Below are 144,179 nucleotides of genomic sequence, written 5' to 3'. Positions count from 1 at the left end.
CTTCAATATGGAGGTGCGCTCCTTTTTGCAATTGTTTCAAAACTTTTGATTCAGTTTCCTATGTGAGAAATGACTAGGAATAATAAATAGCAGAAAACGGTCAAACTACTTACTCTACAAAGAAGTGTATTCATGGCTATACATAAAAGTAGAATAATATAATATGAAAATATCAGTTTGCAACATCAAGCAGCATAACAAGCTGTTTTCAATGTCTAAATATTAATGAAAGTGAATGGGACTGGAAGTCTCAAGCCAAAAAAAATTTCCAATGGTTGCGCCTGTTCGTACATCAAGATGGTTAATAGTCCAAATCTAGATTTCATTCAGGCAAGAGCTATGCAAAAACTCCTCTAGAATGATCTGAGAAACTTCTAAGGTCATACAGGAAATTATTTTAACTAATTTCTTCTAAAAGTGAATCTACAGGCATCTGAATCATAGCGTGTCCTAAGTCCTATATCAACATGACATTTCTACCTTGGCTTTATTTTGGTTAAAAAAATAATAATAACATGGTGTGAGATGTCGTGATGTTGTTCATCTGAGGTTTAATCTTCTGTATTTTAAGACCTGCCAAGGGCCAGTTGTTTTTAGTATATCCTAAAACAGGAAACCATGGAATTCAATATGATGTTCTAACTTTTTCACATGATTTCACATGTTGAAATGATGGATGCTCAACTGTTGCTGTGCATGTCTACCAGCTAGTTCATTTCAAAGACATTGCAGTATTGTAGATAAGTAGGAAATTACCTTGTTTTTGAGAAAATGGAAGTTTCCAGAAAATATGTTCTAGGGCAGTGGTGCTCAACCCTGTTCCTGGAGATCTACCTTCCTACAGAGTTCAGCTCCAACCCTGATCAAACACACATGAACCAATTAATTAGGACCTGAACAGCACTTGATAATTACTGGCAGGTGTGAGTGATATGGGTTGCAACTGAAATCTGCAGGAAGGTAGGGCTGTTTCTCAAAATGCGTTCTACAGGGATCTTGCCTCCTTGTGTTCTCGTGTAACATCATCATCAACTGCCAAAGTTCAGTTCAAAACTCAAGACCACAAGAGCAGAGGACGCATAAAAGTTCCAAGTTGATTTCTTGATATCGAGGATGCATCAATGCGGAAAACTCGCTTGAGAAGTCCCAGAAGTCATTGCAGCATTTTATACGTGTTTAATATTAAAGTTAAGAGATATAACTTATTTATCTCAAGAGTTTCGCTAAATGAGACTGTGAAAGTAAACATTCACAATGAAAATCTTAATAAATGCATAATCACATTATGTATGTTTATTTGCTGAAATCTGTATTAAAATCTCTGTTATTTATATTGTGCAAAGTATATTTGTAAGGTTTTTGTGCATGTTATATATATACATAGATATATTTATATATATTGAAAAAGGGGAAAACAATAAATTGTTGTATGAATGCTTTAATGTTTAAATAATTTTCTGTTAAAAATGCGTGAAGATGCGTTCTCTATTCTCGTGCTCTCCCGAGTTCGTTCTTCTTATTTGACCTGGCAAGACTGGTCTCCACGAGAACACAAGTCCAAGTTCTTTCTCTGCGTTCTTGGAATTGAGAAGCAGCCTAGATCTTCAGGAACAGGGTTGAGCACCCTAATTCTAAGGAGTAACTGACTTCCGGGGCATTACCATTGGAGGAAATAAAAATGTAACTGTCTGGGTTGTGCACTTATAAAATGTATACTTATTTGCAACAGCAAATGTCTAGCAATAATTAGTTTTTTCTATTATTGGTGCCTACACTGAAAAAATGGTTCATTCCGAATTAATGCAAACAATTTATATAAGCTGAATTTAAACAAACAAATTAAGCTGAACATTACTAAATTTAATTTGTTTAAATTCAGCCCATATATGTTGTTTGCAACCACTTACCTTAAACAATTTAGTAAATCCAATCAAAAAAATGTTTTGTAGTATTAACAGTAATATTTTAAGTGAATTTAATGAGGATATTTCATTGCTGTGTTCACCAAGAGTGGATTCATTACAACATGCACGTGCCTTGCTCAGAATAAGGGCATTGGGAAGTTCAGTTCTTATTGGAGTTTGCTAATAGAGTAGGGGAGAGGATGCTTCAGATTATATGGTATTGTAGCGTAACATTCTTTTGCTAACCTTTGAGCCTCAACTTAAGCTGCAAAGTCTGTTTGTAGCACCTGGTTCAGGTGTGTTCAGTTAGAGCTGGAACTAAACAAAGGAGAATGGCCGCTTTGAGCACCATTGAGTAACTTTGACATTAAGGACTGTATAAGAAAGAAAAAAATAAATAAAATTTAATCCATTCATAAAATTCCAGGTGGTGTAAGAATCAAATTTAAATATATTTTACTTTGGTTACAAGTGAATAATTGTCTTAAATATTGCAACAAAATAACATTTTAAAATCTTAGGCTGAGCACACATCACAAGGTAATCAGACTGATTTCTCCGTTCCTGATGTCCTCAGATTTCTCTTTGGTGTGAGGTGTGTTAAGAGTGACTTAATCCTCTCCGAAGAAATCTAATGTGCAAATCTATTTAATATGTTTAATCGGCTTGAAGATTTGTTAGCAACACCATAAAAATGTGTTTGTTTGTTCTGTTATTCGGTCATATTAAAATCGATTTCATTCACTCCATAACATTGAGCTCTAATAAAAACCAAAGACAATCACTTGCTTAGATAACAATGGAATCAGAATGGCTTGCTAAAATATTTCTTATTAAAATAATATATATTCTATTTTATTATAAGTATCCACTATGTTTTCATGAATCAAAAAAATGTCAAAATGTAGGGTTTAATGCAATCTTTATATAATTTTAATTATTTGATTTTGAATTATTGTAAGATCACATAAAATGAAATCATATTAAATTAGAAAGCAAACTGACAGAAGACTAAACACAATCATGGCATGGACATATGTTTGGACAGCATAGATGGAGAAGCAGAGGGGTTGCACAAAAGTAAAATTAAGAAAGCCAGGATAACAGAAAAAGTGAGGCTTGATCTAATTTAATCAGCCCATGCTGACTTCGTTCATTGCACGTTTGCTGATCCAGGATGATATTGTGCTGCTATGTCAAGCCTGGTGTTGATAGCCAGGATAAGTGCCCAATCTTAAACAGATGATGGGATTGATCACAGAATCAGTGATGCATATGGCTACAACCAGATATGAGCCAATCAGGTAATGTGTTGAAAAACACCCTTCCTGGGCACCAATTTGGGATCTCTAGTACTTTCTTTCAGAGACTTAACAGAAACACACAAGAAGGTGAAACATTAACAATTAAATGTGATTATAGTGGACATGTTACAGAGGAAATCATGAAGATTAACTGTAAATCATACAAATTTATTCTTTATTATTTATATTTGATCTGTCTATAGTTTAATTTCTTTAATTTCATTTTTTTTCTTTCTTATTGATTTTATGTAGTGTAGTGTAATAGTTTTTTTTCTAATCACTCATCTGTTTTATCTCTCTGTTACACTAAAATGTGAACTAATAGTAACTTAATTTAGCCTGCTTTCATGCACGGTCAGTGTAGCTTAAAAATCTCAGTTTAATCCTTTATCTTGCTTTTGTGCAATATGCCTCTGCATGCTGATTTGTGGCAAAAGTACATATGTTTATTCGTTTATTCATCAGGCATATTTATTCCCACATCTCAAGAGATTTTGTGAGATTTCTTGTTCACATTTAAGTCTCTGTTTGAACGCCTATAATGATGCTCAGTACAGAAACTTAATAAATAGCCTACTATAAATTAAAAGCATTAAACTTTTATGCTTTGTTTTTTTGTTTTCACAAGCTTTGGCGACGTAACGTAAATTCCACTTTTAAATAATAGGTCACCTGTAGCTTTCATCATGACCCACGGCTGTGTTCAAAATGACATCAATGTTTTCAAAGTGCACTTGAAAGGCAGCACAATTGTAAACATGAAGATCACTAAAACTGAACTGTAAAAATAGTTTGAAAGCAAATTACACCTAAGAGTGATGACTTTAATGCTTAAAAAAAAAAAAAAAAAATCATTCCAAGTTTAACTTTTGGAATTGTCTAAATAATTAGGGCACAGGGGGATAACTGGGAGTAGAACACAGCCAGAAACTATGTTTCTAACTACAGCTCCAGAGCTGTAGTTGCAAGCATACTAGTTTGCGATGCAAACATTCATTGGAACGATAGATTTGGGAAACGCCAAATCAAAAAACTATGCTTGTAACGACGGAACTTGCGACCTTAGTTAGCTAACGATGGTTTTCGGAAATGCACCCCTGAACAGTGCAGTGGCTTACTTTATATCCAAAGAAAAGAACCATATCCAAACATGCCTTTACAAGTTGTAAACAAATCAGTGTTTTTGAAACTAATGAAGAAGGTAGTCAATGACTTATTTAAATTATTTAGCCTGACATGTTTACTGTTGTTGTTTACTCCAAGTTGTTGTTGTTTTACCCAGTCATTTAAAAACAACACATTTTAGAGTGCTAATCACAATAGCGTGAAACCATGATATTTTTATCCAAGGTCCTCATACTGTCAAAATCGTATACCGCCCCATGTCTAGTTTCTGCATGTTGATGCATGACTTTCAATTAGTTGGTGGTTAATTCCGCTGTGGTGACCTCTGAAATAGAGACTAAGTTGGAGGAAAATGAATGTTATTCAAATGTTTTATTTTAGAAATGTATTTTTTACATAGGGCAGTTGTATCACCCCATTTATTATCATGAAGTATTACTTATCAAGGCACAGTGAGTAGCATGATCGCCTTACAGCAAGAAGGTCACTGGTTCGAGCCCCGGCTGGGCCAGTTGGCATTTCTTTTTGGAGTTTGCATGTTCTCCCCGTTTTCACGTGGGTTTCCTCCAGGTGCTCCAGTTTCCCCCACAGTCCAAAAACATGTGGTACAGGTGAATTGGGTAAGTTAAATTGTCCGTAGTGTATGTGTGTAAATGAGTGTGTATGGATGTTTCCCAGTGATGGGTTGCAGCTGGATGGGCATCCGCTGCATAAAACATATGCTGGATAAGTTGGCAATTCATTCCGCCAGATTAATAAAGGGACTAAGCTTAAAAGAAAATGAATGAATGAATGACTTATCAAATGTGAATTGATCTTGCATCTTTAATGTAATTTTGAACAACTTATTAGACCAACTGCATCTTTGACCCATATACAATGAAGTGTTTTGTTTTCTAGTCGGCCTTTGCAAGATGGCGATATCATCAATATTGATGTCACAGTAAGTCCTTTCCTTAAATCGTTAGTCTTTTATATTTGTTGTTAGAACTCAGTAAGGATGTCATTTATGCATATCTTTATCAGCTAAAATAGTCAATATGTATTCTGTAGGTTTATCTGGAAGGTTACCATGGTGACACCTCAGAGACATTTCTGATTGGCTCAGTCAATGACCAGGGCAGGAAGTTAGTGGATGTGGCTCGTCAATGCAGAGATCAAGCCATCGCCGCCTGTGGCCCGGGACGACCTTTGTGCGTCATTGGCAACACCATCAGGTGAGTCTTCATTCCCACACTTTCCATCGCAAGTTTCAATGCCTAACAGCACCTTCAAGTATAGATATCTGTGGGAAACATCTTTTATTCATTGTTCATTTTTCTCCCACTTGTTCGTTTCTTTTTTGTGTTAAAAATAGCACATCTAACCTTTGTTATCCATCTTTTGTGCAAAAGTTTAAAAAAAGACAGCAATCTTGCCTTGTCAGGTTATGAAGCCCTTATTTGATAGTGTAGTGTCTGAAGAAGGACTGCACAGAGTTAATGTATTTCTCAGTGAGCTCCGAGCAAGCAATTACCCAGAGTGCATTGGGGTTTTTCCTGCAATGGGGTGTAAATTACAGGTTAGTTTGTCTTGTTGGATGTGTGTGTGTGTGCATGTGTCCGTGTGTATGTGTGTGTGAGGGGGAGAGAGAGAGAGCGATGTAAATTACAGGCTTGCTCCTGCTGTCTTTGAGAATCGTAGACTCTGCCAGGGTGGATTCAGCTCCCCACAGAGACACGAAAAGATCCGCAGGAGCCTTTTCACAGAGAGAGAGGACACACTCAATCACTCACATACACTACAGAAACATCTTATTGACTTTACGCTTCTAATGCAAAGACGTACATGTGCAAAATATCAATAGTGAAGATGCTGAAATGGGGCTCAGGGTCAAAGTGCTGGGGGAAAAGTGCCAGTTAATGTTTTATTATTGAATTTTATGACAAATGCTAACATGAATGAATGTTTGTACATGTATTTTGAATTTAAAACATTAAATAGAATTGTATGGATATACACTGGCAATATATATTCCTTCTCTGAGGAAGCAATGCTTTTGTTGTTTCTCTCTCTCTCTCTCGCTCTGTTTCTCTCTCTTTGCGTAGGATTCTGAGCTTCTGCAGGGACATACACTGTTATTATATACACACAGAGGGAACAATTACCTCTCCTCAGGAAAAAGCACTTAGACCTCTCTTTCACTCCTTCTCTCCATCTCTCCCTTTTATATATATTTATATATATATATATATATATATATATATATATTTTTTATCACACTGGCACCCTAGCATCCTCTTTTAAACTCCTTCCAAATCTTTATCTATTGCGTTTTTTTAATACTCTTTCTTTCATCTTTTTCTTTTTACCGGTTATACACCACCTTTATACATCCCCCTCCCCAAATATATAAAAAAATTCTGCCTGAATTTGTCTAGCATGTGTTATTCACAGTGAAATAGCTGTTTGAAATTGTGTTTACATGTAAGCAACACTGCTAAATTTGACATCTAAAAAACACTCTAGTAAATCAGATTTGATTTATTTTTATTTATTATTTCTTAGCTTTTGCGCTTAATCATTTCGCAGATGCTTTTATCCGAAAGAGGAAAATAAATATACATTTGTATCATACAGCAACAAAGATTATTTCCCGGTACTGGGTTGCAGCTGGAAGGGCATCCGCTTTGTAAAACATATGCTGGATAAGTTGGTGGTTCATTCCGCTGTGGGGACTCCTGATGAATAAAGGACTAAGCTGAAGGAAAATCAATGAATGAACAAAGATTAACCTGGCTCAATATAAATTTGATTATTTACTTGTTTTTTTTGTTTGTTTGTTTGTTTTTTACTTTCAGTAATATAGCGAACTCGAATGGATTCCGTGTATGTCCGTATTTTATCGGCCATGGGATCGGAGAATATTTCCATGGACATCCAGAGATATGGCATCACGGTAAGAGTTCAAATTAGGTCTCACTTTATTTTAAGGTACAATTACTCACTATTAAAAAACCATTAACTATGACTTTACGATCAATAAATGACTAATTTGCTGCTTCTTAATAGTTAGTAATGTAGTAGCTGGGTTTAGATAAGGATTAGGGATGTAGAATAAAATCAAACCTTAGAAGTACTAATAAGCTGCCAATATTTTAATAATAAGCAGGTTATAATAAGCTATTAGTTAATAGGAATTGGTACTTGTGTTAACTAAAATTATAATATGTAGAATTTATTAGTCATATATTAAGAATTTGTTTCTTGAATAACTTAAAGAGATTGTTTTCTTTTCAGTCTTTATATGTTTATTACTGTGTTTTTTTAGTGGAAGACATGAAAAAAGACTTAAAATGTGTGGAGGTTAAAAGTATGTAATAGTCTTTAAAGACTCAGATCAGCTTTGTGTTAATGCAGGTTTAGATTAATATGAGGGTTAGATTGAATTTGCAGTTTTGGCTGAACTAATTCTTTAATTTACATAGCACTGTAAAATATTATTAATTAGCTTGTGATTTATAGTTTTTTTTATATTTATTTAAGTGTTTGAATCAGATTATTGTCTCTTGCTCTGCACTGACAACTTTTGATGTTGAAAAAGAGATGCAGCTTAACAATGTGACATTTATTGATATTTTTATAGTTTGAAATTGTATATGAAATGTATAAATCCTATACACACACACACACACACACACACGCACACACACACACACACACACACACACAATTTTTGTTTTTGAAATTTAAGACATTTTAAGACTTTTTAAGACCCGACAGAGACCTTGTAATAAACAGAAAACACCCCAATTACCATGAAACTGTTCATTAATTTTTATTATTTTTTTACAGTTTATAAGGTTTTCGATTTTTGAGTTATTAGTTATATTGCACTTTGTTACAACCATTTATATGTAGTTTATTAAAGTGGTGATTTTTTAATGTAATGAATAAGGTGTTTTACCGTTATAATAAATGAAATACTTGCAGTGGTGTAAAGTTCATTCAGTACTGTTCTTGTTTTCTCTTTTACAGCTAATGACAATGACCTACAGATGGAAGAGGGCATGTCCTTCACCATAGGTCTGTGTGAACTCACATTTCACTTAACAGAGTTCACATCAATAGAAGCATAAATCTGCACCATTTTTGGCACATTCACATCACACTTTTTTTCAGAACCTATTCTTATGGAGGGAACGTCAGAATTCAGGATCCTGAGTGACAAGTGGACTGCTGTGTCTGTGGACGACAAAAGGTGTTGTGCTCAATTTCTCCTCCTACACTTTCTCTCACCACCTTTCTAATGAGAGCCCAATGCAGCCGTTTAAATGTAGCCCACATTAATCATCCATTACTTCATGCGAGAACAAGTGGCTAATTCCTATTGAGAATCTTCAAGAACTTTATTTCTATTGGCTGTTGACATTTAACTTGGAAATACTAAGTACTCTCAGAATTTGAAGCACGTATAGAGGCAAGTGCTCAGTGATAAACTTTCCTTTAACTGCATATATTTCACTCGAGAGCACTTCAGTCTTAATTGCAAATGAGCTGATTGCCCTGTTGGCAGGTGAGTGCCGAGTGTTAATACTTGGTCAGTGGTTGATTAAAATTCTGATTATTAGTCTGACTGGGGTGCAGAATATGAAAACGGATACTAAAATAATGTTTCAAAGTGTACTTCATTTGATAGCATGCGTGAACACATTCATGGGGGATTTTATATCTTGGAGGCACGTTTTTGTATTCCTTAATACTAGGGATGCTACAATCGATCGGCTGAAGATCGGTATCAGCCGATGATCACATTTAATGACTCGATCGGTACTGTCCAAGCTGGCTGATCTCATAAACTGATTGCAGCGGTTTATTTATGATTTTACGAGCAGAGGAAGATACACATGTGCTCTCATATATTGTACTGTACATAGGCTACAGCAGCCACAACAGTGAGATGGTTAATGATGTGTGGGGGGCAAGCAATTGATGCGCTCGCGTCACAACAGCTAAAATATATACAGATGTGGTGTGACCTGTTTTTACAGTCTGTTGGCACGACTCGTGTGAGTGATGGTCTCTTTCTTGCAAGTGCAACCATTGTGTTAGAAAATATTTGAATGGTCTTGCATGTATTTAGACCTTTTTACATATTATATAACAGCTAAAAGTTCAGTTTTTTTTACAAGATTGCATGTTCACTAAAAGCCTGCTGGAATTATTAGATAAATAAAACATGAGTAGTCATGAGTAGTTAATAATCAGGGTTTCCAGGGGTCTTAAAAAGTCTTAAGTCTAAAATCTAAAAATCGAGTTTTTAGGCCTTAAAATGTCTTAAATTCGCTGTTTTAGGTCTTAAATATTTTTGCACAGGTCTTATTTTTAATTATTTTATTTTTATTTTGTTGCTTGGTTTTCGTGGTGTTGTAGTTCTTTATTTCACTAGTCCAAATGCAATTTGCGGTATTACAACTACAAATGCCAAATGCAATAGCCAATCAGCTTTCTGTTATTGAACTCTGTGCGCGCGGCGAATGTGATGTAATTGCTGTGTTTGCGGAGGTTCGCTTTGGGTGCGCGCGACATGATTTCGGCTGGCGAACTCGGGTAATTTTTAGAGACTTGGGTGAACAGTTCACGTGGTGCCGCATTTGATTTGAGTTGAATATGAAACACTTTGAAGAGATTTTGTCTGAAACAGGTACGACTGTACAGACATCTTTATGATCCGTCCATGGGTGATCATGGGGAGAACCAGATGATCAATAATTCTTAACTAGAAATCGCAACAGCTGTGGAAAAGGAAATTTTTTGTAAAAGTTTGGAAAAACCTGAGGGATAAGTTTGTTAAAACAAAAAAGAAGCCATGCAAATGTGGAGACCCAGGAGGTTCTAATATTGCAGAATATGTTTTTCCACCATTCATATGTTTTACACTGATGTATTGCAAATTTTAATTTAAAACAATGTACAAGTTACAAACTAAAATTAAGTAACAAATTATGTAGTTGATAGCTGGAAAGGAATATTTGAATCTATCTGTTTACAATATATTGGTGCTCAATTTCTAGGCCTTGTTGGTAATAATGGTCAGGAATGTTAGACCATTATTGCCTTTTTAGCTTATAAGTAGAGGTCAGAAACTAGCCAGACAGTAATGTGTGAATTGTTGAGTAAGCAAAAAAAAAAAAACGTCAGTATTTTTTAGTAAATGTACTTTTTTTTTTGCTTTTATTCTTGCCATAATAAAAAAATAATAATTGTAGAGCAACCCATGTTCTGTTTCCATTAATGTTTAACTTTAATTGGTAGAACTGTTGGAGAGCAAAAGTAAGTGATGCATCAAAGTTTGATTTAAAAATGTTGAATGGTTTTAAAAATCTTTATAATTAATAAAATAAATTATAAAATAATAAAAAACAATTAGTTTAAAAATCTTTAATGATATTGATGATAGGACCTAGTTTCGGAAACCTTCTACTCTGTTTATCTATCTGATTTTACTGTGTGTTTCTTTTGACCACCCCCTGTCATTTAAAAGAATATCTCAATGGCAAAAGCGTCAAGTATAAAAGCCTCGTCCGTTTCGTAAGGTGTGCGATGCGGCACCATGAGAAAGTATAAATCAGCCGTAAGATTTTTGTTTGTTTGTTTTTTCTGCAGTTCAATGATGCATCTAACCTGTCTTCAGTACTGTTCAATTTGAATACATTAATATTACCACTAATTTTGTGATTTTATATTTTCTCTTTATGTGTATGCGTGTTTTTGATATTGTGATAGAGGTCTTAAATTGAATACTTAATGGTCTTAAAAAGGACTTAAAAAGTCTTAAATTTGACATTATGATATCTGCAGAAACCCGCATAATAAAACTTCTTGTAATACACTGTAAAAAATGAGGAGTAGGGTTTACTTTGAAAAAAGTGTAAGAGTCTAAATTATCATATATGACAAAACATGTCTTTTTCAACCAAGAAGGTCCATACTGACTCCAAAGGCAGATACTGATAAGATCAGGGCCTGGTATGTGGACATTGGGGGTTTTACGATGTGGTCACATGTTGATTGGTCAGTTTGAATGTCTCAGTATTTGATATTTTAAATATTTTTATATTTAAATATATTACTATTTTTAGATTTATATTTTATCCAAGATTCCAGTTATCTTTTTAGTTATCCTGAGTAAACTTTACTTCAAAATGTTAAATAAAATATGCTTATGCATTGCAACAGTTTCTTAATTCTTAAAAAACACTGCCAGACATTTTCACTGCACTTTAATTTGAATTAAACTTCTCAATAAACAAATTTAAAAAGCCCTTTAAGAGAGAATGAAGGGGCCATCTATGTTGGCATCTTCCTCTTCTGTAGTACTGCCCAGTACAATGATCTTCACAACAATTGGTAAAGCAGTCTTTAAGCAGGTCCCTCAACATCATGTCAAATACACAAATAAGTGCAAAGTGATTAAAATACTGTACTCTTATTTGCAGTGTTATCTCTTGCTTTATGCTATAATAGACTGTATTGATGTTAAGACCTATACTGTGTTGCATAAAGTGATTAAGGTTTTTAGAAGTTAGCCAAAACATAAATTTTGGGGGAATAAAACACTCACTTGTCTTTAACACTTAAAGAACCTTACATATTCAAAGTAAAAAGTCATTTAGACATTTTAAATGTACCTGATAGTCTTCAATGAGCTCCCGAGATGACTCTCCCAGGTAGGAAAGCAGGCAGCAGATCACAGCATCTCACTTGTCTTCAACTTGCTGATTAAAACAAAAGTAAATTTCTGTGGTCATTAACCAGTAACTGTGTAAATCTCCATCTACATATAACTGCTTATCTAATAAGTCAGGAAGCAGCTGGATATTGGATGTGCAATATATACATTTACCTGCTTGAGTGAATGTAGTCCAGTTTTTGCAGAAAGGTTGGCTACAGGGGCGTTGTGGTTATGCTTCTGTTCCCATTATAGATGAATGAAATAAAATGTAACACATTTACAATTTAGTGGTCAAATCAACACTTTTTTTTTTCCAAACACACACACACATATACATGTTTAATACATTAGTTTATCTATATAAACGTGTTATCCACCTTACGGTGCATGAGCTTGAATGGTGAGAGCAATCTGTTAAACATATTAGAAATGTTAATGTCAGAAAATTGAATGAACATATAGTGATATTGCTGATTTTAAAATTTGATCAGTTAATTTATTTTGGACTCTATTTAACTATCAGCAATAAATGTTTACAAGTATAAAGGCTGCCTCAACATACTCTGTAACATTACTAGAATATATATCACCGTAGTTTAATAAGAAGCATATTCGCATGTGTTAATGTGGATTGATTAATAAATATGTCATGGTTTGGCCTCTCACGTATCAAGTATCTTATCATTCTGGGTTCTCAAATGTGTTCTGAGGCTGTCCAATCTAAGAACACTCGTATTTATAGTGCAGACAGCATGGGAGGGTAACTTTAATGCTCGGTTAATTATCTCCTTATTGCAATTTATTGCTATGCTTTGACACTATTTGTAAAAAATCATCTTTAAATTCACTGTTGATTATACTTCTCCGTAGATTATATTTAAAATGCAACACAATTGTTTTAGACACAGATGTCGTTTGCTAATATGCTTATGCTAATCGGATCTTTAGCAAACATCATGCATTTCTTTAACCACCAAAATTGCAAACAGGAGCTCTATATCTTTCTGCAAATGAAACCAAATTAATCAGTAAACAAATAATGTAACTTGCCTTGTAAATGAGACGTGAGACATGTTGAATTCTTCTTTCATCATTTGCTATAAAGTGGGTCTCAGAATGTACAAGATGCACTGCATTAAATTACATTTTTCCACTTCATGTCTTTAAAATATTTAAATTTATTTTACTCCAGTATTTCCAATGGCGTTTCTGCGCTCGCCTGCTGATCCTGACGGACGGGTGCATGTAAACGGCTTTTCATCTGGGTTTATGTTTCAACAACTAAATAAATGCTGAAGTTTATTTAACTCACTTTAATTAATTACTTTAGCTTTATTTTAATTACATTACAACATCTATGCTCTAAAAGGAACTGTATAAAATATCACATTAACCGTTCACAGAAAGTTTATCGTTATCGGAAGAAACACTAGCTCTGCATACCCCATTCCCGCTTGAAAACAAAAGAAGACAGAGACTTCTTAGTCTATGCTCCAAAATTTTGGAACACATTACCTTTAGAAATTAGAGCTTCATCTACATTGTGTTTTTTTTTTTTTAATCAGTCAAAACCTACCTCTTTTTTGGCCTATAGATATAAAAGCTAAATTTTCTTAGGACCCATTGTCTTTGCAAATTTTTACATTTATTTTTTGTTTTTAATTTTATTGTAGCATATTTTGTCCTGTTTCTCTAATTGCTTATTATTGTTGCCATGTTTGTGAAGCACTTTGGTCAACATTCATGTTGTTTTAAGGCGCTATATAAATAAAGTTGACCTTGACCTTTTACAAACCAACTTCTTACCTTATCTATTTAATATTGGTTGTCAAAACCATTACTGTAGTATTGCTTATCTATTATGCTAGAAACTGTTTATATTGTTACTCCTGTATCTTATTGGAAATATATCCAATCTCTCTAAACCTAAGACACTTCTTTTAATGAAAAGTAATGAAAAAAATCTTGTTTATAGTATTGATTGTTAATTCTGTTATATACTGTCAACATTGTTACTCTTACTTGTTACTGTTGCTCTTGTTACTCTTAAATTCTTACAGAAGTTGACTACAAATTTGACTTTCTAGTGTAAATGCTAAGAATACATGTCACTAATGACATCATGATAACAGGACTATTAAACAACCCAATGTATAATCATTGGCAAATTCTGTCTTCCTTTTGATATTGACATATTTTATGCTATACTAAATTATGCTTGGCATAAGAACATTTTTTATCTAAATATTTTCTCATAGAATGCACAGAAAGAAATCCAATGCTTTAGATCTTATTAGAGAGAGAATATGACATAATTTTCTGTAATCCTCATAGTTGTGGGAGATAATTTCATTAGTTTAAAGGTAAAGTAATATAATTGATGCAACATTTATGGGCACGTACTTTAATAAGTTTTTTTCATTATGTTGAAGAAGGAAAATTAGTCCTTTTATTATTAAAAGAATTGATTACACAGTGATGCTGCATGATGGAAAAAGATATACTGACGAAATTGGACATCAAGAAATCATAGTTTTCATCCTTAAGACACTTTTTGGGAGAGAATATTATATTGTTATGGCTTGTGCTCATTGACATCAAATTTTCAAATAAACAAAAACACTTGAACAAAGCTGAAAAAAGAATGCTTTGGACACCACATGTACCTACAAATGTAGAATCACTCACACTTACACTAGACAGAATCACCCTTGTCCCATCTTTGCACTTTTTCTCTTTAAAAATTAAGGTTAATGAAAACATCTTTACTCATTTGCATGGTGCATCTAAAAACGTATGAAAAATGCTATCCACCTTTGCTAAGCAGTCATGAGCTGTAATCCCTTAAACATAACAGTAATTGGGATGTAACTAGACTGAATAAAAGGAATATGTGGTGTAAAGTATTTTGGATATAGAATGCATCATGATTAGTATTAGTAAAGGATGAATCTGATTTTATTGGCATGTGTCCTGCAGTGTGCTTGTAGCATTCTGAAAAGTTGTTAAGATCTCGCTGTGGAGCAGATGCACAATGGGAAAAAACAACAACATAAAAACATGCACATTGGAGTGCATGAGCATCACAATTTGTCTGCATTTAAAATAGTGTTCAGTGTCAATATTGTAATGCAAAACAAATCACAGACACACCCAGGTATACTTTTGGCATGTATGACAGTTATTTTGATTATAAAGCCTCACTTTGCTCTGGATTTACAGGATGAGAAATATTACAAATGCGTGTTTTATTCATAATTTTTTACAACTTCTGCCTAATTAAGTATATTAGAACTTATCTAGAATATTTAATGATTCAGTTCTTTCCAAACAAAAGTCATTTGCTTTTTACCTGTGAAAGACATACAAAAAAAAAAATAAAAAATCTTTATAATGTTGTTTGTTAAGAACATTAATTATGTTACGGTTGACATATTTACTTTAGTATCTGATTGAAAACATCCTCAGTTTACTTAAATGCTTTCCAAACACAAGTCACTTGCTTTTTTACTTTTAATAAAGAGATTTTTTATTATATTGTTTGTCAAGTCTCAAGTTGATATTGTCCATTATAGCTGTTCTGATACTATATGAATACACAATTATACATAGACTAAATCAAATAAATGAATAAAAGTCATTTATTTGAGTGTAATCAGTAAACTGTGTATATATACACTCAAATAAATAAATTTTGCTGCTTGTTCAAAATACTTATTTAAAAGGACAACACAATTATTGAGTTTTTAAAACAATTATTTAATTATTTTATGTTCAGTCGACTTAAATTAGTAAAAAACGATTAATAGACTTGTTAAATTAATAGATTTGTGTTGGGACAACATGAAGGAATTGTGTAGAACCCAGCATTTTGTACAGTGTATATTTACATCTTTGATCACTGAATGACTGTTTGTTTGTTTGTTTGTTTGTTTGTTTGTTTGTTTGTTTGTTTGTTTGTTTGTTTGTTTGTTTTGCGTGTGCGTGTGTGTGGGTTTTCTTGTTGATCCTCAGGTCGGCACAGTTTGAACACACGGTTGTCATCACTAGTGATGGTGTAGAGATTCTGACTAAGCTACCAGAGGAAGATTGACAAGAATGACGGGACATCTTGTGACGTGTGAGATGGATCTGCAGTTTAGAATTTGCTATTTAAATAAATCTTTCTAAAGTTTTCTCCAATTTTTTATCGTAATTTTTACCTGTCTTAATCAAATATTTTTTGAAACAGCTGCGCGGCTCCACCACTGGGTTTTTACCAGGTTTTTACATCTCGAATTAATGGAGTTCTAATTATTTAATGCGTGTTATTTAACCTAATGAGTTTCTAGATCTCTTTACTGTTACAAACTCTTGCTTTATGATATCATCTCTGACTTAAGGATTGAATGCACAGGGAATGAAATGTCATTATGTCTTATTATTTTGTCGGGGTTTCTCCATACATCATATTACTCCACGGTAATGTAGTTAGCGCTGTATCTCTCGAGAGGTGATTATATTTATGGGCCATGGGTTACAGTATGAGCCATGTGTAGCGTATTAAGAATACCCTATAATCATATCTTGCTACACGACATCATTTGTAAACTGTTTATGCCGTCTGACATTTAACCGAGTTTGAAATTTGTCCTCCTATAACAATAACAGTGTCATATAGTCGATTTAGGGTGTATGTGGTAGTTTAAAATATTTTACAAATATTTTACTTCCACGATAACCACACTTGAATGACTAAATTTATTCTGAGTGAAATGAGCTAGAAAGTGCACTGACGTGCTCGAATAGTCGACTTCCATTCTACATCTGTTTAATAAGACTGTGCCTCTATGATGTGTACAATTAGAGTTAATTACATTGTGACCCTTACTAGTTAATCCGTAGCTTCAGAGGCTGAAGTGCCATCTGGAAACTTTCCTTCTGCTTTTCTAAACCGTCCGCAAGGGTTATATTAAAAAAACGCGCAGTTTCTCTAAAAAAGATACACATGATATATACAATATAACCTATTGTGTCAAAAGAATTGATTTTATTAATATAACAGTGATGTTTTTATTTCAAGACATGGACAAAGAAAAGGGAAACGACTTGATTACACGACAGAATTGAACATGGATTAATAATTACCCATATAAATTAGGCTACATATACCTTAATTTTCAATTACACTTTTCAAAAACCAAACACTGCAGCGACATGGCATATGGGGAAAAAATAGTGAAAGGGAAAATTTGAAAAGCCATTATTGTGAAGATGATGCACAATACCAAGTCGCAATAATATTAATAGTATTATTATTATTATATCTTTATCTGTATATCTGTATGTCTTTAGATGCTTTATAGTTTATGCGATTTTTTTAATCACAATTTCTGACCGCATGGTGCCTGTCTTTCTAAGCTGTGCTCATTGAATCGAATCATAATTGCACCCATTTGGTTTTTGTGCATCCTCGCGCATTTTCCTCTGTCTGTCGCAATTACGAGCAATTTCTGGCGCTGAGGGAATCTTTTCAGTCGGACAAAAGAAAAAAGTAATAGGCGGAGAATCAATTGGCGTTTTTCTTATGTAGATACAGCGTGTAGACAAGTGCTGAATCGTTTGCAGGTGTTGTTTATTCTGTCATGAAGGATGTTCTTGCGATCAATATATAGGCCTTAAGTAAAGTTACATTCGCATTTCGAATACTTTTCGTTTAGTTCTTTTCGTATCAGTTTAATTACACCTTATTTTATCTTTGGTTTTTATTTTCATTTGTGTCTGCACATGGTGACTGAAATGCTGATTCTATAGCTCAAGACCCTGCAGTTCTTTCTTTAGCCTATTTTTAATCTTGTAATACATTAGTCGTCTAAATATATACATAGCTTATATAAATATTTTAATCTCATTAAATCGCAATTAAATACATATATTATAATTATCATATTGAGTACACCCCTCACATATCTCTTATAATAAAAATTATAGTATGGTTTACAATAATATATGTGTATTCGATTAGTCATTACCAAAGCCAAAACTGGAACCAATCTAGTCCAAAAATTTGTAGACTTAAATTAATATGTTGGAGCAAATATTAAATCATAATTTTAGTAAATATAGGAAAAATCAAGGAAATAATAAAGAATAAAAAAATACTTAAAATATTGCAGTTTTTGGTTGCAATATAACTTGTTAAATTTAAACGTATTATTCTTTCTTTTATACCTAAAGATGTTAAGCGACCAAACTGTTATTTTAATGGATATAACGGTTTAATAGACCTGTTTTGTTTACATGCACCAAAATATATTGTCACTTTTCACTGAAAAATCGATAAAAAATATTCATTTTCAAAAGGGGTGTACTCATTTATGCTTCACTGAATACATGTCTATAGAAAAGAGATTAAAGAGATCGACCAAAGTGTTGCAAATCAACTTTGTCTTATAGTGACAACCCACCCACCGCGAAAACTTGCAGCAGCTTTAACAAAACTGATTGATGCACTAGAAACAAAACCGCAAAATGTTTCGTTTTGAGAAATATTACAGGACCCTCTCCTTCATGCAGATGTAGCCTTGAATCCAAACGGAAGCAGTCATTTGAACTCATAGTGGTGTGGTTGCAAATAAGTCCTGGCATTTCAATTACTCCCAGCTGTGAATGTTGACATAAGGAGTTTAAGCAAAACAGTTTAAATGTGCTTATAATCATAGTAGCCTTTGCCGTACCTACATATGCCACCACGGATACCTGCTGCGTACGAGAATGAGATGGTACTCGAAATCAGATTAAAAATAGACGTCTTTTTCAATAAGAATCAAAGGATTCGGGACCTAACCACGAGTCCTTATTTAGAAAAACCGCGGAAGCTCAAATGAACCTCAACAGAAACAAATCATGTAAGATAAACAATTAGTTACAACAGCGCCTGAAAACGTTATTATTTATAAATAACTTCGTGGGTAAACTTCGAGAACACAGATGATAATGTTATGATGTTTGTTCGTGCAAGCTATTTGATCAATTAAGTTCAGTTTCCTTATGACAAAAGGCGACGTGGACAGATTACTGCAGAAAGCTAACCATCGGCAGTCATATTAGTAGAAACTAATGTACACTTGGGCAGGTGGTTGTATGCTTTACTCTTATAGTAATCCGGGTTTCCCACCTATTGCAGTAACTATTTTAGTTCCAGAAATATTGAAGTTGACCATGTAAAGACGTGAGGCAAGCTGAGAACTGTGTGTCCCCGTACAAGAATAACTCAAGGCTGTGCTGGAGTTAGAAGCGAGGGCTTGAGGAGAATGTTTCCAGGGCGGTCTGCTTGAGGCGGTTTTATGTATTTTTTTCTCTGGTTGAGTGGCGTTCATAAAACGTCTGGAAGAGGAACGAGCTGACTCCAGAGAGTCTGGAGTGGGAAGAGCCCTCGCCGCACGCGGAACGCCCTCGCATCTCCTTCTGCGCATGCCAAGACGCGTCCGAATGCCAGGCGTTCCCCCTCATATACCCAGAGGTACAGGATAGTACCTCTTCACCAAGACAATTTACAAAGGGCTGAGCAGAGTTGTCCTATATTGCATAATATATTTTATGCACTGTAGGAATTAAAGGAAGATATTAACAGAGAGAATCTGCAAATGTATTCTACAGAGATTTTATACAGTTTATGCGGGCCGAATAAAAATAATTAATAAATTAGGTCATGTTACTGGGTATCTGTCCAATGTTATCAAAGGCCCCGTCCGCCTTGATAATTTCAAGTGTTTATTAAAAATCGTAGATGTCAGGTTAACACGGTGCTTTATGGGACTTTTATGATCAGATAAAATCTAGACTTTTTACAGCACAAACAGATGGCAATAGAAAATACTTTAAATGACAAGCAAAGAATGAAACTTTAACTGAGTAAAACGCACATTTAATTATTACTGCAGATTGTAAGCATTTTAATAGATTTATCAATAAACCTAATAATTTCTGTACAACACTCAAAAAGGCTACCCGTTTGTAGTTGGAATGTGAAATAATCTGATTACCCCTTTCAACTGGACTAAAACGAAAACAAATAAATAAATAGAAAAATAATTTAATGTGCGTTGCTCGAGCGCATTAGTCGCGCCAAAGAATTCCACGGCAAACATCTTTAGCAAACCCAGCCTGAAAATAGATTTTGAAGTTAATGTTCTCCTAAAATACAAGTCCAGTGACAAAAGGCCTATTATATCCTCCCACAACAGGTGTATTCAGCCATTTTAGTCCTCTGTTAGAATATGGTCCCTGCACTCATTGCAGAGCTGTGATGAGGTTGTATTAGGGTACTGGGTTGTAGATGTGTAACCGCATTCGTAGATGAGTACCAGGAATAGTTTGTTAAGAACGATGGGGCAGTGGTGTTTGGCGGCCCTGTGGGCTGCTCTGAAACTGTGTCCCCGTCGTTCTGTGTCTGGTTCGGTGGGAAATCCCAACCTGCTTGTGGCGGTGGAGAGCTGGAAGGAGAGTCACCGGAAGCAACCTGCTGGTCTGCTGGAATCTCGCCATTTTTCCACAACTTTTTGAATTTTGAGCGTCTGTTCTGGAACCATATCTTCACCTGTGGATGTCCAAAAACGACGCGCAAATGTATATGAAACATGGCATGCAGTTCTAGAAGAACTAACAAATAGCACTGCAGAACTAAAGTCTAAACATGTATTATATTGGCAAAAAGAGCCGCGTTTTACCTGGGTCTGCGTAAGCCCCAAAGACGCCGCCAGTTCTGCGCGCTCTGGAAGCGCGAGGTACTGGGTCTTCTGGAATCTGCGCTGGAGAGCCGCCAGCTGAAAACTGGAGTAGATGGTTCGCGGTTTCCGGACTTTCTTTGGCTTTCCATTCACCATGCGCACCTCCGGTTCACTCTCTTCTTTTTCTATGAAAATGAACCACAAAAGTCATTGTGAACTATAAGAATTCAAACTGACTTATCTTAACATTTGGTAAATCCTCAATATGGGTAAAAGAAAACGAAGTTGGACAACGGCTGAGAGATGTTCTTACCCGGTTCGGTTGGTGTGGGTGAAGAGCTGGCTCCATACGTTCCATAAGCGCCATAGGAGGAAGCATAGCCTAAATCGTACGCTTTGGGGCTGTAATGAACATTACCCACCGTGCCAGGATGATAGGAATAGGATGCCAGTTGTGCGTACGCTGTCCCTGCACAGTGACCTGTCTGTGAACTACTGAAGAAGCTGCTGTCGGTCACAGTTGACACCGGCAGTGTTGGAGAATCCTGGGACTTGTGAACGGTGCTGAAGCTGCTCGAGGTAATATGGTTTGTATGCATATCCGAGCCAAGGCTATCCAGAACAGCAGTCATTTCGCAGGAAGAAGAGGCTACTCAACGTGACCACTTCTAAATTATATTGCTGTACTTCCTAACAGTTAATAGTTGATTAAAAAATCACACAACTTCTAGAGGTAGTTTGTTTTGCCTTAAGTCACATATCCATAGTTGATGGAGGGCTTGAGCTCCGCGGCGGTCTCTGCCTTGGAGATGCTGACGGGCGGGCCATATACTGGGCGTCATGTGGTAAAGCGAACCAATCGGTTCACAGGCAGTGCTAAGAAGTACTGCCAGCTGAAGGAAGACATCTGACAAGTAGAAATAACAAAACATCCTACAGCTCTGGACTTACAGGCCTTTTCTCTATAGAGAGCTGAAAATGTAACTGGTTTGCTAAATTAATTTTAGCAACAGGAAAAAAAAACCTGAAGGCTAAATATTTTATTTTCAAATAGAAGCATGAAAACACAGACCTTTTGCTTTTGTGTCCAAGACAAAAATCTTTTTTTAGGATATTTGTGTTAAGATTTTTTTAATGCAGAAACTGAATTAAATAATCCGAATTTATTTTTGTGTTTATTGGCAACAACCTTTGACCGAGCAGTGGGCATATAAATTATCAAAGGAAGCTTCAAGTCTTGATTAAAGTGATAGGCATCTCTTTGTGAAGCAGAAGCAGCTGGAATGCCATCTATCGTTGAAATGTTGTCAGTGTATTTTACGGAAGCAGTCTGCATTCCACTGACTAATCACAGACGGCGCCAGTCTCCTCACACCCACAGGTGCGCAAAACAGCAATTATTGCCCGGTAAACACCAGGGATAAAGCGCGGAACCAGCCCTATGTGATGCTCTGTCGCGCCAAACGCCTCGTCCATAGACCTACATAGAAAACTACCTCAGTCACGAGAAGTGGCAATTTAAGTATTCTGTCAACTCAACAAAATTTGTGGCCTGCAGCTTTGCAAGCCTTAATCCCCAGCTGTGGTGCGATTTAAAATAGTTTTTTTTTTGCTGTTTTATAGGCTAAATATTAAATAAATGAAACATGTTAAGATTAGAATAGCATATAAAAGTTATTAAACTGATAATGTACAGTGTGTAGGTTATAATACAGAGTTTGTACTTTGTGGGCTAAAATGTCGGCTAAATCCAGTGTATGCATCTAAACAAAATTACAAATATTCAATTAATATTCAAAAGAGTGTTCTGCTGTTTTATATTCTGCTTACTTCAGGTATGCTCAGCCCTTAAAGGATCTCTTGCGCCCTCTTTCGTTCATTGCTGTATATTTTATTGCTATATGCATATAAAACTGTGACGCAGTGGATAGCACGATCGCCTCACAGCAAGAAGGTCGCTGGGTCGAGCCCCGACTGGGTCAGTTGACATTTCTGTATGCAGTTTTCATGTTCTCCCAGTGTTCGCGTGGGTTTCCTCCGGGTGCTCCGGTTTCCCCCACAGTCCAAAGACATACGCTATAGGTGAATTGGGTAAGCTTGAGTGTTTCCCAATGATGGGTTGCAGTTGGTAGGGCACTCACATATGCTGGATAAATTGGCGGTTGATTCCGCTGTGGCGACCCCAGATTAATAAAAAGACTAAGCCGGAAAAAAATGAATAAATGCCTATATAAAACAAAACTACATTTTTTAAACTTTTATTTATTAACTTGAATGAACTACTTCATAAACTTCATTTATTAATGTATTTTAATAGCCCATATTTCGCCACCAAGAAAATATGAGAATCCAAAAGTAATAAGAAAAAAAGTGACTAAGGTTGTAAGTGAATGCAATGACAAACACACCCAGGAAAAAAAAACAAACATCTTTTTTTATTTACGTTCTAATAAATGCACTTTACAATTACTTTTATTTTAGTATTTTACAATATAAATGTAAAATTTTATTTTACAACTTTAGGTGTTGCATCTGCGAACTACATTAGTAAACACAAGATGGCGCTGTTTCTTAAATTTTACTCCTAAAATAAAGGTTCTTGGTGGTGTACTGAAGTACCTTTAATATTCACGGAAGCTTTTTAATGTAGGTTCTTTAGACTGACAAAATGTTCTTCACGCAGGTGGGAGGGATGTTTCTTTTAAGAACACTGAAAAGTCCGTTAGGGAAATAACAATTGTTCTTCCACATTTCATTACATATTAAACGGCTTTATGAAATCACATTATATAAATGCCAATTTGCATAACCTAATAAATCAATTACACGCTGCTTAAATCAAACAACAGAACTGATTTATTGACTATGCAATAATAACTTTTAAAATGATAAAATGCATAACATCTAACAAGAAACCTAATAGAGCGGTAAAAAAACATGCATATCGCATGCATATCAATCAGCAAGTCTAAAATAACATACACTTAAAAAATGAACCTCACTAGAAAATAATTTTACATTGTGTGTAGTTAAATTTGTTTCCATTTTGTAATGGTTTTATTTGTTTATCCCTTTGCTAATTTCGTATCTATTGTTTACTAATCATATGTTAAGGTTTATTGAATTGTGTTTGATGTAGGCTACTTTCCCATAAAATCAGTTCGCGAATAATCATTTATGGCAACACAGAAAAAGCAGAATATTAAATACAATGCCCAACACATCATATATTACAAGAACGTTGCACATCAGCTTTCTACAGATCAAAACGACTCAAGTTGAATTTGGGCTTGTGCATTTTCTTAGTCATCGTCCTGATTCATTTTTCCCCCAAGACTGTTAACTTCCTGTGTGCTTTGTATTTTGTACTGAGAAATGACCAACATCCATTCCTACTTGACAAATTCATTTGCAGTTTCATAATCCTGATTTCCGGTGTTCTGGCCTATAGGATGATCCTGGATATCCTGCGGCAAAAAAAAAAAAATTTACTTTGAAGAAAGCAAGAAGGAAATGTGTGCTGCAGGGTATGTACTACTATGGCATGAAGAAAAAACAAATAGACAAATAAACATGGTCAGCTGCGTTTGCCTCTGTAGGGTAAAGTAAAATCAAATGAGTTTACTGAAAACAAGAGCACATAATTGTTAATGAGTTCTAATATAAAAAAATGTAACCCATTTGAAATAAGTTCAATTTTTTTTTGAGCCAGTTGGCAGATTTTTCTTGTTAAACCTGCGTAATTTGGTTTACAATAATGTCAGTTTGTATCCCAATTTTTTATTTACAATTCGTCAGAAATCACTAAAACAAAAAAATAAATGTACATTTAAAGAGTAAAATGTTGCTAACAGAACTCATTATCTGCTCATTTAAGAACATAACTGGCATATTGTTCATTTTCATATTGTGTTCACATTTTAATTTACTGATATGCTAATCAAACATGCAGATTAAGTGGAGAAATTCTTTATCCGATACATTTAAAGTATGTAATGGAGTATGACAAGGAGGTTTACTTTCACCTGCACTTTTTAATGTTTAGATGAATGAGTTGTTTGAGGAATTAAGTTATTGTAGGACTGGCTGTATGCTTGATGATGCTATAATAAATCATTACATGTACGCTGATGATTTGGTTATGTTGTCCCCAAGTAGTGCAGGTTTTTAGCAGCCGCTTAATATTTGCGTGGATTATGGGCAGAGATATGATGTGCAATATAATTCAAAAAAGAGTGTTTACATGACGTGTAGAAACAAATAACTGAGATATGATTTTTCCAGATTTTCTTTTGTCAGGGCAAGTTTTAAATGTTAGTAAAACTGTTAAATATTTAAGGCATGCCATAACTTAGGATATGAGTGATAACAATAATATGTACAGGGAACAACGAACGTTATATGCTTCAGCAAATATGCTGGTGAGAAATTTTATTTGTGTTCGGTGCAGGTTAAGGTAAACCTCTTTAGATTTACTGCAGTTCTTCATACACAGCTCCTCTGTGGTATAATTAAAAAAAAGAGTCACTAGAAGCTGCAGGTTGCATACAATCATTGTATGTAAAATGTAAAAATATATAGATGGTGCAGTGCAAGTGAATTATTTTGTAAGGTAAGATTTCGATCATTATTTGCTTTGATGAGAAATTTGATCTGTACGTTTATCTGTCAATTGGAAAATTCTCAGAACAGTATTTTAATGTTGTTGATAAATCCTCAGCTTACTGAGATGTGTTATCAGCTACCTTTGATGAAATATTGGCATAACTTATTTATTCATTTGCTTTTGAGCTTAGTGCCTTTATTAATCTGTAGTTGGCACAGTGGAATGAACCACCAACTTATCCAGCATATGTTTTACACAGCGGATGCCCTTCCAGCTGCAACCCATCACAGGGAAACATCCATACACACTTATTCACACACACACACACTATGGCCAATTTAGCTTACCTAATTCACCTATAGCACACGTCTTTGGATTTGTGGGGGAAACCAGAGCACCCGGAGGAAACCCACGCAAACATGGGGAGAACGTGCAAACTCCACACAGAAATGACAACTAACCCAGCCGAGACTCGAACCAGTGACCTTCTTGCTGTAAGACAATTGTGCTACTCACTGTGCCACCATGACATATTGGCATGAATGTCTTTTTTCAATGTATGCTATTTGGTTTGTATTGTTTTGTCCGTCTTTTGTACTATTGGACCTAGTGTCTGGAATAAAGAGTATTATATATTTTAAACTAGAACCTAAAGTTCTTTGACGAACTTTGATGTTGGCTTGAGAAAGCCAACATGACTGAGCTAGGACTGTGAATGACAGCTGGCAGGAAGCACAACGGTTGCTAGGCAGTTGCTAAAATGTTTATGCCATTGCTAGGTGGTTGCTAAGCAGTTGCTAAATGGCAACGCTCATGTACATGTTTGATCACATGTTAACACTTAGTAGGCATTTCTAGCATATGATATTGCACTTAGATAATCATTAATAGCATGTAGCTAATTGTTGTTAGCACTTGGCTTATCATTGTTACCATGCATAGTACAAAGGAAGTCCCATTTGCTAGCATGAGTCAAACTAGCTAATAGCCAGGTCCCTACGATGTTCTGATGTAGAGATTGCTGTTTTTAAATGGCTGCTAGGTTAGCCTGTTTTGTTGCTATGCGGACAATTGACAGCTTAGTGATGATACATCAAAGCTTCTTGACAATATAAGGGATATAAATCAACCCTGAAGTCTCTATGACAGTCAAAAACTGGACGTGGACATTACGTAAAAATGGCTTGGGATATTTTATTGAAAATATAGGGTAATTACCAACCTACTGTACGTCACACATGACATTACACAGGTTCAACCGTGCATACCGGTTGCAAAAAAAGATCAGTTGCAATAGCAAGCATGCTGTGTTGTGTGGTAGGATGCCAAATTCGAAAATCCAAAAATAGAAAACTTAAATTTTACCGTACACCACACTGCTTTTATTGTCAGCCGCAGATGTCTTTGGTTAACAGCCATCAGAGGAGCTGAATGGAGTGAGGACCTAATTAAAAATGCTTGACTCTGCAGTTATCATTTCATATCAGGTAAGTTCACGCTATCCTGAATCATACACATTACTCGTTTTTGATTGCAGCAATGTATGATTTCAGCAAAAAGAGTTAAATATGGTTAATTAAACTGCAGACACTGAATGCTTAGAATTAAATGGAAAAATGTAAGTTCACATACCCTGCCACACAGGTGCAGTTCGCTGTCAGAATGCAGTTGTTTTGCTTGTTGATGATTACTCAGGCCTTGTACCGTTCCGTCTTCTTTCCTTGTCTTTGGCTAGGCAGAACCTTAGTTTTTAGCACTACATAGTTTTGAATCTGGTAATCATGGAACATTATTTCTTGCACATGACCACACAGAACTAATTTGTAGGCATCCAAAGACTTGTAGGTCTTTAACCTCTCTTGCAAAATCACTTGGAGTTTCATTGAGAAAGTTGTATATTTAAGGCTGGATTTCATCTTATCCAATATCCATTGGAAGGGTGCTATCGCAAATGGACCTGTCAGATGAACGCCGCTCACTTTAACGTTAATATTGCAGAATAACTGTGCTTATAACTGAGTGACAAGCTATTATAATATGCTGAAAGTATTATGTAAATAATATATATAATATGTAATCAAAATAACTTATCTCTAATACAACAACAAACTTTGTACTGCATTGGATGTCATTCCCTCACTGTAAATGCTAGCGCTCCCGTTTTTTTCCTGCAACCTCGCTGCATGTGCTTCCTGAATGTTTACGAACCGGTAATTCGTCTATAATGCTTAATAAGTGTGAAAGGGATACATGTAAAATGGGCTTGCCATATTAGTAAAACATGTAGTTTAAGTCAAAATGACTTGTCATATTTTTGAGAAAAAGAATGCTTAAAAATGATTTATTGGAAAACTATAAATGTGATAAATCTGAAAAGTCATAGCAACACAACCTAATTCAGAACACAGCTTTTGGCCAATTTTTTTTTATGCCCGGATTATATTATATTTTATTCAAAAACGATAAGTTTGATTGGCATGAGGAGATATAGCATAAATCTTGTATGCAGAAGGCACATTTTGACAAAATTTGAGCCTTGTAGCATGAACGAGTTATATCCGTTTGTTTTCGAGGACAGAGTAGCATACTTTCTCAAGGCAACATAAATAATTATTCATTACATTTTCTTAGAACATGTCTTAAAATCTTACATTTACCATCATAAAACCTGCACAACCCCTGAAATCACATCATATGATGTTAAATATAGGCTTTCATAAATACAGATAATAAATAAACACAGAGATTACATCAATTGGACATTGTTTTTGCTGAATAAAAACTTTAACACGCACACACTCATTCACTCACTCACTTACCGTCAGCTTATTGCCTTCTTTTATCAGGGGTCACCATAGCAGAATAAACTGCCAATAAATTAATCTCTATTAGGTTCTTGCTAATTGTATTGCTTAAATAACATCTATTAGCAAGAACCTAATAGAGAGGTCATTCCACTAAATAACTAAACACCATACATGCAGTACATAAAATGATTGCTGGCTTAGAGGGAGATTCTGGATTTTGCTAGCAAGGGAGATTGCTTTCTTATAGCTTTGAAGGAAGAAAGAAAGAAATGTGTTGTGCCGCAGGGTTTATAATACAGTGGCATGAAGTAAAAACAAGAAAGCAGACAAATGAACATAATCAGTGTCTGCTTCAGAGGGTAAGATTCCAACATGCCACCCCACCTCCCCATGAATTCTCCTTTTCCATGATGGGACCTGCACACCTGTCAGTTGTGCTTTTGTGAATATCACTACCAGATGAAGTTGACTGATCTGCTCTTCTCATGTTCTCAGTGGAATAGAATTTCAGTGTTCACGAAGTTTCCTCTCTGTCCCCTCTTGATGGATTCCATCAGTGTGCAGAAACGATACGTTTGATGTTGATATAAATCATCATATCAGACCGTTTTTAAGATTAGAGCTGGAAAAAGGGTGGGTTGTTTGGACCATGGTTGTAATACTTTTGCATTTTTATTTTGATACTATTTTTAAATTTACTGTAAATTCCAATTTAGTTTTAGTTACTTTGATAAGTAGTTTTGTTAGTTTTAGTTTAGTTTTCATTTCGTGAACACATTTCTATTTAGTTTTTAAAAAAATATATTTAGTTTCAGTTTTGGTGTGTTTTTCTCATTTAGCAAAGTTAACAGAACACATCCAGAGCAAAGTTTAGAGTGCACATCTAAAATTAACTCTTGCCCAAACCTCTTAGTAATAAAAATGGAATAACCATGCACTAAACCACAAAAAGTTAATGAATAAAAGTTTCTATTTAAAGGGCACCTATTTTTGCAAGATGTGATAAGCCTTTGGTGTCTCCAGAATGTGTCTGTAAAGTTTCAGCTAAAAATACCCATCAGATAATTTAGTAAAGACTCCAGAATCTGCCCATTTTGGTGTCTGAGTACAGAGTAGCTTTGTAGCCTGTGGCTTTAAATGCAAATGAGCATCTGCTCCCCGCCTACTGCTCCCACATGCGTGTCTCCTTCAGTGTTCAGCAACTTTTCAGACCCCTATAGTGACAATTTTTTTTAAAAAGCGACTAGCGACAAATCTAGTGACTTTTTTTGGGTGTTACTGGAGATTTTTATAGACTCTCATGCAGGGGCATAGCAACTAGGGGGGACGGGGGGATACATCCTCCTCACTTTTAGAGACAGACCATTTAGAAACAGGTGAATTATAATTATATGAACGCAAACTTTTGGATCTCATTCAGTTGTTCAACCACTTTTAAAATGTACGCTACGCCCCTGCTCTCATGTGTCCGTACTGTACCATTTCTACTCTTCTCAACGAGCTGCGGGTGGTGCTGTCGGCCCATCCCCCACCTCAGAGCACTTACAGGCAGCCCAGTCCTCGTACAGCAGTCTCTCACACCTGCAGCCTGAGAGCAGATCACGCCTGTGTGTACCGACAGCAAATGATTTAGCACTGAGGTAATTTGAGGTAATTCCCCTATACAGATCTGCTTCTCCTTTGTTGTAAATTTAACTGTTTATTCTTTTCTTGTTTACAATCACAGATTTAAATTTCGAAACTTGTCTAGACTATTACTTATTAAACTTGTCTATTTATTCGAGTTTGTTACGTTACGTTTGTTACTGAGAGATTACTGCAAATTTACTAAACATCTATACTTATATGCTATATTCAAACAGCAATAATTTTACTTAAATTGATACGCATACAGCGACACGCCTCACAGCAAGAAGGTCGCTGGTTAGATCGTCGGCTGGGTCAGTTGGCATTTCTGTGTGGAGTTTGCATGTTCTCCCTGCGTTCGGGTGGGTTTCCTCCAGGTGCTCCGGTTTCCCCCACAAGTCCAAAGACATCCGGTATAGGTGAATTGGGTAAGCTAAAATTGTCCGTAGTGTATGTGTGTGAATGAGAGTGTATGGATGTTTCCCAGAGATGGGTTGCAGCTGGAAGGGCATCCGCTGCTTAAAACATATGCTGGATAAGTTGGCGGTTCTTTCCGCTGTGGCAACCCCAGATTAATAAAAGGACTAAGCCGAAAAGAAAATGAATGAATGAATGATATGCATACACAAAGCATAGTGCAAATATAAATACCCCTTTAATAACCACTGGCTGTTAAACAAACAAACTAGTGACTTTTCGGGCAGAGCTTAGCGCCTTTTCATTGACAATAGTTGGCACCACTGGTCTGCTTCTCATTATGCGTTAAGTCAGATAAACAGCACAGTAATAGAGACAGACTCGGATGAAGCTGAAACACAAGTAAGTTTATTTAATGTATTTGTGGTGGAATTTATTCAAGCCTTTCTGAAATGATGAGTCTCACACAAATGTCGTTTGCAGTACACACACACATACACACACATTAGCGTTTACTAACACTGTGGTGATTGTAGCGGTTAAGAAGTAGATAGTTTTACTGTCTGATTTTACTGTCTTTGTTACAAACATGCTCTGTTTCAAAAACGTTTTAAGCTTATAAAACTTATAAAAATCACATTTGTAACAAACATTTAAATCCCAGTTTATTTGCAAAAAAACTGTTCTGTGGACTTGTGTATACTTGCTATTCTAGAAACATGGCACCTGTCAATCTATTCGGTGGGTGGGGAAAGCCACACTCCTGCGTCACGTTGCGGTGGGCCTCAAAATCACTGGGATTTGGTCCCATTTTAATGTCAGGAAATATATAAAAAAAAAAGACTTGTTGGGTTTATATCACTCCAATTATGACAGTGGACTATATCTACACAGTTCTTTCCAAACAGCGTACAATAGTTGATTTTCATCATAGGTGCTCTTCAAAGATAATTTATGTACATAATTTATGATACACATACATAGTTTATATTTCTTTTGTCAAATGAAGAAAAATTAGAATACATGTTTTATGTTTATATATAAAAATGTTTACTAATGTGCTTGTGTGCTGCATGTGTTTGGCTTTAAAATCGCCATCTACCGTTATTTCTCTAAATGAGTCTAAAACGGTCCTTATTTTCACTAATTTTATTTCAGTTTGTTTTTCAGTAACTGTTGATAGTTTCAGTTAAGTTTTTTATTTTTATTTATGATGATCTTTTTAATGTATTCATGAACATTTTTTTAAATTAATAATAGTTGTAGTCTTAGTTTTCATTCACCAAAATATTTAGCACTATTTGTATCATTTGATTTAGAGCAACCAAACTGTTGTGTTTTGAATTGTCTTTGTTGAGAAAATGCATGCTTTTTAAGAGTGTACACCAACACATTTATGCTGTTGATTTATGAGAACTATATGAAAACTATTAGTGGACATTTGTTTTAAAATTCTGTGTGTACATTTTGTTTTGGGACAGCCTGTACAAACATTTTGGAAAAAGACTGGGAAACTGCCAAAGTTACAATCATACTGTAGGCTGATTGCGTAAAATGTTGAGTGTTTTCGCTGAACTGCCGTCAGCAGCTGAAATGCAGTCTGAAAACAGGAGGACCTGCAGGAGCTTGTGAAAAACAGAGCTGCAGGGCTGGGAGGAATCAAGGGAGGGCGAGGTGAACATGAGGTGGGGCTGGGTGATGCACATAAACACGTGTGATGATTGGGCAAGCTTTTACCATGGCCATAAAACCTTCAAAAACTCAAACTTTCACAAGTTCAGGATTTAGTAGGATTACTGTTATTATTTAGAATTTTAAGACTGGGAAAATTTGACAGGACATTTCAGTGTATGTTAAAGGAAAAAAATCTCTTTAATAAATTTAATCAATCATAGAATACTTATACGCTTCCATAACAAATATTCAGCAGCAAAATAAAATATTGCCAAATAAATTAAAGAATTTCTTTTTCACTTTTCCTAAATAGATTTCTATATTCCTCACCTCTTTAATTGCATTTATTCTGACAAATGTTGTGTTGTATGTCCTTGACTGGTCTGTGATTAAAATTAAAGGGATAGTTTACCTCTTCAGATTTTAAGCTCAAATGGGACTTTTCATTACTTTTTTCACTGACACATTTTTCACTGACACAGAAACATTTCACCCTGGACCACAAATTGAGATGTATACATCACCTAAAAGCTGAATAAACCAGTTTTCATTTATGTATGGTTTGCTTGAATATGAAAATATTTGGCTATTAAGATATATAGAATCTGATGCTTAAAAAAAAAATATATATATATATAAATAAATAAAAAGTAAATACAGAGAAAATGCATTTAAAAAGTGCTAAATTAAGTCAACAGCAATGCACATAGTTTTGATGTATTTACAGTAGGAAATTTACAAAACATCTTATGGAACATGATCTTTACCTAATATTCTAATGATTTTTCACATAAAAGAAAAAAAAAAACATAATTTTTTATAAACTAACACAAAATAGCAGCACATTTGTGAATGCTTATTATGAAGGTCTCCGCAATCTGGAAAGCCTGTTGTAATCTATCGGCTTTTCTGGGGGATGTTTATGAACATTTTTCCTCAAACATTTTTTTTTACACTTGCAGACTCACATACACTTGAAGAGGAATGTTGAAAATGCAAACACGATGTGCAACACAAATTAAAATGGCACATCTTACTAGATAGTTCACACAACTACTCACACTCAAGAGGTTCTAAACTGTTCATGAATTTCTTTCTTGTGTTGAACACAAAACAAGATAATCTAAAATTTGTTGGGAAAAAAAGCAGACATTGACACATGTATAGGAACAAAAAATAAGTCAGTTTTAACACTCTTCAGTAGGCTATATTTTTATTTGTGTTCAACAGAAGAAGTAAACTCAACTGAGGATTAAAGGTGAGTAAATGATGAAATTTTTTATTATCTTTTAAAGTCAAATAGGCAGACAATGCTTTGGAATACCTTATCACAGGTGACAAACAGCTCTGAACATTTTAGATTCAACCCTAATTAGCACACCTGATCAAACTAACTGAGTCTTTGGCTGCATTCCAGTTCATTTTTTTGAGCCCTTCACTTGCTAACTTCCCTCTGTCTCATTGATTCGGTCACTGATTATGTTACTCAAGTGTCCAATAATTAAAAAGGGTCCAATGTCTTAAAGGGTTTGATGGAATGCCTAAACCCTTGAGCAGTGGAAAGACACTGTTGTGACATCACAATCACATTGCATTCTTGAACATATAGGTGCTGGAGCATGATGCAAACTCGTTCCCTTGGTAAAAATGGAGGGCTCATCCGTGTATCCATGTAAGCATCTCTTGTTTCGGGATTCCCCTGATAAGAAGTGCTTATAGTAAAGTTTGTGAGTGCCCTAGTTTTATGGCCTAATACCCTCCGGAGTGACAACTTTGCAGGGATTTGGGCAAAGGGATGAGCTCTTCTGTATAGAAAGCAGTGTGCAACACCAAACAACTGCCATGTGCTAAGGACAATGATGGGTCCGAAGTTTTCATCATTTGTTCCGTTCGAAATCCTTAATTCCGAAGTGGCTTTTGAAGTGGTGATTTTTGAGCATTTCGTTTTGGAAAGCCATTTAAATATGGCAGCCATGATTGTTTTCACTCCAAAGTGCTCTTTGAAGGGCAATATATCCTGTTTGGAAAGCACTGCCTCTTTCCTGCAGAAATCAGCTCCATCCACGATCAAACTCACCTGCTTTTAACCCTTGCAATCCAGAAGATAATCATAAGTTTTTTACAGGTATTTTTGCAGCTGTTAAATATGTCTGAACCCTCTAAATTTGTCTGAAGCAGTATCTGAAGGATTTATCTCCTATTTTGTGTATGCTTTTAGCTTCAAAGTTATAGTGTACACTCCAGATTCAAGCAATTGAATGGACACAAAATCTGATGAGATCAATGTTATCAAAATGGCTGATCAATTTGGAGGATATAAGGTTGTGCGTTTTAAATGCTTATCTTCAAAATTCAAACTGTGTTATTATTTTGGGGCATACTTGATAATCTTAAGCAAAAAAGTTTTTATTGGTTTGTCATACTCAATGCTTGCTAATTTACATAGTTGATAATATTAGCATCAACTCGACTTGTTCAAATTTAACAGGTGCTAGCAAACTGCAGCTATGAATCAGTGGAGATCTTAAGTCAGATGAAGTTGGCTGTTTTTGCTTGGCTACTTTTTAAAGTGTCTTGAAGTGTAGGAAAGGAGAATACATGTATCTGACTGTGAAAAATAGACAGAAAAAGAAAATAGAGGAAAATCTGGGTGTGACTCCTCAGGGTAATAAATATAACACATTTGCACAAAAGCTCTTGCAGATGTTCAATGTACTAATGCCATGTATAACTAGCATACACTCACACAAGAGCAACAATAAACTTTTGTTTGCTCTTATCTTAATTCAACACACCACAAATCTTGACAGCACTTTATTTTGATGGTCCCCTGATGGTTGACTATAAGTAACTTTGCATAAGTATGTGCCAGATTTTCTATTAACCCTTTGCTGTAATACTGTCAATACACTGAACAAACTATTAAAAGGATATTCCATAGATTTACAAAAGATTTTTAAGGTATGTGGTTGCAAACAATTTATTTTGACTGAATTTAAACAAACTATTTAAGTTAAACATTACTAAATTTAATTTGTTTGTTTAAATTCAACACAAATAAATTGTTTGCAACAATTTTGCAGACATATTTTTGGTAACACTTGATTTTGATGGCCCATTCGAGTATTAGTAGACTGTGTCTGCTCAATATCTATGTTACTAAAGAGACATTTAACTGACTATAAGAAACTTTGCAAATACATATTAACTTAAACTAACCCTAACCCCTGCACTGTAACTTAAATTCAACAAACGGACCATCAAATAAAGTGTGCTTCTAGTGAGAGTAAGTTGACATTTAATTGAGTAACTTTTAATAGAAGTGGGCAATAAAAATAGTATTTCCAAAATAACAAATATGCAACTATTTCATTTATTCATTCATTTTCTTTTCGGCTTAGTCCCTTTTTTAATGAACCACCAACTTATCCACAATATCTTTTATGCAGCAGATGCCCTTCTAGTTTTATGGAACAATTTATATACTGTGATTTAAATGTGCCATATAATGCAAATCTCCATATATAGTTGAATAATAAGAGTTTAATACATGGTATTGATAAACTGTGAGACTGTGTGTCTCAAACACCATTGTTTCCTCATTCTCATGTGTTGTGAAATTCTAACATGAGTGTAAAATCCTGGTGAAATACAGGTCAGTCCAATTAAAAAAGTGTGACTTTGAACAGAAGATCATTAATATGCATGCCCTAGCAGCATTTGATTGGCCACAATAGTTCCTAGTGAGGTTATTTTCAATAGATCAATTCATACATCCATATGTTAACTCAGCTTATTGTATTTCCAATGTATGTGGGACTTTTATTTTAAAAATGGGGTAAGCGTAACATTTTATTTGTTTACAGCTCATGACAATGCAAAAATTTAGATAGATGGATTTTAGATTTATTTTGTGCCACCTTCATTATGACTTAAAGAGCACCTTTTTTACCCAGTTTTCAAGATTTAATATAAATATTTTGTGTCTCCAGAATGTGTCTGTAAAGTTTCAGCTCAAAACACCCATCAGATCATTTATCATAGCTTTCAGAATATTGGAATTTTCTGCTTTGAACACAACATAGCTGTTTTTGTGGCCTGTGGTTTTAATGGTAGTTCTCCCTGCCCAATATTCCCACATGCCTCTCAGACTGTGCCTCAATCTCCGCCTCGGCTGCATCAGATAAATAGCACTTTGTTATGCTAACAGAGTTAATTCAAGTCTTCCTTCAATGAGTCACACACAATGTTGTTACAAATTTACACACACACGCACACACACACACACACACACACACAAACACACACACACACACACACACACGCACGCACGCACGCACGCACGCACGCACGCACGCACACACACACACACACACACACACACACACACACACACACACACATTTATTACATTTATACATTGAATTGGGATTGAAGCATCTTCTTTTATAATTGTACTGACATGCGGCTGTGGTGATAAAGACGGTAAAATCAGTGTAATTCATTACAAACATGCACTGTTTTAAAAAGGTTTTAAACTTGTAAAACTCATTCTTGATCACATTTGATGATAATTGATGATCACAGAGAGCTGAACAGATCTTTTATCCCAGTTACTTTGTGCACGTTCTCTCTGGTTGATATGATAATACATGTTACTACTGAGACATGTTAATACGCAGCTGTCAATCAAATCGATGAGCAAATCATGGTGGGCCTCAAAAAAAAAAAAAAAGGGGGGGGGGTAGGGGGATGGGGGTTACATTTTTTTTAAAAACATCGGGAAATTTAAAAAACAAGGCTTATTGTTTTTATATCACCCCAATATCAATATGACAGTGGACACACTATACCGACACACAGTTCTATCCTAACCGCTTTAAAAATATGATTTTCATCATAGGTACCCTTTAAACTTATATGTATTTTCAACACAATCTCACGGCAATTCGTAACTTTTTGATTTAGTGGGTAATTCGTATAAATTCGTATGATCTAATTCGTACACTTTCGTACGATTTGCTCATCCCCCAATGACGGTTGGGTTTAGGGGTGGGGTTAGGTGCCACGCCTCCTTTTTAAAATCGTACAATTTCGAACGACTAAACTAAAATTAGCCACTAAACTGACAAAACGTAAATTACTTACGTTTTCTCGTGAGATCAGGCTGGTATTTTATATAAGTTAACACACAGTGAAACATTTGCTCTAAAAAGGCAAAATATATAGGTTTTTTTTTTAATAAACAGACTAAAATTAAGACCAAAAGTATTGGTCAAAAATAAAACAAAAAAATCACAATATATGAAAACGCAGAACCAATTGAAACTAACAACAGTCACTGAAAAAATAACTGAAATAAAATAACAATTAGCAAAAATCCTTACCCATACCCCATCTCAATAGCAGCATACATGTACACAATAAGTACATTGTACTTAAGTTTTTGCTGTGAGTACCTAGTAGTTAAGATCACTTAATATAAAGTGGGACCAGTAAATCTAATATTCAGTTGCAACATTGATTTAACAGTGCAGAACTTGCTCAACAGAACTTGAACTTCTTTTTTTTAATCATAAATGAAGTTTAAGCAGTTATTGAAATGAAATAAAATCAACATTAAACATTTCTGAATACTCACACTGTTTGATTACCCAGGTAACAAAGAATTCTGGCCCAGATTTGGCATTAAGCTGGCACAACAGGCATTCATTCGGCACTGGCATACAGCATGTGGGCCAAACATGGCCCGGGATTGGCAGAGGTGGCAACGTCTTTAAGGCGGCACACAAGATTTGGGCCAGATATAAAATGTATTTGGCCCAGATGTTAAAAATTGTTATGTGAGCCATTTAAGTTTGGCCTGTCTTGACCCACATTTAAAATACATTAAAATACTTTTTGAGTAAAGAAATAAATTCTACCAATCAGGTCGCTTTAAGAAAAAGCATGCCCATAATGTGAATAAAGCACATGGGTTTATCAATTTCATTGCAATCATGACACACCAACCTATCTGGCCCAGTTCATGCCGATTTATGAGTTATTAACTTGGCTGAGACTTGACCCAGATATAGTCCATGTTTAGCCTTTGTATGGAAGCCAGACTTGGTCTGGTCATGTACCGTAATTCACTGCGGCATGTGGGTCAAGCAAAACCTGATTGTGTGGGCCAGAGCTAGGCCAGAGAAATTTTGCTATGAGGGTAGCCGCATTTATGATTCTGTTAATTTCCTCTTTATTACAGAGAAGCTACTAAGATGCTAAATCAAAGGTCACTTGATTCCACTTGAGTTAATTAGCTGTCCTACACTAGCTACAGTATGTTTCCATTCAAAAATGCGAATGAACTTTAAGCGCAAAACTGGATTATCGCATTAAAGACATGTGAATAAACCAGCGTTTACGTCCAACAAGTCAAAGTGAACAAAATCGTCACTTCCTGATTAACTGGCACCAAATGTCAACAGTAAAAACTAAATTTGCTGCGGTAGGAGAAGCTGCGTCAATCTTTTCTTCATCTAATTAATGACTTGCACCTCAGAAGGCAATCCTGACACACAGTGAACGTGCGGTGGCGTTTAAAGGTGTCAGACGTGGAGCACAGACCCTCTTCATTCTGGAGGTCATTAATAATATAACACTAATACTTAAACAGTAAGGCGTTTTAGAATGACCAAAACAACAGTTCAGATGATTTACAATGTGCTCAGCCTGCTGGTTTGTCCATTCATACACATTTTCATCATCACATGATCTTTTATAACAAAATCACATGACCTTTTTTAATGCGCATACTGAAATTTGTGCGGTAAAAGTGTTTTCATCATAGTTTATGCGCATCTTTTCTCATTGAATGAAAATTTTACCCTACTCAGTTATGCGCATAAGTTTTTGTGCATTTTCAAAATTTATTCGCATCATGTCTTTCCATCAACCGATATTTTATGCGCATAGGCAAAATGCGCATAAAAATAGGTGGATGGAAACATGGCTATTGACTTCAGTGTTTGGTAATAAAACATGCATCCCAACAACAGTAAAGTTTTTTAGGGTAACATTTACATTCATGTCACTACAAGGTAAATGATATACCCTGGTGTCTATTCATGGATGAAAGCTGTTAGTCAAGAAAAATATCATCCTCCTGCAGACTTCACTTTCTTATTTCTGTAGGGAGTAGAAGGAAAGATTAAAAACGACCTTCTCCCTATAAAACCTACTAATTCCTCGATGAAAGGAGGTAAAATGAGTACAGAGGTAACTGCAATAACAAGCGGTAATAAGTGAAATTAAATAAAGAAGAGAGAAGGGCTAGGAACTGAGTTGGTGTGGGGAATTCTGGGGGAAAAACAAAGGGACATGTGGGAAGATAAAAAGCAGCTGTTTTATTAGCATGTGTGTTAACATTTGTTTTTGATTTTTCAGGATTTCTCAATATATCACAAATTCCACATTAGTTTGAGTTATGGAGTAAGATCACAAACAATCTGTATTTTATATTTGGAAAGGGTAAAACATGGAAATTCTTTAATACTACAGTGCACATACTTCCATAACACATGGTCAATTATAAAAAGGGCCAGTCCAAACAGGCCCATGTTTAATCCTTCTTTGAGCTGTGATTGGCTACAGCTATAGCAGAATGTGATTGGTAAAACACTTTCCTCTGCCTAATGGTGTTGATGTGTATGTGCATGTGTGTATTCTGAAATTGTGGGTGTGTCACAGGCTCCATGGAAACAAGGCAATTTGGTTGCAAATAAAATGCAATCGTTTAGCTTCATCCTCGCCAGAGGTCAAACACTCATGTTATGAAGTGTGAATCAATCCATGTATGTCTTAATCGTCCTGTTTATTCTTCCTCGTCTCCTCTTTCTCTCTCTCCATTCCTCTACAACTGTGGTTTATAAACTCTCTGGGTGTGGTTCAGGCATTTGAGCTCAGTCAGTAAAAGTTTGTCAGCGCATCTGTTTAGGATTACAGAGCTTTGGGTGAGATTTCATTTACACTTTCATAATGGAATTTTTTATAAACATTTAAATAGTTAGTTGATATAACATTACCTACCCGCATTTTGTTATTTCAAACCCAAACGACTTCATATAACATTTTTGAGCATAAATAATGCTCCACAAAATTCTTCATACTTTAAAAAAATGCAGTTTAATCTAAGTCCTCTGAAGAGAGTTTTATATGAATATATCTTTGATTCACCTTTCTATACAAATTGATGTATACATGTAAACAGAACACATTAAACAAGCTTTAACATGTTTGATGTGCAATAAGTTTGTTAGGGTAGTTTGTAGGTAGGTTATCGGTATCAACGTCGATCATTGATTTTAACCGCTCTGCATCAGCTGAATATAGTCCAATACTTTATTTGACGTCAGCTGTCACCCAGATGTCCTGAGTAGAAAGTCCTAAGTCAACAGAGGTAAGTAGAAAGTTTCTGACAGGAATGTGCGGTTGAACTGTCTGCTGAGTGGAAATATGAAAGCAGTCCGATGATAACATGTTTGCTTTATATACATGAGTATTAAATATGGTATGCAGCATTTATTCATTCATTTTCTTTTCAGCTTAGTTCCTTTATTCATTAGGGGTCGCCACAGTGGAATAAACCGCCAACTTATCCAGCATATGTTTTATGCAGCGGATGCCCTTCCAGCTGCAATCCAACACTGTGAAACACCCATACACCCTTGTATAGCAACCTTCTTGCTGTGAGGCGATCGTGATGGTAGTTAGCAGTGTTGGAGAAAGTTTCTTTTAAAAGTAATATATTATAGTCTTGTGTCAGTTCTTTAAAAAAAACTAAAATTGAGAAAAGTAATGTTTACTACTTGTTAAAGCATTTCAAAAACAACAACACACATAACACTCATCCAAAATCGCAAGTCAAAATAAAAATAACAATAACAATTATTAAATAAGAAATACATTCAGAAATTAACAAGCAAAGACAGCAGAGAAAAGCACATTTAAAAAGTCCCTGATAGTATAGGTGTTTTAAAAATCAAGCATATATATCTGAATTATTGCCCATCTTTGTTGAAAAACATCTGAGTCATCTGTATGTTCATCACTCATTCTCAGAACTCAAAGATCTAAAACTTTTTCTATGTATACAAAAGGCCTGTTTTTGACAAATAATGTTCACATATTCCTCTAAGGCCCAATCCCAATTCTACCCTTTAGTCCTACTCCTTACCCCTACCCCTCATTTTGCATGTTCACATGAAGGCGTAGGGGTGTCCCAATTCTCTACAGCTTGAAGGCGTAGGGCTAAGGAGAAGGGCTAAATAACCATTGAAACTGAGATTTTCCAGGACCACACTAGAAACCAAGATATACACAAGCTACAACACAACATGGCTGCAGCACAAAATTCTTGGCATTAAGAAGTTTTACAACTTATAAATGAACAAACAATAAAAAAATAGTATTGGGATTGGGCCGGAATCTGTGTTAGTGGGCACTTTTCCTTTGGGCAAGTTAATACATCAACCTTATAGGTATGTCATATCAAGATGGTGATTAGACAGCATGAATATTACACAGATGTGCCTTAGGCTGGGATCATGCAGTTAGCATGCTGACTTCAGGAATGTCCACCAAAGCTGTTTACTATGAATTGAACATTCATTTCATTACCATAACCCTTTAACTGCCCCACCAAGAAAAGAATTTTTGGATTGCATTTATTTTCTCCTAATGTTGCAAAATAACAAACTCGCATTTTATTTCAACACATCCCATAATTTTTAAAATATCAACCTCTACCAAATAGTTGATATGTCGGTTTATGGTAAAAGTACTGGTATGAATACATATTATATGAAAAATCTGAAAATATAAGGTGTGAGACCAATTTATTTTAAAAGTATATTCAAAACAAAACATTTTTGAATACTAAATCATCTTTATTTTTTTGAAGTTTGCCATAAAATATTTCAGATTCTCATTTAACATGTTTTCTTGTTTTCTTTTTTTTCTTTACAACAAAACCAAAGTCAAGTGTAGTAGTGCAACAGGATTATATTTGTTTGATTGTTTTGTAAACCAACAATGCTGTGTAGTGTAAAACATAAAATGTTTAAACCATTTGGTGGAGCAGGCAGTTAAAGGGATAAGCTATCTCCAAAGGCGTTTTAGAGAATCTGGCAGTACATCGAACTGGCCTCACAACCACAGACCACATATAACCACACCAGTCCAGGACCTCCATTTCCAGCATCTTCACCTTCAAGATGGCTGAGATCTGCCACCAGGACAGCTGCTAAATAATCAGTTTGCATAAGCAAATCATTTCTGCACAATCAGTCAGAAACCATTTCAGGAAAGCTCATTTATTGTTCTATTTTTCTTATTAACATACAGTATTTGTATATTTTACACAGTTTAACATATTTTACTGTCAGCACAAAAGAAAACAAAAGATATTTGTCATATAAACTAAAATATGAAGAAATTAAAACCTGGCTTATTAGCGACTGCAAAAGGATTTTTTTTACATCAGGTAATCATTTTAAATCATAAAAGGACAGATTGGACCTTTTTTACTTTATGCTATACCAAGATATGTAGTTGTCTGGAGGATATACATTGTATTGATTGTAATAACCATAATGTGTCTAAAGTGACCTAGCACTAGATAAATATATCAGATTAGAACTCATGATTGGTGGAAACTCATTTTTAAAGGCTTATGTCTGAGGGTGTGCCCACATAGATTAACTGGTAAACAAAAAGTATTGCCTTTCGGTTCAGCTCTTGTGAAAAAAGCCAAAGATACGTTAACTCTTTCGTCTGGGGTAATAACTGTTCTCCAAGCTGGAGATGGCAAGCCACCTTTTTTTCGGTCAAGCTCCCCAGGAGTCCTACAAACCAACAAAGCCTAATAAGACTCCTTTTTCAGCTCGACAGCATCCCTTACATTTGGTGTCAACCATTGGGGTCATGCAATGCCACCACAACAGGCACAACATGCCTTAAAACCACAGCTCCTCAATGCCACGTCAACAATGGAGTCAGAGAACATGGACCACTTAGTTTCAATGTCTACAGCATCCCTTAGGATCTGGTCAAAGTTATTTTAGAGATGAGAGCTGAATTCTTTTGACATGTGGTTCAGCCAGATATTCACACAGGACTATCATCCTGTGTGACTATCACACAGGATATTTTGGGCCTGTCAGGTCTTTCTGACCTCCTCCTCTGCCAGCAAATCTAACTCAGTTGACAGCTCTGCCCCTCTCTTTACCCTCTCAAGTGCCAAAGACATATATTTAGAGATTGGCTAAAACATCTACAATGTTGATCACTGACCTCTGGCCTAGGGTGTCTTGGTGCCATGTGCACTGATGGACATTATTATGCTCGAACATGGTTTTTGTTATGGACAAACTGTGACTAGTACAGAGGTTCCCACTCAGATCAGGGAGGCCGTTCTTCTCAATCCCACCTCTCCAGATATCACAGTCAATAACCAATGTGGGCAATGAAGTGCCCAGGTAGAACAACAGAGTCACCAGTCAGAGCCAGCACTGCTTCCAAGGACTCCAAGAAGGCCAAGTAGTCTTCACTGTTGTTTGACTTGTAAGCACAAACTACAGTGAGGGATTGTTAAAATTCCAATTCCAATTCCATGCGTGTTCAATAAAAAGGTCAGGAGAGGATTTTCTTCAATGTCAAAATATTTGTAATTTATTAAATACAAATGAATAATTCGATAACAGAGCTCTGGGTCACGTTACACCAATGCAATACAAGAATTACATTTAGAAGGTTTGCAACCACTCTGCATATGAGTAACTCCAATATTTATACACAACTTGTAGATTTGGTGAAATTTGTGAAGTCCTCTTGTGCCTAGGCATACTTCCTTTTTCTGCACACTTCTCTGCACAACATTAAAAACATAAGACTTCTCAACTGCAAATATTCTTTGCTCAGCTTCAGCACATCTTTGCTTCAACAGGAAAGCTAAGTGACAAGTTATTTTCAGATATTGAGGTCGCTCTATCTTTTCAGTAAGCTGTATCTACTTCTGCAAAAATGCTTCATTAGTATGCAAGGTATATCACACTCAGAGATGAAGTTTGGATAATATATCACCTAAGCAATACAAGTGTTTAATGAAAAGAAAAAGAGACAAAAGTAATAAAAAATAAATTCCTTTTTCACAACCAGGCCTATCCCCGACTCAAAGGCACAAGGAGGCTACCCTCTTGTTCAACAAGGAAAACTCCAACACATGGAGGCTAAGTTGAGGAACTATAAGCATGCCCACACCGGCCCTTCACCATGGGCCTCTCACCGTGGCCAAATCTGGAGTAGAAGAAAGTCCAGCCCTTCTCAAGAAGTTGAGTTGCAGAGCCCAAACTGTGTGTGAAGGTGAGCCCAACTATCTCTAGTCAGTACCATTCCACCTCCCAGACAAGCTCAGGCTCCTTCCCTCCCAGTGAGTTTTTTTTAAATCAAAATATAGGCTATACATAGTTCAGAAATGGATTACATCTGAGTTCTCAGCTTTTGAATGGCTATTGTCTTGAAATATTAAATTGTTTTATGCCAAATATCATTAGGATATTAAGTAAAGTTCATGTTCCATCAAGATATTTATTAAATACTGTAAATGCATAAAAAACACATTTTGACAATAATGTGCATTACTAGTACTTAAATTGGTCAACTTTAAAGGCTATTTTCTCAGTATTTTGATGTTTTTGAACCCTCAGATTTTCAATTTATATCTCGGACAAATAATGCTCTATCCTAAAAAAACATACATCCATATAAATCTTATTTCAGCTCTCATCTAATGTATGAATTTTAATTTAAAAAAGGACAGTCATGACTTGTTTTGTGGTCCAGGGTCACATATTTGTGTTGTTAAATGTTAATTATATAATTATTTGTAATTGTAAGATGAAGAGGGGGACACGGTGGCTCAGTGGTTAGAACTGGCACCTCACAGCAAGAAGGTCACTGGTTCGAGTCCCGGCTGGGTCAGTTGGAATTTCTGTGTGGAGTTTGCATGTTCTCCCCGTGTTTACAAGAGTTTTCTCCGGGTGCTCTGGTTTTCCCCCACAGTCCAAAGATGTGCACTATCGGTGAACTGAATAAACTAAATTGGCTGTAGTGTATGTGTGTGCATGTGAGAGTGTATGGGTGTTTCCCAGCACTGGGTTGCAGCTGGAAGGGCATCCGCTGTGCAACACATATGCTGGATAAGTTGGCGGTTCATTCCCCTGTGGCAACCCCTGATGTGTAAAGGGACTAAGCCTAAAGAAAATGAATGAATAAATGAATGTAAGATGATGATACTTATTTTTTTCACATTTTGTCTATCTAGAAAATGAGTTTTAGCCTGTGAAGTTAGTCAAGGTCTTTAGATTCTCACAGTAGTTCATTTCATCAGTCTGTAGTGGATTCACATGATCACTAATTATGGCTCACCACAGGAATGCATAACAGACACTGTAAACTCACATCACCTGACCCTGATCAAAAGACAGCAACAGATGGACATAAAGAAAGGTGAAAAAGATGCACAAATAAAACAGTCTGTAAGTAATCAAGTACATTTTTTCTCCTTGTTCATTTTAAGGTCATGCCTTTTAACACTGAAAATAGTGAGAGTTTCTTGAGTTTATAAGCTGTAACTTTGGAACAAATGTCTCCCTTTACGCTGTTAAGGCAATACCAAAGCATCTAAGTGGCTGAATTTAGGAGAGGCTGAAAATAAGCATGAAATTAAAACCAGGTGTGTGTGTGAGAAATAGAAAACAAGACAGAGGGAATTATAGTTACTTAAAAACGTTCATAAATCAATAATAATCATGTCTTGGAGGGCACCATGGAGTTCAATTATTGTGTCTCTGCCTAAATTGAATTATGTTCCTCTTAATGTAAAATGACTTAACTTAATGGAGTGCCCTTTATGAGTCTAGTTTAGTGAAGCTGACCTGTATCTGAACCTTAATGTTCACTGAAGCCGCCTCACCACAACATCAAAACGAATACATAGAAATACTGTAGATTTCAATAGAGAACAGATTTCACTGTTGTTCAGTTAAATATAATGAAATTAACTAAATGAAAAAGCAAAATACCAAATATAAAAATACACGTAATGGATCATTTCTGTTGTCAAACATTCTGCTGGGTTCCGTACAATCGATTTGTGCCCTGCAAGGGCTTGAATGTTGCGCAACTGAGGTACTCTAGCGTACTCTAGCATTAGGGTGTGCCACCCTTATTGCTCCCTGCAAGCCGGTTAGCAGACAGGCAGGCCTTGTTAGTTGACACATGGGACCAAATGTCCATCTTAGTATCAGAGGGCGGGCTAACATGTTCTGATGATGATCCGGACCTGCTGCCGCCGTCTGGGGATGCAAGTGAGATGTCGGATTTAGAATCGAACATGCTAGCCGTGTTATCCTGGGCTTCTTCAGCAGTGGGACTAGAGATGGCTTGTCCCCCAGTCCTGTGACTGGACTGCTTAGATGGGTGTTACGTGGGGGCTAAGAAGAACGTCAAACCTCCTAATCCCCTATCCCCTTCTTCCTAGAGTTACACATGATGCTCACGCAGGCATGGAGGGCACCTTTCTCTGCTCAAACCTTGTGCTTGTGTGTCCACCCAGGCTCCCTTCCAAAGCATGCAGGTTATTTGTGTCTCTCATGGCCAGACCCTACACTGCTGCGGGCCAGGCTGCTTCCTATTTGCACACTATGGCCACCTATCAACGCTACCAAGCGGAGAAGCTGGCTGAGCTGCAGGAGGGTGGTTCTTCCCAGGCTTGATGCACGAGCTCCACACAGTGACCAATTATGCTCTCATGATCACCAAATCGGCCGGCTATGCCCTGGGAAAGATGATAGCCACACTCTGGCTGAACCTGGCAGATATGCGTGACATTGACAAAGCTTGCTTTCTTAACACACCCATATCCTAGGCCGGCCTATTCAGCGACACCGTCAGGGACTTTACCCAGGAGTTCTCTGCGGTGAAAGAGCAGCTGAAGGCAATAGTTGAGGTCATCTACCAGCGGGCTTGGAAAACTACTCTCCCTGCTGCCCCATCCACATCTGCTGCTCCTTGATAAGGGTGTCCGCCCGCAGGTACAAGACTTGTTCCGCCTCCGCAGTTCGCTTTACCAGCCAAGCAGCAGCGCAAAGCCCCCAATGGGACTAATACAGCCACGGAGGGGGTGGGTTGGTCAAGGACTTCAGTCCATTACAGCAACCTCAACAGCACCACTGCAAACCCGAGCCCTGCCAGTCTGGAACGCTCTGCCTTCCAGCTCACAGAGCTGGGCCATAAAGCCACAGGTTCTCGGAATGCAAGTGAACTGTCTCCTTTCTCTCACTTCAGCCTTATCGTTGGATCCAGGGAGGAAGATAAGGGAAAATCTCTTATTTTTAGCTCTTTCTCTGGATGCTCTGCTTCCCGAGGTGAGCATTCCCCTCCCAAGCTGCTGGCACGTCAGTGATCACTCCGATGATGCCTATAGCTCTGCCATCGTGGTTAGCGCTGCCCAGCCCATCGCGGTGGCTCATTGCGTTCAAAGGTCGAGCATGGCAGTGCAAAGTCCTCCCCTTCAGGCTCTACCTGTTTCCCTGCTGAGCGCCTCTTCAGCTCATACTAGCTTTGTCCGGGGATCTATTGATGATGCACAGGGACCATGGTGCTCCAGCACCTTGACCAGTTGGTTCTTCAGGTCAACCGAAAGAAGAGCAAGCTCTGTCCTGTGCACTCATTCTCCATGATGGTGCGCCTCACAGAGGAGCACGCCAGGCTGGTGCTGTCCTGTCTGAGTTTATTTGGCAAGAAAACATTCTTCTCCCACTGAAAACATTTCAGAGGCTCTTGGGGTATAAGGGATCTACAGCTGCTAATACGCTGCTTGGGTTGCTTCAAATGAAACCACTTCAGTGCTGGCTTTTTCGATTGAGTCCCCAGACAGACACGTAGGCACACAGCGGGTGTTCATCACTTCGCTGTGTCACTGCACCCTCAGTCCTTGGATGGATCTTGCTTTTCTATGGGCCGGTGTGTCCATAGAATAAGTATCCATGCATGTTGTCTTAGTGACGTATGACGTATAAAATGTTAAATAGATATATATTATACTCTTAATTTTGATTGATTGGAATGTATGAAAATTATTAATAGATTTATAATGTTAAAGATTTACTTTTAAAGATTTTTGTTTTAACTTCATGTGATTTTTGTTGAAAAATTAAATGTTTTACACTAATAAATTTCTAAATTATCACATGAAACACACATTTTAAGTTTGTTTAAAGACCTATCCTGAAGACCTGAAGAAAACACAGCCAAACAGCTGTAGAATGAACTACTTCCCCAGTAACATTGCATCTTATGTAGCTGTTTTGTGAAAAAAAGTGTTTGAGTGTGTGTGTGTGTGTGTGTGTGTGTGTGTGTGTGTGTGTGTGTGTGTGTGTGTGTGCGTGTGTGTGTGTGTGTGTGTGTGTGTGTGTGTGTGTGTGTGTGTGTGTGTGTGTGTGTGTGTGTGTTTTAAAGAGACAGCAGATTCAGTTTGCTTGTACTTGTCCTTAAAGGGCAGGGCTGAACACTGGCAGCTATGTGTGCCCTAAGGGTGCGCTTTCTCTCTCTTTCTCTCTCTTTGTTGAATCTTTTTGTTTTGTTGAGCTGTGGGGAAAACCGGTTTGATTGTTTCACTCTTTCAGACACCTTTACAGACACATTTTCCTTCGACCACGGAAAGAGAGGTCAGAGTTCATTCATGCATGGATTTGTAAAAACCAAAACAAATGCGAGGAAAACTGGCTAAGTCACATTTTTGTTTATTTTCCCCTATTTTCTCTTTCTCCTCTTTTCCCTTCCTCTCTATGCCCCCCTCCATCTTCCACACCCAACGTGAATATAAAGAATGCACTGTGAAATGGCCATTGAGAAAATGAATAGGAAACATTTTGAGCGGACAGTAGCTAATATGAAACCGCATACAGAATAAGAATCAGTTGTTTAATTCAGGTTTACAACAGTGTGTTAGTAAGAAATTCCAGTGTCTTTAATGATAGAGGCAGTTTTAGACCCACCCAATATGTGCAGCTGAAGTTTTCTGTGTAAAACCATCATGACACATGCTCATTTCTCCTCTGACTAGCAGCCATGCTTGCTCTCTTTTTCCACTAAAGTTTTATTTTTAACAACAATGGTTTAATGGCTGCTTGGACTCAACAAAAACAACTGGAAGGAAGTCTTGGGTTTTGAGAGGAGGGAAGAGGACAGGGAATAACTGAGGACAACGGTAATGCGAATTTCAAACATCTGAAAAGAACTGACACACACACACAAGCACAGACACCCACACACAGCTTAGGATTCTTTATAACCTTTTTACATAGTTACACAAATTAGCAGTATGTCACAAGACAATGATAGAAAATCTGTGTGTGTGTGTGTGTTCCACTCTAAGTAAGAGGGCATAGTTTTCCATTTAAGTTGTTTCATTATAACATTTGGCAATGGGTTTTGTGTGCAATAACTGAATGTTAAAACATAATGAATTTACAAAACTCCTAAAGTAACCCCTGGAAATATCTAGTGTTCCAGAATGCACTTCTCTCAGTCAGCAACTGTAATAAAAAGACACAGTAATCTTATTCACACACCAAATATGCATTCTGGGTACAAGTTCTTACAGTATTGTTTTCTGTTGCCATGGCATTACTCTGTTTTCCACGTCACTCCCCCTTTCTCTCCCAATGTGTGTGTGTGTGTGCTTAGTATGACTCGCAGCAGGATTTAGTTTGCTTTTGTTTGCTCAGGCAGAAACAGCCACAAATCTGCGGTGTACAGTATAAATAATTATTATAGCATTTACTGTTTTTCTCTGAATATCTATCTTTCCCTCAACCACACCCATCTATGAATCCCATATTTCTGCAGTCAACATGTTCAGCAAGCTTATTTTAGTCTCTCACAGTCACTACAAACATGTACATTCAAGGCTTAGTCCCTTTATTAATCTGGGGTCGCAATAGTGGAATGAACCGTCAACTTATCCAGCATATGTATTTACGCAGCAGATGCCCTTCCAGTCACAACCCATCACTGGGAAACATCCATACACACTCGTTCACACACATACACTACGGACATTTTAGCTTACCCAATTCACCTGTACCACATGTCTTTGGACTTGTGGGGGAAACCGGAGCAACTGGAGGAAACCCACGTAAACATGGGGAGAACATGCAAACTCCACACAGAAGTGCCAGCTGACCCAGCCGAGGCTCGAACCAGCAACCTTCTTGGTGTGAGGCGATCGTGCTACCCACTGCGCCACCAAGCAAGGATCAGCAAGTGACCTCAAGCTGGGAATTGAACTCGGGTCGCCGTGATCACGTCCGTGCTATATGTCGGTACCACTAGGTTATTGTCGCCCACAAACAGATACATGTGATCAGAATTTGATCAGGTTTTTTTTTTTTTAATTATAAAATGTTTGGCTCATAAAAGTTTTTTCAAATTTTTTGGAAAATCTAAAAGTTTGTTATAATTCTGAAATGTGGGGCCTTTGATTGTCAGTATTACATATTCACAGACAGCTGATTTGTCACTGTGGAACCGATTAATGGCCATTGCGATCAAATTTTTCCTCTAATGAAAGTCTGACAGTATCAGAAGGTTACAGCCACTTTCCTGCAGTGTGAATTCTTTTACAATAAACTTCCAAAGAATTAATTGCTGAACTCAATGATGCAATCAGCACGACAACTTCAAATCATCTCTGGGAAATGTTGAAACATTTCTAATTTTATTATCAAGGCATGTCATGAGTAAAATTAACGACACAGATTTTAATGCTTATGTTAGCAGTGAGGTATGATTTCAGAACCCTAAACTGCAACAAGCTGTTCTTAATGATTATAAAAGCTAAAACTAAATATACTGCTCAAAAAATAAAGGAAACACTTGGGGCCCTATCAAACACCTGGCGCAATAAGGTGCAAGACTTGTTTGGCATGATTTGTTGCTAATTTCAGACCAGTGCAACCCTCATTTTCATGTTTTGCTCCACGTTGTTTAAATAGCAAATCCATTTGCGCTACTTTGTGGACTCATGGGTGTTCCAGTCTAAAATGAAGGTGTGTTAAGATGCATTGTTGGCGCTTTGCTATTTTGAGGAACTGAAATACACTGCACCATTAACCCACTAAAAGCGGGTCTAAAGTCCAGCGAAGGACATATTATGTGCTTACATGGGTCTAAACACTTACATATTGCTTAATACACACAGGATGTACAACAAAGCACAAATATCTTTTATTAAAAGATTAAAATGTTACAAAATATATTATTTTCTACATAAATTCAAAAATACTACCTCCATGCCTTTTTCACCAAAGTAAAATAAAGAGAAAGAAAAGAGGCCGAATGGAGGAGGCTAATTCTTTATCTTCTCTGCAGATGTTTAACTGTTTTCTCGCTAGTGAAGTGTTTAACTTTTCTTTTTACAAAAGCCACTATGTAAATAGCAAATGTGCCAAGGCGTGACACAATCAACTCTTAAAGGGAATGGGAGATGAGACTCTGATTGGTTTAATGCATGTTATGCTCAAAAACACCCATAACTCATTACGAGAATGAGCAAAACCCTGTTAAACCATGCGCCAGGGCGCAAAGCATTTTTTTCCATCCTTAAAATAGCAAAAGCAGATTAAATATATATATATATATATATATATATATATATATATATATATATATATATATATATATATATATATAAAACTGCATAAAAACTGCATAAAAAAAAAAAACTGCATAAAAACTGCATATAAAACTGCATAAAAAATGTTAACAAAAAAGCAAACTAAAGCTAAACAATCAAAAGTAAACTAACTAAACTCAAACTAATATTTATAGCATTTGTTTTATAATGTTGAAATTTAAAAATGCAAAACTATAATAACTTTGGTTCGCATCCACCAAAGTATAATTATGCATTTATCTGACAATATAAAATGCACTCAAACAGTGTCATAAACACTGTGATTACAAGATTACCACTTATATAAAATGTTCACCTCCTCTTGGCACTCATCATTACAATAGTAAACTATGCATTTTCTGAAAGCAAAAACTTGACCACATGACCACTGACACCCTGACCACCTCAGAAGTGCTATTTTTGGGAGCTGGTACTAAGCATAATTTTGTGTCAGAGGATGGAGACAGTTCTGTGAAGAACATCACATGCTATCTCAAAATTACAGAAACATTGCATAAATGCAGTAACAGTACCTAAATGAATCCGGTGAGGAAAGGTGGTACAAAGATCATAGACCAAATTTGAATTTTAAAATGTGGACAAATATTTTTTAACTTATTGGATTAATGGTAATTCTAGCGTATTGTGAACACACTTAAGTGTACGTCTCTCTCATTAACTCATTACTAATCTGCTGTCACTATTTCGTTTGCCTCATTTACGTTTTCCAATGCAGTCAGCTGCTCTAATAACTTTTGGGATTTGGGATTGTTTTTTGTGAACTTTGACAAGATTGCTACACATTAGGATGGAAACTGGACTAGTGACAGCTAACTATAATTACTCAAGCATTGTGCTACTATTTTGCTGCCTGCCTGATATGCTAAATATGTCCCAAAAAATCTAATATTGTTATGTGATTTTACCTATACGTTAATCCTTGCAAAGTGGCTTTGTGACAGTCTAAAGTGCTATAGAAATATAGGTGACCTGACTTAAAAAAAACAGTAACCTCTCAACAAACAATATTTTAAAAATTTGGAAAGATTTACACAGGATTTGTCATTTATTTAAAATTTGTATGAGAGATGGACTAAAATAAAGTCTAAATAGACAATACACTGATTGCAGTGAAAAAGTAATTGACATGGGGTTATTCAGGGTACTTTGGGGATTACTCAGTGTAATGAGTCCTGACTTGATGAGATCTGTGCTGAGAAAAATAAGGGAGAGGAAAAGAAACTCATTCATAATTCATGTCTGTCTGTACACAGAAAGTGTACAAACACTTTAATTTTGGTGCTTGATTATTTGCAAATGAGTGTGACAACCACAGTTGGAACAAAGATTAGAAACAACCTACACTAAAAAATAAATGAATTCTGCAAAATTGTTTAATTAAATTAAATGTAGTAATGTTCAACTTAATTTGTTTGCTTAAATTCAGCCCAAATGAATTGTTTACAACCACTTAACTTAAAAACATTTAGTAAATCCAAGGAATCATCTTTGAATTTTTTTAATTGTAGTCATTAAAATCAGTAGACAGTGAAGAAAATGTCAAAAGCTTTTATTTTGCTCCTTTAATAAATTTCTTCGTGTAAAAAAGGGAAATATTCAAATCGCATGATACAAAACCACATTACCAGTTGTTTTTCTTACTGACAAATGCTGTAAAGTTCACACCTTGCTCATACCTTCCCAGGCAAGCAAAATTTGATAGATTATTTTACACTGCTGTGGGGAAAAAGGAAATTACTGTAAAAGGGCCCGAGAAAGAGAAAAGAGGTCACGAGGAATGAGTTCTAGAATTGTAAAGAGGATATCAGTCTCCTGTCAATAATCAATAGAGAGAAAGGAGTAATAAGATTCAAATCAATAGCTTTATGCCTCTGCACACATGCAGCCTACTTTATATACATTCCAAAATACTAAAGCCATTTAAATCTCCATAAACAATTCAAAACGAATGTATGTGATGATTGTACAATGTAAAAAAGGCCTTCATGTCGTCCCAACATAAACTGATTAAGGTGCTTTATTGTTTTTACAAATGTAAGTGGATTGAACATAAAAATATTAACCCCCCCCCCCCTTGTTTTTTAAATAAAAAACAAGAATTGTGCTGATCCAGCTCATTATAAATAAGTAGTTTGAACATGCAGCACAAATATTGTTTTTGAGCATAATCTTACTTATTAATACAATATAAATAACATGCTTTCTTCACTTGTCACACAATAGCAAAAAACAAAGGTCTTTTGTCGTCAGAAAATGTATGTTGACAAATGTCCATTATAATAAGATGCATCAGTTTCTTTTTTGTCTATTAGAGCTTATTAAAATAAGCAAGAAAGTGAGTGAGATGAATTGCATTTACAGTCAAATTTTCCTGTGGAATAAAAAATTGGTCATGTGTGTTTAATAGTTGGTGAAAACATTCAAAAATGTCAATGCAGATTACTTGTGGGTCATTCAGAATTTAACAGACAATTCCAGAATTGAACTGATTTTAATGGCAAATTCATATCAAATTATTGAAACATAAATGTAAAGATTTTATATACTGCATAATATTTTACAATTTTCTGAAAAAAAAATCCAAACATACAAATGAAACAAAATAAAGAAAAATCCAGAAAAAATACTTATGTGTTAGTGATGCATGGATGGCGGTAATATACGTGGGTGCTGCGGATAATCCGCAGGTCAGGCAGGCCATAGATTAAAAAAAAATACATTATGATTAATTGTGTGTGTCATGGATGGATGAGAATTATTATTAATGATTGTTGTTTAGCATTTTTTAAACAACATTTCTGCAAAATATGAATGTGTTTTTAATGGAGTCAGATCTGAGTTTCAATAGTCATGTCAAAGCATTTTGTAAATCAGCATATTATCATCTCAAAAACATTGCAAGAATCAGATGCTTAGTTTCCAGTGAAGACTTAGAGAAACTTGTTCATGCTTTTATCAGCTGCAGGGTGGATTACTGCAAAGGCCTCCTCACCAGCCTTCCCAAAAAGACAGACAGTTGCAGCTCATCCAGAACACTGCGGCCAGGATTCTGACCAGAACCAGGAAATCAGAGCACATCACACCTGTCCTAAGGTCTTTACACTGGCTCGCAATTACATTCAGAATAGATTTTAAAGTATTACTACTTGCTCACTGAATCTGCTGTTAATAACAAACAATCCACGCTGACCTATCGTCATGCTAAAAACAAAGAATTAGAATTATTAAAGTGAAGATCGGGTGCAGATATATATTTCACATAAAATTATATGTGCGGGCGGGTGGAAGATTAATGTAAAGCTGTGAATTCGGGTGACATTTTACCTGATCCACGCATCTCGATTATGTGTAATAACAATGGAACTAAAGAAATGTATTTAATGCTTTGTATAAGAGCCAGGACACAACAAAGCCAACTTCGTCAGTCAGCGTCGGTCCAGATAGTTGGTTTGGTGTATTCCATACATCACCTCTCATTTGGTTAACATCAAATTGGTATTGGGTTATTCTGTAACAATTCAGAGTGTGACCTAGTGAAGTGATGTAGCAAGTAAACAAATCAAGTCAAGAAGGAACACAAAGAAGCTGACTGCAATTTTGCTACATTTCTCAAATATTTGCAAACAAAATGGATTATTAGATTATCAGACATATTTGCATAAGTGAATGCCTCAGTGGTGAGTGACAATTACTGTGATAATGGTACTAAACACTGCTTTGTTTGCGCATTGCACATGTGCGTCGGAAGTTCCACTAGTTATGGAGGGATGCTGGACAAACGGAGTTGCCGTTCTAAACGAGAAAAACAAATACTGCTCCCCACAGTGCAGAAAGACATGTCCTCTTATGCAAGTGCAGAACACACACTCTTGAATCAGTTGACTGGCGTCCGTTTGTTGTGCTTATGGGCAGCTGTTTAGTCCAGATGAGACCAGATGTGAGTCAATATGAGGCAACGACTCAAGTTGAGTTTTGTAAGCGTCAGCTTAATGTGTACCCGACCTAAAAGGCTTTTGACAACTGACAGCTTCAAGACACCTCTTGTATGGAGAGTGGAGTCACATGCATTGCTTAGATGTGATTTTTCTCAGACTTCAACAGAGTCTAAACACCTTAATGATTCTGTGGGTCTTGTCTATCAACTCTGATCTTTCATTTTTATTTCCCTTTGGATTCAAGACATTCTAGCAGCTTTATTTTCTTTTCTAAAAACAACTGAGTTTTCTTATTTGTGTTTGGGAGCATTGTCTTGCTGAAATGCCCAACCTGGTTGGATCTTCAATCCTGGTAATGTAGATGTTGGACTGAAGCTAATATTAATTTACACTGACGAGGGGCAGGGCTGCTTTCTAATGAGAGATTTTAGCTGCTGTGTGGGATTTCCATGCCTTTTGACACCTTTCTTTCTTTATGAGTTTAATACTCATTTAATTTTATTACACATATCTTACTTTCTAAACATTTTTTTTTAAAAATATATGGATTTGTTTTGTTGTTACTGACATCTGATTAAAATTTAACAGCAAGTCAACAGCACCTTTAGAAATATGTTTTCTGAGAAAAATGGTGATGTGTTCAATACTTTTTACATGCCATATATCAAATTATTCATTAAACACTTAGTAATTTTAATGAATTTGTTTATTATTAAAAAACAATATTTATTAGTTTAATGGACCATGGTGGGAAAAATACCGTTCCTATAATACCTTAATTTACTTGTTATCTGTAAACTATATGGTTTTTATTTTATGTTCTATGTCATACTAAAATCTGTGTTGTCTTAAATCTATGGGACGGTTAAAACTAGGAATAACAACTATAAATTTAACTATAACAATAACCATATTAATATCCTCACCAATGCTCAGTTTCAGTCTTGTTATTGACACAATAAACTTTTATCATTTGCCACTTTCAATTTTTTTTAAAAGAGAATAACTTCTGATGGACTCTTTACTGTTTATCGGCTTAAAAAAACAATAACAAATTGATTTCAATAATATTGTTCCTCTGTATCTGCAAGGACAAGGAGAAAGTAAAGAAGTCTTTAAATATAGAACACTTGAGAATCAATCAAAGGTATGTGCACAGATATACTGTAGCCTAATACTGACATGAAAGACTAGACAAGGAACTGAGGAAACTGGAAAACTTAAATACACACAAGCTAATGAACTGAAACAGAAACAGGTGTGTGCTATTACTAAACTAATGGGGAACAGAACAAACAGAAGACAAAGTTGACGTGACAGTATCAGTGTCATTATGGTCATGATGTCAGGACTCTGCCAATTCAGTCTTGTTTATTCTTGTTTTGGTGGTGACGTCCAGACACTAGCTCTGTCCAGTCTTGGAAGTGGAGTTTTCTAGGGCCGTGCACTCCTTTCTTCTGTCTTTGTCTGTGTCTTTTAGTTTTAGTGATATGTTAGTTAGTGTCTTGTGTATGTAGCACGTGGATCATGCTTACATATGGCCACGTGCCTTCATATTTTGTTTCATGTGATCAGGTGGATACTGAGTGTTCTCATTAGCTGTGTTTTCCTGTCTGAGGTGAGTACATGGCTTTTGTTTTTGTCTCTTTGTTCCATGTGCTATCATGTCTATTGTTTAATCCCACCCTATTCCAAAATCAATTTATTCAGTTCACCTGTTTTTCTTGATTTGTTCTTTTTTAAAGCTTCATTGTGTTTGCTGTCCTCTGCAAGTTTCTCATCTGTGGTTCCAGCCTTCATCCTGTCCTGCCTTGTCCAGGCCAGTCTTCACTGCTTATAGCCTGTTTTCCCTTTTGAGGTTGTTTTCGTTGCTTTTATTTTGATTTTTCATTAATTAAATACCCATTCTCTTCCTGCAGATTAAGTCTTCATCATTCCCACACTCAAACCCTGACAGTACAAACTGGCCCCTAAGAGGACTCAGCAGTTAACATGGGCTTACTTCTTCATCCAGAACCCCACATCACATGATCCCCAAGACCAAACCCATGCCAGAGGATTGCTAAACCATCAGAACTATCACCCCTTTGAGGTATATGAAATGGACAAGGTCTCCTTGAGAAAGTCCAGTGGCTTTGCTTAACTGCGACCACCCTCGTCCATTTCTTTCTGGCTATTTTTTATTCAACTGGGAGGAGCTGGTTAAACTAGAGACTAGAGCTGCGTCCCAAATGGCACACTTTACACTATGCACTTATGCACTTACACACTCTGCAACATAGTATATGTATGTAGTGTCGTCCCAAATGGAACACTAATGTTTTTGTACTAAGCGGAAATTTAAATTGTTTCCCAGATGACGTTTCACGGTTGTCATATTAGTGAAATAAATGACCAAACTTCCAAATAATACCTGCCATGAGTATAACCGCATTCACGGTATAATCAGTCTCGTAGGAGAATTTACCTTTCACAATCCACAATGAATAAAGTCATCCAGCCTGATCTCACAAGAAACAAGTCACAGTGTTGACTTCAGCCCAAAGCACTTGCCAGTGATGGCTCCAACCTCAGAATGTGGCCCAGTGCCTGCACTGCCCAGTCTCCTTGCCCTGCCAGCCCCAGTTTAGGTCCTTGCTCTCCTAGCACTGCCCAAGCTCCCCCTGCTGGCTTCAGTCAAAGTCAAAGCCCTGCAGGCTCCCCACAGGCCTTCAGCCCTTTCTGCTCCAGTCAGGCCTCCAGTCCTTCCTGTCCCTATCAGGACTCGTGCCCTGTTTGCCCTGTCTGGTCCTGCTTGGATCGCCCCTTCTGTTCGTCCCTTGTCTGTCCCTCTAGCTCCAACCTCGCCCCATGCTGGGGTTCCTGACCCGCTAGAACCACCCCGGCCTGTCCCTCCAGCTTCACTCTGGCCACCAGCTCGGACCCTAGATCTACAGGACCCTCCCTGGACTGTCCCTCTGGCTCCACATCCTTCCAATTCCTAGCTCTATATAGCTCTATAGCAACTTTAAAAATGTGTTCTATATAGCACCAGACAATGTACTGAGATCTGCTATGAGAATACACGGTTGCTGCAAACATAATATATATGTAACCCCCATAGCAGTTCTAAACAAAGGTAGAGCTGGAGGAGTGTCTTAAAAAAAAACGCTCTGCAAATACAACACTGAGGCATTTAAAATACTGAAGCAAGCTCATTGGCTGTTGAGGCAACAGCAACCAATGTTATTAATGACATGAGCAGATTAGGTGTAACTTTCAGTCTGCGTGTCCAGAGTTTCACGACAGAACTTTGCATTTATAAAGATTTTAAAAGTATGCCAAAGATAATCTAACTATTTCATAAACCAACAAGCTTTTAACAAGTTAATCCTGTTTAAGTTTAAGTTGTTACATGTTTAATTTAGTTCATTTTATAAAGCACTTTTAAAACAGCTGTGGGCTGACCAAAATGGACATAAAAAGAATATAAGAGCAATATAAGATCCTAAAATTTAGGACATATCTGAAAATTAACAGATCAATACTTGTTAAAAGCTAAGGAAAACATTCCACAGGCCATTCTACCATTTCACAGAGGACCCATGACAGAAAAAGGCTTGAACCCCTCTATGTATCAGTATGGAATAAGGAATTTTCAATAAGTTAATATTACAAGAATTTAAACTTCTAAAAGGGTTATAGGAATACAGAAGATAAGATAAGTATTTTGAAAAATGTTTAGACAAAATAAAAGAATTTTGAACTCCTGAAATGGACAGGTAGGCAATAAAGGGAATGAGGGTAACATGATCATATTTGTGACCATATGGTTAAGTATCAATAAACATAAATAAAAAATAAAATAAATTTAAAAAACATTGGTTCACATGATTCATTTTTCATGATTTTAATGCTCCTTAACTTTTCATAGAGCGAACATTTCAATTCACTGAAAAATTTTTGCATTAAAATGGCTGACTCCCTGATCAGTGTCCTGACTACTGAACAAGGCAATTGAATTGAGATGCACCCTCTGTCAACATATCTCTCCATTAGCAGCCCCAGCACAACCTCTGAAGATAGAAGAATCTCTGGCCAGACTGCAGTGTCCCTGAGGTGTCTTCAAAATGCTAACAGTCAGTTAGCTAACAGTCTGTCAGATCTACAATCCTCCAGAACGGTGTTCACAACAAAAACTGAAAAACTTGGGTGGAATACAGAGCAGAGGGGACATTAACATGATTTAGAGAAACCTGAATAGAACAGCAGCAGCAGATTGAGATTTATAGCTCTGGGATGATTTTGCTCTCCATACAGATTTATTTACTGCTGCTGGTGCTGTGTGGAAACACCGACCACCAAAGTCACTGAGAAAACGGAGGAGGAGAGAGCGAGTGCATATTAAGTGATTGGAGTGGCTTGTGTTTGAGGGAGGGGGGTTGATAGAGAATGGGAGGAATGGATGTAGGAAAAAGGAGGGGTTGTGAGTGTAGAAGAGGGGTCTGATTGCACACTTTGATCCACACCCGCCCAGTGTTTCTGAACACTCACAGCCTGAGGCATTGCATTTCAACACTACTGACATCAGAACAGTGAAGTTCACCTGGGTGAGGAACAGAGAGAGAGAGAGAGAGAGAGAGAGAGAGAGAGAGAGAGAGAGAGAGAGAGAGAGAGAGAGAGAGAGAGAGAGAGAGAGAGAGAGAGAGAGAGAGAGAGAGAGAGAGAGAGAGAGAGAGAGAGAGATGCTAAGATAAAGTGTGTCCTATTTCAAAGGGTGTGGCTGTAAGACTATGCCAGGGCAATGAATCAGACAGCCACTGTATGCCCATTTGTTTTCGCATGTCTCACCCTAGAGATTCTCTGAGGTAGCCTCAATCCCTGGCATGGTAACACTGCAATCATAAAAGCCACTGAGAAAAGAAAATTCAAGTTTGGTAACCAATAAACAGTTCATGGTAGCCATTGACCGACGATGGGAATCAACTATATACAGTTGAAGTCAGAATTATTAGTCCCCCTTCGAATTTTTTTTCTTTTTTAAATATTTCCCAAATGATGTTTAACAGAGAAATGAAATTTTCACAGTATGTCTGATAATATTTTTTTCTTCTGGAGAAAGTCTTATTTGTTCTATTTCGGCTATACAAGCAGTTTTAATTTTTTTAATAAACATTTTAAGGTCAAAATCATTAGCGCCTTTGAGCTATATTTTTTTCCGATAGTCTACAGAACAACCATCGTTATACAATAACTTGCCTAATTACCCTAACATGCCTAGTTAACCTAAATAGTTAAGTCTAGTTAAGCCTTTAAATGTCACTTTAAGATGTACAGAAGTGTCTTTAAAAATATCTAGTAAAATATTCTTTACTGTCATCATGGCAAAGATAAAATAAATCAGTTATAAGAAATGAGCTATTAAACTATTATGTTTAGAAATGTGTTGAAACAATCTTCTCTCCGTTAAACAGAAGTTGGGTAAAAAAATAAACTGGGGGGCTAATAATTCAGGGGGGCTAATAATTCTCACTTCAACTGTATATTAATGAGAAATTCAGAAAGTCAAAAATAAAATTTGAATTGGTCTGCTTTATCCCACACTGTAAAAAGTGAGTGGTTATTTTACTTTACAGTTATGCTCACATATTTTGTGCCCTACATAGAATAAAGAAGCTGCATGCAGATTTTGAACAACATGAAGGCAAGTAAATGATGACTGTTTGGATGAATGTACCTTCATGTGGAATTTCTAGCAGCGCCAAACTAACAACTTTTATAGTTACTTTTCCAGATTTGAAACACTGTTTAGGAAGACTTTAAAGATGAATTGAGCTCTTTTGCAAGCAATAATGTTATTATTATAACTGAATAATGTAAATGGGATTAAATTCCTGCAATGCCATTTTTAGACATTTATGTGAGAGAAAAAAAATAGAGGTTAAAGTTCACCTAACTTGATCTTCCTAGAGGCCATTCTTAATGACGTTCATGTGACTGTTTCTTTGTCCAAGTCATGTTCATTGAGTTAAATCTGCTATTTATTCAGATTCTGATGCACTTGAAGTTTTTGTTTTGGTATTATGTGGCCTTTTTGATAAAGTGATACTCTTCAAGTTTTATACTTGATTAAATGACAATATTATTGGGTCAATAAATGGGTTAAAACTATTTGTCCTTATTTCAAATGGCAGTTTTGTTTTTTAGGCTATTTATCCCTTGTCATTTCTGTGTGGAGTTTGCATGTTCTCCCTGTGTTCGTATGGGTTTTCTCCGGGTGCTCCCGTTTTCCCCACAGTCCAAAAACATGCGGTATAGGTGAATTTAATAAGCTAAAATGGCCGTAGTGTGTGTGTGTGAATGAGTGTGTATGGGTGTTTTCCAGTGCTGGGTTGTGGCTGGAAGGGCATCCACTGCGAAAAACACATGCTGGATGAGTTGGCGGTTCATGCCGCTGCGGTGACCCCTGATTAAAAAAATGGACTAAATCAAGAAAAAAATCAATGAAAGAATGAATGAATTCCTTATCTTTCATTCCCTTTGTGTACCCCCACCACCACTCCCACCTCTCAAATCCACTTGGTAGAATTAGGCAAGCTCAGTTTATTCATATGGTTAGTTACAATGCTTATATTGTGTCAGTGTCACATTATATATAAGCATATCTGGGACGGCACCTTCTAAGCATTTAGCCAGGTTCAACCAAATTGTGTAAAACACAGGGGGGCGGGGGGCAGGGGAGCGGGGGGTCTAATAAACCAGAGATTATAGGCTGTGATGTCTGTGTTTATTAGAACATCTGAGAATTCATACAAACACAGATAGAGATAAACAGAGATAAAGTTGTAATGCTTGTGTGATTCATTGCTAAAAGCAATTACCCACATGGATGAGCAAATTTTAATTAGCTATATTGCTTTAGGGGGAAGGGAGGCAGTTAGCAAAATCATTATTCATGACCATTATGAAATAACAGTTGATGTGTGTAAAAATACATGAAATAATAATAATAAAAGAAGTTTTATTATTATTTATTATAAATTTTTATTGTTATTTTATGGGAAATGCTCTAAATAACTATACATATGTACGTAAGATTTGAAAGAAATTTCATCAGTGATTAAAAAATGTTTTACTCAAACTCACAATTTTCATTTTGAAGTTTGTTTGTTGTTGTTGCTGTATAAAACAAAAATGGTGCCACGTTTTCAGACACAAGTAAATCCAGAGAAATTGAGAATGTTCAAGTAGCCTCTCTCTCTCTCTCTCTCTCTCTCTCTCTCTCTCTCTCTCTCTCTCTCTCTCCATGTTATATAGCTATTTAAAACGTTGAAACGTAGTCTCTACTAGTTTCCCACCACCCAACATTAGGCTATAGACTCAGCACGAGTTGTGTGAAAAAAATGAATGACATGAAGGAAATCGTTACTATTTTTTAACGACGTTAAAATTCCCAAGATACGCTCGAATAACCAGAAGAATGCAGAATAATGACGAAAAGCGAAGCCCGGGGCTGTATTAGCAGGTAGAGGCACGGCGGAGGAGGGTGGAGAAGCAGAGGAGGGACGAAAGAGAGATTCCTCCCTTATAGACATCCACAACCCCACCAGAAGCGGGTTGAGTCTCATCTCTAAAGCCAGAACTCACAGAAACTGAACCCGAACACAGACATGGGATCTTACAGGACTTTAACCTTACCGCTTCTCAGTTTGTTGGGATTGACGCTGATCTCCGCCTTCAACCTGGACACAGAAAACGTTATCAGGAAAACGGGAGATGCCAACAGCTTGTTCGGGTTCTCCATGGCTATGCACCGACAACTGAGACCAGCTGATAAAAGAATGTAAGCATTTATTTGGTCATTGTTGCAACCCAAGGCTTCCAGACAGGGGCGCAACTGCACATTTACTGAGGGGTATGCGGGATCAAGTTTTGCGCCCCCACCCCCTAAGAGTTTACGTATAACAAAATTTGTGAGGATGCAGGGCTAACCAAGACCACACATATAAACACACACAATACAAACAAAAATAAAAGAAGTCCATAGATAAGTGTTCTGGCTGTGTAATTTTTTACACAGGTTCTACCCCTGCAATATATGTATTAAAATTTTAAAGACAAATGTTCTTTTTGTAACACTGAGCCTGAAAGTCTTTTACATCTATTTTGTACTTGTACATTTTCTGATGATTTTTGTAAACAGGTTTCAGGGTTGCTTTTTAATTTATTTTACAAAATAACGAATGCATGTTTCTTTTTTTAACTGTAAAACTGGCTATAATACACTCAATATTGCTCTGAAGTTGATAATTGTTCTTGGGAAATTTCACATACAGGTTAAAGTAATGTCTATAACTTCCTCCTTTATTTTTTTCTGTAAAGATTTTAAAATATTTTATAATTATTTGACCTCAATTACAAGATACAAGAAGGCCATAAAACCTTTCTAATAATAATAATAAAATAATCTGTACAATCTAATTATTTAAATATGATGGATCTCCCCATATGTAATGTATTTTTATTGATTGATTTTTATGACTTTTACATATAACCCAGTATGCTTGTCAGTTATATGCTTCACAAAAAAAAGTTATTTGCGACTATCAAACGTCTACCGTAAAGTCACATGGACTTACGCCAGGTATATGTATTTAGCCCATCGAATTATACTGTTTTTACATACTTTAGTGGATGGAAGTATGCGATTTCGGACGCAGCCACGGTGTGATCGTGCATCATTGTCCCCCTGCCTGGACAAAACCACCTCCTCTGCTCTTACGTTTGGTAAAAGCAGGAACGGCGCGTCTATAGAGGCGACCTACAGTATTGACCTTATTCTACAATGCCTTCTGCATTGCGCGCGTTTTTGCGATTGTTTTAGAACTTCCGATTCAGCCGCCTATGGGAGAAATGACTAGGAATAATAAACGGCAGAAAACGGTCAAACTACTTACTCCACAAACAAGTGTTTGCATGACAATACAGACAAAGTAGAATAATATAATAAGAAAACATCAGTTTGCAGCATCAAGCAGCAAAACGAGCTGTTTTTTAACGTTTAAAATGAATGGAAGTGAATGAGAGCGGAAGTTTCGAGCCAAAATGATTCAAATGGCTGCGCCCGCTCGTACCCGGAGAATAAGGTGAATAGGCGGCGTCAGCGAACACCCCGGTCCTCGCGAACCGGTAACTTTCTTTTTCACTTAACATTACGGGTTGAGGGCGGCGTGATCGCCGTTCGCCTAAAGCGCCAGTTCAGCTCGCTCCGGCCCTGGGTAAAGCCCAGGCTAGGTGGCGGTTATGATTTATGAACTATTTCCCAAAAACAGAAGGTGAATAATAGTATGTTAATAATAGTATAAGCTTACCAATCTCTGATTATCCAATTTGACATAGCAGATTTCATTTTAAGGCATTGTTTTACATGTTCTTTTTTTCGTTTTCTATTTTGGGCACTACTCCTCTTCATTCTTCTCTCCATTTTAAACAAGTGACTGTAACTGAATAACGGATTAATCAACTGGTCTACGGAGGGGGAGGGGTGGTATTATATTATTTTTATTTAATAAAATACAATATTAAACTCGTATAAAATGCCAAATAAACTTTTTTTTTTACCAAATATATTTATTTATTCAATATTATTTGAAACTTTTAAAAAGGCTCATTTCAAAAATAGTTTTGGCACAATGGCGCCCCCCATGTGCGGCGCCCCTATGCACTGCATATACTGCATACCCCATTTTTGCGCCTCTGCTTCCAGATTTGCAGCAGGCAGAATCCGTAGTCCACATTTTTGCTGCAACAGTCGAATATTTTATTTGTAATAGATACACCATATATAGCCTACGATTGTATTCCGTCTTGTTATTATACTTTATTGCATATAGCCTATGTAGAATAGCCTACTAATGTTTTCCCTCATAATTAATGATTATTGACACCTGGGTGAAGACGTCGCGCCTCACTACACCACACTAACGTTACAAGCAAGTGCATTAGATAAAGTGACCCTATTTTAGGTTTACTAACACATTATTTACACTAAAATAAGTATTTACATTATTTACATGATTCACCTGTAATCTTCATGGATCGTCAGGTTCTATTCGTGAACGACTGAGTTCACATGAGTTGAAATCTAGTCTAAATGATTTGAACCTAATGACTCAGTGACTCAAATGGTCTATTGAGTTAAAAACAAAAAAAAAAAAAAAAAAAAAAAAAACAAAGCCACATGGAAATAAATTTGAAGTGTTTTTAATTGCATGTAAAATACATTATTAAAAATAAAAATTCATCATCATTCACTCATCTTCCATTGTTAAAATCCTTCCAATTAGTATTTATGGTTCCTATTGTTGTCAATGGCAATTTTTTTGTTCCCTATAATTAGGAAATCTATTTTTTTTGGCTGAACTATCCCTTTTAAACTTTCAAGTGTCATAAAAGATTTGAGGGTACAGTTTGTAATTTAATTTCGAACTCTTTGTTATGCAATGAACAGCAGTACACCAATGGTGTTTTAGAATAACAACTGCATGAGCACAGCATGAACTGCATGAAGACATCTGCTGAAATCCACAACTCAGAAGTTATGTCATTTCATGCCATAACTTGAACCACCCAGAACTGTGCCCATTACTTTAAAAAAAGTTTGAATGAATATTTAGCTTCAGTGAGCTCTTTATAAATGTGTGTTCTCCTTTTCTTTGCACAGTGATGTCTAGTCTTCTTCATCCTTTAATTTTCCTCTTTGACCTCAAGCAGTGACTTTGATTAGATGGTATCAGCAGGGACATTTAGCACTTAATTGAGACACACATACTCAAAAAAGTGCTTTTTATACCCTTTGATTCATTTTCAGTCTTGACACTTTGGTGGTTCACTAAAAACAAAACAAAACAAAAAAATCTGTGTTGCCCATGGCAGCGTCAGACACGCATTGTAAGTTTCTAGTCTGACACGCAAGTGAAAGAATGTGTGCAGAAGCCTGTAACTCACTACTGCCATCAACCCTGGCAGCTCAAGTAGAGACCGCCAGGACTGACCTCATGTTTATCCTGCAGAGAGCAAGTCCACCAGTTATGCAAGAGGCTGATGTTGAGTTTTAGTGTAACTGCACAGATGTGCATTCTGTTAAACACACCAAAGCCAAATACTCAAAGTAGCACAATGCTAAGTTTGATGACTAATCAAGACTACCACATAAACAAAACTGCAGATAAGCAGAAAAAAGATGAATTAAGAATATTATAGGAAACACTTAATTTAAAAGTGAAAAATGACTCATTTACTCACCCTCATATGGTTCCAAACCTTTATGAGTTTCTTTTTTTTCTGTAGAACACAAAATAAGTTATTTTGAAAAATGTTAGAAACCTGGGTAATACTTTAGTTTAGGTCACAAGCAACTAAAGCAGGTGGCATGGTGGCTTAATGGTTAGCACTGCACCTTACAGCAGGAAGGTCTCTGGTTCGAGTCCCGGCTGGTCCAGTTAGCATTTCTGTGTGGAGTTTGCATGTTCTCCCTGTGTTGGTATGTGTTTCCCTTTTGGTGCTCTGCTTTCCCCCAAAGTCCAAAGACATGCACAATAGGTGAACTGAATAAACTAAGTTGGCCGTAGTGTTTAAGTGTGTATGTGAATGAGAGTGTATGGGTGTTTCCCAGTACTAGGTTGTGGCTGGAAGGGCAGCCACTGCATAAAATATATGCTGGAATAGTTGGCAGTTCATTCCACTCTGTGAACCTCTGAAGTAGAGACTAAGAAAATCTAATGAATTCATGAATAACTAACCACTAGCTTAATAAACTACTAATTAGCTGTTTATGAAGGAAGATGCTGGGTAGGATTTGGGATGCAGAATAAGACCATGCTTTATAATAACTAATGAACAGTTAATAATAGGCAGGCAAAAAGTCAGTAGATAAAAGCATGGATTGTGACATAATGACTGAAGTGTTACTGAAACCTGCAAAAATTGACTTACATATTAGGAAAAACAAATACTATGAAGGTAAATGGTTACAGGTTTTCAGCATTTTTCAAAATATCTTATTTTGTGTTCAAGAAAAGAATGAAACTCAAACAGGTGGTGGAGTAAATGATGACAGAATTCTCAGTTTTGGGTGAACGATTCCTTTAATGCGTCCTGAAATTTAAACAACTTTGGTTAGCAGATAAACAATTTTAGTAAGACAAACTGTAGTTTATTAGCAAAGCTCCCCTTTTGCAACCCCTCTCAGCTAAATTGTGCAATTTATATAACAGCATTTAATTTTTATGGATTTATGATGGATTTCAAGTATTTCAAACCACACCCAGTGCATTGTATAAAAATGTTTTTTTTTTGTTTGTGTGTGTGCGCACTGACTCATATCCTCAGAGTGTATCATAGGCTTGGCAGACTGACTGGCTGTGTTGAAACACAACAAATGTGCTTGTCAGTAACACATGCCCTACAGGTGTGTGAATGTGTGGAGGTGATTCACATTACTGCAGGCCAAGGCAGGACATTGTGTGTGTGTGTGTGTGTGTGTGTGTGTGTGTGTGTGTGCGTGTGTGTGTGTGTGTGTGTGTGTGTGCGTGTGTGTGTGTGTGTGTGTGTGTGTGTAGGGGAGTGTAGCATTGATGTAAAATTCCTTGGCTTGTCATAGCTGTCAGGATAGAGCTTCTACCTGGTACTGTAGGCAGTGCATGCATGTTTGTCTGGCAAGTTAGTACTCCTTTTGTTCTCAGGTGATGAGTTTTGTTCTCAGTTTGAAATGAGTAGCATAGCCATAATAAGTGATTCCATTGTTCATTCTTGTGTACTTACTACAAAAATACATAATGCTGATAATAACAAGGCATTTGGAAATCAGATTATCTTTGGCAAGCAATCTCATATAAACAGACACTGACTACTTTGACAATAATAGATGCCTAAACCTGATTTATGTACAGTTGAATTTTTTTTCTTTCTTAAATATTTCCCAAATCATGTTTAACAGAGCAATGATATTTTCACAGTATGTCTGATAATATTTTTTTCTTCTAATGAAAGTCTTATTTGTTTTATTTCAGCTAGAATAAAAGCAGTTTTTTATTTTTTAAACCCCATTTTAAGGTCAAAATTATTAGCCCCTTTAAGCTATTTTTTTAGATAGTCTACAGAACAAACCATCCATATACAATAACTTGCCTAATTAGCCTAATCTGCCTAGTTAACCTATTTAACCGAGTTAAGCCTTTAAATGTCACTTTAAGCTGTATAGAAGTGTCCTGAAAAATATCTAGTCAAATATTATTTATTGTCATCATGGCAAAGATAAAATAAATCAGTGATTAGACATGAGTTATTAAAATTGTGTTTAGAAATGTGTTCTCCACTCAAATTCTTCAAATCTTCACTCCGTTAAACAGAAATTGGGGAAAAAAAATAAACAGGGGGTAAATAATTCATGGGGGCTAATAATTCTGAATTCAACTGTATATAAAACTGTATAAAATGTATATATTATTCATGAGTCATTTCAGAGTTATTCTGTATTTTCTTCTTTAGAGTTTGACAGAATACATAGATTTAATGAATATACTGTATAACACTTTATGTGATTTTGTGATAACCTGTTTCTCTGAAAACCTGAAAAGTAAAAGATAGTTAGATGGCAAATATGTTTTTTTTTGCTATTATATATATATATATATATATATATATATATATATATATATATATATATATATATATATATATATATATATATATATATATATATATATATATATATATATATATATATATATATATATATGGTCTCACGGTTCAGTTCAGTTACGATTATCATGCCATCGGTTCAGTTCAATTCGATATCTCGGTGCATCACGATGCATTGAAGATGCTTTCCATACACAGTTTTAGATTTTCTTTACAGCACAATAATTCTTGTATTAAAATGTATAAATATATTTATATTTATATACTATTTGTAATACAATTTTTGTCATTTAATACAAACAGTCAGATATATAAACTGTACCTTTAAACAACACGAGCATTTATAGCAAATAAAAAAATATAAATATCTCACTCGCTTTCTGAACCTTGTCTAGCAAGTTCTTTCTTACACCCCTTTGATTGGTCACGCGCTCAACAGAAAGTGCTTCAATTGGCTCTTATGCGCTGGTGCTCTTTACAGATGAGTGACAGTGATAAACGGCAGTGGCGATCAAAGCTGATCCATGATAGACACGGTGGAGAAAACTCTGCTGACACACGCTAGTGTCTGTGTCCAGAAGTAACGCTGTAACAGCCGAGAGGAGAGGAAAAATTACACTAGCAGGTCAAATAGGCCACAGTGAGAGAGAGAGAGAAATGGAGTTTACTTTCAATCTCTCAATCACAGTGAAATAGGGGCTTCTGCTGTAAGTGTCAGTGAAAGACTGTCCAGCAAACACACATGCAGTAAATTGTGCACAGTTTCTGTGTTTTTAATTAGTTGGAGCATTTAAATACTCACCTCCCTCGCAAGCTACGGCGACAAAGCACATATGAGATAACCAGTTATGATTATTACTAAACCGATACCAAATTGTTCGTGTCTGCATCATGGTGCACTGAAGAAACAATAAATTTTGACACATTGACATTATATATATATATATATATATATATATATATATATATATATATATATATATATATATATATATATATATATATATATATATATATATATATATATTGACATCTCTATTTGTCTGTATTATACTATGTGAAACAATCTAATTGTAAAATAAAACATGTATAATTCTGGGAAATGCTAGTGCAGCTAGTGTGCCAATTCATGGGGCAGAACTTGGCAGTCGTTTTATTATCTAAGCTCTCATTGAACCTGAACTCAAATCTTGGCACCAGCAATTGATTGGTTTTGACTTGCCAGTACTCAGATGAAGCTGTCTGGACTGGTGGTGCTTTTATAATGGGACTAGTTTCATAAACTTATTGCAACACTTTCTTTACATCTGTTTTGGAATATTTAGTCAAAATGGCTTTCTATACAGAAAATGAATATTTAGTCAAAAGTTTTCTATACAGCATCCTGGATGAGATTAAAGGATTGCCTACTCACCTATAAATCAACAACTGTGCTAAAAGAATGGCTTTAAACTTTGCCAGTTTAATTTCATTTCATTTTCCTTCGGCTTAGTCCCTTTATTCATCAAGGGTTGCCACAGCAGAATGAAACGCCAATTTATCCAGCATATGTTTTACACAGCAGATGCCCTTCTAATTCCAACACGGCCAATTTAGTTTATTCAATTCACCTATGCTACATGTCTGGACTGGGAAAACCGGAGCACCCTGAGGAAACCCACAAGAACATGGGGAAAACATGCAAACTCCACAAAGAAATGGCAACTGACCCAGTTGGGACTCGAACCAGAGACCTTCTTGGTGTAAGGGCGACAGTGCTAACCACTGAGCCATCATGTTGCCTTCACCAGTTTAACTATAAAGTATTTAAAACTCCAAATGATAAAATAAATGACAAGTTCAGAAAACTATGTTATTGTAAAAAGCTGTTGTTTTTTAATTCATGCATTTTAACCCCATTCGGTAACACTCAGACATGGTGAGTGATGCATGTAGTTCAAAATCATGCATTCCTTTTCCAGTTTGAGTCCTTCCTTTTGAAATCCGATCTCAAGTGGTCTCGGGAGACACGTTTGAAGATGCATGTTGTGGGGGCAGGGGTCTTTATCAACTTATTTTAAAGGTTTCTTTGGGTGTCTAGTGTTTCCTTGGCACGTGCTCGAGCAATTGTAATCAAACTTTAATCTGATTTGGCTTTGACAAATGACTGAATAATGTATCCGCCAAAAACACATTCAGTATTACCTACAATAATATACTGGCCCACATCCTAGAGTGCAATAGGTCCAGTCGAAATGGAAATGGGCTACCTTTCCTTCCTGTGATTCTCTTTGCTTCCTGTACAGGAGTAGGCATGAAGCTTGAGCTGAATTTGTACGTCAGTAAGAATAACAGGTAATGGTCTTAAACTTTAGTCAGGATATATTGCACTGCCCATTGAGAAAAGTTTCAAGAGTTAACACATAAATTGTTTTATGCCAGTCTCACTGTTGTGCCAGATTCACACCTTAATGAGAAACTTAAACAGTGCTGTGTGTTAAAGGGTGCTCATGGGAAGTCAATGTGCCTCTTTCTACATATTTTATTATTATTATTATTTTAGTTTACTTCACAATGTAATAATGACCATAAACCAATTTAAAGACACCATAAAATATAGGCCATGATATGCAGCAAAGAGATTTATAAAATAAATACTACTTTGACATTTAAATGACATTTTTAATTTGCAAGGAAACATTATATATTGGGGAAAAATTATTAACATTTTCTCATAGATTGTTATTCATGGGCATTTTCCATATATTTACAGTGCGCCTGCTTCAAACGTTATTACTCCATTGAATGGGCATTATCAGTGGTTATCAGTTGATAGATATGGGCCAGTAGGGGCCTTCTGCGCCTACTAGTGGGCTCAGAAGGCTGTTATCATCCACCCACTAGGTTAATCAGCTATACTAAAAGAGAAGACTCCAGATCCAAATCTGTGTTTACATTACTGTGATGGTTGGGTTTAGGGTTGGGGTATGGGTAAACGTTAATAAAATACAATTAATGTGAAACTTAAGAAGTAATATAAATAATTTTTGTTATATCAATGTAATATATATATAGCTGATTAACCATGTGAATGGATGCCTTCTGAGCCTACCATTAGCTGCAGAAGGTCCCTACTGGCCCATATCTATCAGCTGATAACCACTGATAACGCCCATTCAATCAAGTAATAACATTCGAATTGGCTGTTCAGATTCAGTTTCAGATTGCTTGATTTCAGAATAGACCTTTTTCTCTGTCTTTTTCAACCATTTTTGATGTGGAAAATTGAACTAGTTTAACTAAGTGATCATTATTATTAGTTAAAAAACAATGTATAGACCATTTCAATGTGGTGATGTCATTGAACATTTCCTGCTTGTTGTCAAACTATTTCATAACTGTAGGACGTGGCACTTCAATCATAACTTAATGTTAAACAGCTGTCATAACATTATTTATTAAAATGTAGAACTTTTTGTATTCTTGGAAGCTATGGAAATTAAAAATATAAAACAGGTAATATGTTAGGACCATTGTTGTAGTTTACATTTCTCAAAATGGTCTATAATATTTATAGAAATAAATTAAATCCATAACAGAAATGGTGATGGTAGCTCATTACCCAGTTTTGTACTGTGATTTACATAAAAAACAAACAATATATAGTTTCAAACTACTAAATATCCATAAACAAGTCACAATATATAAATAAATAAATAATTGTATATAGGAAATATTAAACTACTACCCATTAATCAAACTACTGAACACAAGTATTGTCTTTAGCAGATTTAAAGTGAAAACTTTCCTCAAAAATTGAAATTCTCTCATCATTTACTCATTCCCATGTCTTTCATTTAAGACACAAGTTAATATTTACTGAAACAATAGAGATTGTTGGAATTTTAATGCAAGTCCACTTCTAGAGATTAAAAGCCTTCAACACAAATGTTTCATATGAGGATTTTTTTATTTATTTTAATTTAATTTAAAAAAGTCAAAAATTAGTTTATTTAAAAAATAAATTGACTCAGGTTTCTTTCCATTTAAAGATGTTTACTGAATTTAGTAATAACAATAAACTCCGGTCAAAAAACTGTGTTGCTCCGTCTTTCTTTCACTTTCCTAATTCACTCAATATAACTTCATTCATTCATTCATTTTCTTGTCGGCTCAGTCCCTTTATTAATCTGGGGTCGCCACAGCGGAATGAACTGCCAACTTATCCAGCACATGTTTTACGCAGCGGATGCCCTTCCAGCCACAACCCATCTCTGGGAAACACCCATACACACTCACTCACACTCATACACTACAGACAATTTAGCCTTCCCAATTCACCTGTGGAGCACCTGGAGAAAACCCCTGCGAACGCAGGGAGAACTTGCAAACTCCACACAGAAATGCCAACTGACCCAGCGACCTTCTTGCTGTCAGGTGACAGCACTACCTACTGTGCCACTGCGTATAATATAATTTAAAACAGTCCAATAAGGGCAGAGCAAACCATTACAAACAAAAGAGTAGGGGAGAAATCAAAAAATGTACACAACTGAACATATCAACATGTGTAAACTGTACATGAATAAGAGCACTATTATTAAATTATATTAAATTAAATTATGGCTTTATACATCAGATGCAGTCAACATCAAGTGACACATGAACGCTAACCTCAGTGATTCTTGTGCGTCAAGTAAGCATGCGCATTCTTTTAACCATACATGATGGGCTTTATGTATGGCTATTTAATGCTGTAGTTAACTGTAGTGGCCTATTAATGTTTTGAACAGTAGCCTATTGAGGCATGGAAAAAGATCAAACTCCCGGAATATCAAAGCCACCCACGCCTTGTTTTCTATCAAGCCCTGTGAATTTCAATGATGGGTGAGCTCCGTGCAGCACAATATTTTCGGAATGTCTACTCTATGTGCAATAAAGTATCATTGCCCTAAGGGAGTTCAAAAATCATGTTCTCCAGCAGCACCTTTGCAGTGCACAATATGTCAGGTAATATCTCTTTGCACTCTGTATCTTTAAGCCTGGAGTCTTTGAAATCTTTGAGGCACATCTGGAGCTGTAATTCAGCTGCTGTCAGTTTGTAATGTGAACCATGACACACCAAACCTCTTGCACCATAGCAATGGCCTCCTCTGTAGATTCTTTCAAACATCAGTGCTTAGCATTCCGTACTAAATGATGATAGGGTGTTTTAAATAGTTTTAGCTACTACAATATGACCTCACTTTACTGCTTCTGAAAAGCTGTTAAATTCAGTAAAATGTTTTGGGTTGGATTTTAGGCAAAATATGTAGATGATGTTTTAAATTAAAGACTGAAGAAGAGTTCCTGCCATGTTGTGATTACCTACATTTATTATCTACATAATAACTTCTGTGATTGTCTTGTAAATTGTTTAAATAACAAAAACATTATTTCTCTGTTTTTGACTAAAGTTCCAAGTGCTTTTTTGTTGGTAATGACAGCAAGAGTAACCACTCTTCACTTGAAAAAAAAAAACATTTTGTTGAGCCAACTAAAAAAATTGTTTTTATTGAGAATTTATATTGAAAATATCTCTCATTGAAATAACTTCCTATTAGAGTCAAATTTAAATTGATGTGCCCCATTGCTTTGAAATCTTAAAACAACAAAACATTTTCTTTTTCTTTCATTTATTTATAACTTACAATTGACAATTGAAAAATACAAACACATTTATGTATAAAAACATATATTCTAAATGTACATGCTGTATGTTGGGTGACCTTGGATTATGAATTAATACGTTTTTTAAGATCTAAAAATGTATTGTAACACTGGTCAGTATGAAGTGCCATAAAAAAGTATTCTGTAAATCAGGGGTCAGAAACCCCTGCTATATATAATACATGGTAGATGGATTTATGTCCTTGCACAACAAAAATAAACAAATATGAAGCATCACCTGGACAATATATAATTTTTTTTTCTTTTCGCTATTACTACTCTTGAATGTTGTTCTTGAATGTCTTGAGTTCACATGCATGAGGTTACCATAAAAACCTAAGTTGTTTGCCCTTTATTGGTGTTGCGATTCAAGTTTATCCATAGCACCGCACATTGAAATCATTTTGCTTGCAAAAACTGCGATAAAAAGGTAATTGTATTTGTATTTTCAATAGGAAACGGATTTCTAGCAATTTTTGGTTGTTTACATGATGTCCGTTCAAAAAGAAGCTTTTACGAAATTCTGAGTTGTAATTACATATTTGAAAAACGCGGACAAGTTGGAAGCTAGTAATTACTGTAATTTTAACATGAACAACTGAAATGCACCATAATATTTTGCTCGCCGGATTCAACATATTGGCACCAGTGCCAAACACTCTAGCCTCTTTCTTGTCTTCTGTTCTCCCATTTTTCAAAAGCAAAATATTTGAATTATATAAAAAAGGTGCACTTAAGAAGATAAAACAGATAAAAAACTGAACAAAACAGATAAAAATCGACTATTTTAATAATCTATTTTGCTATATTTCAGAAAATCTTAAAGAAAACATATATTGTTTTATAAACCGATTTCTTAAAATCAGTATATAATCAAATAATTAATAAATGAGTAAATAATTCCATTTAAGTTAATCCCAGCAGTAGAAACGCTCTTGCAAATACTTCACAAGATCAAAAAGATACACCTTTTGTTTCTGGACCCACTGTATTTTGAAAGCAGCTATATGAAATGCTTTAGAAGTCAAGACCATTTGCTCTTTTAAAAAAGTAATTACTTAATTGCTTCATTCTCAGTGTTGAGAGCTTGACATATTTACCAGATGAGGCATACTGTATTTCTCTGTGTCTACATCTCTGTGTGCATGATTGAATGCCAGTCAGACTCAGGCCTTAGGACACATGAAGCACTCTCATTGAATAAGTTCTCAGTAAATTGCAGACTTGTCCTCTCTGTTCTCCCTCCTCCCCCCACACACCCCCTTTCCCTTCTATCCTCATGAACTGACACTTCCATCTTTAGCCTTCTGTTATGTAGGACATTATAATAAAGAAGTGGTCAGCTTCTGTAACTATAAAAAACTTCTTGGAACAACTTAAACATTGTACAACCTGAAGGCATTAATCAAAATGATATTAATGATTATAGTCATAGTTAAGTTTCATAATCATTATAATGTGTGTTCTAATTTACCAAAAAATTAAATAAATAAATAAAAAACCTACTAAATTGTTTTTTTATTATTAAAAAAGAAAAAAAAAAAAAAAAAAAGGTTTGCGGAATGTGTAGGGTTTGGGAAAAGGGAATTTAAAGTTTGTGCAGTATACGGAGAAAGCCTGTAAACCCTGAGATTTTTAACTTACACCACTTAACAAATCCTTGAGGTTTCATTTACTCTAAGTACTCGAGGACTAATTTCAGCCTGATTTGAAACTACTAATGAAAATTTTAATAAAAGTAATGATGTTAAACAGTGTATTTATGTTTTCAGTATCAAAAGTTCACTCAGAAAATTTGTTTGTTGTTTGTTTAAACTGCTTAAAATGCGATGAAACAACAATTCTTAAGTTATTTGCGACAACATAATTGTTTTATGTTTAGTTTACTTAAATTTGTAAAAACGAATTAGTTAATTCCTTCGATTGTGTGGCATTTTTATGTGTTTTTAGATAAAGTATTTATAAAGTTTCTATAATAAAATATGACAGCTTAAAAAATGTAAATAAATGAGAAACATAGTTACTTGTCTGAAATGCTGGAAATATTTAAAGTCCAGAATTGAGAATTTTCCTTACACACCTCCCTAAAATGAAAATGAATCATTTTATTCACTACCCACTTGTCTAAACCTGTATACGTTTATTTCTGCTGTTGAGATATTTGAAAATATTTGGGATATTTGAAAAAAATTGTGTACACACTTGAATAGTATAGCAGGAAGGATCATTGTGGATGTAAATGACTACTGTCTGGTTTTCATTTTTGGGTGAACTATCCTTTTAACATGCATCATCGTCATAAATTAATAAACATCAAACCAGCAATTAAAGCTTTTAAGACTGTAGATATATTACTGTTTAAATATTGCTAATAAGGACCTGGACTGAGTGTGTTGAAGTTAGCCAAAAACAGGCGTATCCTTGTTGCGCTATTGGTTACAATCCTCAGAGAGTGATTAATGAAGACACATTCCATTACCCACAAATCAATAGGGATTTGTCAGAATAGAAGGATGTTTATTGGAGTTATCGCAATTCCCCGAAATATGCATGTCCCTCAGTTTACATAAGGAAATATTGTCCAGCAATAAAGCGTTTAATAATATGTGGGTATTTAATAATTTTGAGAACTATTATTAGAGTATAAATCAATCCAATCGCACTAGAAAATGTGACTTGTTTTACATGTACAATTTAAGCACAGAGGTCTAAAAGGTTATACAAAAAAGTATGAACTTGTGTATTATTATTACATGTAAATATTGCTTCTTTTTGGAAAGACACTTTATACAGTATAACTGGAGGTTAACTATGTTTATAATGGCAACGCTTTATTAAAGTTTTCAGATTTTTACTGTAATTTAATGATGTGCACCTTATGTGAAGCTGATTTGGAATGATAATTATTGTAAATTGCACTATACAAGTAAACTTGAATTGAATTGAACTTGTTATTAATGTAAAATTGCTTCAGATTGGCATGAGAATGTGTTGGTACGAATATATTTTACTAATATTATTTTACTAATATCTTTATTATCTTAATATCTTTATATTTATTATCTAAGTATTTCTTATATTTATAGATAATGTAAATGACTCTCTTTGTTCTTTGTAGCGTAGCAGGATGTTTGTAATGTATAATGAAGAGATTTATCTTTTTTTTTTTTTTGCATTAGGTTTAATGTAATCATGAGCATTTTCATTAGATATTTTGATCTGCATGCTCTGGAGATCGCAATGAATAGCAGGTATTCAGTGGCTATTTTTGCCCAACACAGAAAAGTTTGTGTTGCCCTTTGAGAAAAACAGTGCTGTCTCTGTCTGTTTGGAAAATGTGACTCTAAAGCTATTCTCTTTATTGTGATGCAGAAACAGAAGAGTCTTGCTCTATATGGTTGTTCACACAGAAGGAAGAATCAGTGGTTGATGGAATTATCAGTAGATCAAGGCATGAAATGTACAATGAAGGCGTGACATTCCAAAATGTGTATGTGTGGACAGTGCAACGTACAGATGTTGTCCATTACTGATTAATAGCATGATGGAAATTGTAGTAAATAATCTATAATCAGGCGTCATGGGGGCGCAGTGGGTAGCACAATCACCTCACAGCAAGAAGGTCACTGGTTCAAGCCTCGGCTAGGTCAGTTGGCATTTCTGCGTGGAGTTTGCATGTTCTCCCCGTGTTCGCATGGGTTAGGGTTAGCTCCGGTTTGGGCTCCACAAGCCCAAGACATGCACTTTAGGTGAATTGAAAAAGCTAAATTGTCCGTGTATGTGTGTGAATGAGTGTGTATAGATGTTTCCCAGTGATGGGTTGCAGCTGGAAGGGCATCCGCTGTGTAAAACATATGCTGGATAAGTTGGCGGTTCATTACGCTGGGGCGACCCCTGATTAATAAAGGGACTAAGCTGAAAAGAAAATGAATGAATGAAAACCTGTATAATAATATATTTATGACTATTTTTGGATTGTTACTTTTGACCTGATTTTTTTTATTACAGACTTAAACGACATTCAAGCATTTGTTTACCTGTATCTGTGTGACCATTAAACAACTAACAGTGCATGCCTTTATAGCAACTAAGCTATTTTTCTATACATACAAAGACATGAACGTGCTTGAAATGTTACGTGATATTTTTTTAGGTAAAAGATTTTTGAAAAATGGAGGTTTGGTGTTGCAGACTATCTATTAGCTTTTGTATTAAATTGAGATTGTTGTGTGTGCTTTTGTGTAGATTTATTTTGTCAAATTTGTTTTTAACAACATCTAGAGTGTGTATGTGTGTGTGTGTGTTAAAAACAAAAAAATTACCCTTGAAATTTTTTTTTATTATTTTACTGTTCAATTTCAACATTCAACATTAAGGCGAGAGTGGCACATTACATTGAGGAGTAGCTGTATTTCTTTTCTTTTTTTTGGCTTCTTTTATGTTTTTAACAGATTTTTCAGGAGTCAGCCAGTGCCACACTAGATCTATTTCAAATGTAAGCATTATGTATGTATAGAATGCTGTTAAAGTTAATTATTTATTAGAAATTAGTTTTAAAACTATTGTTTTAAAACTTTTGTTTAAAAATATTTTCACATTTAAACAGCACTTACACTTTTACAGAAGCTCACTGAATTTGAGTAGAAAACATCAAATGAATTAAGCAAAAGGGGTATTACAGTATAATGGCTTTTATGATAAATAATCAGGTTAATTCATTTGTTTTTATTATTACAGACTTGACGAGGATCAGTGATTTGTTTATTTAATCAATTTATTTATTGGTTATGTGATTGTGATTGGTTAAATGATGGCAGCTGCTTTGAAAATGTTCTATGCTAAACTGCAGTTCCTGGAGGGCCGCAACCATTCAGAGTTTAGTTCCAACCCTTCTTCAACACACTTACCTGTAGGCTTTAAGCAAGGAACTCAATTAGTTTGACCAGGTGTGTTTAGGGTTATTTGTAAAGCTGTAAGCAGTGTTTCCATTTAGTGACCACTTCTGCTTTGTTACAGCAATTAACTGGCGACAGCAACTTTTAAAATCAAACAAACAAACAAACTGGTAAGGTCTAATAGTGCACACACAACTACCTCCACATTTACATACTACAACCATTAGTTCGTAGTATCTGTGTAGAGTAACAGGACTTGCCATGTTTTGTTTAGTGTATTAAGAGGAAATGTAGATTTTGCTCAGTCAGACTCTTTTTGTTTGTGCTCACAAAGAGAACTTGTGTAGCTGAACTCTGTGAAGTGTTGGGATGAATGTTATCGCTGAACCAGTCTATCCAAAGAAAAGAAAAGAGCCTTTCACTCTCATAAATGAAGTGAAATGAGAGATACATTATTTCAGCAGTGGATGTCCTAGGCTTTCAGTGTTTTATTCATAAAATCTTCTCTTGGGTTATGGTTTTCAGTAAAAAAAAAAAACCCTGAATGATTGTATGAAAGTCTTTCCCCCACTCTGAAAGACAATGTGAAAGTAATGATCTCAGATAATGCTTTCATTTCAGCGTGGGCTGTTGAATCTGCATTGTTTCTACTGAGAATCCTGCACAGATAAATAGAAGATAATAATAAATTGCTTCAGAAAGTTTTAAGCCATTTACATATTCAGAATGTCTGCAGCATTTGACTGCCCAACTTCAATTGAAACCTTATACATAGATGGCCCCTGTAGTTTGTACTTGGACACATTGAAAATTAGCTGATCAGAGAGGAACCTTCACTTATTCCCAGTTGTATTCTTCGAAAATGTGTATGTTTGTCATCTATATATATATTGTTACTTCTTTTGTTATTTGAACTACTAATTCTGTTGTCATGGAATGTCTAGTTATTTGTTTGTAAATTGCTATAACATCACATGCTATTACCATGTAATTAACAGGTATTCGTTCACAAAATTTGAAATATTGTTTCAAGTCCAAACATTTTAAATAGTATATTTCATGCTAATTTGGTTGAAGTTTACGGTACAGTATGTGTACTTAATATGCACTTATATAGTAATTACCTACACTGTAAAAAAAATGCTGGGTTCCACACAATCGATTTGTGTTGGGACAACATAAACGAATTAAGTTAACTTAAGAGTTTTACAAATTTAAGTGGATTGAACATAAAACAATGACGCTGTCTCAATGAAATCTCAAGAATTGTGTTGTTTCAGCTCATTTTAATTAAGTAGTTTGAACAAGCAACAAAAGATACTTTTCGAGTGTAAAACATTGGGTTACATGGGTTAAGGTAGGGGTGTCCACATTCGATCCTGGAAGGCGGTGTCCTGCTGAGTTTAGCTCCAACTTGCTTCAACACACCAGCCAGTAAGTTTCTAGTTTATCTAGAAAGAGCTTGATTAGCTGGTTCAGATGTGTCTTATTAGGGTTAGAACTAATCTCTCCAGGACAACCCTGGCTTAAGGTAAGTTTCAGGGGTAGGTTTAGAGATAGTGTGTAGTTATAATATTTATGTTATATCTATGATACGTACATAAATTTACATGTGAAGCGTGACTGTAGAACAAAGTGCTGCCACTATTCTGATGACCGTTGCTCCATTTTATCCCAAAATTATATTTACCTACACTCTTAACCCAAATAGTTTACTTTACTAGAAATTTGCGTGGAACAAACCTGTTGTAGGGCTGGAGCGGTGGCGCAGTGGTTAGCGGTGTCGCCTCACAGCAAGAAGGTCGCTGGTTCAAGCTTCAGTTGGGTCAGTTGGCATTTCTGTGTGAAGTTTGCATGCTTTCCCCATGTTCGCGTGGGTTTCCACCGGGTGCTCCGGTTTCCCCCACAAGTCAAAAGACATGCGGTACAGGTGAATTGGGTAAGCTAAATTGCCTGTAGTGTAAGTTTGTGAATGTAATAGTGTATGGGTGTTTCCCAGTGATGGGTTGCAGCAGAAAGGGCATGCGCTGCGTACAACATATGCTGGTTAAGTTTGTGCTTCATTCTGCTGTGGTGACCCCTAATTAATAAAAAGACTAAGCTGAAAAGAAAATAAATGAATGACAAACCTGCCTTAAATCACTTAAGGTCAAACTAATCAGCCCTAGTTGTCTTAATATAGAAGTGGTTCTGTTTAGTTCTATGTTAATTCACCTTTGTCTGTTTAGAGTGTGCAAGTATATTAAAAAACATTGTTTTCAATACATACATTATGATGCAAATTCCAAGTAAGTTAGCAGCTATGACTAATAAGACACATCCTTAATAGTACTTTTGTATTTTCTGTACTATTACTTGCTTAGTATTTCTGTTTGTTGGTTTACAGGTTGCTTGTTGGTTCCCCAAAGGCAAAAGCATTGTCCAAGCAGGCGTCAAAAATTACAGGAGGCTTGTACAACTGTGACATAAACATTCCTGGTCAGTCATGCCAACGAGTGATGTTTGACAATGAAGGTAATCTCAAACACATGAAAGCATGCCATATTATAATGAGTTACACTTTGTGTTAACTGAAACATATTTATTGTGCTTGTAGAAAATCTGCAGGTTGAAAATAAACAGAACCAGTGGATGGGAGTTACTGTACAGAGCCAGGGTCCTGGAGGAAAGATATTGGTAAGAGAAAAAGAGAGAGATAGAAAGTGTAATTCTTTATGTTGTTTAGCAATGCTATCTAACTGCAATTCATGACTTTTTGATTGAGTGGCTAATTGGTATGAATTTGTACAATCTCATTTATACAATTTAGTACGATTTGGTTATCCCCCAATAATGTTTGGGTTTAGGGGTGGGATTGGGTTGGGTGCCCCGCCTCCTTTGGGTGCCACGCTTCTGACTGAACTCGGACGAATTAGCCACTAAACTGACAAACGTAAAAAAAGTTACGTTTCCTCTTGAGATCAGACTGAGTTTACAAGGAGAAAAAAAAATGTATGACCTAGGTAGCAACGCAATAAAAATGTACTTTTATCCACTCATTATTTTGTAAAATCATTATTTTTTATTATATTTCATTATGTTCTTCAATCACATATCATAACCTTCCCTGCCCCCTCAAAATGACTTTTCTTTACTTCTGGCCATATGGAATGCCTTTCGGGAGGGGTTACACACCTATTGTTGGAAGACACCCGTCTTCCAACAATACCCAAAAGACAAAATCATACACCGTCTTATATTTTCTTTCTAATTTCAGGACCATTTCAAGTGGATGTACGTCATGATGTACGTCAGGAAAAAAGCACAGTCTTAATTTCTGTTTCATGGCGACTTTAATGTAGTTTATGAGGACATGCCTTGTGTCTTCATAATTCAAAATGCTTAACAATCATACTTGACAGGGACATTCAACATTTTTCACAGGTTTCCTTTGAGGGTTGGGTTTAGGGTAGATCTTGCTCCATTTCTAGCTCTACCCAAGGTCTGATTAGTGTCATGGACACACTATGGCCTAGTATGTGCATTATTTTGTAATTATTTTCAACCTGTAAGCAATTATTCCTTACAATATTTTGTCTAAATAGGATAAAAATTGTAATTACAGATTATTTAGATTACATCTAAATGTTGAAATAGGTGAAATTAACATCAAACACTATAGAATACACAAGACGTGTCACTTGTATAGTTTTGAATGGAGCAAACTGTAACTGTCAACATGGTGAATGAAGCCCCACTTGCTAGTACAGGAGACAATTAGTGATCGATATAGACTGACGAATCATCAGGGGAGGGGCTCGGACCAGCCGTGAGTTTCTAAAAATAAAACTAAAGAGACAGTTGTTGTTTAATTTTATTAGTGATTCCTAATATGAAATTGAATCATAAGCTTGGTAAGCAATTTTGGAGAATTTAATGTTTCCCCATTCAGACAGAATACCCAAGCATATTGCCTTCTAGGCATTTCAAAGATGGACGCTGAGTGAAATTACTTGCCTTAAAAGCACTTTGTTAACATGCACAAATGCAGTTTGGCCAATATACTGTGTATCCAATAGTGACCTTAATATTTGCAACTCCAATAACAATTTTGTCTAGATTAGCTTTTCAGTGGAAACACAAAATAAACATTAGCATTTATTACATTTACAGTTCAATCACAAAACTCTTCTGTGCTCTCTGCTCATAAGTGTCGCCAGTTAACCATTTAGACCCATGTATCCTTATTTCTGTTTCTATTCTGACCGTATTCCCACCATCACCTATCTATGTCTGGGCTTCTTACTATGAGTCAAGCATCTCCAATCAACAGCCCAGAACTTAGTTCTTGTTCCTCCTAGAGAAGAAAATGCATATGGGACATTCTACCAAAAACGTACATTTTCACTTATAAAAAACATGACAGGGCCTGACTTGTTGTCCTCAACAAAAATTATGCAACAACAAGCCTAAAATCATACAATTAAATGATAGAACGCATCCTTGATCACTGTTAGCTTCTTTTCCGTCGAATGATGCCACTTTTGAGTCATAGCTTTAAAGGTGTAATGCAAATTAAATTTAATGCAAATGTGACAGGACTGACAAAAACATGGGCACATATCAATTTATTTGTATTATATATTTGTAGTATTTATTTGTAGAATTTATTTATAATTTCATGTTTTTAATCAATTGATGTGAATGATAACTTCTAAGTATATATATAACTAAGTATATATATTTTTAAATAACAAAAGTATTAAAGCTGCTGGTTCAATTGGGCTGAGCAGAAGGACAATGACAGAGTTTGTACAGTGTAAAGTGTTTTTAATAAAGAACAAAATCTAAAAACCAAATGTATGACATATTCCTTTACAGAACAGCTCACAGAAATCAACCATCAGTCCAAAATTTTGGGATGAAACAATTTTTATTCACTGTATTTAGGTTTTTATTTCAGGGACAGATAATGTAAGTTTCTTGTAGAATGTCCCATATGTTTAAAATGTATTAGTAAATGCTATTTAAACAGATCTCCCGATGTCTCACTCCAGGTCTGTGCACATCGATACCAGCGGCGCTTATTTGTGGGCTCAGTTCAGGAACTGCGTGACTTGACAGGTCGTTGCTATGTACTTAGTGAGGATTTGACGGTTAATTTGGCCTCAGATGAAGATGGAGGGGATTGGATGTTCTGCAATGGGAGAAACAGAGGGCACGAGCGGTTTGGATCATGCCAGCAGGGCCTGTCCGCCACATTCACAAAGGACTATCACTATCTGGTGTTTGGAGCACCAGGCGCTTACAACTGGAAAGGTATTGAAGGAAGAGCTTGTATTATTAACACTTTTCTTAAAATTCGAACACTTTTTGTTGCTTTTTTGGAAATCAAACGGACATCAGTGTGTCAATGCCAAATTGACGCCAAGAAATTTGACATCAAATTGAGTAACATTGATTTTTTATTTTTTATGTTTTTTAAAGAGCCCCTATTACTAAAGATTTGTTACCCCGACAATTCATTTGAACCACTACGAGGTGACTCTTTTATAGATGGATCAATAGTCACGGTACACTTTCAGATTGAAGCCTTAGCTGGATATTTCACTTCACTTAGAGCTGTGTTACACACTGCATGGAAGGCCATTTTCAAAAACCTTAATCGGAGCTCTTTAATGTAGTTTTGACATCAAGGTGGCGTCTAGGTTAAGAGTCATGTTTGATCAATCATGATCAAGTATTCCAGAAAGCCATGTATTAATATTATATAATATAATGTTCAGTAAAACCCAGCTTCAAATCATTTCGAAATGAAACACTGCTAACTCATTATTCCCTACATCACTTCATGACATGCCATTTCAGCTTTTCTTTGTTGCATCTTTGCATCTGACGTGTTTTACTTCATCTCCCTTTTCCACACCTTTGCATCTTTGTCTCCATCTTTTAATTCATTCTACACCCTCAATCCTTCCACCTATTTCTTTGCTTGTTCACTCAATCCTCCGATGGGTGAATGTCAGGAATTGTGCGGTTGGAGCAGAAGAACAGCTCCCTGTTTGAAAAGGATATCTTTGATGACGGCCCATATGAAGTTGGAGATGAAAACCGACTTGATGCAGATCTAGTCCCTGTTCCTGCTAACAGTTATTTAGGTGAGTCCATCATCACATTACATTCCATTCATCATTCACATCACCCAAACCTGATCCTGATCCCCTGGTTCTTGATTCATCATGTAACTTTAGGTCTCACTAAAGAATATTGCTGTGATTAGGATATTAACAGTTTTGAGTATAGTTAGCTTAAATTGGCTGATAGGATACAAGGAGCCAAATTCAAGTATATTTGGCTGTTCTGCTTTGTGCTTTATTTGGTATCAATCTTGTTTGTGGAACTGTAGGTGTTCTGTTCTTGACTAGCATATCCAGTAACCATCCTGATCAGTTTGTGTATCAGTCACCTCCCCTTCAGGCGCCCAAGGAGAACGTTTCCGATGTGGCATCAAATAGCTATTTAGGTTTGTGGCGTTTCCTGGATGCAACATTAATAGACATTTGCAATCAACTTGTCATCACATCAGTTGTGATACATCATGTCTTTTTATGTGAACAAATGTGATACATTCATCTAGGTTTTAAGACTTATCAGCATGAGTATTACTGTCTTCGTAGTGATTTCTTTTTTACATTGATATTGCATGGAGTATCCAAGTCAATCTGAATTTGTGTTGTTGGTGTGTTTAAACATTGCACATTTCATCATTACTTAATATGCATTTTATACATACTGTGTGAAAATATTTATACCCACTTTTTTTCACATTTGTGACCCTGGACTACAAAATCAGTCTTACTGTACTTTACACTGGTATATTTTTGGAATTTTTGTCAAAAATCAGTAAAGATTTTTTTTAGATATTTGCTATTATATCAATATATATATAATAAATCAAAGCTTGTCTCATATTTGACTAGTAATGTGCAATGCTAAGCACTTTACTTGGACAAATTGAAAGGTTTTTGTCAGTATTTAGGTTTTTTAAACCCTCAGATTCCTCAGATTTTAATCTCTCATAAAGTATGCAATAATTAAATGCAGATTTATTGAATAAAAATGACAGTCATGACTTGGTTTGTGGTCCAGGGTCACATTTTGTAATGTCACAGCTTTGTTAAACAGCTTTGAATGACTTCTTACCCACATCAAACTAAACTCCTCACCCCATGATGACGAAGCAAAAACTGCTTTATGATGACTTAGCAAATTTATTAAAGTGGAAAAATTACATTGTAGAAGCATTCATGCCCTGAACTTGTTTTGATGTGGCAAGATTTTTGCAGATTTTTCTGCCACTCTTCTCTGTGTATCATCTCATGCTCTGTTAGACTGATGAGGACTGTCAGTGGATGGCCATATTTACGTTTCTGCAAAAAGATGAAAAGAAGAAGTTGAGAGACTGACTGTGGTTGTTGTAAGGGGAACTTTCAACCCAGTCTCAGCTTCTAAGTGTGTTTAACCAAAGTTTCATTAAGCATATCTGAATCTGAATTTGTTTCATGTTGGAATGACATTGTGCAGGTGTCTTGTTTCCTCATAATGCTCATATCTGAGATGCTCGTTTTTCATGATACTCATATCTGAGATGCTCGATTTTCGTGATACTCATATCTGAGATGCTCGTTTTTTATGATGATAAGGACCAGGGATCTCATTTAAAAATGTGGTGCATGCACAAATGAGGGGTGGAAACATGCATATGCCACTTCCCACGCAAAGGTTGTGATCTATAAAAAACAAACTTGATGGGAGAATTTGCACACCTCTAAGTAAACAATTTAAGTCATTATTCACTCATTCATTCATTTTCTTTTTGGCTTAGTCCCTTTATTAATCAGGGGTTGCCACAGCGGAACGAACCGCCAACTTATCCATCATATGTTTTTAAGCAGCGGATGCCCTTCCAGCCACAACCCAACACTGGGAAACACTGATAGACTCTTGCATTCACACATACACTATTATATATTATGTATTAAATATATTATAACACATATACCAATTTAGCTTACAGAATTCACCTGTACCACATCTTTGGACCGTGGGGGAAACTATAGCACCCAGAGGAAAACCCACGCAAACACGGGGGGAACATGCAAACTCCTCATAGAAATGCCAACTGACCCAGCTGAGGCTCGAAACCAGCCACCTTCTTGCTGTGAGGCGATCATGCTACCCACTGTGACACCTCTTAAGTCATCATAATAATTTCTAAATTATTCTGGTTACATTCATTTTTAGGAAGGTTTCTACACAAAGTTTATAAGTGGAACCCCAAATCAGTGGAGTTTTGTGTATATGATAATGGAGTACAACCAGAGCAACCATCAGCAACCCAGCAAGCATTTTGTGTGTGTGTGTGTTTAAAAGAAGTCTAATAGACATCCAAACATAGGTCTGTCAGTGAAAATCTAATAGAAATCTAACAATAGTCCAAAAATTGAATAGAAATCACATGCACAGTGATGAATGACTATACATGTGTGTTTTTGGACTATTGTTAGATATCTATTAGATATTTATATTTTCACCGACAACCATAACTTAGCCTTGTTGTAGCTAAGATGCTGTGATGTTTGGATATCTATTAAATGTCTTTTTTCTTATCATGCTCAGATGTGTATCTCAAAACAGTCTCTCAGCTCTGCTGCTCTTTTTGTCTTTAGCTTTGATGTACAAATTCAACTATTAGACTTTATATAAGCAGGCATGTAACATTCCAAAGCATGTCCCAATTGAATTTGCCAGAACCAAACATTATTAATAAGATCTCAAAGATGAGCTTGGAATGCTTGTGAACTAAATCAAGTGTCACATAAAAGGGTATGAAAACTTTTACAATGTTATTGTTTCATATTTTTCATTTTTTTATTATTATTATTATTTTTAATTTTTTTATTTTATTTTATAGCCAAATCTGTATTGACCCACCCTAATTGGTTATATCTGCTTTAGGTTTCTCTCTGGATTCTGGAAAAATGCTGACTAAGAGAGGTCAGTTGACTATAGTTGCTGGGGCTCCAAGAGCCAATCACAGTGGGGCAGTTGTGCTGTTAAAGAAGGATGATGCTAAATCCTCATTATTGACGGCTGAGTACACCCTAGAGGGTAGTGGACTTGCCTCTTCTTTTGGTTATGACCTTGCAGTGCTTGACATCAATGGAGATGGGTAAGATTCATGTATTATATTATATTATATTATATTATATTATATTATATTATATTATATTATATTATATTATATTATATTATATTATATTATATTATATTATATTATATTATATTATATATTATTTTTGTGATTTTATGTTTATTTTTGCAGTTTTCATAATAATTTGTTTTGTAATGTTCTGTTTTTTATTTTAATTTAGGTTTACTTTACTTTTTATTTATTAATTAACTTTTTGTTAAAGCAATTACATTATTAAAAATGTATTAATATATTTTATTTATTTATTTATTTTATTTTTCCATCATTTTGGTGAAAAAGATAATATAGCTCAATGGATGTACTGTAAGTTTAATAAAATTTATTTTAATCTATTTTTTTTAAATCATATTATATATTATTATTATTATTCCTGCATTATTAACAAAACATTGGCGTTTTAATAGTTGTGCTTTTAGTTTTATAAATACCCAATTCTAGATGCATAATTAATTGAACTGATTCTTAAAACAGGTGGCAAGACATTGTAGTCGGAGCACCTCAGTACTTCATTAAAGATGGTGATATTGGTGGAGCAATCTATGTTTATCTTAATGAGGAAGGAGCTTGGGACAAGATTACTCCAAAGAGAATTGATGGAGCTGCTTATTCCATGTTTGGTTTGGCTGTGGAAAACATGGGAGATGTGAATCTGGATGGATATCAAGGTACAGTATGTGTTTAGTATGTGTTACGAATACAACTAATGCAAACATATCAATGCAGGATAAGAAACAATTTTAACAATTGAAACTATTTTTTTATGTGACCTTTACTGTATTTTCAGATGTTGCTGTAAGCGCCCCATATGACAGCAATGGAGCTGGAAACGTGATTATCTTTCACGGTTCACCACAAGGACTGAAAAAATCCCAGGTTCAGCCATAAATTCATTTTACTCTCTGTTTCCTTATTAACTAATTTTTCATTCACTTTGTTAAAAATTAATTGTTGTTTGATCATTTAAGGTACTTGGAGGAAAAGATCACAATGTGAAACTCTTTGGATACTCTCTTGCTGGGAACATGGATTTGGACAGAAATAATTACCCTGATTTAGCCATTGGATCTCTCTCTGATTCAGTGTTTGTGTACAGGTATGATCCTATTGATGGACAGGAGCATATCATATTGATAATACAGTTTATTTAATTTAATAATATTATCAATCATCTTTGATCATACAATTTTATATTTTATTTAATATTTAATAATATTTTATTTTAAGATTTATTTATTATTATTTTATCAAATTGAATAAAACGGCCACACATTCTTATATTCATTGAGCACTGTAAATCATATACATTAGTTTACAGTTTTCCATATTTTTTACAATTCATTTTGAAGCTGATGTCTGCTCTGACAAAGATCATTTTATTGGCGTTTTAGTTGTTTGAAATCATATTCTCTGCATTGGTCAAGTAAAAAATGATAAAAAAAGGATGTACTTCTTATGCAATGTATTGCTATTAAAATGATATTAAAATGTCAATAAGTCACTTTACACATAAGCAAATAAATAAACACCTGTGAATAAAAAAATTGTGAATCAATAATGTCCAAAAACATTTTTTTATAATGTACAAATAAATTATTTAACCTTGAATGCATTATTATTTTGTTTATACTATAGGTCACGTTCCGTTGTCAATATTGAAAAGACTGTCACCACCACACCGAAAGAGCTAGACCTCACTCAGAAAAACTGCAACAATGGAAACAATATATGGTGAGAAAACTATGAACAAAATAATCATTCAACATATTACTAAACAGAACTCGTCTGAGGTAGAGTTTGATTGTGTGTTCTAGCCTTGATGTGAAAGCCTGCTTCAAATTTTCTGTCAAACCCAAAACCTACAATCCAACTCTGAGTAAGTGCATCTCTAATTTACCTCTTCAGTAATTTACTCAGCAATTATTCATCTCTGTTGAGCAGAAGATCATCTCCATATTCTTTTTCCTCATTTTCTTTAGAGGTGGCATACACCATCAGGGTTGAATCTGAGAGGAAGAAACTGAATCTTCCTTCTAGAGTCATTTTCAATCCACGCTCAAACAATGATTATGAAAGCACTGGGGTCGTGGAGCTCAAGGGTCAAGGCACAGAAAGCTGTGTCACCAGAAATCTCATGCTGCAGGTACAAAACTTGATTAATAGCAGCTTTACAGCATACATTTATTCATTTCTATGTGTAATAACAGCATGGTATGGGAGGTTTTGACACATGGCTGTTGTTTTAAGCTGCTTCTAGCTGGGCATGAGCTGGTTTAAGTTGGATCTAGCTGGTCATGAGCTGGTTTAAGTTGGATCTAGCTGGTTCTAGCTGGTCATGAGCCGATTTAAGCTGGTTCTAGCTTGTTCTACTTGGTCATGAGCTTGTTTAAGCTGGTCAGTAAAGAATCAGCATTAACGACCTCATGACCAGCAAAATCTGCTTAAACTAGTATCTATGTGTCAACACCTAGTTTACCAGCAAATGCTGTGAAATTATGTAAAGTATCAATAAAAACGTCTAAACAATACAGCTTTTCATATAGGCTACACGGTAAAAGAACATTGTCTGAGTGACGTAAAACTGACAACATGAAATGAGGATTTCAGAAGAATTAGTCACAATACACTCGCAAGTCACTACACCTTGAACACTAGTAGTGGATTAGACCTCCCTTTGCCTTATTTGTGGCATAAATTCAGCAAGGTTTTAGACAGATTCCTCAAAGATTTTAGTCCATATTGGCATGATAGCATCAAATAGTTGTTACAGATTTCTGGCATCAACTAGGCATTTTTTGCCCACAGAACCGCTGCTTACTGGATGTTTTCTATTTTTTAACCATTTTCTGTAAGCTGTAGGTATATTTGTTTGAAAATGACAGTAACAGCACTTTCTGAAATACCTGGTTCAGCAAAGTGACCTAAATCACCATTTTTTTTCTGGTGCCTGGTTTAATCTTTTGAACCTGGTTTGAGGTCAATTTTAAACACATCTACATGCTTAAATGGAGTGAGTTGTTGTCACGTTATTGGCAGATTAGATACTTGTTTTTATTCATTCATTCATTTTCTTTTTGGCTTAGTCCCTTTATTAATCTGGGGTCTGTTCATTTGCCACAGTGGAATGAACTGCCAACTTATCCAGCATATGTTTTATGCAGCGGATGCCCTTCCAGCTGCAACCCATCACTGGGAAACATCCATACACACCCATTCTCACACACCACCCCCACACAAACACACACACAATTTAACCCAGTTCACCTATAACACATGTCTTTGGACTTGTGGGGGAAACCAGAGCACAAGGAGGACATGCAAACTCCACACAGGAACGCCAACTGACCCATCCGAGGCTCGAACCAGCGACCTTCTTGCTGTGAGGCGAATGTGCTACCCACTGTGCCACCGTGCAGCCCCATATTTGTTTTTTTTAAAAATCATCAACGTCATGTTCTGTACAGAGTGGATTTACTACCACCTAGTGGTGATGAAATCAATAGATTTTTTTCTATCCTGCAATAAAGAGATTCCCAAAACAATGACCATTTCCCCAATGTTTGAGAATCTCTTTCTTGCGTTGAACACAAAAAGAGATACTCTGAAGAATGATGTCAAAAGCAGCCATTGACATCCATAGTAGGAACACACAAAATGATACTATAGGGTTTTTGCCCAATATTTTTTCAGTATGTCTTATCCTCCAATTGTTCCAAAACTGTTTGTTTCTTTCTTTCCTCTGTTGAACACAGAATGAGTAAATCATGACAGAATTAATTATTATTTTTTGTTTAAATGATGAACTGAAGCTTTAGTAATGTTAAGGCATCACAATGCAACCAATGGATCATGCTATTGTTTTTTAGTAATGCAAGTATGTTATGTGTGTACAAAGGAAACCCTAAAAGACAAACTGAGAGGCATTCCTATCGAAGTGTCTGTGGAGATCCTGAATCCAGCTAAACGCAGGAGAAGACAGGCTGCTCTTCCTAACCTTCTTCCCATGCTGGACTCGAACCAAGAAGCCACCACTGTGGCCAAGGTAAAAAAATAAGTACTACATTTTCTAAACCAGTTAATCATAATGAGTTTTGCGACTTCTTTTTCAACTGTAAACCATAATCAGAATATTAATACATTTCACCTAATTTTTCAATGCTGAAGTAAACTGTTAACTATGAACCTGCCACATCTATGCTTCATTAGCTGCAATAGTGAATTTAGAAGAAGAATATCACACTGCTCAAACGGTTTACCATACAAATCACTGTAATAAGTTATACAATACTTTAATATAATATGGTAAACAGAGGAGAATTGTAAAAACTGAACATTTAAAAAAAAAAATTAAATGATACACTTTTTTGAAACTCATTAGGACATTTGATAAAGCTTTAAAGAGGAAAAATGCAGTAAAAGAGTAATATGATTACAAATTAAAATGTCTGTTTCAACATGATTACTCCAGTATTCAGTGTTCTGTTTCTTCAGAAATCATCCTTATATGCTCATTTGGCACTGAAGAAATAAATCATATAGCGTTACAGCAGTTAAAGACATGCTATATATAATTATTTTCCATAAAATATATAAAAACTACTAGAACAGAGTTATATATATATAACTTACATTATACCAAATGTTTTGAAGAATTTTAAAATGCTGAGAAATAAGCTATTTTAAACTAGCGTAATTAGTGATATTAGTTTAACCTTCCTGTTGACATATAGGTCAAAAATGACCCAGGCACCATTTTAACAGTAAAAAAACTAAACAATGTTTTTTTCTTCTGAAAAGTCAATGATTTTTTGACCCCAAAAATAGAAAAAAATCATACTTTTCTATTTTCATATAGGCTGTACACATTTAGTGTACAACGGTTGTCGTTTGGGTCAATTTTCACCCACTAGTTATAAAACCATTTTTACATTACAAAAACTACTGGCCACCATGCACATTCCAACACACACACACCTTCCAAACACAAACACACAATAAAAATCTGCTGCTTGAACTTTTATGAATACTGTCTTGCTAAAACCTTTTTTACACTTGCAGGTACTTTTAGCATTAGAAAATTTACCCTTTACCTTAGTATAAACCGAGTGTTGGCCACTGACGAACTTTAATGAAATACTCCACACTGATGTGGGAAAACTTAGACATTCACAGAGTTTGTTATGAAGATGAGGATTAAATTTGAGGATTAAAATTAAATTTAGCTGCTTTGTTTTTGAGGTTCAGTGGAGGCTGGTCATTTTTTAATCTAAAAAGCAAACAGTGTATACAGAATTCAAAGACAACAGGAGGGTTAACCATGCCATCGCCAATCTCACATACCCTAAGTTTTTATTATTTTTGAGGAAGTCATGATCATTTATTTTCATTCACTCTTTAATGAAGAATTGTGAATCTATAATTTTGTGCAACTTAATCATCTGCTTTATACTTAAATCATTGAAATAAACCAAAAACCAGCAAACCAGAACTTATTTACATATCTAATCGAGTGTTAACTGAATCCTATTGGCCTTCAGGTTCAATTCATTAAGGAAGGATGCGGTGCTGACCATCTGTGTCAGAGTGACCTGCAGCTACAGTATAAATTCCTCACCACGGAACCAAACAGACAAGTCTTCTTTCCCTTGCCCGAGTGAGTTTTTATTTTTGATCCTGTCATATATCATATCATATTGTTCATATTGTATGTCAGAGTGGACTCACTTCTTGTTTAAAGTAAGCATTACTTTTTATATGTGTGCTCCGGTTTCCCCATTGACATGCAGTATAGTTGAATTGAATAAACTAAATTGCCGAAGTGTATGTGTGTGAATGTGGGAGTATATGGGTGTTTCACAGTACTTGGTTGCAGCTGGAAGGGCATCCACTGTGTAAAATATATGCTGGATAAGTTGTCAGTTCATTCAGCTGTGGCGACCCCTGATGAATAAAGGGACTAAGCTGAAGGAAAATGAATGAATGAACGAATGAATGAATGAATGAATGAATATGCAAACAGCAAAAGAGAGTGGCATGTTAAATGTATTTGAAACTTCCGAAATCACCTAAACCACTGTGAACAAAACCAGGACCTCCTCCCTTAACACTTGTGTCTATTTCCTCTTCTTATTGAATGATTGAATGCCTCCTAAATTGTAAATCCCTTTGGACAAAAGCTAAATGACTAAATGTAAATGTTAAAACTTCTATTTCTCTCTATCTCTCTCTCTCTCTCTCTCTCTCTCTTTTCTCACAGAGAAAAAGGAGTTCCCATCCTATCTCTTAGCGATCAGAAGGAAATTGCCCTGGAGATTAAGGCAGTCAACCTGGGCGAAGATGCTTATGAAGCACAGTTGACTGCCTCTTTCCCCAAGTCCCTCTCTTATTCTGCTGTTCGCACTCAATCTGGTGTAAGTCCAACTACCAGATTAACTAAACATTAGTCTTTTTTTGTTATCATATGATATTAAAGGGTTGTTCACCCAAATCTGTTTACTCATACTTTACTTGTTCCAAAGCTGCTAGACTTTCTTTCTTCTGTTGAACATTAAAAAGATATTTCGAAGAACGTTGGAAACCTGTACCTATTGACTTTCATAGTGTTTAGAAGTCAATGGTTACAGGTTTTAGCTTTCTTCAAAATGTTTTCTATCGTGTTTAACAGAATAAAGAATCTCATTAATGTTTTAAACCACTTGAAGGTGGGTAAATAGTGAGTACATTTAAATATTTGGGTGAACTATCCCTTAAAGAACGTGCTTGAGGTAACTCCGGAATCTTTACAGGATAAACAGATCATCTGTTCAGTCAATCAGAATGGCTCACAAGCAGATTGTGACCTTGGAAATCCATTCAAAAAGGATGCTGAGGTGAGCATTTCAAGTATATTTGAATATTTGAATTATATATTTTTAAAGATTTTTATATTTCAATACTAATTTTTAATTAGCTATAGATGTTAGTTTTTGTTGGTTAACACATTTCTATTCAGTTGTTTATATATAGTGTTAGTTTTAGTCATTCTGGTTTAGCAGAGCAGAGATTAAGGTAACACTTTATTTTGATAGTCCATTTGAGTATTAGTAAAATGTCTGCTTAATATCTGTTGATACTGCTCCTTCAACAGACATTTTAATGGCTATAAGAAACATGTAAATTTACACTAACCCTAGACCCAACCTAACAGTCTATGTTTAATCTAAAGAGAATTAGTTGCAATGTAACTTAAGTTCAACAAATGGACCGTCAAAATACAGTGTGACCGAAATGAATGTTTGCACATCTTGCATCATCTCTTGTGCAAACCTCTTAGGAATAAAAATAAAATAATTGTTTGAACAGACACTAAAGCAAAAAAACATACAAATGCAGCTTAAATGAAAGTAAACATTATGAAGTATTATGAAGAGATTATTAAACTTCTTGATATTAAAGATAATAGATGTAGTTAAACAAGCCTAGTTTGCATTTTTATTGCATATGAAGACAAGATAAAATATGTTTTATTTGTACAGTAAGATGTTTTTGTATATAATCATGTGCTTGACTGAGGTGTTTGGATGTGAAAGCACAATCTATCAGGCCCATAGCCAGCCTGGTGAATAAGGTGGTACTTTTTTCTCAAAGAGTGGACCTTTTTGCTATTATTCACCTTATTTTCTATTATGATGTTTATATACTGCATTTTACTGACATTTTAAGCACTATTTTTAGCTCAATTAGCAGGAATGGTTGAATGGTCATATCCACACTTTTTGAGATACCAAAAACATTTGCTAATTAGAATAAAGAAATCTGAAACAATAATAATAATAAAAAATATATACTAATTTATTACATCATATATCGTTAGGAAAAAAGGAGTCTGTTAAAGTTGCCTGTTGTCATTTATTGGACAAATAACAAACTGGCCAGCTCATTTCACTTTAATGAGTCAGAATTTGGCCATCTGAATAATAAAAAAATAAACATTAATATTAATAATGTAGAGATTCTTAATTTTTCTAATCTCTTTTGTAAAAAAAAGTGCATTTTGAAGATTCATAGATTACAAAAATAGCCCAATTAATGACCTTTAATATGATAATATTATATTTAATATGCTGCTTTTGGTGTTTTAAACCTTTCTTATAGTTATTTTGATTTCTTTCAGGAATAAGGTCCAAGATTCAAAATAAAAGTTACTTGTAGTAAAGATGACTTCACTTATGACAGATTCATAGACGTCAGACTATAATTGTTTGTATTTATTGGAAGCCTTTTTTGATGCCTTCACAATTTCTGATTGCAAAGCAGTTAAAATAAGACAAATGAGGTCATGTATGGGACAAATCCTGGACCTTTTATTTTTTCTTGCTAATTATTATTTTATTTCAGTTTTAAATTTTATTTATTTGACTTTATTTATTAATATTATATTTCATTGCAGTTAATAAAAATGTTGTTTTTTTGACAGATAGTTTTAGTTTTTTCTAAAATAATAACTAAAATAACTAGTTTCATTTATGTTGTGGCCTTAACAATAATTATAAATGTTGTCTTTTTCAGTCAACATTTCACATCTTTCTGAGCACGGGAGGAATTTCTTTGGATACCACCGAAATCGAAATCGACCTTAAACTCAAAACGTGAGTAGTAACTCTTGACGAAAGCACAGAATCCATTTTGATTCAGTACATTCATTTACAATTAACATGTCAGGATTTCTAGACTTATGTTTCTATGATTTGCAGGACAAGTGAACAGAAGCAATTGCAAGCATTCAAAGCCAAAGCCATTGTTAAGATCCAGCTGCTGTTGTCCCTCTCAGGGTAGGTTTGGTAACCGTTGTCATTTCTGAGTTGGTATTATCGATGTTCTATCTTTGTATCTTCATCAACTTTCATCATGTATCATCTCCAGGGTAGCCAAGCCATCTCAGGTCTTCTTTACTGGAGAAGTTAAAGGAGAGAGTGCCATGAAGCTGGCAAGTGATGTTGGCAGTCCAATTGACTATGAATTCAGGGTAAATATTACATATTATAAGTTTTATTAAGTATTATAAGATAAAAATGATTAGCACGCACAGTAGAAGATCTCAATGAAGATAAAGCATATAGCGATCTCAAAGTACTCTGAGTTCAGCAGAGTCAGAATAAACTAAGCCGAAAGGGACTAAGCCGAAAAGTGAATGAATGAATAAAAACAAATATCTAATCTGCCAATAACGTGACAGGAAGTCGCTCCATTTAAGCCATTAATTCTTTAATTTGTTTTTAAATCTCTATATGTCTCACCCCACCTTATATCTCTGGGCTGATACACCTATAAGACCAATCCTTCTCTCAGGTGAGCTGATCAGCTTCTCCTGATTGTGCCAATTACGAAGCGTAAGTTTAGAGGGGATTGTGCTTTGGCTGTGGTTGGTCTTAGACTTTGGAATGATTTGCCGCTGACCATTAGATAGGCCTCTTCCGTGCTCTCGTTTAAATCAGCTCTTAAAACTCTTTTTTTTTTCCTTGGCATTTGACACCTGCTCTTGATAACTGGTTATTTTAATCCATATGCCTTTTTAGGTAGTTTAGCTATATTTTATGTTATATTTTATATATTTTACATACTATTATGCTTATTTTGTTGTATATTTCTGTACAGCACTTTGGCTCAATTCTGTGTTTTTAAAATTTGGGTCGAGGCAGACAAATTTCTTACTGTATAATAAAAGCTAAAAATTTTACGAAACAAAAAAATATCTAGTCACTAATAAATACTATTGCACCATAAAACAAGAAAAAGATTGCTTAAAACTATTACGATTTCTATAAGCATCATATATTAAGCAATTTTAGTAAAAATACCATCAAAACAATAATATTTGATCTAAGATCTTGTTAGTAAAAAGACTGTTGGGCCTTAAAAGTATAGCGTTTTGCCTTACAAGCATAGACAATACACAATTTTGGTGAAGACTGCATTAAAATCAAACAATTAACCTTAAATTGAACTTGTTTTGAATGTCGATTGTGTCAAAGCTGTTTAACATAGAAGTTCTAGTAGATTAAAACTGTGTCAGTAGAGTTTTCAGAGTTAAAGTTCGATAACAATAACATAAAATGAGATAACATTTCTTTAAAAATATGCCTTAGTTCAGTTTTTGTTCTTACGAATATATGAATATTTATTCATTTTTTATTTTTTTGACTTAGAATTCAGATTTTCCTGACCTAAAACATACTTTATTGTTATTGTTTGTGGTTTAGCATGCGTATATTTAATTGCATTCTAACTGTTGTGCATGTCTGTTAATTATTTTGTCGGCAGGTTACAAACTTGGGCAAACCCCTGAAGTCTTTTGGCAGGGCGTCTATGATCATCCAATGGCCTAAGCATAACTCTCAAGGCAAGTGGCTGCTGTATCTTATGAAGATGACTTCAACTGGCTTAGACAGCTTGAGCTGCACCAACTCAGATGAGGTCAACAAACTCGGTTTAAAGGTAGCTTTTTATTCAGACAAAAAGATTATTATACTGTCCATACATTTTTCTTTTGTTTCACAAATAAATCAGTTGCCTAAGAAGTGACTTGATCTCATATTCTGCTTCTTGATCATCAAGGAGCCTTCAGTGTCAAGAACTAAGCGTGAAATTGGGGGAACTGCAGCAGCACAAGGAACAGCCTCCCTTTTTACAGACAAAAGGAAATACACACTTTTGGTAAAGTCACATAAACATTAAGCAAACAGTGCAATTGAAGTAAAAGACTAGTAGTTTTGATAATTATAATTTTGTTACATTAGTATACACTAGATCTCCCATAATGACTGATATGTTGCAAATGTTTAACCCTTATGTACTCTTGTGGATGTTTTCATCCACTCTGGGGTGATTTTGAGTCTAAATTTGGCCATAACTTTTTTCTGTGTATTTCAGCTAGCAGGTAGTATCTGTAATTTCAGCTAGCGAAATGATATTGGTGACATATTTTGAAAAAACGCTTTGACATTTTTAGAGAACTCAATGATACACTCTGGGCAAATTTACTACCCTTTTGTTCTGTTAGGAATGAAAACATTCACTGAAATAAAGTGCTGTAAAAATGCATCAGATTTTTTTTTTTGCATAAATCTGTTTAACCTCAGTCCTGATCAAAACTACTAAATTGCTTTGAGAATTACAGGATTTTAACTCTTTAATTGCCAAATTCATAAATTATGTCAATGATTTTGTGAAACACACAAAATGACATATTATCAAAGTCTTGGCCTTTGATTAATTGTTTTTAATTGATTTTTACTTTTTTTCCCCAATTTACTGTTGGTGGCTGTTTTTGCCCCAAAAAGCTTAGTTTCTGTATTTTTTTCTTTCGTGTGTAATATATTTTTCATTTATTACACCTTTATTTAATACAAAATTTTAAACAACAATATGTTTCATTGATTTAAACAAAAACATAATTCCAAATCACACAATGTTTTCATCAAAAATCAATACATTATTTTCAACCCAACATATCTTTACACTCCGAATGACTTCAAACTTGTCCAACTCTTTCATTGACGAATAAAAATTAAAATCATGCCTTATTCTTGCTTTTATAAGCCCTTTAAAAATCAGTTCAGCTTTATAATTGGTCTCATACAAAAATTTGTGCCTCCTACTAATGTATATCACCATTTTTGCTTGTCCTAATATAAAATTGAACAGATTCCCTTTTCCTTTTTTTCCATATTCTTGTGTGAGAGTGACTTTTGCGCACTTACCTTGATTTGTCTCAGAAAATCCAAATATGCATCTCAGCTCTCAGAACTACACGGAGTAATTAAAAACAAAGACTGTGTATTTATTCAGCATCAAATGTGGTTATGATGGAAGTGGGGCAAAAACAGCCACCAACAGTAAATTAGGGAGAAAAAATGAAAATCTAACAATGCATCAAAGCCAGTGTTGTTACTAATAGTTCACATGTCCAAGACTGGGATAACAGGTAAAATAAAATCCAGTCCACAATTACTTCTTATATTTAAAATACGTCATTATTTGTGTTTTTTTTTTTCACCAAATCAGAGTTCATTATTAAACTCGGCAATTAAAGAGTTAAAATCCTGTAATTTTTAAGAACATTTAGTAGTTTTGATTAAGACTGAGGTTCATTAACAGATTAAAAAAAATTGAAGAAAATATTTATCTGATGCATTTTAGAGCAGTTTATTTCAGTGGAAGTTTACATCCATAACTTAACAAAAGGGTAGTCTATTTGAACAGTGCATAAGGATTAAATTATATAAAAAATTATAAGTAATAGTTCACCAAAAAAATGAAAATGTACTTAGTGATCCCAAACCTTCACAAGTTTCTTTTTTCTGTTGAAAGTTTACCAAAATACTATGGAAGTTAATGGCCACCGGTTTCAAACATGTTTCAAAATATCTTTTTTTGAGTTCAGCAGAAAAAAGGAAACTCAAACAGGTTTAGAACAAGTGAAGCGTCAAAAAAAAAAAAAAAACAATGACTGATTTTTAGCATCAACTATCCCTTTAAGACTCCTACATGAACACTGAATGTGCTGTATGTATTTATATGATCAATGTTTCTCATTAATAATCATCCTCTTGTTTTTAATTACATTTCAGTCATGTGATGATGGTGCAGAGTGTATAACTTTCACATGTTCTCTTACGGGAATGGACACTAATGCTGTTATTAGTCTACGTGCTTACCTTTGGAATGCTACTTTCCTTGAGGTGAGTGGGACTCTTCATGTTGTGATGTATTGAAATCTATTCACATTTAATACAGGGTGTCCGCAGGGCAGGGGCGTAGCAACCAGGGGGGACGAGAGGATATGTCCCCCTCACTTTTAGAGACAGACTCTTTAGAAACAGGTAATTAAGAATGTCAACTTTTGGATTGTATACAGCTGTCTCCCCCACTTTTAAAATGTCCACTACGCCCCTGCCGCAGGGTCTTCAAAAGTATTACAAATTGATAAATCAATTTAGAGAAATTTAAGGCCCTTAAAAAGTATTAAAACGTCTTAAATGCTATTTTACAAGGCATTAAATGTTGTATCAGTATGCTAAACTTTGCCTGAATTTAATCTTTGAATATTGGGATGCTGTGTAGTTTATGAAATCGAATAAACTCTGCTAGATTTGACATAGCGCTGCTTTATTGCAGTAACCAGGGAAACATTGTTATTACTGCTGTTGTAAAGGCATCATTTGCTGGGTTAACGTTTTTATTCAGTATACTGTATAAATACAGTTTTAGTTTAGGAGTCGTTTCTTGCTATCAGCATTACAGTATATATACTGCAAGTTAAAATGTCATGAATGTTACTGGTTGAAACCTGAAGTGGTGATAAGGTCTTAAAATGTATGCAAAGAGCCTTAAAAAAACACCTGAAAAATATACTGTAACTTAAATACTACTTTATTTTGTGAGGTTTTACATTTCTGAGTCCTAATTAGACACACACACACACACACACACAAGTAAAGCTGTCTTTAAGGCGAATGTTCATACACTGTAAAAAAAAATCCGTAATTTTACGGTTTATTTCTGGCAGCTAGAGCCGTTAAATTACAGAAATTTACTGTAAAATAACGGACATTAAATTACAGAAATGTTCTTAAATTAAAATTTCTAGTAACTTTCTGTACTTCAACGGCCGTTATTTGACTTTTTTTTTCCAGCACCTCAGCTGCCGGAAATAAACCGTAAAATTACTGATTTTTTTACAGTATAGATGTAAGGATTTACTTACTGTACAAACTGTGTATTCAACCCCCTACACATAAACCCAACCCTCACAATAAACAATCTGCATTTAGACATTTCCAAACTGCTTTATTCTGTGTGATTTATGAGCCCCAAAATCTCAAATTTTTATTGGCATTGCTATACTTGTGGGTACATTTGGTGCCCACAATGTAATAAATACAAGGCTCACACAGAAACACACTTTATTCATTCATTTTTTTTTCGGCATAGTCATTTTATTAATCAGAGGTTGCCACAGCGAAAAGAACCGCCAACTTATCCAGCATCTGTTTTATGCAACGAATGCCCTTCCAGTTGCAACCCATCACTGGGAAACAACCATAAACTCATTGACACAGATACACTACAGACAATTTAGCCTACCTAATTCACCTGTACCGCATGTTTTTGGACTTGTGGGGTAACCAAAGCACATGGAGAACATGCAAATTCCACACAGAAACACCAACTGGCCCAGCCAAGGCTCGAATCAGCGATCTTCTTGTTGTGAGGTGACAGTGCTACCCACTGTGCCACTGCGCCGCCCATGAAACACACTTTATTAATATATACTTTTTTTTTTTTTTTAATTTACAATTGCATTACATCTCAACAGAATTAAAAACTGTCCTTTTATTTTACTTCATATTGTCAGTTATTGCAATTACATTTCATATCTCATCTTAAAATCTTGAAAGTGTCTACATTTTTTCTCAAAATTGCAAGGAAAAACAATCAGAATTATGAGGAAAATAAAACTCAATTACCTAATTTATAATAATTTTTTTATTCTGTGGTGAGAAATACAATCTCTTAATTTACAAAAAATATTTCTTGATATTTTAATCAATTATTATTTTTTAACATTATTATGGAGAGAAAAGTTATAAAAACTTGACACGTTACAAAGCACAGATATCATACCATGTGTATTTTTAATTTTGTTCTTTGTATTTTTCATTGTCATCATAAACGACATGTTCGTTAATGTAGACTATATCTTACAGGACTATGCAAAATTAAACTACATTGACATTATTGCTAAAGCATCACTTGATTTCAAGACCACAGCCACAAATATACAGCTGAAGAATGAGCCATCACAGGTGAGGACATTTACTGTTTTGATTCATTTAATCTTTTCTCTCAGCCTGACTTTATACTCTTAAATAATAAATGCTTCACAAAAATCTATCGATCCTGTTCCAGGTACGCGTTACTGTATTTCCAGAACGCAAAGTAGCACAGTACGGCGGTATGCCCTGGTGGGTCATACTGGTGGCCATTTTACTAGGACTCCTCTTGCTGGGCTTACTAGTCTTCCTGCTTTGGAAGGTAATCTCATTTAAGAAAACTATTTTAACTATTATTTTTATTGAAAACTGACCAAATGTTAAACATATTTGTATCATTTTGTATTATTTTCCTGCTGAAGAAAAAAAAGATATAGAAACCATGACAGGTTCTAATGGTCTCTACTACAAACCTTCAAACACCAGTAAAGGGATGGTTCACGCAAATACATGAGAAATTTACTCATTGTTTACTGACCTTCAAGTGGTTCCAAACCTATGAGTTTCTATCTTCTGTTGAACACGAAAGAAGATATTTTGAAGAAAGCTGGAAATCTGTAACCATTGACTTCCATAGTAGGAAAAACAAATATAATATTTGTTTTTCCCACTGTGGAAGTCAATGGTTACGGGTTACAAGCTTTCTTTAAAATATCATTTGTTGTACAACCGAAGGAAGAAACGTAAACAGGTTTGGAACAAGTGAAGCATAAGTAAACAATGACAGATGTTCAGTTTTGGGTGAACTGTCCCTTTAAAAACAGTAATGTTTAATGGTGTCTAAAGTGTATTGGAATAAATTAAACTAAAAAGACCAGCCCAGAATAACATTATAATTTCCATTAATATTTCAGTCATGGTTTCTATGTATATTTCTCCAGCAGGGTCATGTGACTAAGTATTTAAAACACAACCTTTACCCCTTTTAGTGTGGTTTTTTTCGGCAAAAGCGGCAAAGAACCTGAAAAAGAGAGACTGACTTCAGATGCATAGAGAAACAGAGAACAAGAACCTCTCTCTTAGGGTAAAAAAAACAACAACCTCAGATCAAGTTGGCCTGCGTGCTCAGAGCTAGCATGAAGAGTTGGATTAGCCCATGCTAACCCACTGTAGTCTGAAGCACATGCCTAGATGTGGGTAACGGTGGCAGTTTTCTATGGCTTACACTGCTCAGACATAAACAAAATGCTATGAGGAATGCAAACTAATCATGTATGAAGTCGTCATTGTTGGAAAAAAGGGTTAATACATGTTTACTCGGCTTCAGCTGCGTGTGACTGAGTATGACTGATGTCTGAGTCGATAAACGCTTTCAAAGGGATGGTTCACACAAGATGTAAAACAATTCTGTCATCATTTACTCAAACGTCACTTGTTACAAACCTTTTTGAGTTGCTTTTTTCTCTAAAACATAAATTTATTTTGGAAAAATGGTGGAATCCTGTAACCACTGAATGCTATTGACCTTATTCGAAAATGTGGAGGTGCGCTTGTTTTTGCACTTGTTTTAGAACTTCAGTTCAGTTGCCTATGGGGGAAATGACTAGGAATAATAAACAGCAGAAAAGAGTCAAACTACTTGCTCTAAAAACAAGTGTGTCCATAACTATACAGACAAAGCAGAATAATATAATAAGAAAATATCTGTTGAACTGTTTTTAACGTCTAAAAATGAATGGAAGTGAATGAGACCGGACGTCTCGAGCCAAAAAGATTCAAATGGCTGCGCCCACTTATACATATAGAATAAGGTCAATAGTATTTGTTTTCCTATTATGGACGTCAATGGTTGCGGGTTTCTAGCATTACAAAAAATCTTCTTCTGTTGTGTTTACCGGAAAAAGGGAACGCATAAAGGTTTGGGACCACTTGAGAGTGAGTAAATGTTTATTTTTGTGTGAACTATCCCTTTAAGCCTTCAGATGTGGCTTGATTTGGGAACTTGCACATTTCTTTGGCCTGCTTGGGTTGTTTATAGCAGCCTCTCTTTCGCTTTAAGCATATCTGATTCTTGCTTATGTTCTTTAAAACATTGAATGTATTGTTTCTTCATCATGCTAGGCATGCTCCACACACTGCAAACATCACTATATATATCTTTACTTGTATAGACATTATGCTGTTTAGCATTGTTAGCATGATGCTAATTGTCTTCTTTTCTCAACAGTGTGGATTTTTCAAACGTTCTAAGTATGATGACAGCGTGCCCAGTTATAATGCCGTGCGAATAAAGAGGGAAGAGAGGGACAATATGTCACGCAAAGACCGAATGGATTCTTCAGAGAAGAAACAGTGGATGACTTCTTGGAATGAGAATGAGAGCTACTCATAGCTAAATGCTAACCTGTTTGAAAGCAAACTCAAGACTCCCTTCCTGAGACCTTTAATACTTACCTTTGCACACACAACTCTTTTTTTTCTGTTACAATTCTATCAAATGCAAAAGGAAACATTAGAGCTTTGCTCTGATGTATTGATTTTCAATGATTGTATTTTAAAAAAAAATGTGTCTAAAAGACATGATGAACAAGGATTTAAAAACATTACTTGAGCTTATTAGAATTAGCTTCCATGTTCCACCCCATTTCAATTAGCTTCTCATTCATACAAGTGTATATACATCTAATGTATTTATTCTCAGCAGATATTTCTGTTGAACAAAGGCCAAAGATTTTACATTTTTGTTTTGTTTTATGAATGACTTTGTGTGCGTCAAGACTGCTTGGTTTATACTTTTTGATATCTAGCAAGAAAAAAAAAACTGCCTGGATGTATGTAAATAATTTTGTCTTTAGAATTTTTTTATATTTGTGTTGCCTAATTGTTTAAACAATCAGTCAGGTACATACCCAGTCAGGTACAATTCATTTCATAGGTTTTTCACTGTAATTTAACTACTTCAACTGGGACAGAATTTAATGAGGAACTACTTTGTTATAATCAGATGTTTGGTTTAATATCATTTGACCACTATCCATTATCAGTTCAGCTTTTAAGTGTTTCTTTTATTTTTGAAGGTCATTTGAAAGTGTCTTTGTATAAATGTGAAATTCATTTTATTTTTGAAAACAGCACCTTTTGGTGATGCAAATGCTTTTATGACAAAACATGTTCATTTTTGTTTGTAAAGTGACACTGAATTGGACGGAGGTGATGTTTGAACTTTACAACTTACAAATGTATTAACACGAAATACACTGAAGTAAAGAAATGGATTATTAAAGATTAGTTTTCTTTTTTGAAATAAATATTTTGCTGCCCCTAAATTTACACAAGAGTTTCACATTATTGAGTTAAACTAGAAAAAGCATAATGTTTTTGGGGTTATGACAAGTGAATTGGGTAAAACTAAATTGACTGTAGTGTATTAGTTTCTTTGTGAATGAGAGTGTATGGGTGTTTCCCAGTGCTGGGTTGTGGCCTGAAGAGCATCCACTGCGTAAAACATATGCCAGAGTAATTAGCGGTTCATTCTGCTGTGACGACCCCTGATGGATCAGGTACTAAGTCGAAGCATAGTGAGTGGGTTTTGTCAGCTGTAAATTTGAATAATCTCTCTACAGTATGTGCTTTTGAGACAAACCCGAAGCAATATTGCAAATAAATAAAACAAAAGAAGACAAATAGCAACTTCACATAGAGATTTCATAACCTGCAGTCAGCGATATAAATTAGGACGAACAAACAATGGCCATTATGAGCACAGAGATCTAATCAAGAATTTTTGAAAGAAAAAAAAAAAGAAAAAAACTCTATATATAAAATATACATATAAAAAAATCTTTTCAATTCATCTTTTTTTCTATGGTGCTTTTTATAATGTAGACTGTGTCAAATCAGCTTAGATGAGGAAAATAGAAAAAAAAAAACAATAATATAGTAAGGTTGTCACGATAATGAAATTTTAAAAGCGTCAATTTCCTGCTAACTTTTGAGCATGTTCTTAAACAGTGATTTGCCATTGTCTTCACATGCTAAACAGACATGACTGGTTGGCTGTGAAGGTCATTAGTTCACCGAACTCACCACAAAAATAAATAAATAAATAAATAATTGCCATTAAATTACAGAAATTTACCATAAAATAACATGTTGAATTGCAGAAATTTACCAGAAATTAATTTAGGTACTTCTGTGATTTAACATCTGTTATTCTACTTTAAATTTCTGAAATTTAACGGCTGTTATTTTACTTTTTTTTCTGGCACTCCAGCTTTTTACAATGTGTTTAAAAAGCACTGTTTAAGATGTTAGCGGGAAATAGACATTTTTAAAATTTCAGTATCGACTGGTATCGAATTCCAATATCGTGACAACCCTATAATAAAGTATGAAAGTCAGTGATTTTCAAAATAGCTTTGGTGTTAAACAGAAAGGGGAAACTTGTAAAGGTTTGAAAGCACCAGAGTAATTGTTAGTAAATTTAAATTTTTGGGTGAACTATTCTTTTAAGCCAGGACTAGGCCTGATCTAAATTGGGGTATTTAAGCAACCTTTATTAAAAAAATTACTTAGAAAAACAAATTACTGGAGTGCACCTTCAAACAAATCAATAGCGTATAATGTATTTTAATATATCTCACTGCGTATCTCAGTTAAGTTAACTAAAACGTGCAATTTAGTTTAGGAATAGCCTTAACCTAGTCTAAGTAATTATGTTATAATATTTATTATATTTTAATAAAATAATAACCAAATGTGTCATCCATAGATGATAAAGGGAACATTGTTGACTTATACAATAGATCACCAGCAGCTACAACAGTGGTGACCAGGGCACTGTGTCACAGCACACAGTTCCCCATTGACTTGTGTGTAAAAACCAGACGGGCTCTCGTGCTAATGGTTCACCAATTCCAACAATGCATGAAATGGGCCCAATGTGATCAAAGTTGGATTGTGGATGTTTGGAAGAATGTTGCCTGGGGTCTGCTGATTCAACATTCTGATGAATTTCTGTTTAATGTCTTGGCCTCCAAATCCACCTGACATAAACCCAATCAAACATCTGTGGTTTGTTGATGTAGACAGCCTAGTGGGTGGTGTAGAATGTAGAATCATTACACTTTGGCCATTCAAAGTTCAATCTTGTACCACAAAATGCTACAGAGAAGATTTAACTGCTACAGAATATTACTGATGTTTGACATAATTATAATTATTATTATTTACATATGTTTAAGTAAAGTTTATTTATAAACTAATTTCGAGAGGATCACATGCTCATGATTGCTTGCAGTTGGCTCCGTATTATTCAATTTATGATTCTCCAATCAGATTATTCCTAAGCCACTATAAATACCCTAAGTTCCATATAACAGCCATCTTCATTTTGAAGAATCCCCCCTTCCACCTCCTCCTCCTTTCCTATGTGGGTGGCATGGTGGCCCAGTGGTTAGCACTGTTGCCTCACAGCAAGAACGTCTCTAGTTTTAGTCCTTACCAAGCCAGCTGACGTTTCTGTGCGAAGTTCACACCTTCTCCCCGTGTTCTTGTGGGTTTCCCCCCAGTTTCCTCATACCATCCAAAAACATGCAACTTAAGTCATTTCACTAATCCAAATCGGCTCCATAGACATGCTCCTAGCGAGTAATTATCTCTCAAAAGCAATCGCTATCTGTTCATTAGCAACTACAGCAGGGGAGTTCTCGAGTTCTACCTGAGCTCAAACTCCCCTCTCATCTTGCAAATGGGAGGGAGCCCCGGGCTTGAGGATCTTATGAGCTCAGGGCTCTCTCCCGGGACAGCATGTCAAACGAGCTTTATAATCAATCATCAGCTAAGTGTGAACTCTTGAAAGTATCATTAAATGTAAAATACTAACTAAAATCAATGGTTAAAAAATATTTTAACAACATAGATCAATAGTCAAGAAATGCTGATTACAGACAAATCAAAAATCACATATTCAACTGAACGTTACTTTTCTATGGCTAGAGCAGGTATAATATTGTTTACATAATAAAATAACATTATATAATAAAATGTCATTATAGCAACATGTAGTGCAAACTATGAACTATTACTTAATCCCAACAGAATTTTCAAACAATCTTAAAATTGTAAGTGTTTACAGGAAAATTAAAGAATAAAAAAGTAGCAAGCAATACTGTTTTAATGTTTTTAAAACTAATGTTTAAAAAAAAAAAAAAATGAGTTTTGGTTCAAACAATCAAAAAAAACCAAAACAAAAAAGCTAAAATAAAAAGAATATAATAAATTTAATAATATAATATTTAAAATATAAAATATATATTTAAACCACCCAACCACTAGTTAAAAACTTCAATACAAATTCAAAGTAATAGCTGAGCTATCACCTTAATTTGGGTTAAAACAGTCCAGCATTTTAAGTAGCTTAATGTTTGTAATTTGAAAGTCTCATTTATAAAAAAGAATGGTTACAGGCCCACAGGGATCCACATAAATCCTGTACAAACCAAAGTTCAGTCGCTGAAATAATTATAACAAGGCTATTTTGGCAATAAAGCATTTTCACGGCTGACTTCATCCTATTATCCTCATTCAAAAGTGAAATTGACCATATGATGAGTATACTTTAAGATTATTTAGTTCACAAATTTTGATTAATATGTTTTTTACATGCATCTTACAAACCAAAGATTCATTAAAAAAAAGATCTGTAGTTGTAAAATATTTATTTATTAATACACATGTAAAATCATCAGTTGTGACATAGAAGACAATGAATTGCTCTCCTCTCTACAGTAAAATGTACATTACTAAGAGTTATGTACAGTAAACATTAAAAAAAGATGACTCTTAAAAAAGATACCTGTCTAGTGTGGTGAAGTGCTCACTTAAAGGGATAGTACAACTAAAAATGAAAATCCTCAAGTGATTTGCTCCAAACCTGTCTGAGTTTCTTTCTTTTGAACACAATGGAAAATATACTGGGGGAAAAACTGCCATTGACTCCCTTAGTATTTTTTCTTCCTACTATGGATGTCTATATTAATATGTGTTTAACAGAAGACAGAAATTCATAAAAGTTTAGAACCACTTAAGTGTGATTTCAATTTTGTGTGTGAACTATCCCTTCAAAAGTGTATACTAGAAGAGGGAGCACAAGTTTACCTGATGTAGAGTATTAACCCTGGGAATGTGTGCGCATCACATTGATAGATTCACACTGGGATAATTTGTTGACTTTTGGCTAAAGTGCAGATTGTGCACTAGCAGCTTGTCAATGTAATTTGGCATTTGTCTTCATGCTGACGAACTAGTTTGACAATCTCAATAACATTACCGAGTGCCACATATTTACATCAGCGCCCTCTGTTGGACAGCATTAAAATCACTTTTAGTACCACATACTGCATCAGTCAGTCATATCACTTAAACAAATCAGCTCAAGGCAATAAAAAAATATCCTTTTGGATAATTAGATTATAAGTTCCCATTCTCAAAGTGCCATTATGCATGTTAATGTCAACGTGGCAGACAGGAATTGATTCTTTAACTGTTTGTGTCAAAACATGTTAGAGGCAAGATACATTTACAGTAAAACTATGGATTCAGTCAGGTTTTAAGTGTAGATAGTTTCTCACCATTCTACAAATCACCTGTGAAAGACAGTTTTGTCAGGGTTTGTTATGTCCTCAGCAGGCTGATTCAAAGTTTGTTGGTTGGCTGCTTTTATTTTTGGCCTCCTTTTCTCTTCCTCCTTTTTTTACCTGCTGCTTTTCAAGTTTTTCCTGAGCTTTCTTCATGTCCTTTAGTCTCCTCTTGATGGTGGCACGATCTCTTTGGCTAGAAACACCAAGCTCCTAAAATGCAGTATTTCAATATAATATTATTTAGGTCAAACACACCAACTCTAAGGTCATTTACACAGTAATTATTATAAACGCTGACGAAGAAAAAGTCCCCATTCAATAATTGCACATTGCTAATTTGCACACCACATATTTGACATTCTCACATGTCTACTGAGGGAGAATATTGAAACACAACCTTATGCAGTTTGTGTCAGTCAGTTTCTGTTTAGCCGTTGACAAAACACAGCTTAAAAGAAACTGACTGACACGTACAGTAAGGCTGACAATTACAATGACAAATTTCACCATTTTAAAAAAGTTATTTATAGTTCAATGTGATATGACTAGAAACAGATCTGTCTCTTTACAAATGGGAGTGGAAAATTGATTACGATACATGTGGTTCAAAAATTAAGTTTTCCATTGAGGGGTAAAATTTGCCCCCTGGATCTGATTTCCATTCCATTTTCATCTTCATTTCAGCCCATTTTTTAAAATAAATACCATAACTTTTGAATTGAATTGAATCTTTGTTGTCTTTTATATCAAATACTACAATTTAACCAATTAATTAGTGTAAATAATATGTATAAAACACACATTATTTACATATTAAAGGGATGGGCTGCAAAATTCTGTAATTGCTATAATGATACATCTATCTATCTATCTATCTATCTATCTATCTATCTATCTATCTATCTATCTATCTATCTATCTATCTATCTATAAATATTTGGACATCCACACAATTCTAACATTTTTGGCTCTATACACCAATACAATGGACTTAAAATGAAACTAAGATATACTTTAACTGCAGAGTGTCAGCTTTGATTTGAGGATATTTACATGCAGGTCAACATTGTAGGAATTCTAACAGTTTGCATATGTGCCTCCCACTTGTTAAGGGTCCAAAACTTGAACAGTTGGCTTCTAAGCTGTTTTAAGGCCAGGTGTGAGGTATTCCCTCATTATCCCAATTACAATAAGCAGATAAAAGGTCCAGAGTTCATATTAAGTGTGCTATTTGTAGTTGGAATCTGTTACTGTCAACTCTCAAGATGAGATCCAAAGAGCTGTCACTATCAGTCAAGCAAGTCATCATTAGGCTGAAAAAACATAAACCCATCAGAAAGATAGTAAAAACATTAGCCGTGGCCAAAACAACTGTTTAGAACATTCATAAAAAGAAAAAAACACCATTCACAACAGTTGGCCAGATCAAGAACACTCTCCAGGAGGTAAGTGTATGTGTCAATGTTAACAATCAAGAAAAGACGACACCAGAGTGAATAAAGAGGGTTCACCACAAGATGTAAACCATTGGTGAGCCTCAAAAACAGGAAGGCCAGATTAGAGTTTAAAAAACCTTTATAGTGCTGGAACAACATCTTATTGACAGATGAGATCAAGATCAACATGCACCTGATTGATGGGTAGAGAAGAGTATGGAGAAGGAAAGGAACTGCTCATGATCCTAAGCAGTGAAGCATGGTGGTAGTAGTGACATGGCGTGGGCATGTATGGCTGTCAATGGACCAAAGAGTTTTTGAAGGAAAAGAAGTGCCCCAAGAACAAGCAGGAACTGAAGACAGTTGCTGTAGAGGCCTGGCAGAGCATTATCAGGAATGAAACCCAGCATCTAGTAATGTCCATACGTTTCAGACTTCAGTTTGTAATTGAATTACAAATATTATCAAATATTAATAAGTGAAAGTTTGATTTATGATTATTATTCTGTCCAACTTACTTTTGGACCCTTAACAAGTGGGAGGCACATCTGCAAACTGTTGTAATTCATAGAGAGTTCACCTGATTCATATGTAAATAACAGTCAAATTGAAGCTGACAGTCTGCAGTTAAAGCACATCTTGTTTGTTTGATTTAATTTCAAATCCATTGTGTTGATGTATAGAGCCAAAGATGTTTAGATGTCCAAATATTTATGGACCTATAATATTAAAAATATCTACATAGTTTAGTTTAATTGTGCAACAACGTTTTTCCCCCCTTTACTCTTTCTCTATATAAATGTACTGTATTTACGGTCAAGCCTGAAATTTTTCATACCCCTGGATGTACTAATTTTTGCACTATTATCTTAAACTGTTTTGTATATGTATATGGACAAATAAAACATTAGGCTGCTACTGTATGAAACTACATCCTTGCACACTTTTTCCTCCGGGCTTGTATTTTTATCGTCATCCATCCAGACAAATATCGTAGTGGTTTTATCGAGATCCTCCAATGAATAATAAAGACATAATACTAATGGCATATATAAATCATTGCCTATATACTGTATGTGCTATACTTGGCAACAGAAGTTATACTTTGTAAGTCCTATACCAGTCAATATTGTAGGCTGCTGGATATAGATTACAATCTTAAAAATAAAACATTTCTCTCCTCACCAATAACCACCTCACTATTAGACAATACATTAAATACATTTCTGATATAAAAGTGCTGCCTTTGTATATATATGAAGATCACTTTAATGTGAGGTGCTGCTTCAGTTATGCATTCTTAACAAATGAAGAACTTGGCAACACAGAAACTCTTCTCACTTGGAGTCTGTTTTGGACAAGGACCAAGAGTAAATCATGTGACAGCAACCTCCAATTAGAATAGAAGATATAGTGGGTCATTATAGACATAATGGGAAGTGATGGAAAGACAGGTTTTATATGATTTGATTGAAGATGGATAAGACACACAGTGATTATCTGATGGAAATTATGACTGACTAAAAAAGTACATAAGTCTGAATAAAGCTATATATTGTATATATGGGTTTGGTTGGTTAAAGATTTTAGACCTACAGAGAACTGGCTCGAGTTAACTGGCTCCATAAAATCCTCATAAATACTAACCTTAAGTTTACTGCTGTCCATGCACAAGAGATGCTGGCCATCCACACCTTTAACTGTAAACTCGGCTATATACTGTTCCATGTTCATGCCCATCAACCAGTGGCACACCTGCTGATTGGTCCACTCTGAAAGAGGGCGGTTCTGCCACATGTAATGCTTTGCTGCTGGAGTGGAGATGTCATCAAGAGTCTGAAAACAAAAGCAATAATTTATTAAACTGTAGTCATGTTTACACTGAAAACATGATAGGAGCCATAATGTGTGGAAGACTGCAGTTCATTAATTTTGTGTGCCTGAATTAAAAAAAGGTTCTTGTTTACTGATCAACATAGATCCCTACCAGGGCAGACAGTATCTAGAGCACATTTATGAAATCAGGTCAGAAGCAGTGGAAGACATAGAAAGGAGGTAGGACTAAGATAGACTGAAGTCTGAAAGGAGCTGTTCTGAAATCCATTACTGCAGCTCTTTACAATTAATTGAAAGCATACAGCCGATTCATCATGAATGCATCAAGATCCATTAAAAATTGTTCACTCTCATCTTCGCCATATGTTGCTGGAATGCTGCTCACAGAAATCGGCATTCAAGTCGGCATTCTGGAAAATCCTTATATACAGTTTAAGTCCGAATTATTAGCCCCCTATGATTTTTTTCTTTTTTTAAAATATTTCCCAAATGATGTTTAACAGAGCAAGGAAATTTTCACAGTATGTCTGATAATATTTTTTTCCTGGAGAAAGTCTTATTTGTCTCATTTCGGCTAGAATAAAAACTTTAAAAAATTTTAAAAGCCATTTTAAGGTGAAAATTATGAGCCCCTTTAAGCTAGATTTTTTTCGATATAGTCTACAACAGTGTTTCCCAACCCTGTTCCTGGAGGCACACCAACAGTACATATTTTGGATGTCTCCATTATCTGACCCATTCATTTCAGGTTTTGGAGTCTTTTCTGATGTTATGATAAGATGATTCAGGTGTGTTTGATTAGGGTTAGGGTTAGGGTTAGGAAGGGTTGGGAAACACTGGTCTACAGAACAAACCATCGTTATACACTAACTTGCCTAATTACCCTAACCTGCCTAGTTAACCTAATTAACCTAGTTAAGCCTTTAAATGTTACTTTAAGCTGTATAGAAGTGTCTTAAAAAAATATCTAGTCAAATAATATTCACTGTCATCATGGCAAAGATAAAATAAATCAGTTATTAGAAATGAGTTATTAAAACTATTATGTTTAGAAATGTGTTTAAAAAAAATCTCTCCGTTAAACAGAAAATGGGAAAAAAATAAACAAGGGGGCTAATAATGCATTAAACGTCACTGACTCTTTAGTGTTTGTGTGGGATATTAACACCAACAACCAGTAAAATTATAATACCTTTTAAAACTTAATGTTTGTTTTCTCCTACCATGACATTTAAATCAACAAATATGATTCATCTTTTTTTTTTCACTACCCAAAATTATAAATATAAATAAATAAAAACAGGTAGAAACTATAATTGATAGGATCAAAAATCTATATGCCAGCTTCTACCTTCAACATTTGACATTCTTGGGGTTTCACAGAACCATGCACTTTTGTTGGTTGTTAGAAAAAGACAATTCAGAATATATTTTTAGAATAGTTTGTTGGCCTACAGTTTTCACCAATTTATTACATCCTAATTATTGTGATAATTTTCACAATTTTGTGCAGATAAGAAATTTTGATTTTTACATAAAGCTTTATAAATTCTTCTTCTGTTGTAGAAAAGAACAGTGTAAACATTTTACATTTGAACTTTTCCTGTAGTAAATGACTCATATATGTGTTTGGGAATGGTATAAGGAAAATAAATAAAGACTGATCTTTGATGATAAACTATTTCTTTAACATTAAGTCACCGACACACCTAAATCATCTTGTGAAATATTGTTACCTGTGGCGACATCTGCCCAAGAGGGTGTAGCAAGACTGTTGCAATCATCTGGGAAATTCCACATACCATGAGCATAACAATGACACTGGAAAGCTGTTTTCATGCACAACCACACCCAAACACTCCATATGGATAACAGAAGCTACTCTGGAACGATCCAAACCATAAGCAGGAAGAACAGAATGAACAGCCTGGATGCATTAGAGACATGTTCTCTCCTCTGAGCAAGTAAAAAAACATTAACCACTGAGTTTCTATAGGAATTCAAGAAAACTGAAGATTCGTATGAGAGTAAAAAGTTTCCTTTGCTGATTTTAACTACATCTTCATTAAATAAATAAATAAATAAATAAATAAATAAATAAATAAATAAATAAATAAATCTAATTGTTTGCTTAATCCCTTCCTACTCTAGTTTGTATCAATGCAAGACATTTGACAACAGATTTAGTAATACAACAGATACAGTTATAGACTGATATAAAGACTGACAGTTATAAACTGCTTTCCTCATTTGGAAGTCTATAAAAGTGTCTACTAAATGACTAAATGAATACAATGAATTTCACTTCCATTCAAATTGGTCAAGCAATTTTCCATACTAATCAACTGATATTAAATTGGGTTTAAATGTAACAGCCCTGCTGAAAAAAAGCTGCTCTCTGAGCTTGGCTAGACTAGTCAAGCTGTTTCGGTCTTCCAGTCTGACCAGTTAAGACCGGTCTGACCAGCTAATAAAGTGGCCAAAACCAGGTAACACCAGCCTGGATGACCATTTAAAACAAGCCAACTGGGTTTAAGATGTTTTTTCAGCTAGGAGGGAACAATGTGCTATTTTAACTGCACCTTTAAAGACCCCAGTATACTTCAAACAAAGAACTAAAAAGATCTTAGTTTGAAGGCAAAATAAGTTCAAAAAGGTAGAACAACACCTCAACGCTCTCATCTAAAGCAGCAGTAGGTGGGGTTGTAAATGTGTCACACTGCTCATGTGTATCCCCAAACACAATGATGGTGCCTGAGAGAGAACAACAGTTTAAAATACATCTGGCAAACAGTCTTCCACACATGGAGTCCTACCATGGTGCACCACATCTTAATATTATTTTCTATTTGCCACAAACAGACACCAATGGTGTGTGCACGCTTATAGAAAAAAAATGTGGCATGATAAGGTGGGCTTCTCGTCAATTGTGTGACTCTGTCCAAGTCTTTAAAATCTCTCTGTGAGTGATCGTACAGGTGCGGATACATCTGTACAGTATTGCTACTTGACTCTCCTGTGCATTCATGTGGCTAGTATTGTTGATTTGGATGTTGTTCTCCAGTCAGACCCTTGTGGAATGAGAAACAAATCAGGAAAAAAAGGAAAATAAAATAAATAAAAAGCAAGTCGAAGAAAGCAACATTCCAGAACTAAACAGTTGGGTAAATGCAACAGACCACTGGTAGGTCAAAGGTGTTTAGGAGTTAAACTTACTCCCGAGAAGTGAGCTGTTTCAAACTGCCAAAACTCAAAGTAACTGAAAGCAAAGTTGGTTTCAGTTGGATTTTTTTCGAAATGATGTCATATGTTCATTCTTTGATTTAGTTTGAAGTATACCATTGCCTTTACACTACAGTTCTAAGCAAGGATAAAGTAAAACAGAGAAATGTCTTAAAGCTTTCTTTCTCAAAGCTATGAGCATGATCTCATTCTTTCCATTCCCGCTTGAAATACACACACATTTCACAATCTTCCCTTCAAAAGCTCACATTCAGTACTGATCAAATACACTACCTGACAAAAGTCGTCACCTATCCAAGTTCTAGGAACAACAAATAATAACTTGACTTCTAGTTGATCATTTGGTATCAGAAGTGGCTTATATGAAATGCAAAAGCCTCCAGATTAAAACAGTAAGGTCTGACTTTGCTTAGCCAAAAGTCACTTAACAGAAATAATGTACAGTATAGAATATAAAGTCATGGTGCAGTAGTAAAATAATTAATATTGTGTATGACTCCCATGAGCTTAGAGGACTGCATCCATTCATCTCTGCAATGACTCAAATAACTTATTAAAAATTAATCTGGAATGGCAAAGAAGGCATTCTTGCAGGAGTCTTAGAGTTCATTAAGGTTCTTTGGTTTCATCTTCAATGCCACCATCTTACCCCAGACATGCTCAACAATATTCATTTCTGGGGACTGGGCTGGCCAATCCTGGAGCCCCTTGACCTTCTTTGCTTTCAGGACATTTGACATGGAGGCTGTATGAGTACGAGTATGCATGAGAAGGAGCGCTATCCTGCTAAAGAAATTGTCCTCTCCTGTGGTTTGTAAGGTAATGGACTGCACAAATGTCTTGATACCTCAAGCTGTTGAATTTGTTTGCATGCCCCATACTGAATGTATCCCCAAGCTTTTCTTTCATCAAACTTGACTGATTTCTGTGAGAATCTTGAGTCCATGCAGGTTTTAATAGGGCTCCTCCAGAATTTGTGATAATTGGGATGCAGTTCAGCAGATGATTCATCAGAAAAATCTGCCTTCTGCCACTTTTTCAAATGAACAACAAGTCAAGTTATTTTTTTGTTGCTCTAACAACTGGGAACGATGAAAAGACTTTTGTCAGGTAGTGTGTATATGTGACTTATAATAACAAACAAACCAAGGGAAAAGCGGATGCAGTGGTGACCCTGCAGCCACTCACCTCACACGAGGAGAAGGTGTGTGTGTGTGAGCGCCCGAGGACACGGGGCTCTTTCAGAAACCCTGCCAACAGAGAGCGAGGACTACCTGCGACTGAATCACCCGTCACAGATAAGCTCTGCAAGTAGGACAAGGGACGTACATGTAAACATACACAAACGATTGCAGTGTTCTCAGATGCAGTGTTTTGAATTTCGAATGCTAATTAGCATGCACTACTCAGTTTTAAATGAGGTAATGCTAATGGAGGTTATGCTAATGAGGTGCATTGATGCTAATGTCACTAAATGTCTAATGTCGATGCAAATTTCTAAACAATTCCTTAACATTCAGGGCATCAGGGTGATTAAACAGGCAAAATGTGGAGCCCTCCTGTAAAATAATTATTTTTCCAATATTTTCCCGAAGTACTGTTTAACAGAGAAGTACGGTGGCCGAGAGAGCTTAACACGCTGCAATTTAAAAAAACGCATGCAGTTACAAAAAACGCCAGCAAATCAAGAAAAGATCTTTATCAGTTTGACAGCACACATGCTGCAAATACTCAAACACATAAAAAAATGAGCTGCTTTTTCCCCACAATGCAAACAAATTAATAAAACGTGCTGCATTTTCTCAACACTTGCAAAAAGAACAGAAACACACTGGAAATGTTTCAAGGGCACCCAAAAAACATGATGGACGTTGCTGTTCCCGTGACTATTGCTCAGTGAAGTTGTAGGTGATCTTTGAAAGGTGAGTTTATTGTTTGTTTATTTTAACATCCTGATTTCCTTGTCTTTTGTATTTTATTAGCCTAAATAAACAATCTAAATAGCGGTGTCCTTCACATTTTAGGGTCTCCTTGAAACATTTCTGTTGTGTTCGAATTTATTTGAAAGTGTCATGAGAAATTGCAGTGCGTTTTTGTAAATTGTTTGCATTGTAGGAAAATGCAGCACGTTATTTAAAAATCTGTTTGCGTTGTGAGGATTTGCAGCACCTGTGCTTATCAAACGGATGAATATCTTTTCTCAATTTGCTCAATTTGTTTTTTATACTTGAATGCGTTTTCTTAAATTGCAGCACAATAAGCTCTCTCGACCACCGTAGAGAAGACATTTGTCAACTATTTTTTTTTACACAATAGCTTTAATAACTATTTTTTGTTTTTGTCTTGCTATGATGACAGTTCATAATAAGAATACAAATATAATAAAAATAATTACTAGTTATTTTGCATGTTATTAGTATTCAGCTAATAGTGCAATTTAAAGGTGTAACTAGATTAGAGTTAGTTTAATTAGGCAAGTTATCTTAAAGTGGCTAATAATAGTGACCTTAAAATTATATATTTTTATAATTAAAAACTGCTTTAATTTAAGACAAATAAATAAGACTCGAATAGTGTGAAAATAACCTTGCTCTGTTAAACATCTCTTAGAAAAAAAAAAATAACAACAATATATACAGTTGAAGTCAGAATTATTAGTCCCCTGATTTATTAGACTCCCTGTTTATTTTTCCCCAATTTCTGTTTAACGGAGAGAAGATTTTTTTCAACACATTTCTAAACATAATAGTTTTAATAACTCATTTCTAATAACTGATTTACTTTCTTTGCCTTTATCTTTAAAGGCTTAACTAGGTTAATTAGGTTAACTAGGCATGTTAGGGTAATTAAGCAAGTTATTGTTTAACAGTGGTTTGTTCTGTAGACTATCAAAAAATATAGCTTAAAGGGGGTTAATCATTTTGACCTTAAAATGGTTTTAAAAAATTAAAAACAACTTTTATTCTAGCTGAATTAAAACAAATAATTTAGCCTTCAACTGTACATGATACAATGTGGGTATGGAAATCATTGTATGTACGAACTGCACTGGTATTTGTTGAGCTGAATACATTAATAAAACTAAAAAAATAAAACTGTATCATTGACTCAATTTCTAAATTACCCTAAAAACATTTATATACTGTATTTGTGGCTTTATTACTTTCTTTCTTAAACGTCTTGAATGTCTTAAACGTTCAAACTAAATCTAGGCAGATGGCATGGTGACAAGCAATCTTATTACTGTACCTTCAGTGCCTTTGGTTCCAAAGACCAAAATGAGTAGAAACACAAACTATTTTGTATTACTTATGAGTTCTGTCAATAGAGCGTTATCATACTGCATCTACTAGCATGCATCATCTCATGTGTTAGTGAAACCAATGGATTACCTAACCTGAATTAAATAAAGCATTAAAACCAGAAACTATTACAGGCCACTGCACTTGAACGCAGTCCAGAGCAATGATCCGTTATGAAACAGAATTAGGTGTTATCGCTGTGAGCCAATGGTTATATTGTGAAAGAATGCATTTACTACAATGGAGCATTTTATTATTCAACAAAAACAGAACAAAAAAATGAATCTGCTAGGGTTAGTAGTAACTGCTATCAACTGAGAGTACTATTGTCCTAAAAAACAACTGACAGCATACTGTACCAAATCTAAGGAATGAGAGAGGAGAGATGGCCAGGAGAGGCTGGTCTGTTTTAAAGAAGAATTCATGAAAAACACATTTGGCATAAACAAAATTGCACACACCTAAATGATACTGCTATACACAATGATTTTTAGATAATCTTTGTACTTCAGGAGAATAAGAACATCTGAGCCTTTGTACAACAAAAAGTTGCAATGAGCAGATTTTTAAAATGTTCTAATTAAATTTACATAACCTTCTTTGAAAACAAAATCCTAAGGGCCATGAAAATCCAAGTCAACTGGTGATGAGGATTAGCCTTTGTAGTGTCAGAGTGGCAGCTCGTGAGAGAGATCTTTCTGATTGGCTGTTCAGTTTAGCAAACAAGTCAACGCACAAAAACGAAAGCAAAAGGGACCAAAGAAGCCAATATTTAGCAAGATAACACCTAGAATAAAGAAAGTGATCTGCATGACATATTCAAAATGGTATGAATGGTATGTTTGTGAATATTGTCTACTGTATAATGATATCTGCTAATATAGACATGCATATGGTAATTTGTAGTCACTTGTTCTTTTGGTGGATTTAAGTGTGAATCATTGAGGCAACACAGATTAATTTATCACTGGAAATTCATTAATGTCTGTTTGGTGTGTCATGACTAGGCCCACATTGAATCTGCATGTACAGAAATCTGAAGATTTCCATACATTGTTTTAGCATGTTATCTTTAGTTACTTATGCAAATGTGTGTAAATATATTTATTCAGTTTTAATATTATTTTCAGTAATTTTAATAACTCATATGAAAATGATTGTATGGTTTATTTACAATACAGTTTGTAAAGTAATATTTTCCACTTTCATAGTTGTATTATATAAGAGATTGCTTTGTTTACTAAACAAGTGATTCTCACTGGATTTGGAACTTATAATAAAGTTCTAAAGTTGTTTTATTTAATGTTTTAAGCTTTTAGTTATTATACTTCCAAAAGCATTCCACATAAATCTGCCGAGTTTGTACAAAATTCTGTGGAGAAACAGCAAAAAAATACCAGCAGATTATCTGGCCCTGGTCATGACTTCACAATTTCTTCTTTTTTTCTGCTTGCTGATTTTAAATGCCAGATTAAATGGTTTCAAACAGTAAACCACAAGTGTCATAGTCTTCATAATAAAGTATGTCTAATTCCACAACTCTACTTCTTTCTGTGATCAAAGACTGAATTGTGCTTAAATATTAACCTTAAATGACACTCAATTTGCAACCCTAAAAACTGAGTACACTGTAAATGGGTCAACCCTTAAAACACATACATGCCCTGTTTTTAGCATATGAATTAATTTAGTTCGAGACAACTAAAAACGTTTTTTTTTTTTAAATCCTCTTGATGGAACTTACCTTGTTTGTACGATCCTCTACGTATCCTTCTGAAGGTGTGCGAGGCAGACTGCCGCTGGACGCTGAGCGCTCTTTTTCTCTCTCTCTATCTTTTTCCTTGTCTCTGTCCCCAAACCAGGAAAATGGCATACAGGAAGGGATGGAAGAGACGGAGCCAGAGGGGGAAACATTGCAGCTCGACTCATCCAGTAATTCTCCTGATCCCCTGACAACAAAGAAAGGATCCAAGCTAATCAAACTAATTATCTAATAGATACCTGCAGATTATAAACTCATTAACTTCAGTTAATGTAGTGGGTTAATATTAGGACATTTAATATTCAAACCTGCTCCCTACAGATCCTCGGAGTGTGATGCTCTCCCGTTTTTTGCCTTTGCGGATACCACTATAGACCAACACAAAACACAGCGAGTCAGAATAGTAAAATTTTTTAGGCCTTATTAACATAATTAGAACAGAAGTCTGTAAATCTGTCAAGAGTAAAATGTAACAAACAACTTGTGCTTAAAATAAAAGCATAGATTTACACATAAAGGTAGTTGAAATAAGAGTTAAATCATAACTTCTTTTTTATTATATAATAGAATATAAAAGTACATATTTTGAAAAAATATTTTCCCCACAAGTCTATTTTGACCATGTTTAATTAACCATATGCTATAAAAACTGGCTTAACACTGGCAAACATATATTTTAGAAGCAAGGTGATACAACCAAGGGTTGTGCTAAACAATGGTCCCAAACATATGCAGTGTGAAACAATACGAAGAGAAAATGTTAAGGCAAGACCCTAAGCAACTGAAAGCCAATCATGTGCTTCATATTTACATGCCTTGGATTGTCACGAAAACATAGCAATGCAAGTTGTATTAGAACACTTGCTTTATTCAAGGAGAAAAAAAAAATATCCAACTGTATTAGAGCATTTCATTCTTACCTGTATAGTATACAAATTATGTAGTATATAAAATCATTTATAGCATAAAAATATGTCTGATATATGTGTCATGTGTACACGCATATAACTGATCAAATTAATGTAGTAGCGGGATGCACAATGCTGGAGACTTCATGTAAATGCTTCAGGTTGCATGGTGTGTTCATCTGATCAAATTCACTGATGCTGCATACAGTACATGCAAATAAGACAGTTAACCCAGGTTTTACAAATGTCCAGTGTTAAACAGCCGCTTCCATATAGTCAGGATTCATTTGTTAGCCTTGGGTAAACTTATTTAAGTGTACAACGCCATATAAATTCAATAAAGATCCAAAAAGTACCAAAAAAGTACATAAAGATAGTGATTGCATCTATTGTATTGGTCTTATATACAGGGTTCATGCAGGTTTCAAGTCAAAATTAAGACTTTTTTTTTTAAGACGCTTTTAAAACCATTATGAATGAAATTTTAGACTTATACAGGGCTAAACACTAATTATTATTTCTAATGGCCTGGTTGGGCCAATAGATTTTTTTTTTGCTTGCCACGAAAAAAAAAAAAGGAATTATTTCTTAGGTGACATACTTTGTGTCTAAAAAGTATATTTCTTGTGGAAGCAATTACATAAATAATCAAAAATATATATTTGTTGGCTTTTGTTCCAAACTTCTATTCAACCTAATGTATTTCAGTTATGAAACCTTAAGTTTCATGCCTATTTATAAATATTATGTCTACTCCCAAATACTTCTGTAAATACTTTTTGTATGAATGCAAGATAACGTAAAGCAATATATTGCCCTGTTATTATCACAAGGAATTGTGTAAGTTTTAAGTTTTCACAGATGTATAGTTTCCTTTCTTGGATTGGTCAGTAAACATCATACAACAGATGTTACGGACTGTGCCATACCTGAAATCTGGGAATCGTCTTTTGGACTTTCTTGTTGGTGAACCATCACTCTCTTCATCTGAAAAACAAACAAAAAAAAAAAACAATCAAAGTCTTTTACATTTCCCCTGAACTCTTCAACCAGAAGTAAACAAACATATAAGAACAAGTGACTTGAGCAGTTCTGTGAGGTGTACCTCGGCTGGCTCTGCTCTTGCTGCGCTCCTTGGCTTTGCTTTTTCTGTTTCTCAGGTTGAGGAATAGACTGGAGGAGGACTGTGAGGAGGATGGGGACTGAGGAGTGGAGGAGTCCTTAGGTGGAGAAAGGCTGGCTTGCGTGCTGCTTCCTCCTTGAGGTGTTTGGCTCTGAACGAATACGTCACTTCCACCTTCACTTCTAAGATCACGCGTGTGGTTGTTACCAAACTGTATCGTTGGAATGGGTATAGCTAGGCTCTCGAGGTAAGATCGTCTTCTTTCACTGTTTGTTCTTTCTGGTTTGCTTTGTGTGCACACTGATTCCTACAAAAATGAAATAAAGTTAACCATTTGATTTAACACTGAAACTACAATTCATTACCATAAAAAAAACCCAATTTTATATATATATATATATATATATATATATATATATATATATATATATATATATATATATATATATATATATATATATATATATATATATATATATATATATATATATATATATATATATATATATATATATATATTATCATAGCCTATAATCATATAAAGATTTTTTACCACAATAAAAAGTTTTTTGAAACTTTGAAAGACATTTTTGAAAGCTGAAATATCAGCAGTTAATTTGAATGCTATGGCAATTCAAGGTAATAATACTCAGAACTCTGTGTTGTTTAATATTAATAAGACAATGAAATTCACACAGATTTAGTGTGCCATATGTGTATTATTTTAACAAAGTTTATTTAATTACAAAAAAAATACAGTTAAATAGCTGTATCGGTAGTTCTAGTTTTAAAGAAAACACAGTTTACTTCATAATATGCAGAAATTTGTTGAATCATTACTATCTTGCATTTTATGTATAACAAATATGCTAATATGTAGTAATAATCAAAAATGTATAAATTTAAAAAAAAGTGTTAATATACACAATCTCAACAAAAAAAATATAGTCTTTATTTTATGATCAGATATTTTGTTTGTTTTCATAAGAATGCACATTTATGATGGAAACCTTCATTCATTCTATCATTTTCTTTTCGGTTTAGTCTCTTTATTAATCCAGGGTCACCACAGCGGAATGAACCGCCAACTTATCCAGTAAATGTTTTACTCAGCGGATGCCCTTCCAGCCGCAACCCATCTCTGGGAAACATCCATACACTATAGACAATTTAGCCTATCCAATTCACCTGTACCGCATGTCTTTTGACTGTGGGGAAAACCGGAGCACCCGGAGGAAACCCACGCAAACGCAGGGAGAACATGCAAACTCTACACAGAAACACCAATGATGGAAACAGAGACAAGTTTTTTACTTTAAAGAAAAAAAAAGAACAGATAATTCTATTACCTACCAAAAACAGCATGTCTAATTCATCAGCAATTTAATGAAGAAAAAAAAAAATAGACAGATCCTACTGACCTTATTATTTACATTTGAGTGGGCGCAGCCATTGTAATCTTTTTGGCAGGAGACTTTCAGTCTCATTCCCTTCCACTGATTTTTAGATGTTAAAAATGGATTGTTATGCTGCTTGATGTTGCAAACTGATATTTTCTTTTTATACTATTCTACTTTGCATTAAAGAATATGGTCAATAGAAGTGGCTAGTTTAAACTGACATTTATATGATATACAATAAAATACTTTAACATGTTTAAATGCTAGTGTCTAGTGTACCTGTGATTGGCTCTCTCCCTGCAAGCTTTTTGCTGACTCTCTGAGTTTATTTCGGGATGGCCGCTTGCGTTGGGATCCCTGCACCAGTTTGGCTTTGGCTCTGTAGACGCTGCAGTCCAGACGAGCCGTCTGAGGAACATCTCCCCAGTCCGCATCTAAGGCCAGAAAGACACCAACATCTCACATCCAGAAAACTTCTCTAACAGACTAATTTGTTTAGAGATTTTCTGAATGAAATGATGACCAACTATGCTGTCTAGCTAATTAAACCATAATATAGAAACTAAATAAAGTATTTCTGTTGTCCTGTATGTCTGACCTGGTTTTAAAAGAAAACAAAAAGAGCTCTTCTGTACCAGATTGAAGGTCGTCTGTAGAAAGTCCATTCCTTTCAGAGGAACCAGAGGTTGGACTGCTGGGTTGACTCTCTCCTGCAGGGCTGCAAGACTCTTCAGGCTGGTCTGATCCAGCTTGGCCCTCCAGACAAGCAATCTGAGACACACAGAGAGGTGTTACTTGTGTTTAAGAGAAGAATGAAACTTATAAATGTTTGAACCAAGTAAAGAGCGAGTAAATGATGACAATATTATTTTTTGGGTAAACTATCCATTTAATGAGGTGATCTAACTATGAATTTAGCTGGCCACCAAATAATATCGGAGATGCTACTGTATTTTGCTGAGCAACAATGAATACATGAGAACAAATCTGAATTACTTGTGTCTATGTCTTGAATTTGGTGTTGTTTGATTAAAAAAAACAAACAAACATGAAGTAATTGTAAACAACTTTGGTTGTGTTAAAACATGCAAATATTATTACCTCCTTTTCAGCTCATGTGGAAAACCACATAGAAACTTTATACTTTCCACAAAATATAATTAAGTATACAATAAGGTTTCTTTATAGTATGCTAAATGAGAATTTTGAATGAATGCTGAACATGCACCTTTTTTTCGAAAAGGGCTGTTATTTTACAATCAGAAAAATAATGTACAACTAGTACATCAAACTACAGTCGATAATAAAAAAAACAAATACTCAACAAATTATCAGTTTTAAATATACAGTACAAGTGATTTTATATGAAATAAGACACCTTAATGGACAAAAAAAGAGACAAGATTGACCCTTTTTACTGCAAGTGTCAAGCTTTTGAGTTCTTCTCAAATGGAGCATGGTGTGCTTTGAATTGCACTGCACTTGAGTATGTGTGACTGTGCATTTATATATATAAAAAAAGACTGGCCTTAACGAGCCCAGAAAGAAATTAATGTTTTGGTACCACTTTATTTTAAGGTGTCTTCTTGCACATGTCCCATGTACATACTATAGTAATTGCATCTAACTATACATTATTAAATGCAATCAAGCCTAGACCTTACATTACCATTATAGTAAAAATATGCACTTAATTAAAATGACTCAGAAGTTAAATTATTAGTTACACTACAGCATCTTCAAAGTGTAACCTAACATTTGAAAAATAATAGATTAACATAAAGATGACATGGTGATTTACCTTATACTGTAATTGCCTCACACTGGTCTTGTACTCTTTTTCTTTTTGCTCCAGTTTTCTTTTCAGCTCTGCCTCTTTCCTGCCACATTCAGCCTCTCTACAAGTGAAGAACAGCCCAAGCACACATACACATCACACATGGCAAAATTAACCGCTGCTTAAGAATTCAGTTTGATCCATTTCTCTTTAGCACATTAGGAAGTTCCCATAATGCACTTGAATCAGGCTTTTATTAATCAGTTCAATTCCAAGAATGCCTCACCACACTTCCCAGAAGGATTCCACTATGACAACACATTGCATGCTCAAACACACCTCTGTTGATGCTCCTGTAGAAGCGAGATGGTCTTATTGTATTTCAGCTGAAGGGAGTCATTTTGACTCTGGGCTTCATTCAAACGTTGATTGATGGTTTTGCAGAGCCCTTGAGCATCAAGCCAGTATTTTTCCAGCTTTTCAATGCGCTCTTTACTCTTTTCCACACTCATTTCAAGAGCTGCACCTCGAGCCTCCCAAGACTTACGTTCAGCTTCGCTCACTTCCAACTTGAAAATCATAAACACAAAGAGTTAACCAGTTGTGTGGGTGCAGATGTTACTTCATAAGAGCATCTTACCTTCTCTCTTAACTGACTGAGTTCTGTGACTGTGACGCTGTGTTTTATCTGCAGCTGTAAAACAGAATTCATATAAGAGAACACTTAACAATGACTAATATGGCTTTAATATTTAAATATATGTAAATTCACAATCTACCTCTTTGAATTTGTGTTCTAGCTCAGTAGCATCTATATCTTCAGGTAGATCAATGCCTTGGCTCTTCAGTTGCGAAAACACTTCCTGTGCCAATTCGCTGGATGCATCCTCGGCACTCTGCTCCTCTTCGGCCTCTCTCTGTTTATCCTGTATCAGTCATAATATTGGCACAACAATACCTTTAGTGACTCATTTATTCTTGACATCAAGTTTATCTTTTTATGTTCACACACCTGTTGCACAACACTCTTTTCAGCCAGTGGATCAATTTCCTGTTGATCCTGATGTTGGTTATAGATCTGCTTTTCATCCTGTAGGTGATTGTTTTGCGGTTTGGGATGCTTCTCATCTTTTGAATCCTGTTTTTCAGGGCTTGTCTCATATTGTAGAGTCTCGCTAATCAGACGAGCCACCTCGCTCTCCACTCCTGGTTTCTCTCGGCCAATGAGGAACCTGCAATGGAGGATGTAAAATTCCTTTACATGGTTTTGGGACTATGACCCTGGCTGGTATTTTACTGACTATGCGATTAGATTTTGTCCTGGTGAATCATTACCAAACACATCCTATTTAAGTGTTTACAACTTACAGTAAATGTTATACAGGGAAAATCCCTCTTAAGCAATGTGGAGTGAGTTGCCTTGATGAAGGACATGGTGTGAGCTCATAGCTTGTTACTGATCCAGAAATGTAGCTACAAATCTACATGACTCACTTTAGGTTTAGTGCTTATATACTGATACTCACTTGACAAGACCTTTAGTGTTTTTCAACGTAGTGGCAGCAAAGTGTTGAGTGACACCAACCAGACTGATTCCATCTACCTCCACAATCTGATCATTTACCCGTACTCTATAAAAAACAAAAATCATAATTGGTTTATTAATCATATTTTTACAGTCACACAGAAAAGGTCATATGAAATCTCTAATACCCCCTTCCATAACAACAACAAAATAAACTAAACCCTTTCAATTTTGTTTCTAAACATTAAATTTACATTGTAGTAATAAAGAATATATATATATATATATATATATATATATATATATATATATATATATAAAGAATAAGTTACAATTTTTAATAATTTTTTTCTGTAATATTTTCAAGATATTCTATCATAGAATAGTCACACATTTCAGTCAGGATTCAGGATTACTTCATTTGCCCCTAGGGAAATTTGTCTTGAACAAAAGAACTCCCAAATACATTTCATACAATAAATACAATATAATTCCACACACACACACACACTATCTGCATTGATAGTCTGCACTGCACAGGCTTCCTGTCAGTTTTCTAATTGATTTTAAAATCCTCATGTTTACATACAAGGCCTTGTATGGTCTTGCACCACAATATTTATCTGAGCTTTTAATCCCATACACTCCTAGATGTGCTTTACGTTTGTCTGATGCTGTCTGATGCTCAAACAACGCAGCTAAAATCTATGGGAGACCGGGCATTCTCTTCATTGGCACCTAAATTGTGGAATTCTTTACCCTCGGATATTCACAATGCAGAATCCCTGAGTATTTTTAAATCATCTCTTAAAACTTACTTTTTTTTTTCGCGTAGTTTTTTTACTTTATTTGATATATATGATTTTTATATCTATTATTATTATTATCATCATTATGTGTTTTTAATTCTTTTTCTTTTTAATTTTTTGCATTTATCCTTGTATCTTTTACAGCTGCATTTTATGTCAGTAAAGTGCCTTGAGATGCTACTTTTAAAGGTGCTATATAAAAATAAACTTTATTATTATCATTATTATTATTATAAATACACTATATGTATATTCTTACCTTCCATCGCGGTGAGCTGCACCTCCCTCAGTGATGGTTTTCACAAAAATGCCCAGCTTCTCCAGTCCTTGATCTGCCCCAACCCCCATTCCGATGATACTGATTCCCAGGCCATCATTTCCTATTTTAAAATATACAAGCAGACAGCTCAAATTTAACACGTCTACACCTATTGACAGTAAACTGTCTCAACAATTTCATAACAGGGAAAACACATGCTGTGAAAAAGTTGTAAAATGAACCTTTTTGAATGTCTATAGGCACAACATCCATTTTTTCCACCCTCTTTTCCAGCTCATATTCAGCAGATGCAGATACGGGGTCCACATCATCATTACTGCGGTCATAGTCTTCATTAGAGAAGGTGAAGTACACCTGCAGGAGAGGAAACCAATTAAACACCACACCTGTGCACACCCATGCCTGATTTCTTGTGCTAAGGGTATCAACTTACACAAGCAAAATAATGATTCATTGATTTCACAAATAATGATGTTATAAAATATCTTCTGATAAGACAAAGTCTACTCAGATCCTTTAAACCCCTGGAGGACATTTAAATACTCTGCAATGTTGGTCATACAGACAAGCCAACACAGATTTGAAAACTTTAAAGGGTCTAACTTTTGCATATTTTTATAATTACAACAGAACAGACTGTGACCATTTCTGTCTCCTTTGTCTGACAAACACATGAAAAATAAAGAGCTGAATCTCTGCAAATAGCTGCCTCACATACATGAGACACGTATCTGCATAAAGCCTGAAATGTCTACTTTTAAATTATCTAACTCTTTTGGAAAACAAATATTCTTTGTTTTAGTAATCCATATGGAATGAACACAAAGTACATTCTTTAATCTAGTTTTTTTAATGAGTTCCCATCTTCCACTTTCAAACACAAATTTAAATCCACGTCATCCACTGAAACACAAATTAAGTAAAATCATGAAAAACATTTATAATAAAACCTTCCTGTTAACAATAACAGCTTTCACCCATCCATTTAAGCTTCAAAACATTGAAAAGATAACAGAAATACAGTACCATAAAATGAGATGTCCATATAGTATGACCCCTCCACTGTATGCAAAGTCTCCAAAAGAAAAGAAATACAATTTCTCTGTGTAAGGATTCTAAGGAACAAACTCATTACTCACTGATTATCTTTCTTTTTTTTTGTTAAAGGATCAGACTGGATTATCCATTCATTGAGTTGACTCATGAAGTGGCTCTAACTGATCTGAGAACTAATCGTTCAGAGTAGTTTTTTTTAAACTGACCAAATATTTCTCTTAAGAAACAGTGACTACATTGACGTTTTCAAATTAGATATTGCTGCCTCTTGCATGATGAAGTCTTGGGATTGTGGTAATATCAAGATTTTTAGTGATTGATTAAAAACATTTTGGGCTGATCTAGGCAAGCTCCAGGTGTTATTGGTGCTACTGGTGTAGGCATGGGCTGGTATACAATTCTGACAGTATGACAACCTTGGATAAAAATATCATGGTTTAAAGGTATTACAGTATTGCTTTAACTCGGGGTTTCTGCAGGTTTAATCAAGTCAAATGACTTTAAGACCCTTCTAGGACCATAAAAAATAAAATTTTTAGACTTTTACAAGGTTAAGATTTTTTCTAATGGCCCTGTCATGAGGAATCATGTAATTGTTTTTACTTTTTTCCCCCTGATTAGGGAATTTAATTTGGGGAATTTGCTGTAAAAATGTCTAACAGCTGTTGTAAACTATCTCTTTGCAAAAAAAAAAAAAAAACTTGAATATAAAAAATCATATTAATAAGGTTTTATTGAGCTGTGTTGTTTGTCATAAGATGGATATCAGCTCCAATTGAGTAGCTTTATTTGGACAAAGCAAAATTAAGACCCGTTTAAAACAATTTTAGACCTACAACACATTATGTCAGTGAATTTAAAACTTTTAAAGGCTTAAAATTAAGGTTTTGAAATTTGAGACATTTTAAGACACCGCGGAAACCCAGTTACTGCTGTAAAATAATTTCTATTTAAATGTCTTGGTAAAAAACAACAACTTTTCCCCCATTTAACACAATAGAATACATTTATATAAATATATATAATATTTTGGAACAGTAAACATGTCAGGCTATATAATTAAAATAAACCATTGACTTCTATTACCTTTATTAGCTGCAGAAACACAAATAAACAACACATAAAAAACAACTTTAAAAAAACCTTTACAAATACCTTAGAAATGGTATAACAAAACATTTTTGGGGTTTTAATATCTTGACTTTTCCAAACCACGGTAAAGCTTGAAACCGGTTAACGTCCCATGCCTATACTGGTGTTACAGTGTTCAGCTAAACTTACCATGACTCTTACCATCAATATATATATTTTTGGTTTCTTAAATAGGAAAAAGTAATAATAAAAAATAAAAAACATACAATAAATAAATAAATAAAAGAATCAGTAGCTGTGTTTGCCAAAAGTGTACAGTTAAAAATACAGTAGAAACTGTACTTTAGGGTTAATACACCAATGTTTTGAATGTTTTGGCACATTGCAGCTTTGTTACTGTAAATAGACAAAAACCAAACAAAAGCAGGCGGTAATTAGACTAGTGTTTAATGTAACTAATGAAGGGAAAAATAATGTCAACAACAACAAATGAACTAATTTTAATTTACAGCACTTTGGTCTGCTATCTGGTGGTTGCTAAGTGTTTATAAATAAAGTTTGTTTTGTTTGTGATGTAAAAAAAACCCATCATTTTTTGGTTTAATTTTTGGTTATTTACTATTGATATTGAGGAAGCTTACAGTTAACCAGGTTAAGGTTTACTGTAGCATTTTACAGTTTTTTTTAAACTGTTAAAAATAAATAATAATAATAAAAAAATAATAAATAAATTAAAAAAATATATATATATATATATATTTTTTTTTTTACACTGTGTAGTACAATGTTAAGAGTGCATAAGGAGCCAGATTTCACATGCCAAGGTAAAGGAGAAATAAGGCTGCATATACACAAAATATATATTTTTAAATGTTAAAGTTGTTCTCAATGAGAAAACTGTGTTTTTAGTATGGCAGCTAAGTGATGAGGCGCTGAGGATCTGTTTCACATGAAGCACTGTGTGCTCTGCGTTTTTTAAATCAGTTGGAGAATTCTCAATTCTAAGAAAACACAGTACTACCTTCAAAAGTGCCCTGAAGTAGTCACAACAAAGCATTTTTAGAAGAGCCATCCTTTTCAGCCACATAAAGATGTTTCTTTGGACACTTGCCCTAACTACCAAAACCATACAGGACTTGGTGCTCAACAAATCCAGATCATCACTTGCATCTTTTAAACTTTGTGCTCAGTACTGCCACTATCTACACACAGAATACCCCTGATCACCGATTTGAATGCAAAAGTGAAGGTCAGTCTTTTTTTTTCTCTCCCAGTAACTCCCCCACCCCTCTCCAGTATTACTGGTTATTCTTACAGTCAGTATTGGTGGTACAGTGCTGTAGGATGGATGTTTAATTGTAAAAATTTACTGACCTCTAAGGCAGTTCCACAAATACAGGTAGAACGCTTGGAATACATAACAAGAGTGAACATTTCCATGAAAATTTGCGTCACTGCTTGAAGTTTGAAAGCTACAGACAGATCCCTTTTCTTCCCACATAGAAAAAATGACAAGGATATTAATGAAAATAAAAATCAAAGTTACAGAGACAATAAACAAGGTAGCAAAACTTCTACTGTCAGTATAATCACATGAAGTGCCACATGGGGTCACTTTCAAATGCATTCAAAATGTAAAAAACTTCAATATGACACACACAAATTTTGTTACTGTATATTTCACTGCCACTGGCTTGCATGTTTTGTGACTTGTGGAGCTGCGCATTGTTGGATTTGCTCTTCAGTGTTTGGGCATTCAGCAGGGACATTTATATTACACTGAACTAAACTGAGCTTCAACTCTGAAAGACTGAAGCGGTTTCAGTTTACTAGAACTTCTATGTTAAGATGCTTGGACACAATCTACACTGTAAAAGCACTATAGAAATAAAGATGAATTGAACTGTAAAAGATAAATGTGACAGTTCTTTTATGAAGGCACTAGATAAATAACATGTCCACAGTACTTTGTCGGTGGCTAGTAAAAGCTGATACAGGTCAGCCAAGGCTGTGCATTCCTAATGCTGACACTAGACTTTGACAGAATATACTAGCAGAATTAACCAGAAGTAAAAAACACTGCCTCAAAATTTATAAAATGCCACAAAGTAACAGTATTTGCTGTCTATTTTTCTTTTACCATTTCATTTTGTTAACACCAACCATACTTTCCTTCAGCTTTCTTTTTTCACAACAATCCCATTTTTCTTTTCCTTCATTTATACCTTCTCTGTTTTCTTTTGTCTAGCGTCTCTAGTTGTCATGGAGTAAGCGTGCACCTCTGAACAATGTTCTTTTCTTCCCAATCATGCTCAAGCACAGTGTCTCTTTCTATCTCCCTCCCCTCCCCTCTTTTAGTCCTTTAAGCTCTGGCTTTTAGCAAGAACACAGGACTATTTCTTCCTGGGACTGAGAGAGACTGTCAGTGAGCTATGAGTTACAATAAGGAAGAAACAACAGATGTCACAGCAGTCAGGTCGAACGTCAAACCGGAATTCCACAGTTGGAACAACATAAAAGCGGCGGCATGATTGCGAAATATTATCAGAACTCTTGAAATGTTGTTCCACTGGCAGTATTAAAAGTTAGTTAGCATGGGGGGGGGGGTGGGGGGGGGAAGAAATCAAAAGACCAAAAATATACATAATTCTCTTTTGGGTGATAATAATATTTCTTTCAGCAACTAACTTTAAATACAGTACAAGATATTTGGTCATGAAAAGCTGGAATCAAACCATGAGTTTATGAGCTAATGATATTCAAAGTTCACTGTCTCATCACAGTCCAAAACATAACCAACACAAACATCTGTTGAAAGGAAATCCTCATTCACCACCTATATTGTCAAAGACAAACAACTGACTTCCTGCTGATCTTATATATGGAAACCAGGATGAGTAAACACAAGTGCTCCCCAAATAAAGAAACAGGCTCATCCTGAGGGTAAAGGAAACAAAAAATGAAGGAGCACAATATGCACACAAAAGGGAGATCCGAATACTTCCTTATTTAGAGAGAAAATGCATAGGGCCAGACAAACATTTAGCAAGCACCCACTTCCATAAATACAGAGAAAACTACTGACACTGACCTACTTCACATCAAGGAGAAAGGGATGTCATGGACAGTGACATAATCATGACTGTAGTAAACTGAAGAGATACTGTAGTTTCCACCATTTACTTATCACACACCTTTGTTTGGAAAAACATGAGAGGGAGTATATGTTGATAAGGTTGGTTCTTGCTGGTATTTTCTTGGTTTTGGATGGTTGGGACTAGTAAAAAAAAAAAAAAAAGAGGCACACACAATACAGCTCATGACTGGTTTAAACCAGCATCAAAACCACCAAAATAACTTTAGCATCATATATGCTGTTTTTATTCCAGAGGGTAAATTTTATTTGTGGGTGAACCATCACTTTTAAGATGCATTTTGGACCACATGTGGACAAAGTCCCTTTAAGGCAAGTAATTTCACTCTGTGACCATGTTTGAAGCATCTTTCAGTCAGGCATTCTGTCTGAATGAGGATACATCAAATTCTCCAAAACTGTTTGCCAAGCATCTGATTACATTACATATTTGGAATCACCAATAAAGTTAAACAAAAACCATCTCATAAGTTTAGGTTCTAAACGTTCGAATCAGATTCAGATTGCTCGAGCTAATGCACATGCATACTCAAAAGGACACCGAATTCATTTATGGCAATGTTACACATCGTCATCCTCTGAATAAAGATTCGTCTAAGCGCACTGCTCTTCTGAAGTAATTCAAAACTTGGTCTTGATGTCGAATCTCATTTAGAAAATGACGGCGACTCTTTTTTTACACAGAAACAACTCTACATTTGACAGGACGAACTGTACCTCATGTTCATTGCATACAGATTACAAAACCAAAAAATCTTTTGTTTTCAAGTGCACTTGGTTCATTTAAAAGTACAGATTTCAAGCTTTATGTGGATATATTTCTTATGTCTGTGAAGGAAGTATTTGCTGAGATTTCAGTGTGTTTGTTGACCACAAAACCTGTCGTAAAAGCACACATCTGGTCCGAGTTCCTCTCCCAGAGAAACATCAGTCTGTAGCGATCGATGACTGGCTCCTGTACTAGTAGGCGGGGTTTCATTTGCCATATTGACCATTACACTTTTCCCCATTCAAAACTATATGAGTGTCATGGACAGGTCCCTGCACTGATCCTGTGGGCCAGTCTGACCTCCTGCCGGAGCCCTACTCACACCTACAGCTTCTTCACCCTCCGGTGCCTAGACTGCAGCTCCTCACAGAAAGTTTGGCCAGAAGAATAAAGTTCGTGCCCAACAGAGCCTGGTTTCTCTTGAGGTTTTTTTTCCCTTCACTTCGTCAATTGGTGAAGTTTTCCTCACCACTGTCGCCACTGGCTTGCTTGGATTGGGACTTGTGGAGCTGCGCAACAGTGGATTTGCCCTATGCCGTTTAAACTTAAAGCAGTGAAATTTAAATCCCACTGAACTAAACTAAACTGAACTTCAACTTTACTAGAACTATGTTAAGCTGCCTTGACACAATCTATATTGTGAAAAGCGCTATATAAATAAACATGAATTGAATTGAATGTCTTGTGTATTCTATAGTCTTTGATGTTGACAAGGTGGGATACACATTTATACTGTACCTGGTGTTTCAAGTACAGTAGTCTCGTTTGTCCTCTTTCCTGATTTCTTTAAGGGAAGGGTCTATGGGCAGGTTTATATATACGCTTTTTCTGAACTTTTTCATGTAGCTACTATGGCAAAAGTTACATTAGAATGCAATGGTACACAATCAATAAAAACAGACAACATAAACTTTAGTTTTTGCTCTGACAGCCATCAAAATAATGCTCAAAGTGTCAAAATTAGAACTGCTAAGAGATTGTTTTGTATTTTTTCACCTTTAAAACAACATTTTTTTTAGACAGCCAAGTTTAAATTCTGTCCAAATAGCGCACTTCGACAACATGTCTTGTAATGTTTAATCAGGTCAGTAGGCCAATGGTAGGCAGTCATTTTGGGCTATGTTCGACCACATGAGCACCTACAATATAAAAGCAATCTAGTTAAATGTTCTTTTGAATACTTCCGCAATTGTACAAGATCGAAATGTTTCAGTCCCCATTTATTCAGCATTGTTCACTTGCGATTGGATCAGCAAAAAATGCATCTCGATACCAGGTGTAAGCAGGGTACGAAAAGTAACTTGGTATGTGTTCTGACCCAGACTACAAATCCATGACGTCTTCAGTCTGCCAGAATGAAGAAATACATGACCTGGTTTTCAAACTTAAGATATTCGTTCCTTTTCTCCAGAGGAAACAAAACATAGAGTACAGGATCTAGTTATTAAGTGGTTTTGGTCAGTCAAATCAGATCTTTATCTTGTTCTCAAAAAAGTGCAATAAAAACATATGTTTTCTCTGCTTCAAATGTAGGAGTTTCTACAGCATCAAACAGATAGTTACAGATAATAAAATGATTTACAAATCATATCCAATCATTTCCTTCTCTAAACAGGATCCACTTTCAAGGGGTCCCAAAGTCAGACACACAAATGACAGCATGATGCACTTTCTGTTTGATGCAACCAGTGCCTGATCTGAGACAGAAGGAGATCAAAGAGTTGTGTTTTTTGCTTTGATCAGTTTTGACTAAAATAACAAAATCTGAACTGACTATCAGAGCCTTCATGTAGAAGGAACAGATCATCCACAGTATATCTTAAACTGCCACCATAATAATACACATGGACAAACAATAATGAATTAAACACTTAAATGTTAAAATTAAGACAAATGTGTGAGTTTAAAAACATTTCTGCTAATGGGGTTGGTAAACCTTTAAATTTAAATGTATTTCTTGCTCCATTTCTCTTTTTTAAGCATTAACCTAATTTGATTTCTCAGAAAAGAAGACTTCATGTTTTGCATAATTAGAATTTTCAAGTTAATATCTTTGACCCTGGTTTTGCCTTCTGAGGCTGAACCAAATAATACTGCCAGTGCTAACAGATGAAATTCACTGTACAATCAGTATCTAAAGACCGCAAGGAAGCATGTTGTTAGTCTAAAATGTACATTCAGATTGTGAGAGTGATATCAGCTATATAGGCCAGCAGTAAAGCCCATAAGATATGGAACTAATCCCTGACACATTTTTTTGTTTAAGAAAAAGTCTGTCAGTACATGAGAGACATAGGATATTACATGCCTCAGCTGATGCAAGCTCAGACAAGACCCTGTGTTTTGTTTTCCAGGGTAAAGGTATTTAAACTGATCTATGACCCCTGGCAAAGTCATAATTTTAAGAACAATTAAAGTAAACAGTAAAGTATACCAGACTCTGACATATGTACATAACATGTACTGTGATAAAAATAGGGTTTCCTTATTTTAGGGCTAAACAGATACAGGAAATCAATGCCAAATACCTTAAAACAAGCAGGATCTTCTTAATATGAATAATTAAATAGCTTCAAAAGTACCATCATAAGCATACTTCAGAAAAAAATACACAAGATCTAAGGCTTTAACCAAATTGAGCCCTGGGCATCTGGTAAAGTTACAAAAAGATTTGGGTCACTGTCTGCAGGCTAATTCCTTCAGGCTTGAAAAAAACCTGAAGCATTTCAGAGTATACAAAACAAAATACTGAAACTGGATAGAAAAATCTTAACATGTTCATGATTGTTAAGTTTATACCAAGTATAAGATAAGATTGAGTGAGGCATACCTTGATTGGTGCTGTAGAAAACTTGATTTTTCTCTTTGAATTGAGGTTTTCCTCATCAGAGAGTCCTGGAAGTTCTTCAAATTCCTCGGATTCCTCGTTCACTTGACATTCCAAATCGGTCCGGTTGTCCTTGTCATCCACAAAGGCAGCATTCTCAATTCCACAAATTAAAGATCTGTTTCCCATCAAACCCTGATCATCTTGCTGCTGCCTCTCTTTTCCTGCCAAGACATCTTCTTCCATCTCTCGTTCATCCTCGTCCTCCTCCAAAGCTTCAACAGCTTCTTCTACCCTGTCATCCTCTTCCTTATCCTCTCCTTCTCTCTGTTCATCCTGCTGTCCCTTATCTTCAACATCAGTAGCTTTCTGCTCACCCTCTCCCATAACATTCTCTAGAAAAACCTCCTCCTTAGTTCGGTCTGTCTTTCGGTCTACTTCCTTGTTGTCTTTTTTCCCCTCCTCCTTATCGTCGTCTTTTTCTTCTTGTTCCATTATGTTCTCCTCAAGAAAATTTCCCTCCCCTCTATGGTCCTCCTTTCTTCCTGTGTGTACAGATTCCTCGCACACCCTCCATCTCTCTTCAGCTTCTCTAATGCTGTGTTTTGATTTCTTCCCAAGGAATGTTAATTGGAGCTCTTCGCTGTTGGTCAAAACTCTCTCAGAATTGTGATTTGGCGATTGGTCCTCCATTTCAGGTTCTTCAAAAACATCATCCTCAGCAAGTTCCTCCTCATTGCCCTCACTCTCAGATGATTCGGTCTTCACTACCACCAGCTCAGCTCTGACTGTGGACAAACCAGGAACCTTCTCAGAACTTGTCCCCTCACCCTGCTGCTCCTGAAAAGCAGGATCCTCAGCTTCAGATACATGACTAGTGCTTGTCCTTGTTGAGAAGGTGTGGACCTTTTCACTTGTAAACAGAAGAGTGGGTTCTGATGATACTGTACCTTTTGGGGATTCATTAGCATGATCTTCAGCTGTGGAACTAGTGTTGTGCAATGTTTCCTGCATACAGACTCCATTCAGAGGGGTACTGTGTAAATCTGAACCATTTAACTTGGGGAAACATGTTTCAGAAGGTGAATCAGCCCATAATGAGTAAGATGTAGGGGAACTACAGCTTTCTGGTGATGAAGGTGGATCTGAATGGTCACTAGTAGCAGAAGGTGACTGGGAATGACTGATGGGACTGTGGGATTCTGTGGAAGGAGCAGCTGACAGCGATTCACTATCACTGTCTAACATAAAACTCTCCAGACGTCTGGAAATTGGCCCGGCATTCATAGAGATGCTTAGCTTATGTGGTGGTGTCTCACTTTCGCCTTTCCCTTTTTCCTCATCATCCCTTCGTTTTGCTTGTCCCTCTATCTCTTTCGGTTTGTCCTTTTTTTCTCCAGTCACTGACACTTTCATATCCTGTCTCTCACTTGGTTGAGGCCAGATGACTTTAATGGAGGCAGATCTCTCAGTTGGAGATTGTTCTTTAAGGCCACTCTCAAACAGCTTTCTGGTCATTGAGAACTTCTCAGCCAGAGCTGCCTTGTTAATGGAAACATCCTCTGTTTTCCGTGTCTCAAAAGTGGCTGAATCTAGACTGGAAACACTGCTCTGACTTGATCTGTAAGGGATGGAATCCAATGGAAATCTGGGTGATGTGGGTTTGCTGATGTTGGGACTGTCTTGATTTTGTTTTCCATCCATTTGCAAAAAAATATTTTTTATTTTGCTCACTTTGTTGCCTGACGGTCTGCCTCGGGTCTCACCGTCTCCATTGGAGAAAGGAGAAGTTGCACTGATGGATGCACCTCCATCAAATGTGCATTTAATGGAATGGAAGTCTGATTTATAGGTGTTCCTATGAGGAGATGCACTTCTCAGCGCACGTTCACTTTTGTTTTCACTTTTAATCATGATTTGAGAAATGATGAAAATTTTCAGCAGGTAAAATAGATAAAATTGGGGCTAAAAAAGTAGCGTATATCTAGATGCATGGTATGCCCTCATTCACACTGGCTCAGACTGTCGACACAGACAATGCCGAGTGACTGACACGATGCCAACCGATCTTACCTACAGCAAAGAGAAACAAAGACATCTGTCAGTTTGTAATTCACTGCAACTGTTTACAATCTTTTTTTAATTTCTTTTTAAATCAAAATATGTATACTTTCCACTATATTGCATATCAATGTTTCTAAGAACACATAATTCAAAATATCTCTTTGCAAATGCAACCAAGTTGCACTGTATGTTTTTTATTTACTGTAAAAATGCCAGCAGCTATGAATGCAGGAAGTACTATCATTTAATTGGATACTCAAAGAGAATTAAAAAAAATAATAAAATAATATATATATATATATATATATATATATTGTAATTTATATTGATAACAGCACATATGGCAAACAGAAGGCCTCTTCAGCAATTTTATTCAGGAATTATTAACTTGACAGGGCATTAGGTTTAAGACATAATACTAAATTTGTTTCTTATTTTGGTAGATAACTTAATGTAACATAACACACAACTAATATCTAACATAAACACGCTAGATAACTGATAACACTGCAAGACAGTTAAGTCTTGTAAAATTTTACTTAAGTCTAAAGGTTTACAGGTTCAAAGAATGAATTCTGAACATGTACTTCCTCATAAATTACCAAGACGATTCTTAAACAGGAGCTAAAGATATTAGTCAAAAAAAAAAAAAAAAAACTATAAATATTTGCAAATAAACTTTTTAAACATTTATTTCAGCGAATTAAAATTATATAACACAAATTGTAGGTGTTTGCTGTAGCATTTTGACATTGCTTTAAATTATTATTTTTCAAGATGTAGCAGGTGTTTAAATAGTACATCGTAGCCATTGACCATTTACACACCTCCTTTCTGACAGTCGATCTGTCCCCAGTGATTGCTGTAAACGAATTCAGTCCAAATGAATCCTGACTTGTTGGAGTCTCTTTAAGAAAGTTTATCTTTCCATTTTCGAAAACAAAACGACTGGATAAACGAGTTTAAACATACCTGAACTTCATTCATTGCGACTTACGAACGAACTGAGAAACCATGACCAAAGCTCTAAAAAATCACAAACTTGTTAGATTATTCGTCGTCATTCCTCTCCGAAGTCTACATGTCTTTCCCTGAACGTAACCAGCTCAACAAACCTTATCCCCATATGCGGCCACGCGCGCGCTCCCTCAGCGTCTTTCCGGAGCTCGAGAGATAAACAAGCACGCGCACGGAGAGGCAGTGAGAGAGAGAAATTCCTGGACAACCGTGGGAAAGTCAGTAATCTCACCCATAAAGTAACAGCCAAATCCAGATAGGGGCTATGGGCAAATGTTGCCTATTAGAGAGATTTGGGGGAAATAGGTTTCATAAAGTGTATAGAAACTGTTATTCGAATGTAAAGATACACTGTTTCCAATTAGCCTATCCCAATGTCCATCCCGAAACAAGACTTTTAGATAAATTTAATTTAAAGATAAAATCTAAACACTTTATGCTTATGGCTTCTCCTTTAAAAAAATAATAAAAAATAAAATAAAATAAATATTAATCTCAAATCAAACCAATTTCTAGTGCACCATTTATTTTGGGCCACATTTAGCTGCCATATCTGATTTTAATCTCCCTGACAATTACAAGTAGGTCACCATCTTAGTGCTTCTGAGATGATTTGAGAGGAACAGAAGATAAAGAAACGAAAAGGTGCTAACTGCAAGCATTGAAAACATTTTCAATGCAGATAAATTCCATTAACACAAAAACAAATCTGAGCAGAATCAAAGAAAAAAGCGACTAAGGCAAAAACAAGGTTCACTACTGACATTGTAAACTGGCAACAAAATAACAAAGATTTATGAACCATTTTGCTCTAGACATTTAGTCTCCTCCTGTTTGAATTTGAGTGAACTGTGTCCTATTGTAAATTGCAGTGTGAAGTGTGACCATATGAAGCCTCTAACAGATGGCAGTTTGTAGCTACATATTGAAAGTAGATTATCTCTACTGATCCGCTGTTCAGAGTGACAATCAGCATAACTGAAGCATGCGGTTCCATTAAAAATTGCTTGACCAATATAATAAAAATATAACAGCAACTTCAGCGTGCGGTGTTTATTGCTGAGCAATACAAATCAATAATAAATGCTTTTTAAAACTGTGCATTTGACATCTAAATAGCTTGCACTGTTATTCCTTAGTCCCTCATAAATGACAACAATTCACTGATCCTGAGAACTGGGCAGTTTTCTAATTAAATGTCTCGAGGTTCATTCTTAGAGACCTCTGGTTTGTTTTACCTGGGCTTTTACAATCAATGAGAAAAAAAAATGT

At 35.3% G+C, this 144,179-nt stretch overlaps 4 protein-coding genes across 7 annotated transcripts in view; 2 read left to right on the top strand and 2 right to left on the bottom strand.

Annotated features, from left to right (window-relative positions):
- The window catches only part of metap1d (methionyl aminopeptidase type 1D (mitochondrial)), a 30,161-nt gene extending 13,932 nt beyond the window's left edge, over positions 1–16,229 (top strand). The window contains exons 5-10 of the mRNA XM_056458510.1: positions 5,234–5,276; positions 5,387–5,550; positions 7,174–7,271; positions 8,351–8,398; positions 8,495–8,573; positions 16,062–16,229. Coding sequence (XP_056314485.1) covers positions 5,234–5,276; positions 5,387–5,550; positions 7,174–7,271; positions 8,351–8,398; positions 8,495–8,573; positions 16,062–16,140 — 511 coding nt within the window. The 3' untranslated portion in view covers positions 16,141–16,229. The remainder of the gene's footprint in view (positions 1–5,233; positions 5,277–5,386; positions 5,551–7,173; positions 7,272–8,350; positions 8,399–8,494; positions 8,574–16,061) is intronic.
- A 3,708-nt stretch (positions 16,230–19,937) lies between these two features.
- Positions 19,938–21,566, bottom strand: dlx2b (distal-less homeobox 2b). Its single transcript, XM_056458498.1, has 3 exons — positions 21,069–21,566; positions 20,756–20,940; positions 19,938–20,625 (listed from the first exon to the last, which is right to left on the bottom strand). The coding sequence occupies exons 1-3, from the start codon at positions 21,385–21,387 to the stop codon at positions 20,299–20,301; spliced, it is 831 nt and encodes a 276-aa protein (XP_056314473.1). The 5' UTR covers positions 21,388–21,566; the 3' UTR covers positions 19,938–20,298.
- Positions 21,567–63,197: 41,631 nt separating this feature from the next.
- itga6b (integrin, alpha 6b) lies at positions 63,198–106,375 on the top strand. 2 transcript variants are annotated; one of them, XR_008837862.1, is made up of 26 exons: positions 63,198–63,443; positions 82,271–82,398; positions 82,481–82,560; positions 84,921–85,182; positions 85,890–86,021; positions 88,882–89,095; positions 89,609–89,802; positions 89,922–90,010; positions 90,103–90,230; positions 90,770–90,865; positions 90,949–91,010; positions 91,114–91,277; positions 93,030–93,176; positions 94,672–94,787; positions 95,391–95,544; positions 95,920–96,003; positions 97,682–97,761; positions 97,867–97,944; positions 98,036–98,138; positions 99,434–99,607; positions 99,728–99,826; positions 101,743–101,853; positions 103,882–103,980; positions 104,084–104,209; positions 104,877–104,971; positions 106,115–106,205. XR_008837862.1 is itself a non-coding variant. In XM_056458482.1 (25 exons), exons 1-25 carry the CDS (start codon positions 63,271–63,273, stop codon positions 106,277–106,279), a joined length of 3,258 nt encoding a protein of 1,085 aa, XP_056314457.1. In that variant the 5' UTR covers positions 63,198–63,270; the 3' UTR covers positions 106,280–106,375. The 2 variants fall into 2 exon arrangements, 1 of the variants encoding a protein (XP_056314457.1); XM_056458482.1 differs by lacking the exon at positions 104,877–104,971 and having other exon boundaries at positions 106,115–106,375.
- Positions 106,376–110,589: 4,214 nt separating this feature from the next.
- On the bottom strand, positions 110,590–143,023 carry ppp1r9alb (protein phosphatase 1 regulatory subunit 9A-like B). Of its 3 annotated transcripts, none has more exons than XM_056458458.1 (19): positions 142,718–143,023; positions 139,830–141,899; positions 131,150–131,282; positions 130,908–131,028; positions 129,841–129,945; positions 129,327–129,546; positions 129,094–129,240; positions 128,955–129,008; positions 128,654–128,883; positions 128,339–128,435; positions 127,173–127,308; positions 126,817–126,971; positions 125,120–125,444; positions 124,944–125,001; positions 123,415–123,474; positions 123,089–123,293; positions 119,231–119,347; positions 114,611–114,799; positions 110,590–111,737 (listed from the first exon to the last, which is right to left on the bottom strand). In XM_056458458.1, the coding sequence occupies exons 2-19, from the start codon at positions 141,738–141,740 to the stop codon at positions 111,570–111,572; spliced, it is 4,431 nt and encodes a 1,476-aa protein (XP_056314433.1). In that variant the 5' UTR covers positions 141,741–141,899; positions 142,718–143,023; the 3' UTR covers positions 110,590–111,569. The 3 variants fall into 3 exon arrangements, with proteins under 3 accessions (XP_056314433.1, XP_056314441.1, XP_056314447.1); XM_056458466.1 differs by having other exon boundaries at positions 142,863–143,023; XM_056458472.1 differs by lacking the exon at positions 119,231–119,347 and having other exon boundaries at positions 142,718–143,022.
- Between the last annotated feature and the right edge of the window lie 1,156 nt (positions 143,024–144,179).

The sequence above is a fragment of the Danio aesculapii genome, chromosome 1 (assembly GCF_903798145.1).
Source record: "Danio aesculapii chromosome 1, fDanAes4.1, whole genome shotgun sequence".
Classification (NCBI taxonomy): domain Eukaryota; kingdom Metazoa; phylum Chordata; class Actinopteri; order Cypriniformes; family Danionidae; genus Danio; species Danio aesculapii.
This window is presented reverse-complemented; position numbering and strand designations above follow the sequence as displayed.

Coding starts and splice junctions, on each gene's coding strand:
- itga6b (XM_056458482.1), top strand. CDS start 63,271: ATGGGATCTTACAGGACTTTAACCTTACCGCTTCTCAGTTTGTTGGGA. Junction 82,399..82,480: donor AGTGATGTTTGACAATGAAG/GTAATCTCAAAC, acceptor TTGTGCTTGTAG/AAAATCTGCAGGTTGAAAAT. Junction 98,139..99,433: donor CAATTGACTATGAATTCAGG/GTAAATATTACA, acceptor TTTTGTCGGCAG/GTTACAAACTTGGGCAAACC.
- dlx2b (XM_056458498.1), bottom strand. CDS start 21,387: ATGACTGCTGTTCTGGATAGCCTTGGCTCGGATATGCATACAAACCAT. Junction 20,941..21,068: donor ACCCACACCAACCGAACCGG/GTAAGAACATCT, acceptor TCATTTTCATAG/AAAAAGAAGAGAGTGAACCG. Junction 20,626..20,755: donor TGGGGCTTACGCAGACCCAG/GTAAAACGCGGC, acceptor GGACATCCACAG/GTGAAGATATGGTTCCAGAA.
- ppp1r9alb (XM_056458458.1), bottom strand. CDS start 141,740: ATGATTAAAAGTGAAAACAAAAGTGAACGTGCGCTGAGAAGTGCATCT. Junction 131,283..139,829: donor TTTCTACAGCACCAATCAAG/GTATGCCTCACT, acceptor CCTCTCCTGCAG/GTGTACTTCACCTTCTCTAA. Junction 125,002..125,119: donor CAAGAGCAGAGCCAGCCGAG/GTACACCTCACA, acceptor TTTGTTTTTCAG/ATGAAGAGAGTGATGGTTCA.